The 144,179-nt window shown below is 39.4% G+C and overlaps 1 long non-coding RNA gene across 1 annotated transcript; it reads right to left on the minus strand.

The window, feature by feature from the left end:
* Window positions 1-13,827: 13,827 nt before the first annotated feature.
* LOC138919004 (uncharacterized) lies at window positions 13,828-57,908 on the minus strand. The gene is made up of 5 exons (XR_011428878.1): window positions 57,811-57,908; window positions 23,827-23,925; window positions 22,619-22,857; window positions 19,102-19,206; window positions 13,828-15,358 (listed from the first exon to the last, which is right to left on the minus strand). It is a non-coding gene; the product is annotated as an uncharacterized lncRNA (long non-coding RNA).
* Window positions 57,909-144,179: the final 86,271 nt, after the last annotated feature.

Below are 144,179 nucleotides of genomic sequence, written 5' to 3' on the forward strand. Positions count from 1 at the left end.
TTCTTATACATAAGTCTCCTTGTACAGGTCTGTTACTCCTGAAAGCTAATTCCCGGTTGTGGATTTACTCAACGTGTAAGTTTCAGGTGAATGGACGAGTAGTAAATGCACTTAGAGGAATAATCTGAATTTAAGTAGGCTTGTGGGAAAGGCTTTGTAGGTTATGGAAGATCGAGTTTGTTTGCAGTAGAGGGAAGAGAGGAGGGAGAAGGAAAGAGTAAAGGTATGAGAGGGATAAGGGATTGTTTATGAGGCTGCAGATTGTTGACAAAAGAATGGAAGGAAAAAGATCAGGTTCAGTAATGGAGAGACTGGCAGTGGCAGTGAGAGTAAGTAGCCAGAGAAGGGAAATGCAAAGACCCAAACCTTTAAAGTGGGGCAGTTCTAAGAGATGATAGGATGCAAAGTGGCTGAAGTGCATCACCGTTGTAGCTGTTTGACATTGAGAAGGCCAAGAAAGATGTGATGGCAGATGGGCTGCGGAAGATTTTGTCTGCATGCTAAGGTTGTTAAAGAACTTGGGAATGTGTCCTGGAGGTCACCAGATGATGGTGAGAAAGCTCTAGGAAAGTACAGAATTTCCAAGTGTGCCTCCAATGTGTGCTGAGGGCTGGTGATGGGCAGTTGTTTGGGAGCAGCAGTGGAGACTAGAAATGCCGACTCTTCCAGCCTGTTGAATTCAGGCAAGTGGAAGAGAGCAACGTCTACTGGAGAGAAAACTGGGAGTAAGAATCAAACAGGAAAACTGAGATTTCCAATAAGGTTAGGAGAAAGTATATCTCTTTTTGGCTTTTTCTTTAATTATTAATACGTTCTCAGTGAGTTACAGCCATGTGGTAGGCATCATGCTGGATGTTGGGAATTCGGAGATTTAAAATAGTCATCATGAAATTAGACGGATTTTTTTTTTAAGATTTTATTTTTTCCCTTTTTCTCCCCAAAGCCGCCCCCCCCCCCATACATAGTTGTATATTCTTGGTTGTGGGTCCTTCTGGGTGTGGCATGTGGGACGCCACCTCAGCATGGCTTGATGAGTGGTGCCATGTCCGTGCCCAGGATTCGAACCGATGAAACACTGGACCACCTGCAGCGGAGCAGGCAAACTTAACCACTCGGCCACGGGGCCAGCCCAAAAATTAGATGGATTTTTGAAGCCAGCTGAAGTTGGCTTTCAAATCTGACATCGTCACCACGAACTCTGTGGCCCTGTGGGTGTTCTTAGCTTCCCTGAGACTCAATTTTCTCTTCCATAAAATAAAGATACTGATAACTTACTTTTCAGGGTTGTTGTGAGGATAAAGTATATTGTTAATAACAGCTCTATCATAGTGCTGCCTTGTAGTTGCTAGTATTATTATTGTTATTTGGTTTCTAACCTGATTCATTGGGGCAAATGGCATAACTAACCACAGGTGGTAGAAAGACCAAGGTTAAATAACCCCTGACAATCTTATTTGGGAACTCTGGCACTGGGTTAGAATTTAACGAGCTCTAGCCCAGAAAATTTTGTCACCAAGATGAGCTAGGGAGATAGAACACACGTGGGGCACGTAACAGCACTGCAGTACGTGTGGAGGTCATGGGTACAGCTGGGAAGGCCGGCCCAGGGTCAGCCAAACAATTGCTTCAGAAATCAGAGAGACCATCTATCTGGGCTTCCATTTCTTCATTTATTGGAAAAATAAACTTCCTTGTCTTCTATTTGTTGTGAAGATTACGTGAGATAATGTAGCGAAAGTGGTTTGACACCTAGGAAGAGTGCGTATATGAAAGGTGTTATGTTTATATAAATATTTGTGGGCAGAATTTCCAGTGCCTGCTGTTGCCACCATCCTGACAAGACATGGAGAAAATGTACTACTCTCCGCAGGAGATTAAACCCAAGAGTAAAAAACAAAATTCTCTCCAGTATAATTGAAACATTTATGAATCAGAAGATAGTGAAAAGAGAAAAATTGTGTAACTCTAAGGAGAGAGCTTGCTTGCTAACTTCTAATGTTATCTTGTCAGTCATTAGAAAATATTTTGCTTAGTAACCAATACTGGAATATGATGAAATGTGTCATTTTTCTAAGCTATTCTTGGATCTTTAAAAGGAAAAAAAACTTCCATTGTTTATTTGGAAGAATATCAGAAAGTGAGGTTTTCTGGCCCGCTAATATTTCTGTTCAGAGCTGTATGGTTCTTCTAAGTGATTACCCGTCTCTCTCACATGTTTTTCCTCCTTTCTGCCTCTCTGGTGTCTGGCTGGAGCAGCTTCTGCTCATTGGACTCCTGTCTGTTTCATTTGGCCTCCAAATGATTGGTTGGATCTAAAATTTTTTGAGATCTAGCCAGTTTAAACTATGGTAATATTGGCCAAAAGTGAATAAGGAGAAAGGTTTGATTCCTCAGAAAATGCCACCCATTTAAGACCAGATGAAAGAGATCAACGTTCATGCTAATGATGGCTAATATGTTGTGAATGCATCTTTTAATCAGTTTAAAATCCTCGCAACAACATGACGGGCTTTTAAAATTATTTTTTTTCTTATCATCTATTTTAAAGGTGAGGGCATGGAAACAGAAGAGAAGTCACTTGCTCAAGGACTCTATTTAATCAGCGGCAAAGTTGGGACGGGAAATCAGACAGTATAGCGTTAAGCTCTAGAAGACACTGTCTTTTCAGTTTTGAAAGACTTAGAGAAGAAATATTAAAATGCAAGAAAATCAATCAATCAATCATCAAAGGCCTGAAAAGGATGATATTTGGTTATCAAATTTTAGAATGTGAGGATTAACATCACTTTTTGACATGTGAGAGGTAAATTTAGCACAATAATTGGAAACGTGTTTGATAAGTTTATGCAGTTGGTAACCCAAGAAACGATTTATATAGAAAAACCTCCTCCCTTTAAAAAACTCTGGTGAAATAAATGTACATTTGAGTGTCTTTTCTCTTAAGGCATACAGCCTCAAAGTTTTAGGCTTATTTCAGGGCAAATAATGAAACTGTTTGCCTCTTATTCTCGTGATGTGTTCGCAGAACCGTAGTCCCGGGCTGTAGGAACCTTAGGCTCTGACTTACGAGAACTTAGCTTCCTTCTGAGAGTTTGACTTTATTCTCACGTCCGTGTCTCCACGGGGAACTTCCTTCCAGTTTTCAACATCACCCCAACACTTCACTAGATTTTTAAAATAAACTGCTCTGCTTTTGGCTTTGGAGACTGAATTTCGGGTGACAACCATACAATGATGAATGGAACAATGACATGGTGGCTGGCGAGAGGCAAGAGGCCCAGGTTTCCAGTAGTTGGTATAACTTAATTTACTGTAATTTAAGAGGAACATTTCCTTATGAAATTAATAAGATAGATTTTCAGATCTTTAAATCTGTCTTTGAAAAATCTTTCTATTCTAATTTGTTGAAATGTGGCCCTTGATCGGTCATTCAGAAATATGGGTACTGACTGGGTGTTATTCGCAGCTGTGACTTGTTATGAGATGTTCATTTCATTTCAAATTGTTCAATGGAATGATTACTTCTATTTTTTGTTTTGTTTTTAAAAAGTTATTTCAATTTATTTTCTCTAAGTGTTTTAAAGAAACTTAAAAATTAAAAATAGGCTACATTCGTAGAGCCAAAGCTGTAGTGTATTAATATTTTGTAAAATATTTTCGCAAAAGAAGGGGCCAAATAAGGACTCTGATCCTTCAGTAGATTTGTAGGGACACGGGTGATCGTAAGCTCTCAGTGCAGTTACTCCTGTGGCTTTCCTGGGCTACTTGCCAATAACAGGAATTGACTTTTTTGATCATCCAGTTTAGAAATAACAGATTACCCATTCCAAATAGTATTTATGGAGATACACTCTGTGAGACAAATGGCGTGGTGTTTTGTTTGCAGACCTGGAGGCTGAGATGTTCCAGTGGCAGCTGGGCATTTCCTAGGTGCCTTGTGGGGAAGTGGGATAGCATAGTGATAAGGTGACAGTTTCCAGAGGTCACGGGAGTCGGACTGGTGGCCTGGCCCCAGGGAGCTATCCTGGCCTCCTCACCTCAGCTCTCTCACCCTCTGCGCTTACGTCTGCATTCTCTCAAGCACCGTTCATGCTAACATGAGAGGAAAACACCCTTACTGGCACATTAAGGCGCCCAGAGGCTTTCACACATGCCGTTTCTGACAGCTTCTGAAGGGGCTTCTCAGCTGTCACCATGACCCCTGCTGGGCTAAACATGCGTTTAGAACATGTGGAGGGCCGGCCAGGTCGAGAGGCTCTGCTGCTGCTCCGTGTTATTCCTGGCTCTGTTTTCCGCTCCACTTGCCAACATTCTAATTGTGTGGGGCTTGCAGCTGCCGCAGTCACACTGGTCTCAATTTGGTGTTTCTGAGCTCCTGAAGATTCCACCGCTTCTGCCAGAAGTCCTCCCAGTTGTTACCACTGTGATTGCTTTCCAGTTCAGAGGCAAACCTGGGGAGTCTCTCTCTCTCCATCTCTCTCGTGCTTGATCACTCTGACTCTTCTTAATCACATCCTGTGAGCCCATGGAGGACAGCTCTGTTAACTTTGCTTGCATGCTGCCCCACAGGGCTCTGTGCAGAGGAACACTTTATGAAAGGCTTAAATGTCACTCACCAATGTTTTTCTAGTCCCCTTGGGTACTTCTTGCTAAAGAGGTGTCTGGGTTCACTTAAAGGCTTCAGTTAAGCAAGAGGTCTTTCCTCAGTGGTAATGCGGTTATCAACTGCTCATGAGTACATCACTTGTGATATTTAACTCTGGCTGCTTTTCATAAGGGATCTATTGTGTTTATCCAAGTGATCCCTTCAATTTCCTGCTGTCTCCAGTTCCTAAATGTGATAATCTAGATTTGTCAGGGTAAAGTAAAATAATGGATGTAAGAAATATTTTGGTTGGTCCCAATGAGCTATCATTAAAGAGTCATAATGTAGTTGATGCTGATGTTTTGAATAGCAACGCTGACGGAAAGGGCAGAAGTGGGAATTGGGAGGCCACGAACATTTCTCCCAGAAGCCATGTTTGGATCTTTATAAGCATTTTCCCATTTAATCCTGGCAAAATCTCTATATGATCTAGTTATTTTACTCATTTTAAAAATGGAGAAACTGAGGCTCAGAGGGTCAAGTATCATATTCTAGGATTCATATATGGTAAATGGTAGAAATAATTTCAAATCCCAGTGGGTCTGATGGAAGAGCCAATGTTCTTTCACTTGAATATACTGCCCCCGAGGTTGGTTCACACTTACACCTTGGTAGCTGTATAAATGTAGATGGTGTTGATTTTGGAAGGCTGTTTACCTGTCCTGTTATGATCCGCCAAGGCTGTTGGCCAAATTGTTACCTACTTTATGAGATGTAAATATAAATTAATGAGGCTCGTTTAAAAAATGTCCTTTCCCTATTTGTGCCAAATAAGAGCCATCCCCTAATATCATGTACCTCGGGAGGCTATGAAATTATACCAAAGCCTGTTCCTGTTAGTGGCATTTTAGCAATCTCTCTTTGGGAATTGCTTTCAGAACAGGTTATAAACCACAAAGGGCATGGTATTTGTGTGAATGTTCAAGATGAGTCAGTGTTTTCATGAAGGGTACAAGTAAGAAAAGAAATTCCAGATGGAGGCCTGGATGAGCATGTTGGGGTCTTCTGAAAGAGCTGGCATGGCTAGAGTGGTGACTACTAGAAGAGAGTGGCCCTGGAGCAAAGAGGGAGGTGGTAAAGCACCATCATGAAGAGCATGGTCCTGGGAGACAGTAGGTTTGGGTGAACCCCGTCTCTGTCACTTAGAATCACTCCGTCACTTACAGAACCAATAAAAAGAGAGAGAGAGAGAGACAGAGAAAGACGGAGACAGAGAGAGAGACAGAAATTTACTTATTATGAGGAATTGGATCACGTGATTATGGAGGCTGAGAGGTCTCACAATCTGCCATCTGTAAGCTGGAGACCCAGGAAAGCTGGTGGCGTAGTTCTAGTCCCAGTCCAAAGGCCTGAGAACCGGGAGTACCGATGGTGTAAGTCCCAGTCTAAGGGCAGGAGAAGACCAGTGTCCCACCTCATGCATTCAGGCAGAGAGGGAAAATTTCCCTTCCTCTGCCTTTTTGCTCTATTCAGGCCTTCAATGGATTGGCTGATGCCCAGCCACATTGGGGAGGGCAATCTATTTTACTTAGTCTGCCAATTCAAATGCTATTCTCTTATGGAAAGACCCCTACAGACATACCCAGAAATAATGTTTAACCAGATATCTGGGCATCCTTTGGGCCAGTCAAGTGGACACACAAAAATAACCATCGTGACAATTCCACCTCCTTCCCCACAGATTATTGACTGTAAATAATGGAATGTGTTTATAGTGCTTGGCACAATGTCTGGCACACAGGAAGCACTGATAAAGTGTAGCTATCATTTCCTAGGAGTAGCAGTGAAAGGTCTAAGGTCTTGTATACTATGCCAAGAGGTTTAGATGTTTTCCGGAGGTCTTTGTAAACAATGTGACCAGCAGGCAACATACTACATTGATATTTTTGCAAAATAGTGCTGTGGAGGATGGATTGGAAGGTTGTGAATGTAGAGAGACAGCAACTTTCAGGAACAATGTAAGAAATAAGGTACTGCAGGAATGAAGAACAAATGAAAGGTGATAAATAGAAAGGGGATTAAGTTAACTTGTCACTGACTGTTGGCCATGAGAAAGAAGGAACTAGGATAATTGTTTTTGGCCGGGATGACGGGTTGGTATCAATATCCAAGAAAAGAAATATAAAAGTAAGCAGATTTTAGGACAAAATATTTTTGAGATGTTGGATTTGAGATGCTTTTGAAAGAGCCAGGTGATAGCATATGACCTAACACTCAGTATCCAGCAAAAAGCCTGGTGCATAGAAGGTGCTCAGGAGCTATTTGGTGAATAAATAAGGAAATAAATCTGGGAGCCATAGAAATGGCAAATGAAGTCATAGAAGTTAGTGATATTATCCAAGGACTAGAAGAGAACCAGGGATAGACCTCTAGGGGCCACTAATGCTTAGGGGCTGAGGAAAATAAAAGTAGCCCAGGGGAGAGATGCAGAAGGAATTGCTGAAGACGGAGAAGGAGAACCAAGGTAAGGTGTGTTTGCAAGAGCAGAGAAGAGCTCCAAGTGGAAAGGAGTCTTCTACAGTGTTAACGTTCAGAGAGAGAACAAGGAAGATGCACAGTGAAAAGAATCCAGGGTATTTGATGATGGGCTTGGTCATTTTTCACCCTTGCCAAAATACATTCCGTGGAGGTAGGAGCAAAACATGGCTCAAGCGAGTTGAAAATAGTTGGAGGTGAGGACATGGGTATTGCAAATGGTGACTGAATGTAACCGTTATTTCAAGGAATACAGTTGTCAAGAGAAGGGGGTGATGCGTGGTAGGTAGAAGAGGGTTGAAGCAGGGCTCTTCTCCTTGTCTGTGTTTGTGGAGGCAGGACAAGAAGCAGAGAGGGAACTTAGAGGATGAAACAGCCTGTGCAGTAAAACATTGAAGAAATAGGAAGGGGTCAGCCCAAGAGCATGTGCAGGGCAATTAAGCTTGAACAGTAGAAAGACCAACTCTTTCGGGAGGTTGGTAGAAAGGAGATGAGATGGACCAGAAAGCAAAGAGAGTCCATGTTTGCTAGGCTCACAGACTGTGTAGTAGGAGACAAGGTTTTCTGTCGAGAGCAGAGTGGTTACAGTGAGGTGCATTTTGAAGAGGTGTTTGGAATAGCTGCTGTTGGGATTAACCAGAGGCACACAGCAGCAGTGCTGAGTGTGCACCTTAATTCAAAGACCAAGTGTTTGACTTATTCTAGGAGTGCAAGGTGGTTGGATTGATACTCGCATAGGTGTGGGAAAAGGAACCATGGCATTGAGGACAATGGCAGGAGGTAGGTGAGATGAAGCACTCTGGGTTCTGGTACTAGGGAGGAAGAGGATGAGTTAAACAAGGGGATGGGGTAAATGTCACAAATGATATATGATGTAGCATAAAGTAGACACTTAACAGGCACAGGGCTGGGAGGATGGCTGCCCCCATCCTCCAGTCTACTACTGTGAATATTTATGGTTGGGAGGGGACCGGCATCCCCTGACCGAGTTGGGAGAGCTTCAAAATAGTATTTTTAAAAAGGATATAGCTTTTTTGAGTTTTTTTTAAAAAGAATGTTAGCCTAATGTAGAATGCCACTTTTACTGTAATTCAAAAAATTCAGTTAGTTCTAGCGATATCTTTTGGGTGATAAAAGCAAATAAAATCAATTTGTGGCCAATTTTAAAGTTTACATTCATTTTCAAAAGTACAATGGTAAATTGAAGTTGATAAGACACCCATGATCTGAGATCTTTCAGATTATTTTATTCCTTGAGTTCTAGGGTCAGGGCTGTCAGTTTTTAAATTGAGAACAGAAGCTGGTTTCCATATTCTGGGGCAGAACACGTGGAGGTCTTTAGTTCAAGGAAGTTCACCTTATAATATTCAAGTTTTTAACGACTATACACAGACAGTCTTGGCAGGTGAAATGAGCCATGTGTTTGTCTTTTAAAAAACAATTAACTGCTTTTACACTAGAGACAGTTTCAAAGCTAGACTAGCATGGTATTTCATGAATGATATCTATCTTTATATAAACCGAAGCCTACATGCAATAGTGAAATCTTTTGGTATAAATTTACAACTGTATATTCTGATAAGTCGAAGATTTTCTAAATGCCACAAAATTGTCTTAAGCAATATCATCATTGAAATTGCTTTTCACAAAAAGGATGCTCTCCTTTATTACTTCTACTGAATAATTCATATGTTTTGGAAATACTGTGTGTTAGTTTTTGTGAAAAGTCATGATGTGATTTATTTGAAAGGTCCATTTTTCTGAGAATAAATCAATGCTTCTTAATCAGTTGTCTAATCTGCAAGCATTGTAGGTATAAATCAAATTACAAATTAAGTTAGAAATCTAAGTTAGACACAGATTGATTTTGACAATTGCCTTCAAGTGAAATAGCCTGGACCCAATAAAATTCTCTCCGTTGATTTCCAGAAATGGCGTTTTGGATAGCCTCATGGTGTTAATGTGATGGTCATGGCCTGGTGTTTGTACTCAGCTATGATAGTAGAGTAAGTTTAAATTGAAAAGATTGGATAAATAGCATTCTTCAGATGTTCTGGATGACAGCATATCTAATGTAATTGCATTTGTCTGCCAGTTTCTATGTGTTAGAGCACAAAAGATTTTGAACCATGCATAATTTTGATAGAGAAATTCAATTCACTTCTATCTGTAATATACTACAAATTATGCATTTTCATTACAACTATTCAATCAGTTGAGAAAAGAATGCATTTTAAATCAGGTTCCATGCCAAATATCTCATTTCTGGAACTATGCTGCTTAAAATTGGACAAATTGATTACCTTAGTGAATATTGAAAATATTAGCTGAAAGCATTAAAATCATCTTTATTAATATTTTGATCTAATAATAAACTTGTGTAATAAATATTAAGAGCTACTAATAGACCAGCATTTAAAGTGAGAGGATTTCCATTTGCTTAATTGTGGTGAATTGTTGGGATATGGTTTGCAGGCCTGGGCGTTGAAACGTGACTAAAACATTCAAGAATCCAATCGGCTAATAAATATGCCCATTAGATAGTCAGGTAAGATATTGTGGGCTTCAAGGCCTGATCAGAATGGTGATTTATGACTGCACAGCTGCTTTTGTTACAGGATCGTGGAAGGCTTTGTGGTCGCTCACTAATTGATCACCACAATCTCCTTTGGAGCGAAATGGCTGGTAGTTATTTCCTGTTTCCTAGTATCCGGTCAGTTTTCAAGAGGCTAACATTTTAATCAATCTCTTTTGGTCCCAGTAACTATATAACTTGAATATATGATACTGAGTTGAACCATAATATTTAGGAACGCATTGAAATTTCACTTTAAAAGATAGCTCATTTTATCAGAAGTTTTATTCCTAACCCCATGAACTCATTACTTTTTAATACTTGGCTTAACGCTGTAGCTTTGCCCAGGTTTTCTGATTTCCATCGTGCAGAATCACAGAATGGTGATTGGAAGTGACCTGTAAAGTTGTGGGTTCTAACTCCAAGCGTGGATCCCTTCTTGGTGTCTCTGAAAGATGGGCGTTGTGCCAGAATCATAAATACGTTCCCTGAGTTTGAAGCAGGAAAGCCCTGATTTGAGTCTCTACCTAATGACTTGGTGCGGTTATTGCAAATTTTTTGACATCAACTTTTCAGTTAAGAGACACCTTGAATGGTTATATGTACTTTTATTTTTACACCCAGGTAAAACTTCTCTTGCAGTGGCCTTAACATGGCCCTAGGAATTAATAGAGTATGCAGTTTCTACTGTTTCAAGACTTTTAATGACTATGTTTCCTTTAGTTTTCCGTACTCTCTGGTAAATATTTCCGGTTTCTTCAATTCCAAAATATTGACATGGTTTCCAGAGGTCTCATCAAGATCTTCTCTTCATATCCACAGTTGTCTTCAACTGTTGCCAGAATTGAACATGCTGGTCAAAAATAGCAACAGCTAACATTTTTTCTAAAACAGGCATTGGGCTAAGTAGTTTTATATGCACTAAGTGTTTTTAAAAATTAAAAATTTTGTTTTAAGATAATTATAAATTATAAAAGTATATTTTAAGATATAAAATTATAATTAAATATGGTAATACCTTGCAAAACTGTAGTATATTGTCATAACCAGGATGTGGACATTGATGTAATTTATCTCTTATTCAGATTTCCTCGGTTTTATTTGTACTCCTTTGTGTTTCTATATTGAGTTCTATGCAATTTTATCCCACGTGCATGTCCACCACCACAGTCAAGATAGAGAACATTTGCATCACCTGAAAGATCCCTGTGTTGCCCTTATGTAGACACGTCCCCTTCCTTCCTGCTTCCCTTCCCCGACCCCATCCTTAACTATGGCAACCACTAATCTGTTCTCCATTTCTATCATTTTGTCATTTCATGAATGTTATATAAATGGAATTATACAGTATATAAACCTTTGGGGACTGGCTTTTTTCACTAGGTAAAGTTATCTAGGTAAACTTCCAAATTGCTGTGTGTATCAATAGTTTGATCTTTTTATTGCTGAGAAGTCTTGTATGGATGTACCACAATTTGTTTAACCATTAACCTGTTGAAGGACATCTTGGTTGTTTCCTGTTTTGGGCTATTATGAACATGAACAATTGTGTACAGGGTTTTGCATGAACATGCATTTTTAATTCTCTGAGATAAGTGCCCAAGAGTGCAATTGCTGGGTCGTGTGGTAATTGTATATTTAGTTTTTGAAGAAACTGCCCAACTGTTTTTCAAGGTTTCCTGCCAACAATGTATGAGTGATCTAGTTTTTCCATATCGTGACGCTATTTGGTGTTGTGACTATTTTTTTAAAATTTAGCCATTCTGACAGATGTGTAATGATATCTCACTAGAGTTTTAATTTGCATTTTTTAAAGGCTAATGATTTGATATCTTTTCATGTGTTATTTGCCATCTGCATATTCTTTTCAGTGAAATGTCTGTGCACATCTTTTGCCCATTGTCTAATTGGCTTGTTTGTTGTTTTGTTTTGAGAATTCTTTATATATTCTAGATTCTAGTGCTTTGTTGGATGCTAGTCCTTTGTTGGTTTGGACATTTTTCTCTCAGTCTATATATTAAGTTTTGATGAAGTCCAGTTTATCAATTTTTCCTTTTATGGGTTGTACTTTTGGTGTCAAGTCTAAGAACTCTTTGCCTAGCTCTAGATGCACATAATTTTCTCGTTTGTTTTTTTTCTAGAAGTTGTAAGTTTTCCATTTTATGTTTAAGTCCATGATACATTTTAGTTAATTTTGGGTAGGGTTTGGGGTTGAGGTTTAGTTCAGTTTTTTTCCCCCCATGAATGTTCAGTTGCTCTGGAACCATTTGTTGAAAAGACTGTTTTTCCTTTATTGAATTGCTTTTGTACCATTTTCAAAAATCAGTTGAGTGTATTTGTGTAGGTCTGTTTCTGGGTTCTCTATTTTGTTCCATTTATCTGCTGTCTGTTGCTTAACCAATATCGCAATTACTTGATTATGTAGACATATAATGTTAGTAGAGTGATACTTGCCACTTTACTTTTCTATGTCAAAATTGTAGGGCCTGTGCCTTTCCATAAAATTAAAAAAAACCTTGTCTAGGTATATAAAATATGTTACTGAGATTTTGATAGGAATGGTTTTAAACCTATAAATCAATTTAGAGAGAACTGACATCTTTACTATGCTGAATCTTCCAATCCATGAATGTGGTATGTCTCTCCATTTATTTAGATCTTTGATATCTTTCATCAGCATTTTGTAATTTTCAGCATACAGGTTCTGTGCATGTTTTGATAAGATTCTACTTGAGTATTTCAATTTCTTTGGAGTGATTGTAAAAGATACTGCATTTTTAATTCCAGTTTCTGCATATTCATTGTTAGTATATAGAAATGCTATTGATTTTTGTGTTTTGATTTTATATCCTCCAACTTTGCTGAACTCACTTATTATTCTGTGGGTTTTCTTGTAGATTCCTTGGGATTGCCTACACAAACAATGATCTCATCTACAAATAGGGAAAATTTATTTTATTTCTTACTTTCCAAACTGCATGCCTTTTATTGTTTTTTCTTGCCTCATTGCAATGGCTAAAACTATGTTGAGTAAGAGTAGTGAGAGTGGGTAACCTTGCCTTGTTTTTAATCTTAGGAGGAAAGCATTCAGTGTTTTGCCGTTAAGTATGCTGTTAGCTATAGTGTTTTTGTAGATTCTCTTTATCAAGTTAAGGTAGTTCCCTCCCTCCATTCTTAACGTACTGAGATATTTTTTTCCTTCTTTAGCTGTTAGTATGGTGGATTATGTTGATTGATTTTCAGATGTTGAAACAGCCTTTTATACCTAGAATAAATCCTAGTGGGTCATGGTGTTTAATTCATTTTATACATTGCTCAGTTTGACTTGCTAATATTTTTGAAGAGTTTTGCATCTAAGTTCATGAGCGATATTGGTCTGCAGTTTTTGGTATTTGTTCTATCTTTGTCTGATTTGATATTCAGGTGATACTGGCCTCATAAAATGAGCTTAGAAGTGTCCCCCATTTTCTGGAACAGATTGTGTAATTATTATTTACACTTTTGTTAGAATTCTCCACTGGAACCATTTGGCATGCAGATTTCTTCTTTGGAAGGTTTTAAGTTATGAATTTAATTTCTTTAATGGCTATGGGACTATTCAGATTACTTCATCTTAATTGAGATTTGGTAGTTTGTGAGGTTCAAGGAATTGGTATATTTCATCTAAATTGTTGAATATGTGAGAATAAAGTTGTTCATAGTATTCTTTTATCATTTTTTAAATAGCTGCAGAATCTATTGTGATAGCTTCTGTTTCATTCGTTATATTGGTTTTGTGGATTTATGTCTTCCGTCTTTTTCATCATTGTCAGTCTTGCTAGAGGTTTACCAATTTTACTAAATTTTTTGAGCAAGCAGCTTTTTGTTTCATTGAGTTTGTCTATTGTTTTCCTGTTTCCAATTTCATTGATTTCTGTTCTTATCCTTTTTATCTTTATTTTTCTTGTTTTGGGCTTATTTTGGTCTTTTTTTTTTTCTAGTTTCTTGAAGTAACAAATGAGGTTATTAAGATCTTTTTTTCTAATGTAAGAATTTAGTACTATAAATTTCCTTCTCAGCAACATTTTAGCTGTTTCCTACATATTTTGATATATTGTTTTCTCATTTTCATTCAGTTCTTTGTATTTTTAAATTTTCCTTGAGACTTCCTCTTTGGCCTATGGATTATTTAGAAGTCTGCCATTTAATTTCCATGCACTTAGAGATTTTATGTTGACTTTCTGTTATCAATTTCTGGTTTGATTCCATTGTGGTCAGAGAATGTATGCTGTATGATTTCAATTCTGTTAAATTTGTTGGGTTTTGTTTTGTAACCCAGGATATGGTTTATCTTGATGAATGTTCCATGGGTACCTTATAAGATCTGTATTCTGTGTTGTTGAGTGGAAGGATTTATATATTATAAATTAGATCTTTTTGGTTTATTGTATTGTTCAGATATTTTATATGACTGTTGATTTTCTGTCTAATAGTTCTTTCAGTGGCTGTGTGGGGGATGTTGAAATCCCCAAATATCATTTGGCTATTTCTTCTTTTATCTCTATCAGTTTTTGCTTCATGTTTTTGAAGTTCTTTTGTTTGATGTGTACTCATTTAGGAACATTATTTCCTCCTGGTGAACTGATCCTTTTATCGTTATGTAATATCCCTCTTTGTCCCTATAACTCCCTGGTAATTTTCCTTGCTTTGAAGTATATTTTATCAGATATTAATATAGTCACTTCTGCTTTTTTATGATGGCTGCTTTAAAATCATTGCCAGATAATTTTTAAAATCTAGTTCACCTTGTAGTTTATGTCAGTTGATTTCTTTTTCTCATTCATGTTGTGATTTTCCAGGTTCTTGGTATGAGAACTGATTTTTTTTTTTTTTACTGTATTCTGGACATTTTGGTTATTATGTTAGGAGACTCTGGGTCCTATTTAAATCTTTATTTTAGCAGACAGTCTCCTGTTTAGATTTAGCCTTCCGGTCCTGGCTTACGTTTTAGGTCATGGTTCTGGTGGATGTTTAATTTTAAGAGCTTTTGTGGTGCTGTTTTCATCTATTCGGTGTCTGGTGCTGCCTGAAGCAAGGAGCCTCCCCAGTCCAGACTTCTTGGTGCCTCTGGCTGGTCAAAGGGAATCTATGGTTCATGGGGATGACAAGTACTTCCCAGGTCAGGCACATGTTGCTGCCCCTGTTGGTGGCACCTAGAGGAAGGGATTCTCTAGTCTGTGGGGACCAAGAGGCTTCTTGAGCTGGGTCACTTAATGTGTTGGGATTCCACCTTGCTGGTGCTGTCTGGTGACTCCATCAAGGAGAAGTTCTCCTTGACTTCTCCAGCAGAGAAGGAGAGTGTTTTCTCTGGCCTTTTATTGTCAATGGGGTTTCTGACCAGTCTTCTCTGCTAGTATTGCTGGGCTCACCTGGTATTGTTGTTGGGACTCCTATTTGATCTGGGGAAAAAAATGAACCTGTGTGAGTCACCTTCTCTTGATATGTTGGATGTTGGGAAATGCCAGACCTCAGTTGCCTTCTTCTGTTGAGTTGCAGGTCATGAGAAATCCTACTGCTGTATTTCTCCAGTTCTGGATTCCATAATCAGTCTGTCTTCCTCTTTCCACATCTCAGGGTTCTCTTTTGATTGCCTCTTGTGTTGTTTTCAGGGTTTATATTTATACCTAATGGGGAAAAGCAAGGAGAAATGAGTCTATCCCATCTTGTCTGGTATATACTGTATATTTTAATTCTAGGAACTGCCCTGTGACATAGGAATAATTTCCTGCCTGCTGCTGCTTGTCAAATAAAATGTTTTTCCTCAGTAATTGGTGTTACGGCCATCAAAATGTTTTGAGAATCCTAAAAGAAGATTTTATTCTTATATTAATTCATAGTCCAGTAAAAACTAAAATCATATGTTTGGGAAGACTGTATTTCATGTTATTTCCAGTGATTATTTTTTTTTCTTATTTTTTTCAACAGTCTAATAAGCCACTTTCGAGGTTTTCTCCAAGTTAAAGTCAAACTTCATAGTTTCCGGGATGATTATACCTATTTAAGAAATTTGCTTGAATTCCATTGGTTGAGATCTCTTAAGAACTATGTGAATTCTGTGTCTCATACTTTGGGATATAATATTAATATGGATACTTACGTCATTTAGATATATTCTTATTTCATTATGTACATATCTCTCTTTCCTTAATCATTCCAGACTATTTTTCCTTCTGATAGCATTTACAGGGGTTTCGATACTATCATTCTTTTCACTGGTGAAAATGGAAGAAAAATCAGAATTGAATAGGTCTGTAGTCTTTGTTATTTGTTAACATTACCTCATTTTCTCCAAAGAGGGGCCTATCCATCCTTAGGCCTCCATTGACTTTCAGTATAAGTTTTGTTCTTTACTATATTATCTGGTACTTTTTTTTTAATGTTTACTCCAAAATTTCTTCTTTCTGGGTCCCACAAGTCTTACTAATTTTCCTAAATAGAGACAATTGGTCATTGTCATTATATAAGACATATGGTTAAATTTTTTCTCAAATGTCAAAGTAATGCTATTATATAGAGACAATACATTGTCTTATGTGCTATTCATCACATACAATGATAAAAATGATCTATTATTATCCCAATAGAGTCCCTTTGGATAGCTTTCTTTTTGGTTTGTGCGTGTTCAAGGATTTTGTTTTTATCCCTTTGTGTGATTTCATCCTTTTATTCCTTCATAATAAAGGACATGTTTTTGATATAGCTGTCAGGTATAGGGGTACAATTAGAATAGGTCACTAGTCATATGAGATTTGAACCCAGTCATTAGCTTCAAAACAGTGTCTGGACTGAGCTTAGCTGGTCACTGAATCGTAGGATGCAGAAGTTTTGTCGACTGGGTGGGCTTTACAGCAGGGTTAGAAAGTTCCTTTTTCCCATGCATAGAAGTTTATTTCAGTTTCTGAGTGTTATACTCAGTATTTTGTTCTGCCTGTTCACTTTTAGCATTACATGGTCATGAAAGATATATTCATTAACTGTGGCTATTTTACTCAGATTAAACTTATTTTATTGATTACTCTTTTTAGAGAAACCCTATAACCCAAGAATATTTTCTCCTTACGTTCCATATAAAGACACACACCTCCTCTATTTTGAAGATTCTTCTCTATCTCCTTCCATTTCTCTGACAATAACTGTCTTGTTTAATGTGAGGAATTATCTTACCCTCAGACCAGAGAAGGCCGCAGATTCCATAGTTAAGTAGATGGCTTTGTAATCAGAATGCATCCTGACTTCACAACTGAGCAGCTTAGCTTTGTGACCTTGAGCAAGTTAATTAAGGTCCTCAAAGCCTCAGAACAAACTGAAAAGATGATAGTTTATTTTTTAGGTTGACAACAGTTAAATTGATCTAATTATGGCTGAGTTTTTATCTGGACCATAGGCCTCATCCGATGGTGGTTGTCTCCTTTCTTTCCTTCCTTCCTTCAATTAGTATATGGTTCACATACTGTAAAATTCACGCTTTTCAAGTGTACAATTACTGGTTTTTAATATATTCACAAGGTTGTGCTACCATCACTGTTAATTAATTCTAGAGCGTTTTCATCATTCCAGAAAGGAATCTTGTACCGTAGTAACTCCCTGTTTCCTTGTCCCCCAGTCCCTGCAACCACGAATCTACTTTCTGTCTCTGTGGATTTGCCTCCTCTGGATGGTTCATGTAATGGAATCACAAAATCCATGGCCCTTTGGGTCTGGCTTCTTTCACTTAGTATAATGTTTTCAAGGTTCAGCTCTGTTATATCATGTATCATAGTTCATTCCTTCTTGTACCTTAATAATATTCCATTGCATGGATGAATATACCCCATTTTATTTATCCATGCGTCAGTTGATGGATATTTGTGTGGTTTCCACTATTTGGCTTTTTGCTGCTATGAACATTCATGTATAGGTTTTGGTGTGAATGTGTGTTTTAAGTCTCTCAGTTACGCACCTGGTGGAATTACTGAGTCACATGGTAAGTCTGTGTTTAATTTTTTAAGGAAGTAATGAGCTGTTCTGCGAAGAGCCTGCAGTATTTTATAGTCCCAGCAGTGCATAAGGGTTCTGATTTTCCTCCACATCCTCGCCAACGCTAGTCATTTTTTAAAATTATAACCATCTTTGTGAGGGAAGTGGTAGCTCATTGTGGTTTTGATTTGCTTTTACCTGGTGGCTTCAAGCTCATTTCCCACCTTTTCCAAATATGTTGTACTGTTAACTCAGTATGAGCATGTCTTTTTTATTTTAAATCTATTTTGTTTCCTATGCCTAGAATGCTCTTATTTATACCTCTTTGCTAACACTTTTCATCCTTGAAGGTTCATGGCTAAACCAATACTTTATCCATGAAGTAACTCCTGATTCCTCCCTATAAAAGTGACCTTGCAATCATTTAAACCTCCATAACCCCTTATGCTTCCTTTATTGCAATTGTTTTGCCACTTATTATGATCTTATAGTGGTCTTGGACCTTCTGCATAACAGATTTTAATTTATTTAAAATAAAGGGAAGTCTTTGCAATTTTTGTTTTCTTTAAAATGACAATATGTATCCTGCATATCAGAGACAATCGGATATTAGTGAATTGAGCTGATTACCTGCAATGCTCTCCTTCCTTTTCTGTTCCACAGCAGTTTGGGCTCTTAATACTTCCTATCTGTCCTAATTTGATAACATCCTGACTGACTTGCCGACTCCATCTATTTCCAGTCTAAATCAACCTACATATTGTGTGGTAATAATTTTATAAGCCAGGGCAAATTCTGCCATTTTTCCCCTCCAAACACACTATTGCCTTCTAAATAAGGTCCAGTCTACTGTGTATGGCACCCGAGACCCTCTTCTTTTCACCTTATCTACTCAGAATCTAAACTCTATGCATTTGTCTGGATTTCTTGAACAAGCTCTGTGGTGTCGTGGGACATATAGGAATAACGTTAGTAAGTCACACAGGGGTAGCTGCACACAACTGCTCAGGATGGGGTAATTAGCCTGGGATCTCTGGCCACTCCAGTCTTCACCCAGCTGTACCAAGAGTTGAAGAGAATTTGTTTACTATCGGCTATAACCCATTGATGACACAACTCAGAGGAGCCTTCGTACTGTGTTTTTATGAACCTTAGCTTTTGCTCATGTTGTCACCTTTCCTGGGAAAGTATACCCTTTACCAACTCCATGGAGCCCTCCGTCCTGTACCCCCAATAAGGCTTCTCTTGTCAGAATGTATACTTGTCTTTCAAGGCCTGACTCTGAGGTTGCCTCACATTTTTCAGATTTTTTTCCTCTAAAATTACTGTCTTTTTTTCCCCCATAGCATTTTCTTTATACATTTTCTATAAAACTACAAATAATTTCTCTGTATTACTTAACTCTTGTTACCTTTCTTCTCTTCAACCTCACAAAGTTGCAAATTCTTTGGTTTGCATTCCACTCACTGTTTAATCCACTCACATTTTCATCTTCCTTAGTAGGCAAGACAGGAGCCTGTATGTACGAGACATGGAATAAACACGTTTTTGAGCTGAATTGTTAGGTATCTCATAAGAGTAGTATTTTGTGTTACATGTAGAATAATTAGATTGATGGTGTTTCTAGTCATTTCTTTTTAAAAAGAAATTAATCTTGATTTTCTTACATCATCTTTCCAAAACCATTAGGTCAGTGGCTCTCAAGCTTTAGCGTACATAGAATAACCTGGAGGGCTTGTTAAAACACAGATGGCTAGGCTCCAGTCCCAGAGTTTCTGATTTACTAGGTGAGGGGGTATCCAAAATTAGCATTTCTAACAAGTGTGCATGTGATTTTGATGCTGCTGATCAAAGGATTACATTTTGAAAAAATGTTGTGTTAGCCTATAGATATACCTATTTTGCTTTAGGAGGTCTTGTAAAAATATCATTTTGGAAGGATAAATATTTAGAAAATATTATTTTCTGTGTGACAAAGTAGAATTGTTGGGGGATACATTAAAACGAGAGGTTGGGCTTCTGGGCCTCAACCGTTCTTTGTTAGGCTTGTATACAGGAAGTAATGATATTCCTCTGGGATTTACTCTTTTGCAAATATACCTGTACTCTCAAACTACAGATGTACAATGCAGTGCCAGAGAAGGTTTTCCATGTGGCCCAGGGATCAAGAAACATTCTTGGAGCCTCTGTATTTTGCTCATCATCCATTAGAAGCTAGAGGTCACCAAGCCGACATTATATTTGTGTCCCAGTTCTAGAGGTGAGAGAGGAGAAGGGCCAGGTTCATTACTTCACTTTGCGGCCATCTTGAAAATGGGTGATTACAGCAAACATGTGGCAGAGAGGAGAGTCAGCTATGAGTGAGACAGAGAGATGTGATCCTGGTGCCACATGTTTCCTTCTTATTCCCTGTGAAGGATATTTTCCCCATAAAGAACAGTCCATTATTAATGGCAGTGTCATTTGAATTGTGTTATGAGTTTAGTAGGACTTTATGGATGACACTGTGAAACTGGTCATCATTTATAACACTGCTTCTGGGATAATGCCTTCTGAGTTCCAAGTAGCTAATTTGCAGATCAATTCAGGGAACACAACCTATCTGCCAATTGGGCACTACTTGTCTTGCGGTTTCTAGAGCATATTTGTTCTACTCATTTCCTAAAATGGTCCATTTGTATATAGCAGGACAATAAAATGAGCAGGTGTTTAGGCTGTATAGAGGAATTGACAATTTCCTACAGTTTATTCACATGGAGTAGAGACTATGATATAAAAATCTTTTTGTGGTAGTTGCAGATTTCTGTTCTGGATCAAAGGAAGGCTAAAGGCTGTGTCTGTGTTAGCCAGCACTCCAGTGTGGCAATTTTCCTAAAGCCGCTGTGTGAGTAGTGGTCTCTCTGGGATGTGTGTGGCTGGTGGGCAGGCTGAGGAAGACCCTTAGGAAGGCAGGGCCAGGACTAAAGGATTACATTGGCTGTGAAACATAGCACTGGTCCAAAATAGTGGCCAAGAGGGTTATGAATGTTTATTTTACCAAATTTTGTGTTAAGATTACTGCATAGTGTCAACAATAATAGCTAGGTGAGTAGTTTTAAGCAAGGAATGTGATAACCTTTTGTCACCAGATGGGTTCCCCAGGAGGCCAGCTTTGAGCCAGAGATCAGTGTACAGATGTCTGTGAGGGAAGGCTCTAAGCATCTGTATCTATAGGGTAAAAGGTGGAAGCGGAACGGGGCTGAGGGAAAAGTTGGGCTGTGGTGCTGTTGCCGCAGAGCCTCCCCTGGCCAGCCCAGCTCTGAGTCTGGCATGGCCGTTAAGAATTTCCCTAGCTTGGGCCGATGGGACTGGCCTTTATTCCCCTGCATCTACCGGTCTTTGGATATGGGCTGTCCCTCCAGGAAGAGAGTGTGACTTTGGCTGAGGGAAATCCCAGAGAGGGCTGACAGTGTCTGCCATCAGCAGGGGAAATGCATCCTTTGGTTCTGAAGGAGAATTGGGGTAGCAAAGCGGGGCATCCATGGGGTCTACTCTGGAGGAAGGAAAATGTGTGGGGAGTTGGTAGAACATGGAATAAGCTCTCTCTGCGGGAGGAGGAGCGGAGGCCCACGGTCCCAGCTGAACAGGCTATCACAGGGCTCTTGGCACAGTGGAAGGAACTGGAATAATACATGGCCCTGACTTACTGAGCTTCATCTATGTGTCCATCAAGTCATGTACAATATTGCTAATCCTTACAATAGCCCTCAAAGTAGCTATTATTAATGCCACTTTACAGAAGCTCAGAAGGAAGAGTGGTTTGCCCATAGCCAGATGGGTGACAAATGCGGAAGTGGAATCCAACACAGAGTCTCTTTCTGAAGCTCCTGCTCCTTTGACTCTCGTCCCTGATCGCACTCAGGAAATTAAGTCACACAGATTTTCCAAGCCAGGGCAAATCCTGGCGTGGCCTCAGCATGGATGAGCACAGGCTGGGAGTCCCCCCGAGTACCAGACAGTAGGGGATCCTTGCAATTATCCACAGAGGCCCAGGTTGGAGCTCAGCCCACAGATGAGCAGAGCTGGGGGAGGTGCGATGTCCGATCTGAGCTGCAAAACTCCGTGTTTCCACCTCAGAAAGAGGTAGCCACTGACTGTGGTGTGATGATTTGTTATGGGTGTAGCAGGTGGCGAGTTAAACTCACTACACTGAGCTGTGCAAAGGAGCCAGAGCTCTATTTTGTGTGGATCTGATCTTCTTTAAACTTCCCTTCTCTCTCATTAGTGAGGGAGGTGGAAATACCTAAATTTAGTCATTCTAATGCGGTAATTTATACAGGCTCTTAAGGTAACTCAAAGCCTTTTAGATCAAGTCCTAACCTTTCAGACTTTTACCTCTCCCTCATGTTTTCTTTCCAGAACAATATTGGGGTGTATGGGGTGGATGTGACTTGGCCTGATGGTGCCAGGGAAGAATGGTGCAGGCCTCAGGAGCCACGACCAGGTCCCGGTACTTCCTCCTTGCTAGCGGCAGTTTCCCTTACCAGCCACTAAGGTCAGCTGAGGTCAAGTTGAAGTCTCTTTGCTCTGGCTCCGTCATGACCCTCGAGGAATTCCCTGAAGACCCACTCCCCTCGCCTCTGACAGCCCTATAGGACTCCTTGAAATCTGCTTGCAACTGATCTGATTCCCAACTCTATCTTTCCTGCCACTTCCAGTCTCTGGGCCATTTGACCTCTCTTGCCAGCCAGCATTATCAGTGCCCTTCTGTGTCTGTCTGTTGTGCACATGGAAACTGCCTACCATCCTACCATCCATGCCTCTCAGGAGCTGAGGAAGCCTCCAGACATTAGGTACAGGCCTTCTATCTCTGACAACAACAATGCTCCCCCGTCCCCCTGGAATGGCCACCCCCATGCTGATCTGAAGACGGCTGGTTAAATTATCACCTCACTATCGCAGACAGAAATGGGGTCAAAGCACGCTGACTTCTGGCTTGACCCTCAATCTCTGTACCATGCCTCCTGCACCGTTGAAAGGGCTGGCAGGACGAACATCTGCTCTGCTCCTTTCTTCCTCTCATGAACGCCCCTGTACCGCAGTGCCAGGCTCTCATGCTCCTCCTCCCGACTCATGGGAGCTTCCTCCTTTCATCTTTCTCTTTTTCAGAGCGGTGGTGATGGAATTGCTATTGCGGGACAAGGAGAAGATCGAAAGCATATTGGTTTAATATTGCCAGATATTCTTTCTCTCTCAACTACAGCACATGCAATGAATCATATTTACACTCTTTCTCACACCCAATTTTCTCTGTGCAATACATTTCCACTGATATTAGCATTAATTTCTACTGACTTATAATGCCTTGGAATTAAACATTTTGCCAAAGTGGAGGAAAAAGCCTTTCTAAAACTTGGCATATAGTCATATAGTTAAATTGCGGAATTCAATAATTTAAAGAATTCCTTGGTTGCTTGATTGTATGGTGAAAGTAATAAAAAAAAAAGCTGTGGTTAACTTTCTCAGAAATTGAAATATTCATACACTAAGCCATTTCTGATGTAATTGTAATGGGTACTTTTTCGCCCACAGTATATGATAAGAAGTCTAAGAGGTCAAAAGAGCAATTTTTAAGTCATTAATATTAATGACTTTTTTTGGTTATTCAATTTCCTTTAAAATCTAATCAGTATGTAGTTTGCTTTCCTTCCCTACTGAGAGACCATTTCTAACAATTGACAGCTGAACAACGTTTTTACCAGTCTTGGGTTCCGAAGTGCTACATAGTTGATAGCCTTGCTACTCAGAGTGTCGTCCGTGGACCAGCAGACTTGGCATCACCTGGACCTTGTTTGAAATGCAGCATCTCAGGCCCACCCCAGACCTACTGAATCCGAATTGGAAATTTAGCAAAGTGCCCAGGTGATTTGTCTGTACGTTGAAGTCTGAGAAGCACGGGTCAGCAACACTGGTGAAAACCCTCTAAAGAGACCTCATAATTCACTCAGTGTGTTCCTATAAACCGTTCATAACAAATAATAAAATGGAGTGGAATCAAACCATCCCTTTGCGCTCTGGTTCGTGTAATATTATTTTTCAAGTCTGTGCCCACTTCCTTCCCATAATTAAAGTAGAGACAGCTGTTCAGTGGGTGCACCTGGGTTACGCCTGGTCTGGGTTCAGGTGGTTTCTGCATCAGCCAAGCCAGCTGACAGCAGCTGTGGCCCAGCTTCCAGACAGCAGTTCTTCAGGCCACCTGTTAGAACAAATGATGTTTGAATACTCCCAGGCAATCTTGTCTCCAGTTCTTGCCTTCCCATCCCCCAATAACAGCCGATAGTAATTGAGAGCAACATAAATTACTGTCAAACATAAATCTCTATGAAGAAAAGCAGCTGTGTTGTATGGAAAGGACCTAATTTTACTGAGTAGCTCCCTTCCTCCCCATCACTTAAAACCACAGGAGAGAGGAGAGTGGAACGACGGGTTATCAAATTCCCTGCAATCCCACCGGGAGAGGCTCTACAGCCAAAGCAGAAGGAAGATCCTGCGAACGGGGGCCAAACCCGGACTGTCAGGATAATGGAGGGTGAGAGGACCCTTCTTCCCTTTTCCTGCGATTTTCTCCCGTCTCATCCTCCCTTTAGCTTTCTCCTCAGGATTGCCCTACTTTTTATCATTCCAGGAATACCTCCAAGCACCTGCCCCTTCCTGTGGACAACCACCCATTCCTGCTCAAGGGGCTTTGTGATGCTGCTCACTCGGTAGCTAGAGAGATTCAGAGTTATCAGAGTCACTCCTGGAGCTCAGCTCTTCCATGACAGGAGACCAGAACCCATAGACGGGAGCACTCACTAGCAGGAGCAGAGATTTAGGGAGGACAAAGGGCAGCGTGGGCACAGAATCCAATGTGCCTGGTGGTGGGTGTAAGGAAGGTCCAGCAATGATTATAAATAAAAATGGTAACCATAGCTGTGTTTGAACACCCACGTCATGTTCATTTCCTTATCACAAAGTTTTGAGGCAGGTATCATTATCATCGTCATCATCATCACTGCTATAGGAAGCTAAGACTCTAAGAGATTAAAAGAAATTCCGCAGTTAGTCACCTATAGTGTCAGGATTCAGACCCAGGTTTGACTCCCAAGTCTCTTCTGTGGCTACAGTGGCCTGCTTCCCTTATGGGTGTCTTGGCAGACGGGCACAGTGTGAACACAGACTTCTCTGGCAACAAGACGATGTAGGAATATGCAGCCGGATAGCCATATGGTGGGCACAAGGAAAGTCTGGTTGGAAGTCACAGAGCATCTGCTGGGGGCCCAGGGTTCATGGGCAGGATTTGAATGCTGACAGTGTGGGCATTCAAATTCAGGGTAGGAGCCCTGACAGACTAAGACAACTTGTTTGTGGGATGGGGAAAGGCTGTGTGAGTGATGCGGTTGAGCCGGTGTGAGTGCATGCAGAGGAGAGTGCCCCTGTTAATGAGGCTGGGTGAGTGCGACAGCAAATGGCCCAGAGCGAGTAGGAGAAAGTGGGATTCTTTGAGAGTTAGTGGGACAGAGTGTGACCAGGTGTGAGTGGGACTGTGTGGGACTAGATATGAATGTGACTGAGTGTGACTAGATGTGAGCTTGGAATCTTGTGTGACTGGGTATGACTAGGGTGTGCCTATGAAGGTATGAGTGGCACTGAGTATGAATATGGCTCTGTGCCTGAGTGTGAGGGGCTGTGGGTTTATGAAGGAGAGGGACTGAATGTGAGTGAGTGACTGTGACTGAGTGAGCTGACTCCAGTGAGTGTTATGGTTGGGGCTGAGTGAGATCAAGCAGGACTGAATGGAAGTCAGTGGGGTGACTGGTCGTGAATGTGAAGGAGTGTGAGAAGGATCCTGTAGGAGTGAGTAGGAAGGTGAGTGAATGGCATTGTTGTGAATGATTGTGTGAGTGGGGCTGAGTGATTGTAAATGGCGGGGACTAGATATGTGTGATTGTGTGAAAGCGGGAGCCTGGGTGTGGCTGATGGTGAGGGTGAGTGAGCGTGTGCCCCTGGGTGTGTGTGAATGGGACTGTGTCTGTCCACATGTTGGTACCACTGGGAGCCAAACAAGGAAGCAGGCTGAAATCACGTGGGCATTTAGGGGTTAGGGGATGCAATGAAGATAGAATCCAAAGCAAGAAAGCCACTAACTCGGCAGGGGCCAAGGGAACATAATTATTGTAGAATAAATCAAGGAAAGGATTAATAAGAAAAAACCATGAGAGCAGGAGGGCAGGAGGAGAGAATAAGTTCAGCCTATACCCAGCAGCATAAGCACTTGGGCTCCATCAGGATAGAAACCAACTGGACACCTGGGTAGTAGACATGATGCGCCAGCTACAGACTTAGATGCTTAGAAAAACCTTAGATGCTTCTTGATAGAGCAGGACTAATTCCAGGATGTGGATCCCTCAGTGCTCATTGATGAGACCAGGAAGATGACTGAAGGCCCGTGAGCTGGGAATGAAGTCCTGATAAAAGGGCTCAATTGTTTAGTTAACTGAGCTTTTTTATTCTGTCACTTCTCACCTCCAGTATCCATAAAAACTTCAAAAATTTCATTCAGCTCAGGGATTCCAACACGCACACCAGAGCAGTCTGAGGAGGCAGCTGGTCTTGGCAGGCTTGCCTTTCCTTCCATTGCTGGGCAGTGTGAATCCTGTTATGTTCTGTGCCTCCCCTGCCCAATTCTCTTTCTTGCAGGCTCGTTTATGTTATAGAACTAATTTCTTACAGTTGAAAATAAAAGATTCTTGCTCTTAGATAAGTAAATAAATAGAGAAATTAATTTTGAAAATCTGGTCGTAGCTACATGACAGGATTGTTTGCAGTAAGGTATGTAAAGGTTATTTAGAGGGAAAGTGTGTCTTTCATAAACAATAAATAACCAAAATATTGACTTGGCCATTAGATACCATTTCCATGGGAACCGAAAAATATAATATAATATGTAATAATATCTAGATGATAAATCAAAGGTTAGTTCCATAAACTAAGGTCCAAGAACCCCTGAAATCATGTAAAAGTCTGAGTGTGCATTTTTCTGGATGGGGCATGTGTAGTGTGCATTAAAGTTTCAGAGCGAGCCCTTGACCCTCCAAGGTTATAAACCGCTGTTTGAGAGATTGCCCCCCGTACAGACATTGAGTGCCCTGTGGGAATTCTGTTTTAGTGATTTCAGTAAAGCTGCTCCTGCTGCTTTGGTTAGTACTGGTTCTGTCTGGGCCTTGACCTTCAATGGGCTGTTGTTATAGACACTTTTTCAATCCTTAAAGTCAACATCAAAGGGAGAAAAAAGGAGAGGAAATTACCCATCTATTCACGTTAAAAGCAATATAAATAGTTTATCTGTATATATAATAATTTTTGTTACACTAGTTTCCATGGCAACTAGTTCTTTAAAATATTCTACTACTCAGGTTTGTTCATTTGATCACCTTATTTTCAGGCACCATAATTTTATTTCAGACAATATTCTTTCAAAATTGAGAAAAGCCTCTCTATCTATTTGACTCTTTCTTTTTTTCTGTGTTACAATTACCAAGACGGAGTTGGATCTATTTTAATAGTATATAGAGGGGTAGATCCAGATTTTGTGGGACTTGAAGCTTATATGGTTTTCCGTCCTTCATTAAGAAAAAGAATAAATGTTACGAGTACAGCAATGTTGGGGACTCTCTCTGGGCCTTGGGCAAGGGAGGTGCCCCGAGCTTGGGTTCCATTAGCATCATACCATGCAAATACATGCACATGGAGAACAAAACTTTTTTAACTTTTTAAGGTTGGGGTCAGGGGTTAACTTTGGACATTTTGCTGTAATCTGAAAATAAGGCCACCCTTAAGAAGAGCTACCTGGCCAGATCATTTATTTGATGCTAGATTGAGGGATTTAGGCTATGCCTGAACCCATGAGAATCCAAGCTCCACAAGCAGCCAGTATCAACTGGGCAGCTTGGAGGAGAGTGGATTCAGTTTACAAGTTCAAAAGAAGAGGGCACACTAACCTGGAAGCTTATTCTCTTGAGATGCTTGGAGAAGTGTCCTGGTTTAGAAAGAATAAACACAGAAAGGAAGCTGTGTTCTCAAAGGCAAGTTCTTGCTTTCAGAAGAGGGTTGCTTCCTACTGGTTGGCTCTGAATAAATTAGTAAGGAGAGACCCAATGTTATCATGGAACTATCAATGGGACTCAGTTGTTTCAGAGATAATCATGGATGGGGATGAAAGAGCAAGAATGAGTGAACAAGAGATATAAAAAGGAGTTACATAGAAAAAATGTTACATGCGAACAAATACTGATATGAGCATACAAACAAAATTCCCAAATGTGCCATTAATAAATTCATTTTATAAATACTTTGTAGGATGCTAAGGATTCTGAATTTATTGATGAGATATCTGATTGATTGCAGCAAAAGACAGCTTGCCTGGCTTTGGGAAGCAACAGGCTTAGAAGAAAAAAACGTAAAGGAATTCTGACTATAAGATCAAGGTCAAAACATTGCATTTCTTCTACTGCTTCACTACATAATCTAAAGGTATCTGGAAAGGGGCCAATCAATTAAAATTACAGCTCGAGGGAACTGCTGAGGGGAAGGCTTGTGGTGGTAGCAGTCTGTGAAAACCTTCCTCTTCTGTTTCTCTCTTCCCAAGTGAAAAAGAAACCTTGATTAACTCTTTATCAAAGAAGGACACTCATTTGCCAGTGGAATGTGGAAACTGCATCTCCTGAACAGCATAGTATCCAGTTATCCATACAGAAAATAATTTTATTTTTCTGTTACATATGTTAAGAAGACACGATGTCTCCGTGGGTGTGATTATTCTTTTAGTGTGTGCAAATAACCCCATTTAGAGTGATATTTAACTCTGTCTTGGATTTCTTGAGGGTTTCTGGTTGGTTAGGACATCTGAGTAGATAAATGAAGTAAGATGTTAATGTGATGACATGGAAACAATACTCAAAAGTGGTCCCCACCCAGGAGTCTTAGAAAACTTGGAAATGTATCATACATTTCTCAGAGCTATATATATATACACATACCTACATATGTATATGTGTGTGTCTGTGTGTGTTTACATATACACCTTGTGGGAAGATGCAGGTCTAATCAGTATAATTTGTGGAGTAGTCATTAACAAAATTCTCCCGATATATCTGTCTCTTCACCTTTTGGCTCATGGTAGGATGGAATTCCATAATTCCAAGGTCCTCTTATATCTGGATTTGGATCATGTGACTGCATCTCACTAAACGTTTATGAGCAAAGGTGACATTTGTTACTTGGCTGATTGCAAGGCTCACCAGCTCTCTCTTTTGCTCTGATATTTGAAATGGTGGTGATTCTATGAGTCTGGGTTTCTGAATGACTGAGCTGAGGATTCCCCCCTGTTTTCCCATCATAGACCTATAACATGGGTAAGAAATAAATAAATCTTTCCTGTTTAAGTCACTGAAACTTTGGGGTTGTTTGTTCTTGCAACATACCCTAGCCTCTTTATACTTCCACAATCTGACAATAAGGGCAGACAATTTACCAAAAGTATAATTCTGGTTGCTCAGGCAGGAGAAAACAAATCCCTTTTGAAAGCTGGAGTGGCCATCTCTACAAATGAAGAGCAATTGCTTCAATTTTTGCTGATTCCAGTTTGTTTTTTGACCAGGACTTCAAAGAGTTTGTTTGTCTGTACAAGTTTTAGAAACTTAAGCTGACTAAATGACTTGGAAAATTCATTTTTGCTTCAAAATTCATTCAGTTCATTTTGAGCTGTTCGTGGATTGTTTTCATTAGTAGAAACCGGTTTTCATTGCCTTAGATACACCATAAGCAGGGCTAGTTTTTCTTAGCAAAGTTGAAGCTTCAACTAACCGTAGCGTTGACTTATAATATATTAATATGATGCAAAAATTGATAGCTTTTTGGGGGGGTCGCTGATTAAACACATTTTATTGATTACAGAGCTTTACAGCTAAAGGTATTACAGAGAATGTTGGGAGATGCTTAAAAATGCTGAGTTTGTTGGCAGAGTCTAGGTGACTCAATCTCCAACAGAATGTCACTTTTTGCGGCACGAGCCAAATGTTGTATTCTTTTAGCCAGGCTTCTTGAAGATTAGCCTGTAATTCCTTTCCCTGCTTTCTGACAGTTTTACTTCACTGTCGTAAAGTTTTAGTCTCCATCTCCACACCAAGCCTGCTGGGGAAAGGTCTCTAATTTACTCCAAATCACCAAGATCTTCAGACACATTTCAGACTTTTTATTTTCATCTCTCTGTAGCCTTTGAAACTGACCCATCACTTCCTTCTTGAAACTCTTCCCTCCCTCTGCTCTTTGCCAGCGTTCTAGCATAGAGAGTCTATTTGTTTCCGTCTTAAAGCTGTTTTGGGCACAAGAACTATGCTGAAAATATTCACTTGCTGCTGCTTTGATCAGGATCCTCTGTGGGGCTCCTTCATTCAACAGATCAAACAGAATTCATGATCTTCCTCTTCCCAAGTGTCTCCGCCCCAAAGCCTGTTCGTTCTTTTATATTTCCATTCTTGATGAATGAAACCTCCATCTGTTGAGCTATTAAACCAGAAACGTGGGAGTCATTATTGATCCTTCATATATAAGTGTTTAAATCCTATTGTTTCGACTGCCTAAATATCTCTTGAATTTCTCTCTCCCTCTATATCCTTGTTAAAGCTGCCATATTTCTCTTTGTCTTTCTTTTTCATGAATTAATATAGCAGCTTCCTAACCAGTTCACTTTCCTCTTGTCTTAGCTTTCTAATTTATCTTTCACAGGGCAGTCAGAATGACCTTTCCAAAGGCAAATCAGAACATTTCACTCCTTTGAGCAAAACCCATCAGTGGTTCTTCATTGATTTAAAATTATAGTCCAAACTCTTTTTTTTTTTTAGGAAGATTAGCCCTGAGCTAACATCTGCCACCAATTCTCCTTTTTTTTTTTTTGCTGAGGAAGACTGGCCCTGAGCTAACATCCATGCCCATCTTCTCTATTTTATATATGGGATGCCTGTCATAGCATGGCTTGACACGTGGTGTGTAGGTCTGCACCCAGGATCGGAACCTGTGAACTCTGGGCTACCGAAGTGGAATGTGCGAACTTTGCTGTGCCACCAGGCTGGCCCCCAAACTCTTTTTTATGGCACATAATGCCCCTTAGAATGATTAGCTCCCTACATTTTCATTTACTGCTTGTCTCCTTTATGTGTGCTCCAGAGCTCTAACTTCTCTAGGTTTCCAAATATCTGTATTTTCTTTTACCTTTCAACCAGGTTGTTCCTTCTGCTTAGAATAGGATGACGAACTGTCCCATTGTGCCTGGAACTTACCGTGTTTTAGCCTTACGAGTCTGTCCTATCCTGGGTTACCCTCCATTTCCAGGCAGACAGGGATGGTTTATCACTCTAGCTCAGAATCTCTCTTTCCCTTTAGTCCTCCTGACTTGTTCTTAAGAGTCTGCTTAAGTTGCCTTCTAAAATTCTATTCCAGTCCAATTTTTCCTCCAGGCTGAACTGTATCTGTATATCCCTCAAGGAAAGGGATTACCACATTCTACTTTGGTCTGTTCCTGCTACACTTTGCACTCTTTGAAGAGAGATGCTCTCTTTTGTTCATCTCTCCATCTCTTCATCTCATACGCTTCTAGCACAGTGTTTAGCACATGGTAGGCCACTGACAAGTATTAGTTATATGGTATTAGAAAAACCCAGGGCATCTATCTTGATGCTATATTCAGCAAGTATCATAAATACTTTGCTGATTAAATTAGTCTAGTACTTCCAAATGTCTCCATTGTTTTCACCTTGAAATAAAATGTTTTCTTTTTCCTCATCTAATTTGCTGCCATTATTTAACTCAAAAGTAGTGATTATTTTTCTTGTTCTCTTAGTAGGTCCTTATCATATATTTAACACTTATTTGAAGATCTCCCTCCTGTTTTGTTACTGTCCTAAAAGATTTAGAAAGATTTGAAATACTTGATAATAATATTTTCAAAAAATTTTTTACAGCACCCAATTATTCCCCAAAATGTACTGCGTACTGTGAAATGCTTGGTGAAGACCAAAGAAGTTTGACTTCTGCTCTCCAGAAGTTTACAGTCCAGGTGGTGAGGCAAGTATGTAGAATTTATGATAGAATGTTAAGGATTTCATTTGGTAGATGGGCCTGAGAACTAGACATCAAGATTATGGATATAAATCTAATGACCTGAGAATCTCTTCCCATCTAACCAGAACAGGGTAAGGGCTCAGTCCTCCAAGACTGCTCCCACCCCACTTCAGATGCCCATGCAAGTCCAGGTTGTCACCGTGCTTCTGACCCATAGGCTGTAAGTCAGAAGTTCCCACAACCTCCTCCTCAGGTTCGATCAATTTGCTAGAGCAGCTCAAAGAGTTTAGGAGAACAGTTACTTACATTTACCAGTTTATTGAAGGCTATGATAAAGGATACAGATGAACAGCCAGGTGAAGAGATACATAGGGCGAGGTGTGGGAGGGTCCCAAGCACAGGAGCTTCTGTCCCCTGGAGTTGGGGTGAGCAACCCTCCTGGTACCTGGATATGTTCCCCCACCTGAAAGTTCTTGGAACCCCGTGCTATTGGGAGTTTATGGAGGCTTCATCTTGTGGGCATGATCAGTTATTAGCCCATTTCCAGCCCCTTTCCCCTCTCTGGAGGATGGGGGCGGGGCTGAAAATTCCAAGTTTGCAGTCATGGCTTGGTCTTTCTAGTGGCCATCCCCCATCGGGGAACCATCCAGAGCCCCACCCAGAATTGCCTCAGTAGAATGAAAGATGCTCCTAATGTTCTTGTCACTTAGGAAATTACAACGGTTTTAGGAGCTCTGTGCCAGGAACTGGGGATGGAGACCAATGTATATAATTTTCTATTATCTCACTGGTATTTAACCTGTTAGTTGCCCAACACAACCAAAAACATAAAATTTGAAACACAAAGCAGAATCTTTCCCTTTTCCCTTTATTGATTTAAGTGTTAGCTAGCCTATTTTTGATTTTAAAGAGCTTCTTGTCTGCCATTGTTCCTTTTCAATAGCACCCTGTTCTTGTGGACATAAACTCATTTGTCAGAGAATGTTGATGATGGGTGTTTAAAATGCTTTATTACACCTTGCGTTGCCTCTGCTTCCTTCATGCTCCTTATTGCTCAGTCTGTTTTTCCTGGTAGAGGGTTCCCTCCAAGGGCAGTGATCCTTGGTTGCCGGTTCAGGTTAAGAGTGAGGCCATAGAAGGCTGATGGAGAGCCTTGGATCAGCGGGACTCATCTGCTGATGGCTCACCACAGGGTGCTCTGTGGGGACTCAACCTTGTCCTCAGGAGCCTCACCTTTGTGGTGTCTCTCCTTTGGGACGATTTGATTGTTTTCTGGGGAGGAATCCTCTAACATACTGCCCTACGGTGGGGGTTTAGGCCCAGCTCGTGGCATTCTAGAAGTGGGGAGGCAGAAAGGGGCTGGGGACTGCTATTCACTGTGAAACTTTACTTCTCCAGTGCTGTTGTCAGCTCCGTGTTCCCACCCCCGCCTCCCCGTTACGCCTGATGTCTTAAGTCTGGAGCCCTCAGGATTGATTTCTTCAGAGAATAAACCTCTCATCTTTTAGAGAGGTGGTGGTGGTGGGGAGTGGTCGTGGGGGGGGGGTCACCAGCACGCAGGGAGGGTGGCTGGGGGAAGCCTATGGAGCTAACCTCTTTACATATAGACTTTCCTTTCAGCGTGTCCTTTTCAGTTGCTGTAAGTGCAGCAGGGTGTGCTCTTGGCAACATAAGGCACCATCTCCTCTGTAGAACACAGCCTATGGGTTAATTGGAAACTAGCCTTCTTTGGAACTCTAGAGAAATCACTTTACAAAAATACCTAATCACTAAAAAATATCCTATGCAGGAAGTCTTTTTACTAGTTTTCAAAGGGTTATTTTCATGTAAAATAAAGATACAATAGTAAAAGCCTCAACATTTTTAAAGCACCCATTTTCCACTTGATGGTCCTTTTTTTTTGATGTCAGACATTGCTAAGGAGTAAGGTCTTTTTTTCTTTTTTTTCCCACATAGATGTAAAAAACCCCTTTCATTCTCCAGGTTTTGTTGATTTTGTTTCCTGGTTTTCTCACTTTTGATTGCCTGCACCCTGGTCAAACCACCTCCCTGCTCACTGGTTATGATGGAAATGGCGAATACCATCCACTCCTTCACTGCAGCCTTTCTAGACTTATCCCAGCCCATTCCTCACACTGCCACCATAAAGATGGTTTTAAAACAAGCATAATCATAACCCTGGAGCAGAGATTCTTAATCTGAAATCATTTGTGGTTGATAACTTTAGAAATCTGTGATTCCTTTGAATTATAGACAAAAATTGTGTTTATGATTATTTTATTTCAGGGGAGAAGGATTGGTCTTTTATCATATCCTTGAAAGAGGCATGATACTCCCGATCCACAGAGAATTAAGATGATGAATAATGATGAGAATAGCTGATGATCTCAACACACACACCCACAAAAGTCTCCATTATTTATCTGGAAATGCAGTTACTAGAAATCCAAACGGCATCTGTGAGTGATTGCTATTCTTTTCTCCCCATATAATGGTGGCAAGAGAATGACAGTGAAGTGTCTGTCAAAGTGAATCACGAATACGTTCATTAGAAAACAGGCTGTTAAAATGGATCAAGTATTAATATATTTTGCATATCACAAAAAAGGCCTAAATTAAGGAAAGCTGTGGAAGAGCAGATAGCTATTTTTCAATTATATATGACCAATGTGGCATATTTTGATATCTTAGTCAGTAATTCAAAGGTCTGGAAATGCCATAGCTGCCTATGTATTTTGGGGTCACTGCTTTTACCACAGGCAGTGGATCTAGAAATTCCTAACCCAATCAGAACATTCATGCTTTGACTTTTTCTTATTTGTGCAATTACCGAGATTGCACTTCATTGAACACTTTTATGTTTATGCACATGAATATTTACTGGGAAATAAACTTGAGCATTAAAAAAAGTCCTCCAGCTTCCTTGACTTCATCAGGTTGTTTGTGGAGAGGCTATTTCACAAGCACTCAAGCTACAAATCAAGGGGATGTGACACCTTTTTATATTATCAGGCAACATGGGGAAGAAAAAAATGAAATGGAGTTTGTGAACTTTATTACTCAGGGTGACAAGTTAATATGTGGGTGATGGTGTGCTGCTCCCAAATGAGATTTGTAGCATCCTCGGAACTGCGTAAAATGTCTAAAGAGAGAGGGAAGTTTCCGTGCCATAGACAGACTTGTTGACTCTCCTGAGGAAGTCAGACTGCAAACTTGTAAGTCCACAATCGTTTGCAAGCGATAAAGTGTGTGAAGTGGAGAACAGGGAGAGATCGTGCTTGCGTGAAGAATTTTAATGAGCTAAAGTTTCTTTTCTTCTTATTAATTTCAGCAGAGGGAGGGCAGGGAGATAAGGAAGTCATCAATCTCCCAGATATCTTTTTGCCCTACAAAAGGCAATGGTTGATTTGGTACAAGCATTATAAAGCAGGAAGCCAAAAAATAGAATCACATCAAACATGATTTTATAGTTGTTATCATTCCTAAGAATATCCCTACTCCCATGGGCATGTGTCTTAGATAGGAGAAGGCTATTGGAATTCCTAGTCTGTGCACTGAGAGGCTGTTGATCCTTTGGAAAGGATGTGCCTATTGGATGTGACAGGCCTGCCCCAAAGGCATTGCTGGGTCTGTTCCCAGACCTACTCGTGATTCAAGGCTGTGAATCTCCTCTTTGCACATAAGAGAGGTGAGTTATATTACTTGCTGGGTAAAAAGGAAGGCAGGAGATGAGTTACCTGAAGCCACCTGACTCATCATTATCCCCTTCAGTGTTGACATGATGTCAGGAGAAGACCACTGGATCAGACACAGCTAAAGCGTTCTTTCCAATCTGCCTACTGGGGGCTTGTCTGTCTTGCTGTGCCAGTGCAGGTGGAAACCAGGTAAACTCAAACCAGTTGTCTGATTAAATGGACCAACTATTTTAATCATGGCCCAAATAAATGGCATTTCTGTGTCAATTTCCACATGTATACTTTGGAGCAAATACTTATCTTATATTCTCATCTCATTTTTTCCAGAGGGCACTTAGAAGTATTGGAAAATTGTTTTGAAATCCTTGTTAAAACCTAAGACTGAGGCTCACGATACTTTTCATCTTTATATGGGTATTCTCAGTTTAAATAGCTTTATATTTTTACCTTTTCATTTAACAAATATACAATAATTTGTTCCTCTTTGGGGGGCTAAAATAGAATCACTGACAGGAAACATAAATGTCCACTCGGCCCAGAATTCGTACATGTTTCTGAGACGGCACTAAAACGTTTGATCTAAAATAACACGTATTTCCCAGATCAGACCTTCATTTATTTTTTAAAAACTTACTTAACTATGAAAGATCAGGACTTGTACTTGCAGTCTACTATTCGTGTATTAAATCAGTGAGCAGAATGGCCTTAAAAGGGACATTCAGTTGAATCGAAGAAAACATTATTTGAGTGCCTATTATATGTCAAACGCTGTGAAAGGCATTGGGGAGAAAAAGGCAAATATTATGCCATCTAGGAAAGTAAGTAAATATATTAACAAACAACTCTAATACAATGCACCAAGTGCTATGGAAGGGAATTTGATTGTGAGATTTCAGGGTTAGTGGATTTCTGATTCAGTTAATCTCATCTGCCAAAGAAAATATTTTTGTGGTGAGGAAATGTCACCTCTGTTCACCAGTGGAAATGACTATTTATCAAGTTGTCATTTACTTGGATAATTTTACCAGGTATTTCCTAACAGATGATATGGAGGGAAAACAAAACTGTGTCCAGTAGAGCCATCTTTGACTTATGAACTCTGACACTCATAACGTTCAGTGCGCTGTGCATACGTAGTCCCCTGCCCGTCTGGTCTCCTGTTGAAGGACTAGAGAATTGGTTTCAGTAGCATCTAGTACTAAAGCAAGTCTTCACTGTGGTTAATTTTATTCCTCCCTTCCTTGGGCCCTTTTTCCCAAATGAGAATATTGACTGAGTACAAATTTAATTGCTTCCAAGGTTTTCAGAAAAGGTATGGCCACACTCTTGCTTTGCTCCTTATCCCAAGGCTGAGTTTTAATTGATCTTTTTTCCTCAGAGACTTTTTCGGTTTTGTTTATTACCACTTAGAAAAAAGAATCAGTTGCACGTTCCAATTCAGGAAGTTCCTGAATTCCAGAACTCTGAACAAAGGGCACAAAGGAAGAGTTAGGGCTGCCCCCTAATCTTCCCTCCGTATCTTCCTCAGACCGGCTATGTCAATAACTGGCATGACACCTAAGCCTTGTGCAAAGACTTCCTCCACAGTCACCTTCCTGTCACCCACAAGGAGCCTCCTTGGCTCTTCATCCTCTTGCTGTCACAGCATGACTTCCCCTTGTCATCCTGTCCTGTTGGGATCTGATGGCCTCATCACTACTCTGGAAACCCCATGGGGCTTGAGCTCTTATCCTTGTCTCTGGCACTTGCACTGGCTCAGCTCTCTCTCAGTAACTGTGGGCAGGAGTGCCCTGGCCCCTTGCCCAGCTCCTTAATAATATAAGCTGGAAACCAATGTGCAAGCTGTCTCCACAAGCGACCAGACCATGTTGACTTACCAAAAGGAACATGGTAACCCCAGAAGGCGTGGCCATGGTGAAGGAGTCCTCGGATCGAGAGAAGAAACTCACTTTGGGATACTAGAAGCTTTTTGTGACTGGACACAACTTATGTCCCTTTAGTTAAGAACCCCAGGGGACCTGGGAGAAGGCTAGTGAATTACTTGAAATGACAGGAGTTGTGTGTCCTTGATAAGTAATATTATGTAACCTGGGTTTTTGATACAGATTTCTGCTGCACAATGTCCTAAGGCTGTCTGAGTTTTACCGAATAATTTCTCCTGATTAAATTGTCTTACTCTTCTGAGTGGGGCCGAGGCAGACTAATTGTCTTAACTGTGAAGAGCTGATAGAGTTTTTTATCTCTTTGGGGGAATGTTTAAAAATACGTAAAGCAAAATTACATCACCTTAAGTACACTGTGAGTTTAAAAGCACAGATTCGGCCCCGCCAAATTTTCCTTTGCCTTGGGGAACTGGAATAATTATATTATAGGTGCAGATAAAATAAGTTTTCTCTCACAGGCAGACTTTTGTGATTCTACTCTGGACTTTTGGTTAGGAATTCTTTTCAGTTTCTTAGAGGAGCTGAATTAAACTGCTGCAGTGAGGCCAGAGGGGGGCACCAAATAATCATGATTGATAGAGTGGCGGCTGAGCGGCTGTGGGTGTCTGTTTTGAGCATTTTGGGCGGAAAGCATATGGAGGACTCTCAGTTTACTGAGTCATCGTCAAACCAGGAGCAGACGCCCTAGCTCCGGTGACCCCAAACGTGCTCAATTGATGGGAAGCAGTCCTTGGCTGCATCTGTGGTTGCAAACATCTTAGAAAGCCTCTGCTTTCTTTTAACTCTTTCCTTATTTCACTAATCAGAGCACAGCTGTGGGAAGAATGGAGAAACTTTGTCACATCCTCGGAAGGTGCTGGGCTGGGTCTTTCTTGATTTTTCTCTGTGAGGCAGAGAAATTATTAGCAGTTTTCCAGCTTTAATTGTTCTTGATAAGTTGCTGAAATTTCTCTTTGGTTTTTGAGAAAGGGGGATACATTTATTTTCATTTTATTTTATTTTTTTAAAGATCGGCACCTAGGCTAACAACTGTTGCCAATCTTCCTTTTTTTTTTTTTAAGGATTGGCACCTGGGCTGACAACTGTTGCCAATCTTTTTTTTTTTTTCTGCTTTATTTCCCAAACCCCCCTGGTACATAGTTGTGTATCTTAGTTGCAGGTCCTTCTAGTTGTGGGATGTGGGACGCCGCCTCAACGTGGCCTGACGAGCGGTGCCATGTCCGCCCCCAGGATCTGAACCCTGGGCCGCCGCAGCGGAGAGCGCGAACTTAACCACTCGGCCACGGAGCCGGCATTTTAAAATTCATCTTCATCTTTGGCTCCCTGAGAAAAGTCTGCTTCCCTTGCCATATTCCCTCAGGCAGGACTTAGAAGTTGAAGACAACTTTCAAAAGTGTTCCACCACAATCCTTGCAGTTTATTGAGGACCGAAAAGTTGTGTTTCATGTCGTTGGTACCTACTGACCCTTGTGACCTGCGGTTTGCTTACGTGTGTCCTTATTTGTGGTGGATTAATTGAGGGCAGGGGCTAGGACGAGGGCAAAGAGGTTGGAATGTCCTCTGTTCAAATGAGAAGGATATAGATATGCTTACTCTGTTCCTTGCCAACACATGATGGGTTCTGACTCTTCTTGTAAAATATGTGTGAATACCAAAAGTGATTAGCAACGATCAGGTGAGATTTAAAACTCATTTAGACCCTGGACTCTCATTTATCACTTTCATTCTCCTTTTCAATTTTCAGTATGGTTTAGGGGTATTTCGAGGAGTCCTTTACTGTCTCTTTTCATAAGATAAAATCTGGGCTTGTTTTCTTTCCCTTTGCGGGGATAACGACAAGTAAACCAATGCAGGCAGAACAGTTCTGACTCAGGGAGATGGAGCCTGCGAGGATCCTTGTAATGCTGGCCACTTTGTATGCCCACATTTTAACTTAGTGTTTAAGAACTTGGACTCTGGAGCCAGACTGCCTGGGTGTGAACAAGGGTCTGCCTCACTGTCTGTTTGACCTTGGCAAGGTGCTCAGCCTCTCTGTGCCTCAATTTCCTCCTTTGTAAAGTGGGGTAATGATAGTATCATAGGGTCATTGTGAGAATTAAGTGAATTATTATATATATAGCAGTTAGAACAGAACCTGGTATATAGTATTTCATAAGCACATGCTAGATAACTGTTTAAAGGCAATGTAAATCCTATTATGCCTGTCTTACAAAATTTTTATTTCTCCAGAGAAATTTACCCTCAGGTGATGTTTATGTGGGCACATATTGACTTAGGTGTTTCCTTTTCTCAGTTTCCTGGCTGGTATTCCAGGACTCTATGGCTATCTCCTTTTTTTGGGGGTGAAGGGGGTGGAGATTAGCTCTGAGCTAACATCTGCTGCCAATCCTCCTCTTTTTGTGGAGGAAGACTGGCCCTAAGCTAACATCCGTGCCCATCTTCCTCTACTTTTTACGTGGGATGCCTGTTACCACATGGCTTGCCAAGGGGTACCATGTCCACACCTGGGATCCGGAACAGCAAACCCTGGGCCACCAAAGTGGAACGTGCAAACTTAACTGCTGTGTCACTGGGCCCGCCCTCTATGGCTATCTCTTATGCACATAGAAACCTTTACGAGAGAAGAAATGGAACCTCCAAAATCTTGTACAAAGATCATATTACAAGTGACTCCTCAACATAATTTATTTAACAAACATTTATACAGCACTTGCTATGTGCCACGCACTGCTTTAAAATACTATGCAAATATTAACTCATTTAATCCTCATTATAACATGAGAATATTTGTTGAATTTCAATTAAGTGATGTGGAATAATCCTCTATCCCGGTGTCTGACATGATAATCCTTCAATAAATATTTGCTGAAGGAATGAATACCTGTGAGTGACTCAATCAGTCAGTCTGTCTTGTTTGCCATCAAAAAGCAAACAGCACACCAAGATGTTATGTCAAGTGGCCTGATGTGTTCTCCGAAACCGGAAACAGCTGACTCCTCCACAGCTGTGTTCAGTTGTACTGAAGGGACTACAGTGGCCTAAATGTTCCTGTCCCTTTCTCAATATTAAATCACTTTTTATTTTAATAATCAATTTGGATCTTTTATTTTTAAGATTTTATTTTTCCTTTTTCTCCCAAAGCCCCCCAGCTCATAGTTGTGTATTTTTTTGTTAGTTGTGGGTCCTTCTAGTTGTGGCATGCGGGACACTGCCTCAGCACGGCCTGACGAGCAGTCCCATGTCCGCACCCAGGATTCGAACCGCCGAAACCCTGGGCCGCTAAAACAGAGCGCGAGAGCCTAACCACTTGGCCATGGGGCCGGCCCTGCAATTTGGATCTTTAGATGTCATAGAATAAAGTCTTTGGTGACTTGTAGACTGTTACACTCACCTTTATTGATAGCTCAATACACCATTCTAAATTTCCCTTTGTTTTGGATTTTGAGCAAAAAGTATTATGGTTCCATTTAAAACATTAAAATTTGCCAATTTTTTCTCACTTTTTGATTTGCATCCTTTACTTCTTATTTTATTTTTTTTGCTGAGGAAGATTCACCCTGAGCTAACATCTGTGCTTGTCTTCCTCTATTTTGTATATGAGATGCTGCCACTGCATGGTTTGATGAGCAGTGTGTAGGTCCACACCTGGCATCTGAACCCAGGAACCCCAGGTTGCCAAACAGAGCATGTGAACTTAACCACTATGCCCTTGGGCCAGCCCCTGCATCCTTTATTTTTATTCTAATCCTGGAAAACATACTTGCATCATATTTCTTAATTTGTCACTGTCCTGAGAAGATTAACAAATACTTAATATTTTCTAATGCTTTTTCATAATTGAAAATACCCACATATTAAGCCTGAGGGATAAGTTACCTTAAAAATATGTCAGATCTATTCAAACATGCATTTGGGAACACTTGAGAGGTAAACGCCAGTTTTTTATGAAGCTACAATAAATGCTTTTATTCAACATGTTATTGCTCTAGTCAATTGTGGACATTTTTTATAGTTACTAAATTAGTTGCATTTAGCCTGAAATCGTACTTGTTGAAGCACAGTTGACATGATGGAAAAGAATCAATGTAATAACAGCCTGAGACTTCCATAGTCTCTGTGTCTCGCTCTCTCTCTCTTTTCTCTTCCTCTCCCTCTTGTCCTCTCAGTCTCTAGCTACCAATCGAACCAGCTTCCTAGCTGTGCCAAGCATCTGGTGAAGTGGAATTTAAATTTTTTATGGAACTATTGAGATATGGCAATTGAAGGGCATCTGGAAAAGTGTGGGTAGGTTTACACGAAGAATTCAGGTCCCTTTAGTGATTATGAAGAAGTGGAGAGGAGAGATCAAATCTACAACCTCTTGTCTCTGAGATTAAACATTGCTGATACTGCTGAGGTAGACATGGGTGATTTTGGACGAGTCCTGGGTTCAGGGAAGTCAACAAGTCTTCTGAAATCACAGTATTGGTAAAAATAACAGTTGTCCCTGTGCCTCATCCACAGTGGTCAGAGGTGGAAGGTGGGTTGAAGTTTATGAATTGATAGTCAGTAAAATCTGCCCCAGTCCAACCACGTGACTGTCAGGCTTGAAGCCAAGTGGCTGTTCAAGTGACCCTAAAAATTCCAGTCTAATTTGGACGTGCTTTTTTGTGGGTAGCCCAGGCATGGGGGCAGTCTCCTCACTGCATGTTGAAGGTTTGTTGATGTAGATGAGGGGCAGGGTGATGAAGACAGCGTATCATTGGAAAGTCTAGATTTCAGCTGGGAACTGAAGCCTCATGTTTTGGCAATAGGGACAGAGGGCACGCCCCTAGGAGCAACAGGTTTCCAATAGGGATTATGGCACCTTCCAGCCTTAAGGGACACATCTTAACTCTGTCTCCAGACATGAGAAGTACAAGCTGTTGGTCTTAGATACCAATAAATGTCTTAGAGGATTCCTGGACATCTCAGATGGTGGTAAGGGGCTGACTGCCTGGAGGAAAGAGATTGCACTTGTTTGTTTAAACCTATCTTGTTTATTTATACTTATACATGTAGGTATTTAATAAAAATTTAGGTGGCTCAACAAATATTTGTGGCAAAAATATTGAGTGGAATTAGAAGCTTGAGTATTGTGCTTCAACACACCACTGAGGGGCTCATCTCCCTCTTTACATGCCAGTCTGTAAAGTAGGACCCTCCAGTTTCAGTTTACACGTTTATCGCCTCCCCGACATCCCCTGTAAATCCTCTTCGGCCTCCTCTCTTGATGATGTCTGCCCCTCTAATCAGGGTTCAGCACGTTGGACTCCACCCTTCAGGCCTCCATCAAATCAGATGGATCCTCTCAGTCCCCCTTGAACTTGCCTTGCTCATTATCACCCCAAAGTACTTCTCGTGCCATTTCTCTTCCCTGGTCTTCCTCACCTTTCCCTTTTCAGCTCTACAAATATTTCCCACTCTTTAAGGTTGAATCAACCTTTTTTGGCTACTTTTCCCAAATTTTTGCCCTTTCTTTAAACCTCTGCAATTTCATTTATCTTAATAGATAGAAACTTAAGAGGAAGGGCCACACCCCTGTTATCTTCTGTCTACTGCATTGCACTCTGGTCAGGTGCAACCACAAACCAGGTACTCAAAAATCCTCATTTGCTTAATCTGCTTTGAACAAACTCTGCCCTCCCAAATTTCAGATTACTTCAGATAAATTAGGTTTTTTAGGGGAACCAAGAGCCCTGTTTTGTTTTATATTTATCTCCTTCAGACTCTCCTTGATTCTAATCGTGGCAGAAAACTTGATACAGTTGGAAGTTTTCTCTCTGGTGGACAAAGGTGTAACGAGAATAGATGTTCCAAAACATGACTTCAGTCATCAAGGCCATTATCTGAATAGGGTTTCTAGCAAGTTCTTGAAGAATGTTTATTTAAAATCTTCTGAAAGGCTTTAGGCTAAAACTGATCTCATTAGACAGATGCATCTTTCCAAGCTACAGTGCTCAGATTTATGATAATAATAATAGTGAAATAATTGACTTTCACAGTATATTTTAAGCTCCCTGAGACCTTATTGTTAGGCACACATAGTAGGTTCTTAAAAGCTCTTTGATGGAAAGTTAATATATTTTAATATATAATTTTTTGAGCGTGCCATTCTGTTTTGGCACATTGCCAAGTATAATGTACTTGCATAGAAAGTTCTGTAAAATGATCATTTAGGATCAAATGTAAAACCTTTTTAAGGTAGGTAGAGGTGCCTTCATCTTCACACAGCTTGGAATACAAAAAGATGCTTTTACCCAGAGATTATATTGTTTTCTTAGATTCACAATAGCCCATTATTATAATTACATTTTAGCACAGATCAACAGGAAGTCAGCCTTATTATCTTTCCAATTTCAATTTTTCTTTCTCCTTCTTAACTAACTTCTTTCTCAAAACTATTCACAGGCATTTAAATTAAATTAGTATTCTTTAGGTTACATATGATGTAAATTAATATTTTCTCTGGATAAGTGGTTTATGATTATTTTCATAGTTGCATTATGGACTTTGGTGGTTTTCAAAGAATACATAATTTAAATTCTGACAAGCTTTTAAAACATTTTCTTCTAAGTAATGCCTACAAATTAGTCCTTTCTTCCCCTTCCTAGACTGAGGCTGTGACTGAAATGTCGCATGGGAATAGGATCATAAATTTCTGTTATATCTGGATCTACGTCAACAGGAAGACCTAGGGGTAAGTCGGAGCATTGTTAAGGATGATTCTGGAGCCTGCTTGCTGATATGGGCTAGTGGCTGAGGACTTTGTAAGTTTAGCTTTTAATCTGCTGTCAACAGTATCATAAATGGCAAAGGAAAATAAAGTTTAGTCTTATGAGGAAGGCTCCATTGATCTGACCCTTTCTCTGAATAAGTTGACAAAAGATCTCATTCTCTATGATGTGAGAGAAGAATACCAGTGACAGTGTTTTGCTGCATGAAGTATATCCTAGTTTAAATTAGTGGCATATAAAGTTCTTCTCTTGCCTAAACAAAAACCATATTAAATTGAGCATGTTTTTTATTCCGCAAAGTGAAGTTAAATTCTTAGACAGTTATTTTTTCAGTTGAAATTTATTGAGTTCATAGAAAACAAGTTACATAGCCTTCCAAAGAATATATTACATGCTTTTGTGGTTTGGTTTTCTCTGGCATTGTGTGGTTTTTAGAAAATCTCCCAAGTTAAATAGATTAAAGTAGAAATTGAAAGAAATTAACCAGAGATATGGCAATAAATTTGCAGATAAAGATTTCTTTAAATAAATGTTCCCTGTAGTATCATTTATGTAAGTAATCTGAAACTACCAAAGTCTCCAACAATAAATATATTTTAGAAAAACCATGACCTTTCCATTAATGGACTATTAGTTAGACTTTAAAAATGTTTTCGAAGAAGTTTTAAAAGCACAAGACATTTTTCCTAATATAGGAAAACACACAGCAGCAACAACAAACCCAGAAAACCAACTGCATATACAGCAGAACCTTGGTTTGTAAAGACAACCCAATGCGTGGGCCTAAGGCAAAGTGCTTGAGGGCCTCCTCACATTGAATCCTCACAGGGGCACAATGAGATTGTTCTGGGCAACTCGGAAAATTCCGCTGTCAAGGACTGGTTCCCTGGACAAATAGTTTTAGGGGATCATTTTGAAGTTCAAAATCATAGGCCAACAGTTGGAAGGCATGTAAATTGGGTATTGGAAGAAATTAAATATGCAAATGTAATGAATATAACTGATTTTAAGAGTGAATGTCTTTGGAGGAGATGCAATAACTGCTGTTGTTGATCTTGGTTCTTAAAGTATAAACTGGCCAGGTAGGTTTCGGCGTTAAAATACCTAATGGGGCTTGGTTCCCTCTGTAGCCGTGGCTAGATCACCTCTCTGCTCCTTCAGACCTGAGGCTCCCCTAAGGTCAACCGCTTTGCTCCAATGAAAGGGAGCAGTCTCTTTGATCCAGCTTGGGTTCCAGTCATGGTGACTTTCCCCTGAGGAACTCCAAAGAGGAGGCCATCTCCTCCCGAAGCAGAACTGAAAGAACCAACATGTCGGGAGCCCAGGGTGTCTGGAATGTGCCTCTGTCATTCTTCTCCACTCCTGCCGTTTTCCCGTCAGCTACACTGACATCTGAAGGGTTAGAGAGTGGTGCTGTCTGTTGAGCTGACATCCTTCACTTGAGATTTTAGGGTTTGGGTAAGTGGCAGCAATAAAATGTTCATGCTAGGGTGTCCATTTTCTCGGAAGAATCGTTACGTCACATTATGGTGCCAATGTATGCACATGCAGGCCAACCGGCTTTAATGCAGAGGAGAGTCAGGCTGTGATTTTTCACTTAGGAACGAGAACTAAACTTTGGTTGGTAACTTCATTTTGCATATGAGTAAAACTAAAACATAAAGAAGACCATAATTTGCCTAAAGTCACTCATCTACTCATGACAGAGAGGATTTCGCCCCAGCTCTGTCCAGCTTCAAAGCCCTTGGTTGTTTCAGTAGTGGGATCAAAGGGAGTTTTTCTTCCTCTTTTGTTTTTTTAATATTTCTTCTTCATTTTCTAAATCTTATATGATATTGCTTTTATAATTAAGTAATAAATGCTATGAAAACAGAGATAAAACATTTTTATGTAATCTGAAAAAGTAAGAAGGACGAGATTTTTCCTATTGGTGAGAAATATGTCCCTGCTTCTCTTTTCCATCCTGGACTATTCGCTGTGATTGCACCTGCCATGGGATGCTAAAACGACCTGAAGACAGGTGGAGCGATGTGTTCTGGACCTGACAATATCAACCTCGATCTACAGTTTTAGTAAAGGCTGGGCCATCAGACTGTGCAAAAGTGAGCGTACATTATTCACTAAAGCCATTCAAGTGCTAATTCCTAATGAAAACACGGAACAATAAAAACAATTCAGAAGATATTTTTTAATATGCACTACTTGACTTCTTCAAGTTCCAGCAGGATTCTGTTTAGTTGTAGAAACTTGAATCTATACAAATCTGCATGCATATAATCTTCAGTCCTCTTTGGGCTAGGTGTGCTTGCCCTCAGAGAGAAACAAAAGGTCTGGAATGCACTTTTATTCATGAAGCTGCTCTCTTTAGACTTCTGAGGAAAAGAGCTGCTAGGTGGATGAGTAAAATACGTTACTTCTGTTCTGACATGTCTGCCATCCAGACTAGCTGATACAGTGCACTTAATGATCCTTCTATAGTCAAAACTGACATTGAGACTGACAAAAAGGATTCGGGACAAAGAACTGTGTTCACCTGCAAATCAGCCTAAAGCTTCACCAGGAGCTGAGCATTTTCTGCTCCTGTATTTGGCTTAAGCACATATTTGTATCTATGTAAATTGAATGCTCCTTTATTACTGAAGGATTTTATCCTGGGCAAGGGAGGGGAGAATTAGGATGGCACTTGAGCTCTTTGATAAGGAAAACTGTGTGGCTTGATCATTCAAGAGCTAAAAGTCACCAAATCAGGAACTATTCAAATTCTTTTTTATCTGTTGAAACATCTCCAGTTGAGCCATGTTTATAAATGAAATAGTTCAGAGGCATTTCAGAAGTATGTACATTAAAAAAATTCATTTGATTCTGACACTTATATAAAACTTCAAGTGCTTTATAAAAAATCCTAGATGTCGAATGATTGAAGATTGTTAATGGAGGTGTGGGCAGTGAAAAAAAATTGGAAGTTGGGGAAATGGAGTGATATTCAGAGACACAACTAATTTAGGCTGTCTCCAAGGCAGGCCTTAAAGGACTGAAAATTCAAAGGGTTTTCTGAAGAGCAGCCCGTTTTGGTTTACATCCTACCTTATGGGATGTTCAGCTTTAAATCGTGTCTAAGCCTATGGTTCCCAGAAGCTTGAGGGTCCATAGCTGCTGTGAATCCTGCCATAAGTCAATAGCAAACTTTCAAAATGATAAGAATTCTTCTGAAACTGTTAGTTCTTAGCAAATCACGTAGCTCTGAGAATCTTTCACCAATGCCCATTAGTTTTAGGGCAATAACTAGAAGATAATTAGCCTAGCAGCTCACTCAGTGATTTTCCACTAGGAGTGATAAATGTCAATATTGATCTGTATGGTGTCAGTTCCTCTGTGTGTATCTGCTTTATACCAAATCCAGGCAACCCTGGCTATTTGGGATGATTGACTTGGACTGGTAGGGGTGGGCTCCCCTCTGACTCAGCCCAAGAACGTTGGTGACTCCGTGGACTCAATATCCGGGGAAGAAGTGAATGAAACAGGTAGAGAGAAAACCCTAGCGATTCCTTCTAGGGATTAGTTCATGCCAATAAATAGAATATTTCAGAGCACTTAACTGATCAAGGAGAGGAACTTTTTCTGTATGAATGCAACCCGAAAATTCTATCAAAGCAAGAGTGGGATAAAAATCCTTCTACTGATACAGCTTATGGTGGATAAGGGAAGTAATCGAGGAGAAAAGAAAAACAGAGGCTCCCAGTGGAGATTATACAGAGCGGAGAGAAATTTTCTCAGGTAATAAACATTTCCAGTCAGGCTTTTACAGGGTGTTTGGGAAGAAAACAATGCCACAGAAATGCAGTTGAAGACGACGTTGAAATGATGAATTTTGCCATTTGTAATAAAGAGACCAAAAATTACTTTTGAATTATATTGAAAACATTAGTATAAAAAAGTGATCATTTTAATAGATAATTGTAGAAGATATAATCAGTGTCAAATGCATATGAGATCTGCAGATGAAAACAATTAGGTGGTCCTCCAACAGGGACCAGCAGTAAACCAGAATAGTGCTGAGTCATTTCCTCTGGTTTCCAGATACCCCGCAAGGAGGAGCCATGCTCTCAGCCCAGGACCAGGCTGCATGTTCTATAGGTGAGCGAATCTTTAGCTTTGTTGGGATCAGTAACAAAGTATTTGTTATTCAAATTTCCTGTTAAATTAATGAAACAAGGAGGCCCTTAGACTGAGGCGGCTCTGATGCCATGGCGGCTACGTAAGCAAACCAAAATCTAAGCCTGTAGATGCCTCAAGGTGGCGAAATCAAAACACTGAGGAGAACCAGTCGCAAACAGCCAACTAGGCTTTAAGCCACAGCCAATCCAGTAATTTCCGTTCTTTGCTTCTACACTTTCTCTATCTCTGCATAAATCCTCCCTCTCGCTTCTGTCCGGGGAGCACCCCAACCGCTTCTGGTTTGGCCCTGCCCTATTGGAATCCATAAATGCTCACATAGACTCTTAACATTTTTGATATGCCTCAGTTTGTCTTTTAATACTTGTCTCAAATTCGAATGAAGGTAGACTCTTTGGGGGGGACCTTTATTTTGCTGAAGTGGATGATGGGTGAGGATACAAACGGGGTAAATTAAGGGTGAACCACATTGCCCAATTTAAAGAAAGGATTGAGACATTGGGAAGGTAATCCCGAGAGCAGAGAGGCAGCCATAGATTCGGAGCAGAGTTCCAGGTGCCTGAAGTAGGAGAGGAAGTTGGGGGTAAAATAAAATCAGGTTAAAGAAGAGCGTTTCTGATAATTTGCTAGGCAGAACACACTGGAACCCTCTTTTTCGTTTTCCACATGGACCCTTCAGTAAAAACGACATTATTCATATGTTTGGAGTTATGTTTGTATGTTGAGATATGACAGATCAAGTCTGACTTCAGGACGTGCCTGGGAGGAGACAAGGGAAGCCCAGTGGGGAGGTCCAGTCTCATTTTGCTTTCAAGTGAAAAAATTGAATTTTAAACTGCATACAATTATTCTTTTATAATCTAAAGTGTGTTTAACCATTCTCCATCTTTGTTTATCTTTATAAAATACTTATTTAATCTCCCCCAAATATTATTACACATAATGAACTGAGTTGAGTGAATTTCTGCTGACAATTGCAGTCAGGATTCTGTGCCTAGAGGGGCGAGTGGGTGAATAGATGTTTTTATGGAATGATTTTAGAAAAACTTTCATTTCTATTGATGTGAGCTTGACATAATATGCCTACAAGTTATCGTTATTTGCAGATTAATAAGATAGTTTATAAGCTTCTTATCAATTTTGTCAAGATGTAATACTTTATGCAACTAATGAGGAATTGTTAGCACATAAATAACATTCCAAGAGTGTGTCTTGCCCATTTTAGTAAGTCAAATACTTATTCAATTGGTGATAAAAGCAAGATCTAAATTCAAGAGCACTTTATGTCCTTCCTCAGTTGACGGCATAACACAGAGTAAATTAAGCTTCTATATAATTTATTGGATTTTTAAAAGCTTTGTGCACTTTTTCTAAAATTGCCTTGAGGCATTTACAATAAAATTAATTTAAGTATCTGCATCTACTTACAGCAATAGTGATACATGCAAAAAGAAATTAGGAGCATGCAAATCAAGCAAGATGCCCGGTTACCCTTGCACTGTTGAAGGGTGCATTAAAAGTATATAGTTATTTTAATAAGGAAGGGTGAAAATCTTTCTTGTGTCCACTTTTGACATTCTCTGCACTTCTCTTGATAAAGCAGCCAAAAAATCAGACTAATATTTGTCAGTGATGATATAGAAGCTAAAGTTTAGGGGCTTCTCTTGGAATGTGGATGCACCAGTCTTTTCTTTTCTGTCCATTCCCTGCCAGAGCCCCTCTGCCCACAGCCTGTGTGGGGGCTGGCTCTGTAGGATGGCATATCCCACCCCCCACCCCCAACCCTCAGCCACCTGCCTGCTGCCAGGGGACTGCCCACATCCCTTGTTTTATGAAGTGGTCTTTTCTGTAGGTGTCAAAGGAACTTTGAAAATTTTTTGTAACTGATTTTGTTTTGCACTGTGACCCCTTTTGTGCTAATGGGGTAAAAACCTGAAGGGCCATTAAAGATAATTAAGTCTCCTCTGGGTACACCAGCTTCTTTTAGATAAATATTCTGTCTGTTCAAATTTCCAACTTACTACCAGCACTGTTTCCTTTTTACAAGCGGTGCCGCCTCCCTCTCTTCCTTCTGGAGCAAGCAGGTTGGTGCAGGAGGAGACTGAGTGATCTCACAGGGTTGGGTGGGAATGAGAGCTTTGGGGTGGGAATTGGAGGCTTGGAGGGGGCCCTAATCCAGCTGGTCCTCTGGGTCAAGCTGTCTGTCCCGCTTGTGTGTGGGCAGAGACCTCTGCCTCACTGCCTCTGTTCCTGACATGTGTGTTCCTGTTCTCTCAGCACCAAGAGTGCCGTGGGCTCTAAATTTTTGGGCTGCTCCTGATCATTTCTTCCTTCCCCGTCTCAGCTTTTCTGGTGCTCTGGAGACCTGAGATTGCCTGTGACTCCTGTTGAACTCCAGCCTGACAGTTGACCCTTCTGCTCCCTTCCTCAGCATCACTTCTCTCGTGGTGCTACTCCCCCAAGGGGAGTCACCAGCTGGCGACACCACCTATTCCCCCTGGGACAGAGCAAGCTTCTGGATTACTTACATGTCACACCTAGGCCCTGGAGAATGTGGGCTACTGTCTCAGGCCCTCTCTCTAAGTGTGCCATCAGCCATTTTAGTCCACCAGAGTCACCCCTGATTGGCAAGGCCAGTTTAAGGGGTTGCCTTCCAGAGTTCTGAATGGTACTTGGCTTCACTTTTAACTAATCTGGGATATTTCTAATGCCCTTCTTACCCTGATGCCAGATTCAGATCTTTGTAACATCTCCTTTCCTTTGCTCTTTTCCTCTTATTTTTCCCTATGAAGAAGGAGCCATTCACATATGAGAAATATAAAGGGAAAAAAATAGATAATCAATTTCGTGTAATCTTGAGTCAAATGCAGGTCTCACTCCCAGTGCTCCGGTGTCTGTTGTGTGCTGTGACATCAAATCCTTGGATACTTTTGAGTGCAGATGTACGGCCAGGGCTGTGTTAGCAGGTAATTGGTGGGGAGAGGAGAAGCAACGCATGGCATAGAAGAAGGATCTGTCACGGAACTCTTGCCAATAGCTTCCTGGTATCAGCAGTCAGGATGCAGCCCAGTTGCCGTCAAGTGTGGATTTGTTTTCACTCGCTCTGTTCATCTCCTGAGTGAGGGTATAGGACCAGCTCGATGACTTCTGTCTGCTTCCTGCCTTTACCCCTTCTGAGTGAGAACAGAGTAGGAGCCAACTGATAATTTTATTTTACTATATTCGTCTATAGCAACGGTATCAATTTCCTAGCACTGCCATAGCAAAATGTCATAGATTAGGTGGTTTAAACAACAGAAATTAATTTTCGCACAATTCTGGAGGCTGAAAGTCCAAGATCAAGGTGTCTGCAGGTTTGGTTTCTCCTGGGCTTGCAGATGGCCGCCTGCTCCCTGGTGTCCTCACCTGGTCTCTCCTCGGTGAGCTCACATCCCCAGAGTCTCTTCCTTTTCTTGTAAGGACACTAGCCATATTGGATTAGGGCCCTAACCAGTGGCCTCATTTTAAATTAATCACCTCTTTAAAGACCTTATCTCTAAATATGGTGACTTTCTGAGGCCCTGGGAGTTGGGACTTTGACATATGGATGTTAGGCAGGACATAATTCAGCCCGTAAGAGCAAACATATTCTAAGGAATCCACAGTAATTTGAATCGTAACCATTACTGAAACAAATCTTAATACCATCACTACTTTCCACACTTTAGAACACGAGAATAGTGAATGGTTTATCAGAGGTTTCAAAGCTCCGGAGAGAAAGTCAGAACTGAATTCTCTCCTCTTAGAGTGAACGGGATGTGTGTTCCTGCACTTTTAATTACACAAATAATACCTTAATACATGATCAGTGGGGAAATTTCAGACTGTACAGAAAAAACATAAAAAGTTGTCTTCTTTACTTTGTATTGTCTTTTTCCTAGAAGTTAAACATTTAATATTTTAATATCTATTCTTCCAGGTAAATAAACAATATTTATACACAAATATAAAGTACAGATTTCTAAATTTTGACTTTGTTTTTCAGGAGTGGAATAATACTATATGTACTGTTGTCTGGCTTGTTTTTTTTGACTTAGCCTGATGACTTGGAGTTCTTTCTCTGTTAGCTAAGGCAAGGTGTCTTAACCTTGGGACTACAGACTTTTTCGGCTCGATAATTCTTTGTTTAGAGGGTTTGTCCTCTGCCTTGCAGGATGTTTAGCAGCATCCTTGACCCCTACTCACTAGCACTCCCCCCTTTGCCAGTTGTGTCGACCAAAAATGTCCGCAGATATTCCTTGCCAAATGTCCCCTGGTGAGCAAAATTGCTCCCAGTTGAAAACCATTGGTACAAAGAGATTTCCCTAATTTTTAAAACCTGCTGCACAGTATCCAGGGTATGGATTACACCGTAGTTTATTTACCTATCCTGCTGTTGATGGACATTTAGGACATTTCCATTTCATTACCATTAGGATCAACGCTGCGTTAACCGTCCTTACAAATGACTTGTAAAGCGACTTGTACTAACATCGCTTTAGAGGAAGATACCTGGAAATTTGATTGCTGGGTCAAGGAAGATGCACAGTTCATATTTTGACAGGGGCTACCAAATTGTCCTTCAGAAGCTTTGCATAATCTACATTTCCAAAAGCGAGTGTTCGTTTCTCCACAATCTTGCCAACACTGAATCTAACCTTCTAATCTTTGCTAGTTCGTATGACTGAGCGTTTGTGTCTTGTTCTATTTCCCTAGTTACCAGAAGTCAAGCATCTCTGCACTTTACTTCTGTTTCTGGGGTTTATTCGTATTTCTTGCCCCTGCCATTTTTATGGGAGGTTTGATCTGTAGGATTCTTCATATGAATTTTGACTCCTAATCCTTCTACTGCTACAGACATTTTCTCTTAAAATTTTCTCCTAATCTGTTATTTGTTTTCTTACTTTGTTAACAGCCCTTTATCATCATAAATTTAAGTTTTTGTACAGTTAAGCGTTTAACTCTTATTTCGGAAAGCCTTCCAAACCTCTATTCTATACTACTTTATATTTGTATTCCTCTTTATATATTTTTATCATGCTTCACTTTTTACGGTTTAGATCTTCAATCATCTGTTATCTATTTTTTGTAAATGTTTTTATACAGGGGTATTTTCTCTATTCAGGACCCAAGCATTTGTATGAATAAGTTGGAAGCTATATGATCAATCTGCATATGGCTTAATCTGTCTAATGCAAATGTGATGATAGAACACAAATAAAACTTGCATTTCTCTCCTTACTAAAAATTCTTTGTAGATCTCCTGTCTCTCTTTCACACAGAGAATTCATGGCACTTGGGGCAGGTGAATTTCTGACTGTTGTCCCCGTTGCCTTCATCATTCCTGCTCACTGGCTGGCCACAGGTGGGTGGAATCCAGCTCTCCCTGAGTGGGCAGGTGAGGAGCAGGATTCTGATGATACGCCCTGGCGGATCCTTTTCAGAGAGCAGGATCACCATCCACACGGGGCCTTTGAATTCCTTCTCCATTTTGCTCTGGGCTGGCCTCCAATGAAATGTATACCATCCAAGACATAGGTCTTTTTCTCATTCCCTGGGTTTGTTACTTTGGCTGGCTTCCAAAGACACAGGACCGTCATATACCAGAGAACATACTGTTCTTGGACTGTGAAACCAAGAGGATGACCAGGTGAGGGCCGGGAGAGCCCAGGAGGCGGGGATTTGAAAGGGGCTCCTGGAAAGGGAGCAGCCCAGAGCCTGAAGCTTTAGCGGAGACGGAACAAGTCAGCGGTTTCCTTGCATCTCATTAGCCATTCTGCCCTCACACTGGGTGAGTTCAAACCCTTTCATATTCACTGCAGAGTAATTAAACTTTGTTCTCAGGAAGGAGAACAGTGAAAGAAGTAAAAAGCAAGCGCCTGAAAGAATGTGACACGAGTGAGACTGTACACGAAAAAGAACAAAATGAAAATGTAAGTGGGAGGTGACATCTGTTTCTTCCTCTGTGACCTATCTCCTGCCACTCCCCACTGCACCTTCTCCCTCAGCTCTGGCCACCCCGCCTCCTTGCTGCTCGGTGAACACAACACTAGTGTGCCCCTTAGGCCAGAGCACGCCTTCCCCACTGTGCCCGGCCCACCCACTCCCTTTCTTCAATCTGGGCACCCAGGCAGCCTGCTAGAGAGACCTTCTCTGACACCATCTATAAAATAGCTCACCTCTCCCATCCCACAGGCCCGGATTTATCTTTCCCTTTCTCTGCAGTGCTTCCTGCCTTCTGCTGTGCTGCAGACTCGCACAGTGCGCACATCCCCTCCTGCACATGGGTTACTGTCAGCCACCCTGCTGGAAGGGAAGCTGCCTCCACAGGGCAGTTTTCTGTTTTTTGGTTCACACTGCGCTTCAGTGCCTAGAACAGTACCTGGTTCTGGGTACATTTTTGTGCTGACTGAATGACTAGTTTGGGATTACTCAGCTAAGACACGGGGAAGGTGAGGCATGAAGTACCATCCTCAGATTCCTGATTTTGTCCTCTTACGAACCCCAAGGGATTGCATTTAAAATGAATTTTGGGATGAGGTAAATATACTTTTAGTGTATATTTTGTCTGTATCTTGTACGGTACGTCTAGCTTGTGGGAGTTTAAAGGGCATGTTAAATTCGCTGAAATAAATGCTGTTCTCAGTAACTTCGGAGTTTTCTGAGTTCAGAAAGTGCAGGCAAGGGGAGGCAGTATTACTCTGATAGATTTCTGCTGTCTGTGACAGCCTGCCCCTCTAGAAGAGGCCATCCATGCAAGTCTTTCTATTTAAGGCTCGTTTCGGTAAGGTGCACTTCTAGTGGGAGATGTCTCCTTTCATGAATAATGGAATCAATAAGAAGTTAGCAGAATGTTCCTTGAAAAATGTCCCCCAACAGAGTGCCTATTTAGGTAAAGATCTTCTGTAGTACCTGCTTCCCAATAATTATGGACATTATCTCTTCACCTTACGATATTATTGTGTGAAAAATAGCACACAATTTTAATGAGTGCTGTAACATCCGTGAATGAGGTCAAATAAAACCCGTGACTTCTGCTTCCCTGTTTTGTATATTTTGATAGGATGTTTGAATCTTTTTACCATATAAAGTAAGAAAAATGAATAGAGAGTATTGTGTTGAAATCAAATCCAATCTCAGATTTGATGTTCTCAGTGAGCTTATCCTGAGGCCTCAGCCAGGTGGAGCTTTCCTATCTTAGAACAAGGAAGTACTTGGGACTTTGCTGAAGACGCTTGCTGGCTTTGTATTCTAATGAACTAGATACGTGTTCCATCTGCTCTATCAGATCATTATTTTAAAATTTATAGCTGCAGCGGGATAGGCCTTTTTAAATTTTACAGTACATGTTGGAGATGTCAGTTTCATAAAAAATATAAAATGGGGTTTTTCCATTTGATTATATTTAAGGCACCACAAATGTTTCTTTAGTATAAGGAATATAATTTAACATTTATCAAACTATGTTACTAAATGCTGGGAAATGAGAGACGGCCCTTTGCCCTCAAAGGATTATGGTGAAAAAGCATTACAAGAAATATCTGGAATACATGGGGAAATAATAAAAAGAGAAATAGTGAGCAAAATTAAAATCTTGATGCCAACATGTAGGTACTGTACTAAGAGTTCTCACTGCAGAACTATGGCACAAAAAGAGTGCAAACATACACAGAAAGACAAATTAATAGAAATTTTCCTTTAAGTGAACAATGTAGTTACTAAAATTACAAAACTGGATATTTAAGCTTTACGAGAAATCTAGTGTTTACAGCTTCTAAGTGCACTTGGCAGCCTGACTGCTGGGACGGTCCCCTCCCATAGCCTGTGCATGGTGTGAAGAGTGAAGTAAGAATTCACTTGGATTATTTAACAAATAGTCTTGACTCTACTATCGAGTTGTTTGCATTTTTTCTTGACATCTTTTGCTTGTTTTTGGACACTGCCGTGTTTGCCTTCATATGGCAGAATCCTCGGCTGCAGGCTCGCTTCTGCAGCGATAATGCTCAAGGGTAGGTGAACTGACGCTTCCTTGGAGACTTGATTCCAAGGGGGATTGGCAATGCTGTGTCTCTCTGGTTCAGTCTAAATCTCATCTGTTGAACAGCTTCACTGGCCTAATGAGATACTACTAGAGGTGGACTGAAGCCCATCAGTTCAGTGGGATCCTTAGATACAACAGCATTGCCACACAGTGAATCCAAATAACACCACTCATTGGTTGACGATTGTTAAATGAAGTGGAAATCATTTCCAGCAAATGTCAAATGTAAGCCAGGGCTAGAGAGGATATTTGCAGAAAACAGTGCCCATAAAACTGTCAGAAAAATAAAATTTCCTTTGGTTAAAAACAGAAAAACCTAAAAAAATGAAATCTTTCTAGCCAAGCCTAACTTAGATGACTTATGTGGTGGTCATTTTCAAGGCTATGCTGCCCTCTCCCTCCCCATAGGCAGCAACTGTCATTGGGATAGGCCGTGGAGCATAAGCATTTATTTCTGAAAAGAGATATAAGAAAGAATGGTTTAGAAACTGGAATGATTTTCTCTTTTTCACTCCTGTCTAAATATTCATACACTTGCTCTTCCCTCTGCCACGCACAGGGTTTTGTATATCAGCCTATTACCAAGGATGATGTCACGATTGTGTGCTTCTTTCTGCGTGTCTTGCTTTTACAGGGCATTGACTCTGGAAATAATCACTGACAATTACTACTGTTAGTTACATAGTATGACAGAGACCCTTAGACTATTATCCTTCCGTGGCATTTTCATTACAAATCCCATTAAAATGCGATTTACTGTCTCAAGTACCCCGTACATTATCCAGAATTACTGTTCAAGGCTGATATTATAAACCACTCCATACCTTCCTTTTTTAATCTGTCAAGCAAAACTAAGGCTCTACCATCCAAAAGCTGTGTATATGTCGTTGTAAAAGAATGCCTATTGAGTCTTTAAAAGAAACTTTTACGTGAGGCTGTCTTTAATGGAGGCTTATGACATTCCTTTATTCTATTGTTGTTGGCATTAACCAGCACAGCTACAGTCTCTCAAGCCTTGCCCCTCAGGTCTAAGCCTGTCTGTAGAATGTAAGCCGTCTCAGGACAGGAGCTACGTCTTTCAAAGGTGCCATTTGAGTTTATAGTATTTAATATCCATGGATACAAAGTACTAAGTGATAATGAATATAATGAAGATCACTCTAGGATTTCTTTAATTCTCATTTCTTGTGAGAATCATAACAATACCAGTGCTTTTAATCTCGAAGATCCCACTGCCTTGTAGATCATTTCAGAAGCTGTCCCAGAACTCCCTTTGCCCTAGATTAGTTCCTGCATCTGTGTGCAGTGGGCCACCAAGCTCAGTTTCTTTAGACAGGATAGAGTTCAGTAGGGACTTACCTGAAAAAGAGCTTCTCGAAGTGCTGAATTTCCTCCAGCTCCGTCAGGAGAAAGGCTATCAGAGCTGTGTAACTGAGTCGGCCTGTAGAGTCTCTAGGTTTCCACCCCACTTAGTTCCTGCTTGTTATTGGTAGATGATGAGTCCAAACACAAAGACGCACAGGGAAAGCTGCCCTCTCCACCCCAGACTTGGTGCAGAGCCAGTGCACTGCAGTCTCTGGAGGGAGTAGCAGTCAAGGGCTCCAGGCCCTTGGCCAGCCGTGCTCCCAAGCATTTCTGCATTTCTAGTGCAAGCAGCTCCATTTGGGGGCCTCTGTGTTGAGGGACTTTGGCAGAAGCCTTTCTCAGGCGCTTCCGCTGGGAGACTTCCTTATCTAGAGGAGGGGGAAAACCTTGATGACACTTTTTCTCTCTTCTGACCTGGTACTTGGAACTTTCCCCTCCTAGCCCTTTCCTCTCCCCTTCCTTCTGGCCCCCAGGTCCATAAAAACCACAAGAGCCTTTCATTTGGGATTCCCTTGGCAGTGAGATGATTCCCCACACCTGGGCTGGTCCACGTGACCCTGACCCTGTGCTGATCCATGGGGAAAAATGGAACAGTGAGAGAGTTGGCACTTTCTCCTATTTGAGCTTTGCTTATACTATCGCAGTAAATGGTAAAGGCTTAACTGTTTCAGTTTGGCTTGTTATCGTCATTGACCACTCCAACATCTGGTAGGTCAGCTCAACTCAGCTCAGCTCTTGACAGTTGATATTTCTTTTGTGTAGAATCATCTCACTTCACCCAATTTCACATCTGAGTTGCAAACATCAGAATTCAAACCAGAAGTCTAACCATTGAACCATAACTTGGAATAGTACAGAGCAAGGAATCAACCCTTGACCATTATGAGGACAACTGATTTTATAGGTAAAGCCAATCCTAATTATCGTGGGTAAGACCCACCACTGAGCTGTCTTCCTTCATCTGTCTGCTATGCCTTCCCTACCTTCAATGTAGATAGAAATTTTAACCAATAATATCTCTAATTAAATAATAATGAATATGTATTGAATGAGTATTTTATGCCATACACTATGCTGAGCATATAGTAATAAAAAAATCTCTGTAGTGAAATATACAAAATATAAAAAGTTCTGTCTAAAATATTGGAGCAAAATGTGGGTAAATAATGCTTAAAAGCAGATGGGTGCAGCATTATGTTTTCAGGAGAATCTTCTTTATAATAGCAGGATGCTGACTAGTTGGTGGATATGGAGATGAGTAGGTAGAAGACTAGGTGGCTGGCAAAATTTAGGTAGCATCACTATCCTTGTTGTGTAGGGTGGAGCACAGGGCATGGTACTAATTTCAGCATATCACTGAAATGTCAGATGGGAAACAAATCAGATTTGTTATAGAAATGGAAACAATACGGAAGGTATCAGAGAAGGTCCTTGTGATATGGAGAGCTATTGTTATATTAATGTATGGTCACCCCAGCTAATCCCATAGACAGACTCTAACCCTAAAGCTTCTACCTCAACCCTGTGTATACAACCAGAGGCTGGTAGGCAAGGCAGTAAGGTTGCTGATTTATCTATTTCTCTGAGGATGATTGGCTTATAAACTGGAGCAGGAAGACATCATCAATCACTCTAGTTGTATAGACTAGTAAGTGGAAAAGAAGTTGGAGCAGGTACTGAGAGAACATTTATGACTTATTAGTCTGTTGAGTGAAAAGGATATGGACCTTAATTATATTGAAATACAAGCACTTTTGCTTTCTATTTTGAGGCAGAAAGTTGCAAAAGACCATCACTCTCACTTTAAGAATGCGAACAACTCTGTAAACTTGAATAGCAAAGAGCTAAAGAATCACAAGTGAATTAAATTCTAGAAAAGGATCAGCCCTTCCAGCAAAGAAGGACCCACGACTGCTTTCTTCCCCAGGGGAATGGCAGAAGGAGGCACCAACCCACCTTAAACTGGGTGAGAAGAAACCACATGAACTTTTAATAAAGACTTAACAATTCATGTGGGTTGGTTTGTTTGTCTAGACCCCAAGGAGCCCTAGTCAGAGAGCAAAGCCACATCCACCTCCAATTCTTGCCACTGAGAGTACAGAGGCAGCATGCCGAAGGCTGGGGGTGTTGTAGGAGAACTGAGAAAATTCCCTGAGGTGCTCAGTGTCTTGGCAGAGTTTAGGGCAAATACTTGCCACCTGTAGTGCACGAGCAGCTGGAGGCAGGGCAGGAGAGTGGAGAGAAATCCTGCTGGCACACCAGGAATTTACTGAGTGCAAGGCAATGGCACATAGAAGGCTGAGGGAGGACAGCAGGCTGGAGAGAGATCTTCATGGTTTGGGATAGGAGAGCAAAGGGCCTCCACAGAGGTCTTAAGAGCTGGAGAGACTATAAAGCATAGAGAGCCCTTTGAAGCATTGCTGCTGTTCACATCAAAATTCCTGATCTTGCCATTGAGATGTTTTAAGCAATTGGTGATTAGAATTTAAATACAGCTGCAATGAATCCAGACCCAGCTCAATTACAGATTAGCTAGACCCAGCCTGGAACTGGCACAGCATCACTTCTGCTGCATCCTGTTGCTCGAATCCTGTTAACAAGGCCAGTACAGATTCAAGGGTAAAATAAATAATCTCCTACTTGTGGAGAGTAACATGCATGAACAGAGAGGAGGGGAAGTGTTGGGACCCATATTTGTAGACTAGTTATGATACTAAGACATTCATTTATAAATAAGCTATGGTTTTAAGAATAAACCATAAGTTTTAAGAGTAAACCAGAAGAAATTAGAAAACGTTTCAAACTGAATGATAATGAAAATACAACATATCAAAATTTGTGGAATGCAGCTAATGTACTACTTAGAGGAAAATTTGTCATGGTAAATGCTTATGCTAGAAAAGACAAAGGGTTTAAAATTAATGATCTAAGTTTCCAACTTAAGAAAGTAGAAAATATAAGAGCAAGTTAAATCCAAAGTAAGAAGAAGGAAGTAATTAATAAAGATGAGTAAAAAATGAATGAATTACTAAACAGAAAAACAATAGGGAAACTCAACAAAGAAATAAAAACCAAAAATTAGTTTTTTGAAAAGATTAAGAAAATCAATAAAATCCTAGCAAGACAGCTCAAAAGAAGAAGAGGGAAAAGACCCCCACAAATTATCAATACTGGGAATGAAAAATGGGACATCACTAAAAGCATAATACGCGGATGTTAGAAACAACTTTATGCCAATAAATTTGACCATTCAGATAAAATGAATAAGTTCTTCAGTAGACACGCATTACCAAAACTGATACAAGAAGAAACAGAATATCTGAATAGCCCTATATCAATGAAAGAAGTTGAATTTGTAATCAATCACAAGCAAACTCCAGGACCATGTATCTTTATGAATGAATTCGATGAAAAAATCCAAGGAAGAGTATTCCTATTAATCCTACACAAACTTTTTTAAAATATAGAGGAGGAAAGAACACTTTCTAACTTGTATTTTGAGTGTATCCTTGATACCAAAACTTGAAAAGGACATTTCAGCATAAAAAAAAATACAGATGAATATCTCTCATGAATATAGACATAGAAATCTTTAGTAAAATATTAGCAAATAAAATTACCCATAAAAAATATATTCCATTAAAACATGCTATGGCCATTCATTAAACCAAGGTAAATATTATTATGTTGTTGTAGTAAATCCAACTAACCATATATAACAAAATATAATATATTCCATTAAGACATGCCATGGCGATTCTTAAGCCAAGGTAAATATTATTTTGTTATTATAAACTAGTCTCAAAATAATTATAATAACAAAAAAACTTCATGATAATAGAAATGACTTTCAGTTACCATAATTACAAAATCAGTTGCTGGGTGAAACATGTCAGTTAAGTTAGGCTGTTGCCTTCAGGCTGGTGAATATTTAAACAGTTTGAAGTAGTGTTACTGGTAGGATATCTGTCTGTCTATCTATGTATCTATCATCTATTTATCTGTCACCTATCTGCTTAGCATTACTCTGTTTTCTTTAATCATGTTCATGTCGTTTATTTATAAGTCTTAGTCAGCTTTATCTTTCCACGTTAGTGCTTCATAAAGTGTGTCGATCCTTCATTCCCTGGACTGTTAACAGTTTGAATGAAACCAAGCCGGCTTCCACAGCCAGGCTTTGTAGAGCCTTGTTGGTCCTGACATGTGCAAGACTAATGCAAGAGGACTGCTTCAGAGCCTGCCTCTGTGGATGCGTCCCCCAAACTCGCCACTCAGACTTCAGACACCTTAAAGAATAGTGTGGGTCTTAAGCAAGGGTGTTCTTGAAGAGAGAAACAGTTTATATCCTGTATTACAAAGCACCCATCATGGAAGCAGCTGCTCAAAAAATATTTTCTGTGTGCTCCTTTCTCCTTCCTCCTTTTTTTCCACTTATCCATCTATCTGTCTATCTGTCCTTCTGTCTGTTGATCTGTTTCTCCACTCACTCATTAATCTACTCATTCTCATTCTCTTTCCAATAATTCATGTTTCTTCACCCCATCGGTTTTCTTCTTTTCTTCTTCATTTGCTGTGTATGTATATGTGTGTGTGTGTGTGTGTATAGATGTATATATATATACCACTCCCAATATGAAAACTTCTCTGTTTTTTGCTGCAGCTTTGGAATTTTAGTATAGTCTATGATGTCTTCTCTTTTGTTCTTTTCCTTTCTTTCTTCTTTCTTCTCTTCCTCTTCTCCGTTCCCCCACCCTCTCTCTTTGCCTCTTCTTTCTGAGGGGATAAACACCTTGGGATTCTGATAAGCAAAATTTTCTGTCCAATTGCATTTCAATTCTCTGAGAGAGGTATATATTATGTAGTGTGAACTGTTTCTTAAACTTATTTAAGTTTAAGAATATTATATTATATTATATATAATATATATAATATTATATTAAGAATATTTTTTTGAGGGGGAATTTCATGGAACTAATTTTATGTGGAAAAAAATTGGCGTACTCTGCTCTATTTCAATGAATGTCAGTCTTCTGGATTCTTTTTCTTTTTGCTTTTAAGATAGTTTTCAATAATTAAAGGGAAGTAAATGCCCCTTGTAACTGAAAATTTTACAGAAATGTATAAAGTAAAAAGTTACAATTCTCAATATGGTTCAACTACGGGTGTGCTTCAGGAAGGGAGAGGCCATCTCTGTCTGGTTCTGGATACAGAGCAGGCCCAGAATAAATACAGGTTGAATTTTCTAAAATGGTACAAACATATAAGGTGTTTCTATTTATAGGAGCTAAAATACATTTGCACCTGTTCTGCATTTACATGTCATGTCGTCCTTATTCAGTGACTCACGTTGAATTCATAGTTAACCTACGTGATGTGAAAGTCCTTGTCCAATAGAGCAGACACACTCCAAGGCTTTAGACTGAATGATTGAGAAAATTTAGGAATATATTTTCAGAGGCAACGGGCTACTCAGAATCCCCCTACCCAAGCTTCACTTAGGGACCTGGGATTCTGTTTTATGCCACAGTCTCAAGTTCACCTGCTCTTTCTCTGCATCGTTCATGCTACGGGCAGTTCATACTAGCTCTGGTGTCATTTAGGAAAAGTATCAGAGACTTTCAAATCACAGACCCAAATTATTGCTCTTCTGTCTACAGGGAGAACCAGTGCTGGCAGCTGCCTTCTAATTTAAAACCACGTTACTCTGTACACTCTCTGTGGCAGATCATAATTTAAATTTATTTTGATAACTAGTTCTTTAAATTTGAAAACAAGTTCATGCAAGTTATAAAATGTTCAAACAGCATGGAAGAGAGTTCAGTAAAATAAGTCTAGTGACCCCCACCCAGCTAGCCCACCGTTTCCAGAGGCAAATGCTCTAATTGTTTCCTTCCAGAATTTTTTTGATCAAATTTCAGTTTCCAAGATTTTTGGGGGGAAGAAAGGTAAACAGAGATATTTAGAAAACACATAACAGGAGACTATTAAAAAAAAGAGCTTTCTAGATTCTGTATATCAAAATGGGAAACAGAGATTCACACACACACACACACACACACACACACAGACACACACGCCTTTGTACCCCACACCTTTGCTTTCCGTACCCTGCATGGGGCACAGAGAATCCCACGCAGTCTTTTGTGAATGAGAACTTGGGAATGGTGGTTTCTTGGTTTTTGCCCCGGTGAGTGGTCATTTGATCACCCCTCCTGAGGGCCAGTCATGTTAAAAAAAATTCCTTTCCTCGCTGATAACTATCTTGTTTTGTATTATTGTGGATAAAGGGTGTTCTCAATGTGATCATGACAGTAGGGCGATGCAGGGTTGGAACTAGGCAAGGACATAGGGGCTTTCTTTAAACCAGTGCTTCACAAATAGGAGCAATTTTGTCTCCCCAGGGGACATTTGGCAATGTCCAGAAAGCTTGATTGCCATGACTGGGGGTGGGTGAGAACTGCTGGTGTCCAGTGGGTGGAGGCTGGGGATGCTGCCAAACATCCTACGAGGCAGGGGACGGTCCCTCACAACAAAGAATTCTCTGGTCCAAGATGCAGTCGTGCTGAGTTGAGGACCTCTATTTTAAATGAACTGTTTTGCTATTTGTTCTTTTGAGGACAATGTTTTCATTCAGAGAAATCACTCAAACCACAATATCGTCAGTGGGATAAAGCACCTTTCCACTGGCTTTTCAGTTCGGGCTCTTGAACCTCAGCACATAATCGGAGAGTTTGTGTCCTAGTTCATCCAGAAAAATGATCTCCTCATAGCATTATCTACCCTTAGCCTTTTCCTTTTCCCTTTTAACCTTTCTGATTAAATTGCCTATGGAAGAAACCAATAAATTACAGGGAGATGAAACTTGAATAGCCAGGAATAAAAGCGAATAACTTTGATATTTGTTTGGAAAATACTAAAAAATACAGAGTAAGTCCCATGTTCGTTTTCCTCTGCTTAGTTTTGTTGCCATCTGCTTTTCCTCTGGTTCTGACCAGCATCCTTCCAAAAGGCACTCTCTTTTGGTCAAAAGGTGCTGCATAAATCTCTTTCAGGATGAAGCCTGAACACTGTGTTCTAGTGGGCTAATTGCATTTAATCTGCTCATTTCTGAGTGTCATCCCAGATTAAAGCATGTGAAAAATTAAATAATGAGAGATTGCCTTGACTCTGGGTTAGAGAGATTCTTGACCCGTAGTAAATCCTACCTTTGCTTCATTTCAGTGCAATTTGTTGGCTTAGAGGAAAATATAGAATTCTGAGCATTTACAGTTGTCTTAGTGAAGAAGGGACGCAGGCTGTGGGAGTTGCAGTGAGGTGGTTGAAAGGGTGTGGAATATACCCCAGTAAGTTGTTGATGAGCAGTTGGACACTCCAAGCAGGCTGGCCCGGGTCACAGGTCAATGGCAATCCTGGGGCTGGAGTCCAGGCCCCTCATCTGGGTCCCCGGCTCTTCTGGCACCATTTCTGTGCTGTAGCTCATAATTATCTTCATGTGGCAGAGCTGCCCAAAGTCAAATATCCCAAGGTCAGACCATAATATCTTGTATATATTCATCACTTTAGACTATTCAGGCTGCTTTCACATATGTTGTCTCATAGCAAAAGCAACTTTATTACATAAGTGAAACAAAAATTTTATCTCTATCGATCAGAGGAAACAAAGGCAGAGATACTAAGTAACTTATATGAAGTTAACTAACTAGTGAAAAATAGACCCGGATATCTAGTCCAAGGAGACTATTAACAGGAGACTGTTAAAAAAAAGAGCTTTCTAGATTCCGTATATCAAAATGGGAAATAGAGATTCACACACACGCTCACACACACAGTTCACTGCAGGTTTAGTGCAGACGCAAATGCTTCCACGCTAGTGTGAAAACAGCTGCTCTTTATCAGTTACTGTGCTAAGAGAATGCATTAGTCCATTTATCCCTCACAGTAGCTCTAAGTGGTTGATATGATTATTAATCTCATTTGGTTGATGAAAAAGCTGAGGTTTAGTGAGGTTTTGTAACCTGCTTAAGTTTACGCCACTAGTAAGTTTAGACTAAGATCTGTTTCTTACCAAAGGTCCGTATCTTAACAATTGTCCTATACTCTCAGCATTCTTCAATATGGGTTCTTTATGGCTATTCTGGTAACCAATATGATTCCTGATTGGAATGGCGATTACACATCCAACTTTATGCATTGATGTCCTGACTTTTAAGAAACGTTGTATACTTTTTTAACCTTTAGTTATAGCTGATGTTGGGGAGAATGGAGACAGCATGTTAAGATAATTTTCTCTCTTTCTCCTCCACATTTACCCAAGAGCTCCTGTCCGATTTCCCTCCCTCAATATTTTTGCATTTACCCATTCAGTCTAAGCTACCCCATGCAGACAGAGCAGGCTTTCAAGGAAAGAAATCTGATTGTGTTACTACTTAGAAGCTTTTAATGGATCACACATAACTTAAAATATAAGATACTCTAAGATCTGTACTCTGCTTTGTTATGCAATTTTGTCTCCTACCAATCTACCACAGACTCTGCTCTAGCCATCCTGCAATTTGGTAGTTCCCCAATGACATCATGCAGCTTGATGTGTGTGTTTTCATATTCTTTTTCTTTTTTTGGTGGGGAAGATTGTCACTGAGCTAACATCTGTGCCAATCTTCCTCCATTTCATATGTGGGACATTGCCACAGCATGATTTGATGAATAGTGCGTAGGTCTGCGCCTGGGATCCAAACTGATGAACCCCAGTCGCTGAAGCAGAATGCACGACCTTAACCTCTGTGCCACCAGGCCGGCCCCCTCATATTCTTTAAATTCCTTATTTACACTGCCATCTGCTTCCTTCTTCTGCCACAAACTGGCCCTTATTTGATTCTTTTGTTCTTTAAAACTCCCTTCAAAAATATTACTTCTGAGCTCCCCAGACACGTGAAGGGTTGTTCTATGATGGCCCCATCACTGTAGTTGATAATTGGCTTTCCTTCCCGGCTGTGTTATGAGCTATGTGGTAGAAGACACCATGTATTCTGTGTCTTTATTTCCCCAGTGCTGAGCTCAGTTCCTGGCGTATGAGAGCAAGCCAGTCAAGTTCAAGAGTGTGGTAGTATCACAAGAATTTGGGGATTGAGTACATGTGGAAAGTAAAGGAGAGAGAAGAGTGAAAGATGGTTCTCAGGCATCTTCTTTAGGAACTAGAAAGATCTTTAAGCTATTAACCAAAACCGGAGATTTAAGAGAACCATGTGAATCTGGTGGGGAAAAGGAAAGTTAGTAAATTTGAGTTTGCTCATGTGACATGCTGAATATAATAAGATGATCATAAGATAGTAATCTCCGGCCAGCTAAATACATTATGTGTCTGGTAGAGAAGTTAGAAATTTAGGTTTCATGGACAAAAAAATTTAAAGAGCTCTGCTGTACTTGATAATGTAAATAAATAGATCTTCAGTTCCTCTTCAATGCGCGCATTTATAAAAATGAAAGGAAAGGGTGGGCTGACTTCCTCGCTGCTCAGACTCTGGGTTTTCCTCCATTGCCTTTTTGACACTGCTCATGCTGAAGCAGAAATTGACCTGAAGCTTTATGAGCAACTGATGTGGAGCAAGTGAGTAAACTTTATGAGTTTGGCTGAAATGGAATGCTGTGTACGAATGGAATGATTTTTTTTGATAGCTAAGTGGCTCTTAATAACGTTGTGTAAACAGCATTCATTGAATTAGCAGACTAGGAGAGTTTGCTTTAAGATGCCTATGACTTTGGTTTATAAGCCTTGTTATTTAAACAGAAAATTTGTTTATTTTATGTGGACTTTCTGTTCTCAAAGTCTGGGCCTGTGGGGACCCAGTCTAGACTGGAAACAAAGAACAGAGAACAGAGTCTGTGAGAAATAAACTCGTGGGGGCCGGCCCCGTGGTGGAGTGGTTAAGTTTGAGCACTCTACTTTGGCGGCCCAGGGTTTCATGAGTTCGAATCCTGGGCACAGACATGGCACTGCTCATCAGGCCATGCTGAGGTGGTGTCCCACATGCCACAATTAGAAGGACCTACAACTAAAAATACACAACTATGTACCCGGGGGCTGTGGGAGAAAAAGGAAAAATGAAATCTTTAAAAAAAAAAAAAAAAAAAGAAAGAAAGAAACTCGCTTTGAGAGAGTTATGCAGATAGAAGTGTAGATAATATATGGCTAACCATTTTGCTCTTTCTGGAATGGATCTATCTGGTTACTTCACCACCATTTTATCTCCTACCTGCATGCATATCTTTTGGCAAAATGTAGTCCCAATGATTTTTAGTTCCACAAAGACTTTGAAAATATAAAATGCTTCTCTAATTCTCTCACAGAGGGCCTAGTGAGCGGAGCTTAGAATTCTCTTAACAGAGAACTTAGTGCGAATGCGGTTTACCTATAAACAAGATGAGCTTGTTGCTGAGAAGTGGGACTCCAAAACACCACCAGCCCTTATAAAACAAAGGCTCAATTGTCTCTTCTGTTTTTCGCTCAGCGCTGGTTAGCAGGGAGTCTGCTCTATGTAGTCAGCCAGAGAAAAAGCTGACAAAGGCTCCACAATCGTCTATCAAAAACATCTGGAAATGATGCCTTATTGGTGGCCTCAGCAGAATAAGCCTCAGATGGGAGAACCGTCCACGGGCTATTCACTGCCTCAGCCTAGATGTAACACATGTCATTTCTCACATTTCTTTGCCAGAAATATTCAGATGTCCCTGCCTAAGCATAATGGCGTTGTGAAGTCCTGTCTTCCATGTGGCTGAAAGAGTAGGGAAATGATGATCACCAGTAAAGTCCATCTTAGCTGTCATAACAAAAATACTCTATCTTCAGTCTCTTCCTTTAAATTTCCCTTCAACTTCTCGTTCTAAAAAATCTGGCTTTTCCTAAGGACATGACTTCCCCTGCAGCCCTCAAAGGGTGGCCTTTTTTAACTCCTATACCCCATATACTCCTGGGCTTGTAGGCAAGATAGTGTATACCTTGCTCACCATTCTTCTTCCAGAATATGGTTCTCCTTGTTTTCCCCACAAATCTCCTCAGTTCCTTTAGAACACGTGCTGTCTGACGGAACCATCTGATACCCTTCCTTGTTGCAGCTATCTATCATCCTTCTAGTCACCTTGCCTTCCTGCTCCCCCTCCTTGCAACCTCCCCCTGACCCCTACATTAATGGAAGATTTTTAGCACTTACTCTACTTTGGTTACTGCATTTTTCTCCTTTGTGGCTTTTGTCATCAGTCTTGGTGTGCCTTTGATACCCACAAAAACAATTCATCCCACATCTTGTTGGCCTCTTTACCCCAAAATGTTTTCCTTTCCTCACCTCTGACACCCATTCTCTTGAACATACTCTAGACCTTCAGTTTTCTCCCCAACCTCAATTTCCAGCATCTCACTTACTGGCCATCACTTTCTATTTTTCCCTTTCAACCCCCTTGTTAGGGGCTGAATTGTGTCCCCCCCTAAAATTCATATGCTGAAGTCCTAACCCTCAATACCTCAGAATGTGACCATATTTGGAGATAAGTCTTTACAGAGGTGATTACTTTAAAATGAAATCATTAAGGTGGGACCTAATCTATATGACTAGTGTCCTTATAAGAAGAGGAAATCAGGACACACACATACAGAGGGAAGACCACGTGAAAACACAGGGAGAAGATGGTCATCTGTAAGCCAAGGAGAGAGGCTTCAGGAGAAACCAACCCTGCCAGCATCTTGATCTTGGACTTCCAGTCTCCAGAATTGTAAGAAAATACATTTCTGTTATTTTATCCACCCAGTTTGTTGCGTTTTGTTATGGCCGCCCAAGCAGACTAATACATCCCTCTAATATTCTTGTGTTCTTACACCTCTCCTCAGCTCAGATTTCGGGGTCATAGTCATGCCCTTCTATACATCTTTGTTTTTCTGGCCCCTCATCTCTCTGTTATATGTTACAAGTCCTGCCTGGCAAAACTTCCACCCTGGTGAGATCCGACTCTCCACTTGGGTCAAGCCTGTGGCCAAGCAGCTGAGCATAGCTAAAACAGCAGCCACTCAGTATATGCATCTCACTTCCAACATTATTCTAATCTTTCATTTCCCCTTCTCCCAGAAGACTGTTTTACAGCATCTTCTTGGTCCTCAGAGTTCCGCTCCCCTCTACATTCTCAGCCAAAGATCTGTCTCTTGTTTCAGGGCCAAAATAGAAGCAACCAAAAAAGTACTCCCTGTTTCTTCCTCACCAAATCTACCAATTTCCCTGCTTCTGTGCCCATGTACCCGGTCATCTTATCTGTGAAAATGGATGGATTGTCTGTCTAAGGCAACCCCTTTACTTGTCCTGTGGATTACCTATTAAAGGAAATGGCACCCGCAATTGTCAGCTCTCTCTCCTGCACCAATGCCCTTCCCTTGTTTCTGCATACCTGCTTGGGGTTTTCAAATGGCATTCATGTCACTACACGCTGATCTTTGGTTTTAAGATTCCCGTTGCATATATACAAATATATCGTTCAAAACTGACAGCACTAACAAAGAAGAATATTGTATAGAGTTGCCTTTCGTTACGTAAACCACTGCAAAATTTAGTGCCTTGAGACGCTTAAGTTTATTTGGTTCACACTTCTGTGGGTCAGTAGTTCTTCTGGTCTTGCTGGGCTTGATTGCGTGTCTGCAGTCAGTGGCTTGTTGGCTAGGCAGCTGTGCTTCTGAGGGCTGGCTGCAGACTGGGTGACACTGGAGATGACAGAGCCAAGTGTCTCTCTCTTCCTGCAGGACAGCCCAAGAGTGTTCACATGGAAGTGGGCAGGATCCCAAGGAAGAGAGTGCAAGAGGGCAAAGCACTTGAACCCAAGATGTGGAACTCATACACTCTCAGTTCTGCCACATTCTATTGGCCAGACAAGGCCCAATGTCAGCCCATGTTCAAGGAGTGAGGAAAGAGATTTCCACTTTTGATGGCCAGAGCTGCAAAGTCAAGTGCAAACGGATATAGAAAAAGGAAGAGAAATGATTCGTGGCCCTTTAGTAATCTATCACATAGGACAAATACTTGAGAGATGCAGCCTGAGATATCTGAAATTTGTTCCTTCACCTTGTACTAGCCAGTGAAGAAAGCAAGAGTCAGAAGGTAGTCTTTGAAAACAAGGCCTTCCTAAATATTTCTCCTTTGCTTGCTCATCTCTGCTGTCCTGATTAAATACAGAGCTTTAAGAAAATAGTCATTCTTTGAAAACTAAAAACTTAAATTTTTAAGCTCATTTATTTTCCAGTGGAAATAGTTTTTCTGAAAGAGGAAGTGTGTTGATTGCATCGAGAAGGATCAGCATCTTGTCCCCATGGTAACAGCATCTTGAATTCTCCAAGTGTTCGCCACCTGGTGTTTTGAGGCCCAATAGCCATGTAGTACCACATTATATAATGTGAGAGAAAGAATCCACATGCATTGCATGTACCAGGACAGTGGGCCCACAGGTGCAGTTTGGCAGAATCATGGCCTACGAAATAATAAGAATATAGTTAAATTGGCAATAATAATTATAATAATAATAATACAGTAATCTTTCTTCTAGCAGGTATTAGGTAACTTAGCTACCTTAGAAAAGCACTGCTTCCAACAACATAGGAATGGACTATGTTTTAATGCTTTTAAGTACATCTTAGGCATCAGGTTTATATGTACATGTGCGAATGAACAGGAACACACAGACACATGTACAGACACAAACACAATTGTTGAGCTCTGAGTTTAAACAAAAGTGATAGGCTGTAATGGGCTGTTATCAGTTACACGGATATTTGAAATGATTACTCTTGTCCTGATTTACGATAGTCTTTTAAAGAAGATAGAACTAAGAAATAGAATTTTGAAGTCATAAGATATTTGTGTGGGTGGCTGCCTTTCCATAGAAATTGTTCTCTCTCCCAAACTGTCGTCTTAGTAGGTGTCACTAGGGCTTTTAAAAATTAGAATTTAGATTCAAATCAAGTTACATCTCCATGCAGTGATTTTGGGTATATAAATGACAGCTTGAATATCTGTCTGTATCTAGGACTCCTGTTAGGCTGCACAGGAACTGTGAGAGAACAAATCTTTGTTCACTGTGGTAGCTGAATGGCTGCTGTTGCTGCTGAAACTGTAAAGCAATTTTCTATTGTAAAACCCGTAGTAATAGAATTCGGGAAAGGTGGATCCCTAGGGGGACGGAAGAGGGGATGTGTGTGGGATGTTTTTGAATGAGTCACTAGGCAGGATTGGAGGCGTTCTTCAGATTAGAAACAGGAAACTAGTGGGTTGCTTGGAAAGGCGGATGTGGGCTTTGAACTAAGAAGAGACGGAGGTCTTCCTGGACCCTGGGAGGGATCTGGCATGAGGCAGAGACATTCCCGGGATGATGTCATTTTCCTGGAGGGGACACAGAAAGTGTGGAAGCTAGATCCTGATACTAACTGCAAACAGTAGGTTAAGACTTGCCCCCTCATTGGCTGGTGTAAAGAATAAGGAAGTCAACATGGGCAACATGCTTTAAAAACTATCAAGTGATGTACAAAGCTCTGTCCTCTTCACTGAGGGCCCCGTGGGGGAGGAGAGAGGTAAAAGAAGGTAGGTGGAGTATTAACAAAAGAAGACACTGTTGATGTGCATCGCCTGTCCCCAAGCTGTAGAAAGGCTGGCTCCCACAGCGTCTGGAGAGCCTGGATCTGAAGAAGGGAATACTGAGGGGAAGAAAGAAACAGGGCATCTATGTACCCTCTCAATTGTGCCTCTCAGGTCACTGGGCACCTGGATGTTGCTTATCTTAGGAGGGAGGGTTTATTCTCAGCAAGATTTCCCATGCTTGTACTTGGATTCCTTGGATCCTCATTTATAATCCATCCTACGTGGTCTTATGTGAGTTTCTATTCTCCATATGTCCTTTACTCCTCCCGATCACTCTAGGATGAATCTGTTTACCCATGCCGTATCCACAATTCCAAACTCCAGAAAGCGCTACATTGGAAAGTTCTTTTTGCAATTTTGGTGACGACACCTGACTTGAATTGCCATAAAGCTATTAATAAGTTTTATTTTCCTCCTTCAGTGGATTATTGATACATTTTTCTGAAGGAATGTCAATATGTTTTCTTACTAAGTGCTGCCCTAGATGTTATGGGTGTTATGTAAAATTCAGTATAGGCACTACGTTAATCTATCAAATAAAAAAATTCTGAAATCCAGTCCCAATGATTTCGTGTCAGAGACTGTGGATCTGTCTTATCTCCACGTTAACGGCTGAAGCTGAGGTTCAGAGAGGTTAAGTGCTGGCTTAATGCTGATCCTTCTTGATGCAATCAACACACTTCCTCCTTCAGAAAAACTATTTCCATTGGAAAATAAATGAGCTTAAAAATTTAAGTTTTTAGTTTTCAAAGAATGACTATTTTCTTAAAGCTCTGTATTTAATCAGGACAGCAGAGATGAGCAAGCAAAGGAGAAATATTTAGGAAGGCCTTGTTTTCAAAGACTAACTATACAATTTGTAGTTTCAAAATAAAACATTGACATAGTCTCCTTTTAAAACTAAAAAAGATATAAAATCCCCAGTGCATGGGATTTTAAGGATTCTTTCATAGTGGGCAAAAATCATGCTATTAAAAAATTTTTTTGCTAAAAGAGCTTTCTAAAGTAGCCCTGAATGTGTCATTTCAAAATATATAAAGGAATAAAGCTGTCACCTATTTGGGTTGGGTGTGACTTTGTCCTTGGTCTTTTCCGTCACACTAGCCGGCTGTCCTTTGCTTTAACTTGGCCCACTTTTCAGAGATGCGACTGTGTGGGTTTCAGGAGGCTGTCAGCTCTCCTTTCCCAGATCCTCTGATCCTGCGCGAGGCCTCCAGACACCTCTGATGGAGGCAGGTCCCAGAGTCGGTGACTCTGAAGTGGCTGCTGATCCCAGGATGGATGACAAGTTGTGCTAAGCCTTTGGGACAGATGTGGCAGGATGTTACTAATAAAAGACAGCCCTGCTGCCGAGGACAGGGAAGGAAGCAGATGTGAGGGCAAGATTCAGGTGACAACCTGGCCATTAAAGAGACACAGGATGTTATGGAGGAGGGAGAAAAGTAAGATGGCATTTGGCGGTGTGTGTAGAAGCCAGACCTGAGTGTGGGCGGTGGAAGTTGTGGCTTTCAAAGATTTCTGACCTTCTGCCTGCCAGCTTGGAATTAGATTTCTTGATGGAGGGGGAGGAGGAGGGAAGGGGTGAATAAGGCAGATGCCAAGAGAGATTACTGACCTGGCAACCAGACAAAAGGATGCTGTGGCTGGCACCTGAGGTAGAGAAGGGCAGAGCAGTGTAGCGCATAGGTCTAACCCAAAGGGCTGAGTGCTAGAGTTTCAGCTGCTCGCCAGTGGCTGGAGGTGGCCTCTTCTGTCTACAGGAGAGAATAATTGGTAGAGAAATAAAAGAAAAAAAGGTGAAATTTAACATCTTTGGATAGATTTTTAGGATTGGCATTCAGAAGCATATTCAGCTGCCTTTCTTCTATCTGAGGAGCATAACCTGTGGTAGCCATATTGATAATGCTTTTTTCCTTTTAAATCGCAGCCATATCACCACATTTCCAATTCCCAGAGACGTGATTTGACTACAGGCTTCCCTTTTCCCCAGCAGTGAGTACTAAGTGACTTTTCCGATGTTGGCCCAGAACAGTATCATTTGCTGGGAGACAGGACATACTGACGCCATGAGAATACGGTCTCATTGCTATACCAGTCAGGAAACTTTAATTGTAGCAGTATCCTTTTGCTCTCCGCTCTCACTGAGCCTTTCTGTTGCACTGTCCTATATCACTGTGTGCCACTAGATGTCACTGTTACTCGTTCGTTTGTGTGACAGAAACCAAGAGCATCAGGGGGCCGTTTGTTGCAGGGGGGAAGTCTTCAGAAGGGGAGGATGAGGCTGTCTATGCGAATTCCAACATAAAGACCTCTTTACCTGGCATTTTCATCGAAAAACAGACACTCTGTATGTTATTTGGTTGCTATTTCCCAGTTTTTGAAAGGGAGAGACTGAATAAATGCATTTCTCCCACCTCTATTCTTTCTAATTCTTAATTCTCCCTTAAAATGTAGTTTTCGGCTCTCTAACATGAGGACTATTTGTTAACAAAATTGGAACATCACCATACTATGTATATTCAGAATCCATATGTGGGCTCCAAATGTTTCTCTTTTCTAGTCTCCAAATCTGAGAGAACTTCGAAATGCAGTCTTTAATTTCCTTAGGAAAAAATGATGTAACATGAGTCTGGTGAGAGCACAGCAAGTCAGAGTTAAGGATTCAGTCTTCATGACTACCTTCGGATACGCCCTTGACCTCAAGGGACAGAAGTTGTCATGAGTTTCAAGTTGTTTGTGTCGTAGTCTTAGACACACAAATCGTTTGTGTTCCTGCTAAATTTCCTTTCCTTTTATTAAATATTGGATACAAGTATATCTTTTAAGATGTAGTCATTGATTAATATATACTACAGCATTATTTACATGTGAAATTAGATGACAACCAAATAACTCATTTATAAAATTATTTTTTGAGAATAGATTGTAATATGTTGAATGAAGATGTCTTAACGTAAGTTCACTGTAGCAAGTGATAACCAATAATAAGTAATAACAAGATAATAACATTAGAAGAAAAAAAGAACCTTACAAAATGTATCTTAAAAAAACAAATTAAAGGGGCTGGCCCCGTGGCTGAGTAGTTGAGTTTGCACGCTCCACGTCTGTGGCCCAGGGTATGGGCGGTTCGGATCCTGGGCATGGACATGGCACTGCTCATCAGGCCGTGTTGAGGTGGCATCCCACATGCCACAACTAGAAGGACCCACAACTAAAATATGCAACTATGTGCTGGGGGGATTTGGGGAGAAAAAGCAAAAAATAAAAAAAAGAGAAGATTGGCAACAGTTGTTAGCTCCGGTGCCAATCTTAAAAAAACCAAATTAAAGCTATACTTGAGCTGGAGGTGCAAAAATGAATGAAACTGTTCATTTTTGGACTTTATCTCTCACCATTTAATAGTGTTTCTTTAACTGTTGGCTGCCGCTGCCCCCAACAGTTACTAAGCCAATCGACGTCCAAACTAGGACCACCAATCTGCTTTCTCTCCAGCTGTGATGCCACGGGATTTATAGATTTCTGGGTGCTGTCATTTTATCCATTAGAGCTAGCTCTTAGCTATGGGCCAAATGCCAGTTCACTCTGACCTGGGTTGCGATAATGGTCCTTGGGATGAGGTTGCCATAGACAGTTTTGATGTCACTTCAAGAGTATTTGAGGTCTTATTCTCTCCTTCCCTCCCAACCCACCCCATTTTTCCCCTCCCTCCCCTCCTCCTTCCTTCACTTCTCTTTTCTCCTCTATTCCTTTCTTTCCTCTCTACCTTCTCTTTGTTTTCCGGAAGTGGATACTTCAATTTATTGTAAAACTGTCTTAGAGAAAGAATCATGACTGTGTGTGTGTTAGTTTCCCATGACTTCTGTAACCAATTACCATGAACTTGGTGGTTTAAAACAGCATGCGTTTATTCTCTTACAGTCCTGGGCCTCAGAAGTCTGAAACCGGTTTCTTGGGCTGAAATTAAGGTTCTTAATTTCCAGGCCGTGCTCCCTCCAGGCCCTAGCAGAATCTGTTTCCTTGCCGTTTTCTGGTTTCAGAGCTGCATTCCTTGCATTCTTCGTGGTTCCAGGGCCTCTTCCTTCAAAGCCAGCAGCGTAGCGTGTAGCCTCTTCAGATCTCTCTCTGCTGAGGTGATGACGTTGTCTTCCCTCTTCTGTGTCAAATCTCCCCCTGCCCTTCCCTTGGACAATTCTGATCACATTTAGGACTCATCCGGACAACCTAGGTTAATATCCCCATCTCAAGATCCTCACATCTGCAAAGTCCCTTTTGCCATGTAAGGTAACATTTCAGGTTCCGAGGATTAGGATTTGGATACCTTTGGGGGCCATTGTTCAGTCAACCACAGCCTCCTAGCAATTTACTTAGTCCCCCTAAATTTCTGTTTCCTTGCCTAATGGTGTAACTGAGGATTTAATGAGAAAATGCTTGCAAATTGCTTAGCGTAGTGCCTGGCAAAGAGTAAGTCCAGTTTAAATGAAAATCACTCAAGTGCTAATAAATACTGTTCCTACTATTAAGTATAATTACCTTAAAGTTCATCTAATTCTTCATCCCCCATTCACCTTTATAGTCCTTCAGTGTAGTTTCTTTTCTCACTACTCTATCAAAACATTTATTTCAAGGTCACCATTCTCCTTCAGCTGCTCAAATTCAAAGACCAATTCGTGGGCTTCATTTTAACAGCATTTGATACAGTCGGCCACTCCCTTTACCTAGAAACACTCTCCTTACTTAGCGTCTGCCATCTCACATTTTCTGGGTCTCTGCCCTCCTCACTGGATGTTTCTCCTCCATTTCCTTTGCCCTCTTCTCCTTCTTTAACCCACCACAAAATGTCGGTCTTTCTCAGAACTCTGTCTTGAGTGCTCTTTGTCTCTCTTTACAAGGAGAGGAGGAGTCGCATGGCATGTGTCATGATCTTACAGAAGATAGTAGGGCAGGATCCAGATAGCAAGGGGCAGGGGGTGGCATGGGGTGTGGCTGGAGTGGTGATCTGGGTCAGAATTTGTGGATTGAAAGACCCTTGTATAAGGATTTTGGCATTAATCTTAAGCACGATAGGATGCGATGGGAGACTTTGACCCTACACTGGTGTGTAGGGTGGATGTTGGCAGTGGATGCCTGAGTTCTTCCCTCTCTATGAGGTCTACAACGGATGACCTTCTCCTTCCTGAGAGCAGCTGGACCACTGAGCCGACATACTATCTGACAGTTCTGGGCTTGGGTAAAGGGCAGGAGAGAGATAACAGAGCTGTGAGTGGAATGACCGTGGTTCTGCCTTCTTCCCTATATTTAGTCAGGATATGTGAGTCTCCTGTGCGTTGGCAAAGCCCAACTAACTGTGGCTGTGATCTAGGCAGTGTTGCAAGTATCCTTCTGGGTGAGGGGGCCCCAGTAGTGGCTGGTATTGAGGTGGGAAGGAATCAACTTAGCTTCAGCCTGGTCTCCCAGGCAAGGGACCATGCAGAGGGAGACCCAAAGTGCCCCGCTGAGAACCCACAAGAACCAACACTTGGATATCTCTTTCAAAGGTGGACTTGATGAGCAGTCAGTGTTCAAGAGAGAAATGGCAACAACTATGGGAAAGGGAATGGTGGATTTGTCACCAGGTATTGTAGTTGCTTGAGAGACCAGATGTCTTCTCACCACCTCTCACCGCCACTGCAGCTTAGATGGAGGGTGCTGTCTCTGGAGACCACACCCGTGCCTCCCAACCCCCAAACACTTCCAGTCAGTGGTGTGTCCTGCTTCTGTGGAAGAGGGAGACATGTGAGTCAGAGATGAGATAATCTTAACCAAAACTCAAGAAAGAAGGGTGGGCTGAGAGATCTTTAAGGAGCTTGTACCTAGGTGAAAAGAGTGTTGAAAGGGGACATTTATTAGGTGTTATTTGGGAAAATGGTAAAATGATTCCTGGTTTATAGTTCAACGAGTTGAGACTCCTTAATCAAACCAAGAAATATGTATTATTTAATTTCATTATTATTTTGATCTGCACATCAAAACTTTGAGTTAGATGTCCCTCTTCCCACAGTGCAGATGGTCAGATGAGGTTTCCTGAGGTCAAGGGACTGGCCCCGGGGCACATGGCGAGCATGATGCACAGGAGGGACTGGCGCCCTCATCTCCCGGACTTTGAAGCCTGGGCTCTTTCTGACCTTTGTGCTGCTCTATATGCTGCACCGTGAAGTTGGTTTCATGGCAGTGGCAAGTTTAAATAGAGTTACAAACAAGTAACTGTCAGTGACATTCCAATCTCACATGGATCAAACCACGTAAGGTTGCAGAGGGTAGAGTGGTGCAAACACTTGACTAACTCTGGCATCATGGCAATTCCAGTTTTGAAGTTAGATTCTGCTCAGACAACATGAAGAATTGTGGTATTTCCTTCTCTGTTCTCTACCAGATAAGCCTGGATTATTTTAACCACAGCACATGATTATTTATTTTTGTAATGTCTTTTCCACATGCACCCTCTCTGCCCACTCTTCACCTCCCACCTGTTTAGAATATCAGCTCAATGATCTTATTCATCTTCTTTTCTGATGTTTTGCCAGCAACCTAGAACCAGGGCTTGGCACATAATAGGCCCTCCATAAACAGTTTTTGAATGAATGAATGAACAAGTGATATTTAAGGTGTCACCTAAATTCTACCTTCAAGACTTAGAGGCAAAAAAGGAGTAGAAAACGAGGATGTTATGGGCTGAATGTTTGTGTCCCCCAAAATTCATGTGTTGAATACCTTGAAGCCCCCCATCATGTGATGGTGTTAGGAGGTGGGACCATTGGGAGGTGATTAGGTTTAGCTGAGGTCATGAAGATAGAGCCCTCATGAATGGGATTAGTGCCCTTATAAGAGTCACAGAGAACTTCCTTTTCCTCTCTGTTCCACCATGTAAGGATATAACAAGAAACCTGTCTGTCTGCAACCCAGAAAAGGGTCCTCACCAGAACCTGACCATACTGGCACCCTGATTTCAGTCTTCCAGACTCCAGAACTGTGAGAACTAGTTTTTGTTGTTTATAAGCTATCCATGGTAGTTTATTATAGCAGCCTGAACAGACTAAGACTAAGAAGAGGAGAAAGTAAGTACAGATCCCATCTGGTTATTCAAGAGTCAATAGATAAAGGTTGCACAAGTGTGTCAATACTGGCAAAAGTAGCCTTCGTAATGGCTTTAGTGACCCTTGCATAAACTCTGTCATGTGAGGGTTAGCGAGAAAACCCAGCTGCATCAAAATTGTTTTCCAAATGGCCTAACAAGGTGCTCATCTGCTTCCTACCTGGCCTGAAATTTCTAAGACTTGTGTCACTTATTTGGGTGGGTGGGATCTTGGCTTGTGTCAAAGTGACACAAAGTGAGGTTTAGATAAGTGAGTATAAATGATAAATTGGTGGGCCTGCCGGAAGTTTCTTTCCAGGGGGATTGAGAGTCGTCTTTGGGAGAACATTTATTCTCAAGGGAATTTGCCTGTGATCTATAATGAAGACGTACTGTTTGAGTGCAGGAGCACATGAGCTGGTTTTCACATTTGTTTCTCAGCATAACTTATTAGACCTGTGTCTGAATCCTTTGGTGGATGTGGATGTGTTTAGCAGAGGGGAGGTTTGGAGAGTGCGACGTGAAAAGCCATTGGACTCAAGTCGGTGTAGGATATCGAAGTCTATGCAGACCTGCTTTGAGATTCCTTCACCGAGGATCCAGCCCTATCAAAACACCAGGGCTCGTCCTTGAATAAACTCGACAGCAATGGTAGAGTCATTCATCAGTCCATGTGAAACACCTTGTAGAACCTCCCAGAAGATTGTGGAGGGAACTGAGGGATAAAGGCCAATGAGTCATTACTGTTGTCGGTGCAAATTTCCAAGTAACCTACTTAGGTGTTTGAAGAAATAAAACTATAGTCATGTGCCGTGTAACAACATTTCAGTCAACAGTAGACCACAATATGACAATAGTCCCATAAGATTAGTGCCATATAGCCAAGGTGTGTAGTAGGCTAAACCACTGAGGTTTGTGTAAGTATACTCTATAGTGTTCGCACAGTGACGAAATCACCTAATGACCCATTTCTCAGAATGTATCCCCATCATCAAGTGACACATGACTGTTCTTTTCAAAACTCATTTCACATTCTACCTACAGGCAAAATATGTAATTGTAATAGTTTCTGGATGAACTCAGTTACCTTCATGCTTTCTCTATCGTTTTAGATGTAAACTGAATTAATTCAGACTTTTTACCTCCTCCGCTGCCTTCTCCTCAACATGGTGTCAGTGTTCTGGCATCAGAGGGAGGCATCTGGTCCAAGCCATCCTTCCTCCCATACAAGCATCCACAAACTGGGATTTCACTCATCTTGTTGGGTTTTTGGCCTTTGGCTGTTGCTCCCTGCTCCTGTCATCGGAGGTATCCGTGTTACTATCAGGTGGCTGGCTGCAAAGTTCTCTGCTGCAAGGGCGTCCCTTGTCATGACCCTAAGATACTTAAGGGCTCCCCTTTCAGCTGCTCTGCACCATTCTAGGGTCCAGGACACTGGGCTTCTCTCCCATGCCATTCCTGCCCGGCTGCCTTTCCTTTGGCTGCCTCGGGCTCTCTCCACTACAGAAACAAACTCTGCTCTGTTGCAGCTACACCAGTGGGTGCTTCATAATGCTGGGAATTCCAGGACTTATTCTCTCTTCAGAACCCCCATGTAGGAAGAGATTATGTCTCTTTTTCTCCCAGATTCCCAAATATTTCTGAGAGTTCTGTTATTGTCTCCCACTCTGGGACTAGTCAAGTCATTACTGATTATACACAAAGGTGGAGACTCAAGACCAAGTATATATAACACATTCAAAAACAGAACCCTCGATTTCAGCTGTTTCTCTTCCAGTCTTTCTTGTTTTAGAAAATGGCACTGCATCCACCATGGGAGTGATCCTTAAGTCCTGCTTTTTATTCATTCCCCGTGTCCACTCCAACACTGAGTCTCACCAGCTCAGCTTCTAAAATGCATCCTGAACGAGACCATTAATTGTCATCTCTAGCATGACCATGTAACCACCACCACTTTTAGATGGTGCTATTACAACAGGCTTCTTCTTTGTCTCTCCATATTTACCCACGTTCCTCCAACCCATTTTCCACAAAGCAGACAGAGAAGCTTTAAAAAATATAAATCTGATCATGTCATCCTGCAGCTTAAAACCCTGTTAATGGCTTTCTATTGTACTTTGCACAAAATGAAGCCTCCCTGCAAAGACTATAATGTTTTGCACAATCTGGTTTACTTCTTTTCTGATTGAATTCTGTTTTCCTCCTCATCCACCTTGCTCTAGCCACACAGCCTTCCTCTAAGTTCCTAGAAATGGGAAGCTTCATTTCTACCTCAGGGCCTTTGCCCGTGCTCTTCCTTCTTCCTGGAAGGCTCACCAGTACTGTCCACTGTGTGGCTGACTCCATCTCATCTCTCAGATTGTGGTCATATATGATCCCGTTTTCTATCATTTCTGTTATCCTCCCTAACCACACCTTGTTTTTTTCCCTTTAGAATGCTTTCACAGTAGTGATAATATACTAGATCACCTGTTAGCTTAGTTAACTGTTAGCTCCCCAGAAAAAGTGCCATATCTCTTTTATTCATTGAGAGACTCTCCAGCACCTAGCATAGTAACTGACACATTATAATGCTAAAATAAATGTTTGTTGAATGAATGAAAACTTGAAAAGAAACAGGTGCTGCATAACGTTGTTGTTGAGAGCGAGGGCTGTGGGGCCAGACTTCCCTGCGTTCAGATCCTTTCCTCGGGGTGTGGCTTGGCCGGGTTGTTACTCTCTCTGTGCTGAGGTTCTTCATCTGTAAAGTGAGAGTCATAACAGTACCAAGCTCACTGGGTGGTCTGAGGATGAACTATTTTAAATGGATGAAGCTGGTGCACGTGGCTGGCACGTAGCAAGGACTCTGTGTTAGCTGTTTTTAGAGGAGAGGAGAGAGGTGCAGACCATTGCCCTATGGACCTAGGAAGGGGCATTGGGTGGAGGAGGGGTCCTGGCCATGGTACTGACAAGCCTGGCTGAGAGGCAGCAACAGGGAAGTGCAGACATGGGGACTGTACCCCGGGCAGGGGAGGAGACAGCGGACAGTAGCCAAGTCAGAGAGACAGCCTGGAAAAGGGGACAGTGCGCATTCTGTCTGAAGGACAGACTCCAGGAAGGGTGTTATCAAATGGAGGCGCCATCAAAGACGACGCAGCCATTGCCTCATTGTGCCGGCGGATGCCTCGGGCTGTTTGTTATTGACGGGGACACAGCTGCTCCTGAGTTTGGCAAGGATTCATGAAACTGATATTTTGGAATTTGTTTTTTTTTCATGGAAAAAAGGTGATTAACAATCGTAAGAGAGGAGAAATGTGCAGGCTTGCAGACCTGTGGTTTGCAAATTGCTTATAATTCTCATATTACTGTCTGCCACCAAAATACCTCCGCCTGACAAGATCAGAGCTACTGTCATCTTTTTACATTTAATTTTAATTTACACGAAATAATGTTCTTCGTGCTCCATTTCTTCCAATTCTTTTCTTCTCCTCCCCTGTTCATTTTTCTTCATCACTTCAAAGTTACTCCTTTCAGCAATGTCATCTTCTTTTGCTGTAATGTGCTTCACCTTTAAACGTCTAATAACGCATTATTTTCATTTCAAGTTTATGTCCTCTGCGGTCACACTGCTTAGCTGTGGAATTAAACTTGGAAAAAAATAATAAGCTGACTATAGAATAGAGACTATTTCACTCTTGTTAACAATCATTTTGGCTGGATTTTCCTTATTTTGGAAACTTTTGTTTTGAGTTTAATTTAGAAGTTCAGGGAGCATTAGAGAACTAATGAATGACTCCTTCCTCCACCCTCTCTTCCTTTCTTTCCCTCCTCTCTCTCCTTCTCTCCTTTTCCATGACCTTACAACATGTGTATAATATGATGAAAGTCTTTTTTTCTTTTGGCTATCGGTCTGTATATTTTCTATACTTGGATCTACTACTAACAGATTTGCAAACAGTTTTCTTTACAAAAAGCTTTGCTGTAATGGAAGACTCCACGCCAGCGAATAACTGCCATTAGCCCATTTCCCCTACTTGAGATAAATGTGCAGTGTGCAACCTTAGGGACAGGCATTACTTTGTTTTTTAGCTCAGCAAGTATGCATGTACTAGCTACGACTTTTAGAGACTGCATACTGTCCTGGGTGGATCAGAAACTTGCTCTAATTTGGTAATTCTTTATGCTTCCATGTGCTTGCACTGGAGCTACCCATTTTACCATAATTTATTGCTTTCATAGTTGTCCTGCTTTGGAATATGGAAACACCTAGTGCTCTGATTTCTTCTTTCTGGTAAATTCAGGTCAGCTTTGCCTCTCATTTCAGCTTTAACATCTTACCAAAGGCCACCACATTCATAATATCCCATATTGAAAGCTCTGACTGAAAGACTTGACTTTTGCTAACTCACTTTTTTCCCCCAAGAGATGATGGCTACTATTCTTTTGAGTTATTGCTTCCGTTTTAGAAAAGGAACTAATTATTCTTTATTTAACATGGAATATCCTGTGACTGCTGTAGTTGGATTCATGTGAAAATGCATAAGTGGTAGGGGGGAGATCATTCTCCAACAAAATGTGATTTCAAAAGATTTAAATGGAACATAAAGAAGTACTCATGAATATGGTCGCTTTTATGGTTCATGCAGATATCTTACTTCCACAATGGATATTCTTGAGTGCCTTATATTTAGCAGCTTCTCAATGTTTCTTGATATTAACAGTTTTCTAGTCCTGACTTGTGTAATGGCTCCTGGAAGATTTACATAGTGTTTAGCAATATGTATATACGTAGACACAGATCTCATATTTTCTTCGGTGATATCATAGCTGGTGACCTGGATAATTGTGCGTAGACGTGGCCCCAGAAGACTACAATTCCATCAACGTTCCTCCCCCTACTGCGGAAGGATGGGTTTACGTGCCCTGGCTTGCAGTCCTTCCTTCAATTATAAAGCTTTGCTTCTTCCTTTCAGGGCACATGCTTTGCTGCACTGTAGGGTGTTTTTGTGACAATTACAAATTTACTTCTGAATTTTCTGCATTAAAGATTCCACTTCAGTACACTAAAACTAGCTGCAATTTTTTTTTTAATATCGTACATTCTGTGTATGCCACCTACTCCAGCATGAATCCTAGGAAGATAACAATTTTTCCATGTTATTGACTTTGTTGAACCTCATTGCTGCTGTGAAAGGGAATTACAGCAAAGCAAAATACTCTCAACATTTGAGCAGAAAAGAAGACTCTAGATAGAAACGTGGAATGTGCGTAGCAATGATCAGTGCTTTCACTGATTCACTGACTCCTTCATTCAGAATCTTTAAACAAGCATTTGTTAATTGTTAATTTGTTAAGGGCTTCTTCCTGGGACTTTCTTGTCCTTTCACATCTGCTTTTTTTTATTTTTAAAAAAAACCTTTTATTTTACAATTTAAGCAGGATTTTGTTTGATTTGGGCCACAATGTTGACATGATAAACAGTTATGGTTAGAATGAGTTTCAGTGATTGTTAACAAAATGGATTCAATGTCAGGTGGGGCATCGATAGGGGTCTAGTGGTCACAGCCATGAGAAGGTGACTGCAGCATCCTGCCTTTTGGACTCCCCAGTTGGTTGGTGTTCACCTGAATGTTGACAACAGATTTCATCAGTTCCTAAAGGTGTGCTGCACCTGGACTTGATGCTCCACCTGGTTATTCACAGCTTCATTGCAATGTGAGATGTCTGTTTCACACCCAACTCCACAAGCCTATGATTCTGAGAACAAATCTTCAAAATTACTGTCAACTTCTAGTTATATATGATAGAAACTTTTGAAACATGATGTAGGCTGCTGATTTATTTGTTTTCCTTAGGCAAATTACTATTTCAGAATAATATGCATCATCTAAAAAGTGTATCGTAATTAGATGTAAAGTGTCTTTTTTTTTTTTAAAGATTGACACCTGAGCTAACAACTTGCCGATCTTTTTTTGCTTTTTCTCCCCAAATCCCCCCAGTAGATAGTTGTATACTTTTAGTTGTGCCTCCTTTTAGTTGTGGCATGTGGGACGCCGCCTCAGTGTGGCCTGATGAGCGGTGCTATGTCCACGCCCAGGATCCGAACTGGTGACACCCTGGGCTGCCGAAGCGGAGCTCTTGAACTTAACCACTTGGCCACGGGCCTGGCCCCAGATGTAAAGTGTCTTTAAGGTAAATTCCAGTAGCAGAGTTATCAGCATGTAGTGAAGATTCTGGATGACTCATACAGTATGTTTTGTTGATGTCTACAGGTTAGTCCCTGCTAATCTTCAGGGCTATATAGGACTAGGGCCAACATGTAATACTTTACTTCCTTGGTAATGATGGAATTCATTAACCAAGAAACCACTGTTTCTGAAAAAACATACTTCTAATATATTAAAACACTCTGCCAATTGTCTAACGCTCCCTCCTCAATATTCTGTTGCAGAAAATGTCAAGTCACCTAGCTTCAGCTTTGCTTGTCTTTTATTTGCTCTGGCCGACCACTGTGCTCTCCTCATCCCTTCGAGAGAGAAGCATGCTGACATATGTGAGTATAAAGTGAGAAGCTGAATCTAAAGGTACATCTATGACAATAGCATCAGTAGGAGATGTTTGGCCCACAGTCCCAAACTTCTGATAGTGGAAGACCCTGTCTCAACTATAATATTAATTCCAGTGAGATTCAGGTCAGAGCTCTGCTTCTCAACCTTTAATGTGCATATGAGTCACTTGGCGACCTTGTGAAAATGCAGATTCCAATTTAATAGATCTGGGATGGGGCCTAAGATTCTGCATTGCTGCAAGTTCAGCTCTTGAACCAGGCCTAGAGAAGCAGAACACTTTTGATTTTAAATATGAGCCTTAAGTGTTGTGGGTTCTAGACAAAATTGATATTCGTAGATTTCCATGCAGAGGAACCGAACCCAGGGAGAAGGACTTACCACTCACATTCTCGTGCTGAGTGAACCCACTCAAAATTCTAGGAGTTCTAGAATTCTAGAATTGAATCCAGGATTCCAGGGGTACTAAACTCTTCATTCTGAAGAGTGCTGGACTTGTTATAGTCCAGTCTGAAATTATTGTACCGTTTCTAAAGTCCTATGGAATTGTCATACGAGGCAGCTTGGATGGATGGGGAAAGCAGAGTGTCTGCAGTGAGAAGCTCTGAGTTTGAGCCAGCGTTGCCTCTGCTTGGCTCCATGAGCTTGAAGAAGTCACATATCCTCTTTCAGGTTCCATTTCCTTGTGTATAAATTGACAATCATAGTAAAATACAACTTCATAGGGATGCTTTGGTACCAAACATGAGAATATATGCGAAAGTGTTTTGTGAATGCCAAGTGCTATGCAAATATTAGTTGAAGAGCTTGTAAGCTAGAAATGATGATTTACTCTCATGTCAGAAGACTTGTGTTGTCTGAGATCCTTTTGTTGTTTGCTTATTAGTAGCGAATATTCTGACCAAAATACAGGTATTTCATTGTTTCCCCTGGGCGTCATTTACATGCAGTCATTGGTTATAATTCTACAGCTAAAAAAGTGGCATTATTTTTTCCCTTAAAACATCACTATGACCATTCCTACCCTGATACGTTTCAAGGAGGGGCAGCGATGAGTAGCACGTATATGAGAGTTGGTCTAGGCCTCTGCTTGGAAAACCTGATTTGTGTTCTGTGGCCATTGTGGACAGTATCCTGTTACCCACAACTTCTGAGAATTGCTTAATCAGCACAGAGGTATGCTTGATCTGAGGAGAACATGCCATCTTCATCATCTAGGGAAGAAGTCGGCCTACATGCAGCTTGCATTTTAATTGATTTCTTGATGAACATTAACTTTATTAAATTTTAGACAAAATGCCCTATGGCATCTGTCAGTGATAAGTGACAGGAAAGACATAAAAAGTTTAGTGAACACTTAGAAATTCTTTATCAGCAGGCATTTATTGAATTCCCTTCGGATGAGAATAATAATGCTTACGTTTATAACTTGCAAGTCATTTCTACAAATTCTATTTATGCCACACAATTTTCATTGAGTCTGTTCTCTTTTCTGATATAAAAACCTGTCTTTGTGGGGCTTCGATCCATCATTATACATGCTACAGATGGCAGCACAATTTCCATTTCAGAGAGACAATCTTTGAGGGAGGAAGTCAAGAAGGAGGGAGGAAGGGAAAGAAGGAGGAAGGAAGGAAGGAAAGAGAAAGTAAGTACACGTGTTGTTTTGTTTTTCCAGAAAACTCACTCTGAGTTAATGCCCAAGAAGAGAGGAAATGGTTTTGAACCACTAAATATATCAGATATTGTGCCAGGCTTTTTGGAGTTGATATCTCACTTAATTTGTCAGAATGCACATCTTTGCAGGAACTAAAAAGCTTCATAGCTGCTTTGGCGTGTGTTTAGTTTGATTTAGGCCCACTTTCTGCTTTTCTTTCTAGACTCTCTGATTTTTTTTCAACCTTAGCTATATCTTTTCATGCCTGTGATTCTCTTCTATAGTTAAAATACTCTGAGGATTTGTCATTAAAGTTTGTTATATGAAGCATTCAAGGTCTTTCTTTTGAGACAGTGCTTTGAACAAGGTAGATGGCACTCTGTGGACAGCTTATTTAGAGGGTCTTCCCATTGCTGAGGAGGCCCCACCTGAGACGATCAGACTCATCATCTCGCCCCACAGACTCGTCGGTTGACCACATGGTGCCCAGAGCGGCTGCGTTGGCTACAGGTGGCTTCTGCTGTGCTGCTCTGGCTCAGAGCCTTGTGGTGGTTTCATTCATTGGAAGACTAGTTCAGAATAAGTAGAGAAAGGCCAGTAGAAATGTCTAGAAGTTCTAGATTAAAGGATATTTAGAGAAAACTGAACTTTCATTTTTTCAGAAATATATGGGACGTATTTTATCTCATCTGACTAGTAAATATGCATCTATTCATGAAGAAGTTAGAAAGAAATAATGAAATGAAACAATCTGCTATTAACTGGTTAATAAACAGAACTTTTCTAAATGTTTGATGCTTGTTTTCAACCATTTATATGTAATATAATTTGTGTTTAATCACACCCAAAGCCTTGCCAAGTAGTAGTCCCACAAGAATTACTCTAATGAATACATAAGCATCTCTTGTATTGAGCATATTAATTGCTTATATGCAAATGCTTTTAAGTACTAGAATAGTTTGACTTAAGAAGGATAAACATTATCTCTGTAATCTTGTATATGACATTCATTTGCTCAGCAAACCCTTTTCTGATGGATTGTATAAAAGCAAACTTTATAATCAACTGAATGCAAATTATCCTGAGCTTGGAAAAACAAATTAGTGAGGTTTTATGATCTTAGATTCCAGACCTCTCCGCCATCTAATTCAGTACGGGACAAAAATGTAGCATTAAGTTGGTATGAATGACTCAGTTTTACATTGACTTTTAGTCTTTATTTTTCCTGTACTACTTTTTAAATGAATCCCTTGGTAATTTTGGAAAATAGAATTTGCATTAGAATTCTGGAATTGGACATCAAGCAGCTCAGTTTACCCATACGAATGGCAGCGCCTTCATCCTCTTGACATTATTTACATCAACAGATCTTCTAGTACCTTTGTTGTCCAAAGAGGTGCTTGATACTTCTCTGGGATCTCAAGATATCACCCATCTATTTTAAGTATTAATTCTTAAGCATGAAAAAGTAGAATCACAATAGCTCAGAGTTGGCAGGACCTTTAAGATTAGCTTGTAAAAACCACTACTTGATACACAAATCATAATTTCCAGAACATCATTTGTTTGTAAAGTTTTCCTAGTTCAATGAGAGCCAGGAAAATATTCATGCACCTCAATTCATCATAACCACACACATATACACACACAGCAATCAGATGATAAAACCATTTTTTGTTAGGCCCAAGTAAATATATTATAATTGATTTGAACCACACACACGTATGTCCCTATACTTGAGAAAGGGGACTTTAATTCTGACCACAGGGTCAACAGTTGATGCAAGAGAAGGAGGGAAAGAGGTTCTTTCAGAACCCATCTGAAAATTTTCAAGAATCTGTCTAAAACTCTCCCAGTCAGATTCTGCTTTCTGTTTATTCATATCTACAGATATGTGACTGTCTGGATTCTAGATTTGAGCAAAATTTCCTATGGCTATATTTGCCATGGATATATCTTAATTCCAGGGAAGTTTAGCTTATTAGAATGTTTCCTGAAGTGTGTTCTGCATAATACCTCTTAAACAAAATATTTATAAGTAGGCCTTGCAATCTTTTTTCAAGTAAATTAAGGGAATTTTGGGTACATTTATTCATTCATTGTACAAATATTTATTACCTACTGTATGGTGGACACAATGCAAGATGCTGTAGATATAATGATGGGAAAAATGGACATGATAGCTGCCTCATGCTGCTTGTGTTTCAGTAAGGAAAACAGACATTAGTTGCTATGGCCTGAATGTTTGTGTCCCCCCAAATCCTATGTTGAAATCCTAATGCCCAGTGTGATAGTTTTATAAGGTAGGGCCTTTAGAAGGTGATTAATCATGAAGGTGGAACCTCTAGAATGGGAATAGTATTCTTATAAAAGAGACTCCATGGAGATCCCTAGCCCCTTCCACCATGTAAGGACACAGCGAGAAGACGCTGGCTGTAACAGGGAAGCGGCTCCTCACTGAGCATGCTGATGGCTTGACCTTGGACTTCCAGCCTCCAGAACTGTGAGAAATAAATTTATGTTGTTTACAAGCCACTCAGTCGATTTTGTTATAGCAGCCCAAATGGATGGACATTAATCAATTAATTATACAAATATGTAATATATAACTGGGATAATTGTAATGAATAAGAAGTATAGGACATTATAGTAGACTATTCTCTTGTATAGTTTTAGAGTGTTTGGAGGCTAGAGAAGACTTCCCAGGAGAAGGAAGTCAGAGCAATGCAGGAATGGAGCAGTGTGTCCAAAGAGCTTGAGAGAAACAGAAATGTGATGTTTGAGGAATTTGAAGATCATTGTAGCCGAAGGACTCACAGGGAGGCTGGTGAGGTCAGCTGAGGCCAGAATGAACAAAGTATCCATGATTGTTTCAAAGACCATTTTTGGAGGAGAGTGACACAATCAGACTTTCATCTTTAAAGTAACACTTTGGTTGCAGCGAGGAGATTAGAGTACATGTGGGTGGTATGGACTGAATTGTGACCACCCCCACATTTATATGTTGAAGCCCTAACCCCTAACGTGACTGTATTTGGACACAGGCCCTATAAGGGGGTAGTAAAGGTTTAGTGAGGTCATAAGGGTGGGGCCCTAATCTGATAGGGCTGATGTCTTTATCAGAAGAGGGAAGAGGCACCAGAGCTTTCTCTTTCTCTCAGCATGTACATGAGAAGAGGCCCTGTGAGGTCATGGTGAGAAGGTAGACATTTGCAAGCCAGGAAGAGGGGTCTCACCAGAAACCAGATTTGCTGGCATCATGATCATGGACTTCTAGGCTCCAGAACTGTGAGGAAATAAATTTCTGTTAAGCCCCCGGTCTGTGGTGTTTTGTTGCACAGCCCAAGCTGATGATACAGGTGGAAGAATAGACTTGGGAGTAGTGGATAGGGGACCATGGCAGTAGTTCAGATAAGAGATGATGTAGCATGTACTACAGTGGGAATGGCAGAAATTGGGAAAAACGTACAGAAGGGAGAGCCTTTGTGTATGTAGACTTATCAGGATTTGATGTTGGATTGTATGTATAAGATGAGAGGGAGAATGGGATCAAGCTTTCTGTCTTGCCGCACTAAGTGAATGACTTCACACTTTAGGAGGCAGCTGAGAAAGATCAGGTTTGGGGCTGTAACTGACAAGTCCAGTTTTTGACACATGAAGGCTTAGGTGCCTTTGAATATGTCAGAGGCACACGGGAGTGAAGCTTAGAGAGAAATTAATGCTTAACAGATTCTGTTACTGCATGACTTAGAACTTCTAATATATTTAAATATGTTGATGTGAACTGTGACTCTCCCAGACAGTGTTATGGTACCTTGCATGTTTCCAAACTTGGACCTCTTTCCTGAATGGAGAAAAGCACAGGACTAGTATTCTGTAGAATATATTTGGTAATTGCTGGTCTATCAGCACATGTTTAATCATTTACCTTCCCTGTTGCTTGATATCAGTAACTTTTGATTTTATTTAATATAATATACTTTGGACATATGATGGTCAATGTACATGCAAGTTGTGGGAATGAGACAGAGAAGGATTCGAGATGGGAAATTCACAGTCTCTCAGAGGTCCTCAGTGAGCATTGCCAATGTCCTTTAGAGTGCCTGGCAAGAGCTGAGGCCAAATCCTACATCTGGAGCTGGAACACCCACCCCAGGCCACTCTTGGATACTATATTCAGATGGAGTGAATGAGAAACACCCCTGTCCTGAAGTCCTTTCTTCCCTACACAAGTTGTTGACTCTCTCTTAGGGTTATACCACCCCTGAGGGTGAATCCTATCTTGAAAACTTAGAATATGTCTCCCTTGGGTTGGTCTACACCAAGCTTTCAAAGTTGTTACCTGGAAGCTCAAGTCAACTGAATATTAGTGGGTTAGAATTTGGATGAATAGGGTCACATAAATTATAACAAAGCCTCCTTAGCGTTTTCAGCATATGTAATATCATACTGTATGCAACATTCTACAACTGGCTTTTCCATTCAACATATATTCTGGAAATTTATTCATCTAACTACATGAAAATATTCCTGTTTTTTAAACTATTGTATAATATTCTGTAGTACAAATATATTAAAATATATTTAGTCATTCAACTATATTCAGCTAGATTTTAAAAACCCCACTATGTGCTGAGTAGTATTAGTAGGAGATACAGGAAGAGGAAGGTCAAACACAAGAACTGAATGATTCTGCCTGCTCTTTGCCTAAAAGATCAGATGGACTATGAAAAGTTTGATTTATTCATATTAGTGACCTTCTCTTTCTATTTATTTTGAGAAATAAATGACTGGCTATACAAATATCTAGAAAAACTCTGTGCCAAATATTATTCCTAATGTCAAATCCTCCATGACACTTTTCCTGTTGTTCCAAAAAATATGATCTCTCATTTTTTTAATGCTTCCTCTCTACTCCAGTGAAATTACTTGGAACTGTGTGTTCTTTTTTCTCTCCCAGTTAGACTTGCTCACAGAGGCTCTATAGATGTTTTTGGTTTGCATTTTGAATTAAACTAGATTACTGATTAAATTCTGGTTATTAGGTAACCAGCATGTTGTTGAGCTTCATTTGTACCATTATACTTTGGAGGGACAATTTTTTTCAAATGATGAGTTGGGAAGTTATAACGATTTAAACACTTCCAGAAGTAGATGTGTTTGTTATTCGTGCTTCTTAATGCCCCTTTCCACCTTATTCTGCCGTTGTCTGCATGAAGTACAGAGGCAGAGTAATTGCTAAATAGTTGAGGATCTTGAACTCAATTTACCAATTGCTGCAAAATGGAAAAAAGAAATTATGTAAGCCATCGTTTCCATTATGAAATATTCATAGAAATGAGGTTCAATCTGTGTTACAATAAAATGTTAATAACACTTTTAAGAAGACAATTAAAAAAACATGTTTACTCTTAGGATAACTAAATTCAAATGTATTCCTCAATTTGGCAAAAAAGGGTAGTTTGGGGTAATTTAAGGGGAGTTGTCAGGTAGATGCTTACTTTTCTCCAGGAAAACTTTCCACTGCTCTGGAGTTTTCATACGGATAATTGTAACTTTCAGGATCTCCCAGTGGTAAAATAAGACAATTGGAGGTCTATTTAGATATGTGCTTATACCTTCCTACCAAAATGTGTTTAATAGCGATTTAAATCACCTTCACTTAGCGTGGCTCAAATCTACTATCTAAGATTCTTTTCTGTCCAAGTGAAGATCATAGTCAAGGAATAATAACATTGGTCAGAGTGTAGGAACTCCCAGGAGGAGACAGAAGTAGAAAGTCAAAGTATCTGCCCAAAATTAATAAGCTATAATAGGATGCATGGAGTCTCTCTTCCATTTTTTCATACTCATTCATTTACTGACTCTAAGCAGCTGTGGAAAATGTCAATCCCCTGTTACTTTACATGGCAAGTTTACCATCAGCTGAAAGCATTGGCCTATGAACTCTTTGCTTTCATCAGTTTCACCGTTGGCATCACTGACCGTCCTGGGCGGGAACGCTACTGAGTTGCTCTTCTGAAATGCCGAAGATATTATTGACTGGAACTCTTGCATTTCATGACAATAATAAGTTCCTGGACAGGACATCTGGGCTCTGGCTTGTCTGTCCACATTACAGGGAGAAGGGAAACTCTCTATGTTGTATGTGCATTTTTAGCTTCCTAGGGCAGAATTCTAGAATCAGCAGCCATGTTGTTCAAATTGCTAGTGTGATAGCCTCTAATTATACACCATGCACCGATAATACAATGGTCACCATGACTTGGGGTGTAAATCATCAGTAGGAAGCAATGCTAGTATTATGTTGAAGATAGAGGAAAGAGGAGAAGGCTGTAGCATGTACAGAGTAGGCTTGAGGTTATGAGAACCCAGGTTCTTCTGAGTGTTAATCTACCATGTTCTGAGCTTCTTGAATTCAGTCTCCTTTTGTTACGACAATCTTTCATAAATTACAGGCAAATGGATGACAGGCAGTGTGCTCCCACTCGTTTGCATAAAACTACTGGTACTGAATTCTGGGTGTTTTGGTCACACTGTGTGTGTTCTTGGCTGTTGCTCTTGCTGGTGATTGCAGCAACTGTTCAGATAATTGCAGTTATCATCTCTATATGATTCCTTCTATGATTAAGAAGATTAATATGTGAAAGTAATTCTGGAGAGAACTGTCTTTAGATTTTATTAGCAATTTTCAACACACAGTTATGCAAATTTAGGACTTCATAAATGTCACTTAATGCTAATGATTTGCAGCTTGGTGAGAAGGTTCTAGCTTTTTAGATAGACTACAAGAATATAAAGAATTTTACATTTGTGGGAAATACAGTGTCAGTGAAGTACCTAATTGGGAGGCTGATCTTTTCTGAGAGACAAAGTTAAAAGTTTTTGCTTCTCTCTGCTTAAGAAGGATATTAGCATCCTCTCATTCCTTCCCCAAGCCTTTCTCAAGTTGGAGACACCATCTGTGTCACGTGCTTTGGGGTGAGAAAGCAGTGTAGAAGAGTTTCAGCTGTTTGTTATCCCGGTGATATGAAACACCAATTTTCTGGGATAAACTATAAGTTCAGAGAAAATAGAATTTCCCAGCATGTCAATTTTGGACATTCTGTGAGCGTCCAGAAAGGAACGCTGTGAATTGCTTCTGTCAGTATGATTGGCATAAGCTCTTAAAACTGTTGACAGCTTGCAATTCTTTTTACTGACTTTCAAGCAAATTATTGACATTATCATGTACTAACTTTCATATTAATGCAATAAACAGAATAAATCATCAAATATAAAGTTTCAAATAAAATCCTGTACTTAAAAATTAAACCTGATATTTATATTTATTGTCATTCAATGACAATTTGATTGTATCAGGGTATTACACTTGAATTCAGTTTTAAACAAGTTTTAAAGGATGAGGTGACCCTGGATTGTCCACATACTTGAACTGGATTGGGCTAACACTGTGTTATTAATTAATCCCTCTGGATAAATTGTATCTGATTTATGCTTTCACTCTGTGGCAGGTGTGTTTTGAATTATGTTGTAAACTGTGCCTTACTGGATTGTTTCTATGCCTTAGCTAGTTGTATTCCTATATACTGAAAAATTGTTTGTATTCTAATAAGGTTAACCTGATTTATCATACTTTTGTAAGCCAGGATCTCACATGGTAACACTTATAAATTATAGTGTTTAAAGCTGAATTCCACCTCTTGATTAAAGGCTTATTTAGTCTACTAAAATGAGGTTTGGTTTAAATTCCAATTAACCTTTTGCTTCCTCTGTGCTATTTAAGTGCATGGTATTATTGTACCTTGATAATAGAGTGCAACTTTATCCTTTAATTCTTCATTGAAACCAACTATATTTATTAAGATAGTCTGAATCTCTTAACTCCAGCTATACTACTGGGATGACTAAACTAATCATTGTAAAATAAAATAAATGATTCCATTTACAGAATTCTTAAACCTTATTTCCTTATAATATTTTTAGAAATGTGAATAGGATTTTTCATAATAAATGTGAATATGAGTCACAGTTTTGCAAACTTGGATGAGCTTCATGTGAATCTAGCTTTGGTCAACACCACTTATTCTGAAATATTTAATAGTACCTTACGTTCAGTTTAATTCAACAAATTAGGCCTTGTAGTATAAAATTGAACAGCATTCCCTGACTTTGAAGAACTCACTTTCTAGTAGGGAAGACAAGCACATGAATAGTTACCATATTATGAGATGTCTTCTGATGGAGCGGTATATAGGAAGAGGGGCACAATACAGAGAATGGAGCATCTGATGTGGCACCACAAGGGAAAACTTCCCGGGAGAGGTGGGGCATTTGAATTAGGTCTAAGTAAGAATAAATCAAGTGCATAGTAGGACAGGGGATGAAATTCCACGGTGAAAGTGTAGCATAAACAAAGGCACAGAGCAATGAAAGTGTATCGGGGATTTGGAAAGTCTGAGCAGTCACGAGTAAATGTTTCATGGAATGTGTGTATGGGGAAGGGGAGATGGAGTCGCAAGCTGGAAATGGGTGGGGCAGGAGATTAGGATGGAAAAGGTTAGATAGCTACACGGTATTCTGATGCAGGCTAAAATGCTCAAATGTTCTACTTTAAATTATTTTTAGAAGTGTTAAATAATGTGCACAAAGACCTCTTACTCCATCTCTGACCTTTGCAGTGTCAGCCGTTCCCTAACCTACCTGGGGATAGGATGAAGATCAAGGTTGTGGATGCTGTGAGAGATGGGAGGGAAGTCCAGATTGGATACAGTTTAGGGATGATGATTTTCATATTTAGCTGCCTTCCCTAGACATCTTGAACTACAAAATAGTCAACGATGAGTCAGCACAATTGCCGTATCTTCACTCCTTTTCTAATAGGGCTCAAAGATGAACCCATGCACTGTGACTAAGACCCTGCTTCACCAAAGACTTTTCCCTACTCAGCCCTCGACTAAGGCCCCACATCTAGAGACTTCCTTGACTCCACAAAGAGAGGTTAAGAGAAAGTTCCAGACACTCAACCCTCCCTACCTCTAAACTCAGATCATCCCCAACACAATTCACCTTGCATCCACCAGGACAAATCCTATGCTTTCTATCCATGATTTGTCATTCTTTAGCTTCAGTATTCTCGTAAGTCTTTGCATAACCTTGCGTTGCCTTTTCGCACCTATCTCCAGCTCCTGAAATATTTTCGTTGACTTTCTAGAAATCATTGTCTAGCATTAGCGCATATTCCATGTGTGACCACTCTCTTATCAAAACATTTAAACAGATTTGCTCTAATGGAAGCCTGTTCCTTCATACCCTATCCCTCGGCCCTTAAGATACTATTCCTTAGCTCTTTCAACTATTGATAGTTTTTCTCTCACAGATCTCATACCCTTGGTATGTTGTGTTTTCGTTTATTTCATAATACTTTCTAATTTCCATTTTGATTCCTTCTTTGAACCTTGGGTTATTTAGAAGTTATTCAATTTCCAAGTTTTAGGAAATTTCTAGATATCTTTGCATTATTGATTTCTAATTTAATTCTATTGTGATCAGAGAACATACTTCATATAAACCTAATTCTTAAGTTTATTGAGTCCTAATTTATGGCCTAGAACATGGCCTACTCTGGTAAGTAGACCATGTACACTTGAAAAGAATGTGTATTCTGCTGTTGTACAGTAGAATGTTCTCTAAATTAAATTAGGTCAAATTGATAGTGTTATTGAAGTCTACTATATCTTTACTGATTTTGAGTGTCCTTGTTCTATGAATAATTAGAGGGGTATTGAATTCTCGCACTGTAATTGGGGGCAGACAAATTATGTGGATTTGTCTCTTTTCCTTCACAATTCTATTAGTATTTGCTTTACACATTTTGAGGCTTTGTTATTAGGGCACAAAAATTTAGAATTTTTAGGTCCTATTGTTAAATTGACCCATTTATCCTTATGAAATGAACTTCATCTCAGGTGATAGTCTATGCTTTGAAATCTAGTTTGTCTGATATCAGTATAGCCATTCCTGCTTTCTTTTGATTAGTGTTTGTGTGGAATCTCTTTTTCTATCGTTTTACTTTCAAGTTATTTGTTTCTTTATATTTAAGGTATGTTTCTTGCAGGCAGCATATAGTTGGGTCTGGCTTTCTCATCTAATCTGAAATATCTGCTTTTTGTTAGGATGTTTTGATCATTTACATTTAATGTGAAATACACGCTCACAGTATGCTACACCTGTAGTCTTCTCTTATGTTTGATGACAACTCCATTTTTCTTTTTCCAGGCCAAAACAAAGACATAAGAAATCTTGGAGTTATACTTGATTCTTCTGTTTCTCTCATAATCGCCATCCAATCTGTTATGACATTCTACTAGTTCTACCTTAAAACTATATTTACAATCTGACCACTTGTCGTCATTCTCACTGATGCCACTTCTTTCTGAGCCTCCATCATCTTTTGCTGGGATTAATGTAATAGCTACTTAACTTTGTTCCCGCCTTCTTCCCTTCTCTCCTTCTCAAGACACTAGTTAGAGTGTTGCCTTGAAAATCTAAATCAGATCTGTCGCTCTGCTCAAAACCTTGCAATAGTTTCCTATTTCACTCAGAATAAAGGCTAACATCCTTTCAGTATCTTTCAAGACCCAAAGTAATCTGTCCCCTCATCTTATACTCTCTGTCCTCAACTTCTACTGTTCTTCTCTTCACTGCCTCTATTCCGGACATGCTAGTCTCCTTGTTATTCCTTGAGCATGCCATGCCCTTTCTCCTCTTAGAACCTTTGGACCGCAGTTTCTTTTGTTAGGAACACACGTCCTCTGATATCCTCATGGTAAATTTTCTCAGCTCCTTTAAGTCTTTGCTCATATGTTACTTTCTGAATGAAGTCCATCCTAATAACCATATTACAAAATTTCAAACTACCCCACTTCCAAAACCAGCATATGTTCCTGATTCTCTTACCTCTTCAACTTCATTATGCTTATCATATTGTAACATTAATTTCCTTTCTTATTAGTTTATTTTTGTTGTCCCTCTCACTTCACTAGGATTTAAACTTCACAAAGCATGTATCTTTGTTCTGTTTATCAATATATTCTAAGCATCTATAAGAGTGCGTGGTTCACAACAGGTACCTAAGAATGAGTAGTTGAAGTAATGTGACTATTTTATTATGGAAATGTTAGAATATTCATGTTAAAAGAGCTGACTCAAAATACACCTACCTCCACCATTACCAACAGGCTGAGTCTATTGTTCTATTTCAAGCATGGGCTATATGATTGGCTGCAGACTTTGTGTCTTACGCTGTAGGTAATAGGAATACATACATTTTTTAGCAGTTGCAGTACAGGACCAGATGTATGTTTTAGAAAAATAAATGGTGGCCATGTGAAGAAGGGTTTGGATGAGAAATATTGCTAGCAGAAAAATCACTTAGAGACTATTGTGTATCCCTGTTCCAGGGATATTAAACTACTTGAATATCCCTCAATGTGCCTTGATCTTCAGCATCTCCCTGCCTCAAACATACTATTCTCTTTCCTTGACATACTCTTCAAAACCATTTATCTGCATCTGACTCCCACAAGGAAAATCAGTTTCTTTTCTCCTTACAAGTTTCTAGAGTATTTAACATGCTGTATCTAATTGTTTGATTATTCATCTGTTTTCACATCTATTCTTTGGTATCTGCTTGTTTTCACTTAATTTTTGTAAACCCAATAATAAGCATGTCATTTGGTACAATATAGTGAAGTGGTCAATAAAGTATCTTGGGATGATTGAACAAGATGATGAGAAAGTGAATTGCAGTGGCAGTGAGGATGGAGAGGGGTGTGTGTGTGTGTGTGTGTGTGTCTATGTGACCATGAGCATGTGTGTGTGGCAGAGAGGGAGTTAATCCGTTGGATATGGGTTGTGAAGGAAATAGAGGAGTCAAGGATGTCATTTAGGTTTTAGCCTTGTCCTTTGGATAAATATTTCATTCACTTGGACTACTAGGTGCTATGGTAGACACAAAAACACTGTCTACATTTTTCTTTTGGAGACGTTGGGGAAATATCCCTGAAATGTTTTATGCACTCCTTAACTTATGAAGGAAAATATCATGCTTGCTTAGACTTGCAACATGGGTCCTAGTCTGATTCAACTAAGTGTTGGAAAAAAGAATGCTTTTTCCAGTATTTGATCTTTCTTAATTGAGCACAATATAATACATCTATTTACAGTGTAGCCACATTTACAATCATTAATATCTTTAAAAAATATCTGGCTACAACACTGGAAAGTTTTTATATAAAAGAATTTTAAAAAAGCAATGTGATAGTTTGGTTGATAGCTTATATTTGAATGAGTCACACATGGTTGTAAAGATTCTGACTGAGAATAATTGATCTGGAGGAAATCTGGACATCAGTTCAACTTGGTAGAATCTAGTCTTGGCATAGAAGGTGCAGTCCAGAGTAAGAATGTAAAATCAAATAAAAGTGGGCAATGGTAATCTGGTTTGTTGTAGGATGGATCAAAGGTAGCCCCCAATCACAGATAAAGTTTCTGCCTCGAATTGAATCAGTCAGACTCCAAATCCACAGGGAAATTCTGGAGGAGCATCCTCAAATATGGAATAAGAGGCAAACGTATTTTGATTTATCCATTTTATTTGTTGTCATTAGCTGTCTTGAATATATCGATGAGAAAGAATTTGAATTGAAACAGGTTTTCATAAATCTCTATTGATATCAGACACGTCTCAGGAATTATGGGTGGAACGAGTACTGCTTTATGTAACAAGGCACATATGTCTTGAACTAAGGTATTTAGAGATATTTTCTACAATTGTGTTATGGAAATGGAGATAACCATCTTCTTACACTACTGTTATGAGGATAAAAGAAAATTTAGAAAGGAGTCTCTGAAAAAGAAAGAACCCCTCTCCATATATGTGGGGATAAGAACACTTCTGTTCTCTTTGTACCAGGCAGCTTCCATTTCTGCCTACTTCTTCCTGTATCCACCCTCATGAGAGAAGACTATTCAGTGAGTCATATTTTCACATGGGCAGATCAATGAGTTAAATCTCAGGTAGTCATGTTCTACTCTCTTCTCTATAGCTGGGTGCAATGGTGGATTCAGGTATGTTCTTGCTATTTCTTGTCTTTCATTCTTTTTTTTAAATTTGCACTACTTCTGTGAGTATAGGGGAGGGGGTAATTGAGCTAGGGCTCAGCTGACTTTTGATTCCGTTTCTCCATGTAGCATTGGGATCTATGTAGATCCCAATTAGTTGCACTAAGAACTATCTAGATGTTGGAGCGGTATTCAAAGAAGTTTGTTTTTCCTTATAAGAGCAAGACTTTTCACAGAGAACACAAACTCACAAAGATGCACAAAATGCAGGCATGCTTTTGGTCCTCTGTAGACTCAATGTGGAACAAAGGGAAGCATTTCCTAACTGAAGGTAAGAGCAGAGCATGCTATTTGTCACCTTTCCAGGCAGTGTATCATGTAGGCTGATGCCATGGGATGGCAGGGATATTGTTGTTTTAACAGCCGAGGAGTTCCTTTCCAAGGAAACTGGAGGAGGGGGACAGCACTGTTGTCATTGGTCTCAACAGGCACCACAAATCTATCCTATTGACTTAGGCAGCCCTGAAGATAGTGGTTGCTTGGGGGTTGGAGGGTCAATTCCAAAAGTGTTATCCCTACCTCGACACGAGGTTTAGTCTCATAGGGCAGACATCAAGGGCTATATCTATTTGCCATAGTTCAGCTCTTACAATGAAATTCGGGATTGAATTATCGGGCCCTTATCTTGTTATAGGAGGCGATATGGAGCAATTTTAAGAACACAGGCACTGGATTCAAATCCTGAGTTCAAATCTGAGGTTTGCTGCTTATTAGCTGTTTGACCCAGTTTCTTTTTGACTCTCTTGGACTCAGTTTTCTCTTATGAAAAATGGAGATAATAGTGGCACCTTCCTTACAGGTTTGCTTTGAGGATCAAATAAGTTAACACATGTAAAATGCTTAGAATGAGTCCTGATACGTAGTAGGTGATTAAAAAATTTAGTTATTATCATTACTGATTTATTAACAAAACTATATTTTGGTTCTTATTTGTTACTCCTTGTTTGTGTAATTCCCTTGGGAATGGCTTGGAAAGAGTGGGTGATTGACAGGACAAGATTTAGGAATTTCTGGGTCTCTGGAAGTAATATCTATCTCAATTGAATAACTTCTAACTCAATTCCTAAGAGAAGAAATTATTTCTATTAGTTAGCAAACTGAAGGCTGCTCGGATCAGCTGTGGAGTTTAGCATGATGTCTAGCATATAGTCAGTGTACGATAAATACCTGGAATCCATGAGTGAATACTAGAACCCTCTCTGTTTGTGGGGGAGTGAACCATGATGCAGAGAGGTGAGAGATTAGCCCAAAGCCAATCAGCTAGGTACCAACAGGCCAAGATTAGAAGCTCCCTGTTCTGATGAATCTCACTCTATCACTTTTAAAATTGTTTCCACTGCTTCTTGAATTGTTTTTGTGTTACCTTAAAGCTATAGCTTTTCTCAAGAGGGCAGGAAAAATCAACCGTCTACCTGCAAAGCAGCTGGAGCTGAGAAATCAAAAGACAGCCTTGAGACGCTGAGTATGGTGTGTAATCAAATTCTGTGCTGGGTGCCAGAAATCAGAAGCAAGAGGCAGCTCTTCTGAATAAAGTATCCATTTAATGACAGTGCTAGTTCCTGGCAGATGGTAGTTGTACGCATGTGTGTCAATTCTTCCTGATTTAATCTTGATTTGTGGGATGTTTGAAGGCTTGTAAGAAATCATAGGAAAGACTGGCCAAAGTGCAGAGGGAGTTCATTCTGATTACAGCACTTATTGCCTGCATCCTTCAGTAGGATTTTCTCAGAAAGATATTACTGAAGATCGACCTAATTTTTTTTTGTTTTTGAGGAAGATTAGCCCTGAGCTAACATCTGCTGCCAATCCTCCTCTTTTTGCTGAGGAAGGCTGGCCCTGAGCTAACATCCGTGCCCATCTTCCTCTACTTTATATGTGGGACGCCTACCATAGCATGGCGTGCCAAGTGGTGCCATGTCCGCACCTGGGATCCGAACGGGCAAACCCCGGGCCGCCAAAGTGGAACGTGAGAACTTAACCACTGTGCCACCTGGCTGGCCCCTCGACCTAATTTTTAAGAAAGAAGTTTTAAAATGTCATTAGAAAAATCCAGTAGGTTTATTTGTAATCAAATGTGTATTGGCAAAAAAATATATTTTGTTAATTCAAAGAAACTTTAGGAGTTTAGCCTGATTCTTAATTTTAAAAATACATAGTTTGGAGGTTCCCAAAAAACCCCATGTATTTTCCAAACTCACAGGATTCAAACTACCAGTAGAGATAGTTTGCCCTTCTCTTGTAACATGTCACAGTAAAACCATTTGCACTGAAAATCTGGAATGTGAATTGTTTTTAGCATCAAAGAATGGAAATTTCAACAAGGTTTCAGAAATCTTTCAGTTGTAACCCTTGAAACATCACTGAGTTAAATTATGTTTTAATAGGATTTAATTTTGAAGTAGAATGCCTGTTATAATGTTTAATACTGTCACGTAAACTCCTGGAGAGTAATGACATTGTTTACTCATTCAACCAACACTCTGTGAGACCTGATATTGCCAGGTTAGTGTTTGGAGAGAGAAAAACAGGTAAATCTCAAATCTGCCCTCTGTCAGTATGATGAGATAGGCAAGGGAGTCAATCAATCAAAGACAGTATGCTGAGCATAACAGTAGAGCTAAGTGCAGGGTACGGTGGAAGCACAAAGATTCCAGAGGAACTATTTCTTGTACCACAGAGCATGGAGTACATCACCGGGTACAAATGTTTGCTGAATTGGATATACTGTATTTCCTTCTGGGGTGATTATCTTAAGTACTTTGAAGCTAGTACTTGTGTTCAAATGATTCTAGTACCTGCACAAGGCAGATCTAATACCATCCTTTAAAGGTACTCAGAAGGAGACTTAGGAAGAGTGAGATTGAGTTTGGAAAGGCCCGAATTGCATTCTGTGGTTCCTCTCGTGGAGCCCACTTAGTGCACGTGGCAGAGTGCAGGGTTAAAGGCTTGCCATTTAGAGCCAGACTCCCTGGGGTCCAGTGTCGGCTCTGATAGTTACTGACTTGGTGCCCTTAGAGAAATTAATCAATACATTCTTGCTTCCTTTTCTTCATTGGAACAAACTGTGAATAAAATAGCACCTGCCTTTACAGGGTTGTGATAAAAATTAAATGAGTTTATTCTCATAAGATAGAGCAGTTTCTGACACACAGGGCTCAATAAGTGATAACTATTATTATTATTATGTGATAACAAAAACAAATATTCGGAGTTTGACTCAACATTCTTCATGAATATTTTATATTAAAAAACAAACAAACAAAGCAATTAAATGCCATATGACCTGCCTACCTGTCTTCACCTCCTAGACCAACTGTGAAGGTCTGGTTAGAATGGAGTTGGGTCCCTTCAAGGTGTGGGGCTCACTGGAATGCCTCCAGTGAGGCATTGGTTGTACCATTACCATTCATTTTTCATGACAATAAGCCATTGGATAAATATTCCGGAAGTAGCAGGTAAGAGCCGAGCTTAAATGCACAGGTTGTTAGACATACTTCTGACAGCCATCTGGATTCAAGGGACTTATGAAAGGGTCTGCCTCCCTCTTAAAGTGACTTTGGATTAGGACCTTAACTAAAAATCCAACTCATACAGGATAGACTTGTTATGACCTGGATGAGGCAAAGAGAGTAAGAGAATTATAAACTGGGTTTTTACATCTTTATGGAGCAGATGTCAGTAATCTACACGTAGTGAATTTCATCAGGATATGGCATGAGAAACAAATCAGGATGAGGGGTGGTGCTAAGATTGGAAAGACTCAGTAAGGTGGCCCCGCCCAAGGAAAGTAGTATATGCTTTAGTGCTCTGTAGAGATTGAATCTATCAGTTACTAGCAACATATTTTACTTAATTTCCCAGACATTCAGTTTCCTCATCTGAAAAATGAGTGCGATATTTCCTACTTCCAAGGTTGCTATAAGGAATAAATGTACTAAAGTATGCAATACAGGACATGATTAATTCCTGTTAAGTATCAGATCTTTTCCTCAATCTGAGAATTCAGAGTAACTTGCTCACTGCCTTCTAGGAGGAAAGCTGTTGTAGGACGGTATGTACACATTACCACTGGAAAGTGCTCCCTCCTTCTAACCTTCCAGCGTGCTTGCTGCAGTTCCAAATCTGGTAGGCTAGTCTTCTCTCCAGCTTTCACCGAATGGATAATAAAATTCTCCTTTTCTTGCCTAATGCTTCATTCTGGAAAATATTAGGGAAAAGAGCGTGCAGTTCCAGCATTGCATGCTCTCATAGTAAATCTCTCGATGCAGTTGAACTTATCTCTTTTTGTTTGTTGTGTTTTTAAAATGTAAATACGAAGTCATTGAATTGATTTTCAATGGGGAGGAAGATAAAAAGAAAAAAAGAAACAAACAAGTGCCCATGGAGTCGAGGAAAAGAACTTTATCTCTGAATGCAGCCTGTGCCGCCGCACACAAATGGCGGCTGCTGATGCGCCGCGTTCCACAGAGCCCTGGCGTGCTGCCAGGCGTGATCCACCTTAATATTTAATGGGCATTTGTACAAAGCATGAGAGATGTTAATTGCTCATAACTTTTTTTTTTTTTTTCTTCAAATTTACCAGAATGTTAGTCATAAAATAAAGAATGTTGTTTGGCTGGGTTGAAATTTTAATGTTCAGCTCTTAAATTTTTCCTGGATAATTCTTCTGTGAAAAGTTAGTAATAAATACTTTGTATTTGCATCATGCCTCCCTCCAAAGAGATCAAAGTCCTGATCAGAAACTCACTGAGACCTGGGAGGGGTTCCAGGCTCTTCTGTACTCTGCTCAGCTCTCCTGGGATGCTGCTCTCAGCTTCCTGACGTTCTACTCGGTATTTACTCCTTGTGGCAGACGCCTCGGCTCCTGAGGGTTCACTGCCCCTTGGGTTCTAACACAATCGTTGAATTTTTTTTCATGTTTTTGTTAAAATTTTATTTCAAAATTAGTTTTAGTTTGGAGAGAGCTGTGCAAAATCTCTGTCCAAAAGCACTAAATAAAACAATTTCTAGTCACGTTTTAGGATTACAGGAAGGAGAAGTGATACCTCACGGTAAGCAGTGAGTGCACGTATATTAATAGAGAATTTTTACATAATGTGAGGCTGTTCTGACCACAGATAGTACAATGCGTGTCCGATAGTCCTCTGTTCTTTTACGCAACCTGCCGTCCTCCCTAATTGTAATGTGTTTTTTCTTTTCACTGCTGTGAAGACTTTGTTTTTGTCTGTTCAAAAGTTCCTTCCGCTGAGAAGCTTTTCCATTGACCACACGCTCAATTTTTCCTCATTTACCCCAGCCTGACTCTTTCCTGAGGTCCAGTGGCGCTAATCTGTGGCTCTGTAATTATTTGTATACATGTTTCTCACTCTCACTAGCTAGGAACCCTTGAAGACAGATCATCTGTCTACTGTTCTCTGAATCTTTATTGTCTAACACAGTGCTGGACACGGCTCAGGAACGTTTTTAGAATGAATGATTCCTATCAATTACCCAAAGAGTCTACAAAATTTAAAACTGCAACACATGTTTCATTTCAATCAGGCACCTCTCTGCTTCCACCAAATCAGCATCACTTCAGGAGACTTTGTATTTTTGCTGCTTTAAAATCAATTAAACCATTTCTTTTATTAATTTTAAATGAGCATTTGAGAAAAGAATAAGAAAAAGGAAATAACTTGTAATCTTAAATAAAAATTATATAAGGAATAATTATGGAACAGTGTTAACTTTCTGAAGTGAATTTGCTTTGTTAAGCGAAAAATTGTAGGTGTGTAAGCAGAAAAAAAATGCCCACTTATGAAAAGCAACAAAGTGGTTCAATTTCTGGAAACTTCTACAGAGGTGTTAAATGTAATTCTTTGCAATTTCACCCCTAAGGCAATATAGTCACCTGTTTGCTCTTGTGTGTTAAATTCAACTCTTCATTTTTTTTTTAATCTCATTTTGTCTGCTTGAATTTTATGGCACACAGTCCAATTTTCAAGAGAATGCGAGTGTAACTTTCTCATTCTCCCTTACTCTGTAGAACCTTGAGGCAGTTTTTCAACAAAATAGTTCAGCAAATTGCTATGGGCCACAGAGCAAGTAAGTTGTAATGAAGGGAAGAGAGTTCAGATCTCTTACTTTGCTGGGGCTCCGTTCTAGTCTGTGAAGATTAAAATGTTCTATTCTTGGACCACATATCTCATAATGATCTATAAAAGAGTGTAGACTTTCTAAGGTAGCGTGACCCTCCAAAAAGAAATGAAGATCTCTATAAATAATAGAACCTGAATGGAACATATCTGGAATGAAGAGCTTTGCAAAGCTCACCCTGACTAATTCCATTCCCGAGAAACTCTCTTAAGAAATAATCAAAGAAGAGAGCAAAGATTTATGCTGAAGAACTTCACATCATTTTTTATCTCACTAAAAAATTGAAAACTATTAAATGTTCAAAAATTCAAATATTGGAATTTTTTTTATAGAGACCTTGAAGAATGGCCAAAATATAATGTTGCATGAGGAAATACAAGAATAAACTGGTGCATAACAGATGATTTAATTTTTTTGGGGGGGGGGAGGCAGGGGAAGACTAGCCCTGAGCTAACATCTGCTGCTAATCCTCCTCTTTTTCCTGAGGAAGAGTGGCCCTGAGCTAACATCCATGCCCATCTTCCTCTACTTTATATGTGGAATGCCTGCCACAGCATGGCTTGACAAGTGGTGCATAGGTCTATGTCCAGGATCTGAACCGGTGAACCCTGGTTGGCTGAAGCAGAGTGCGTGAGCTTAACTGCTGCACCACTGGCTGGCCCCAAAGGATAATTTAATTTTTTAGCGAAAAGTATCTACATACATGCACATGTATACATATTAGAATAATAAGTGCAAACATAAAAAGAATTAACAACTATTTTTCATGTTTTAACTATTCTATAATAGGCGTATATTACTGAAAAATTTTTTTTGAAAGGAGTTTTGAAAGGTGCCACCTTATAGGTTAAGAGAGATCCAGTGAGATTTTTACTGTAGGAAGTTACTTTTCAGGGTAGATTCAGTGCATGCTAGAGCATTGTTATAAGTGATATCTTGCTGCATGGTGTCCTGGAAAATGTGAAGAGATCTCATTTGATGATCATGGGTTGTACATCAGAATGTCTTGGTTGGAGATAAGCTTTTAAAGAACATTCCTGCCTGGGAGTCATCTCAATCCTGTTGCATAAGTGCATCTGGGATTGTGGATCTAGTATACATATTTTTGCAAAGCTTTCTCCAGGTAATTGAGATACACATCACTGATTATACTCTTCTACTTTGGTTAGAAAGAAAGGGACCAAATCTTGAAAAGAAGAGGTGAGGATGGATGAGTAGAAAACATTTAACTTCTGGGGGTAGAGGGTAAGTGAGGTGCTCAGAGTTCTATGAAGAGGGAGACAATCCTTGAAACATCTTTACTGGTAGTAAATCTGCCCATTATGATAGATATTGAACAGTAGTTGGTGACTTACTATTTTCTTAAACTCCTGAATTGAGGGTAGGCAGAAGGGGACTGTATAGGTATGATGTTTTTATTAGGATTATGACCTGAGGAAGATATTTGAATCATTACAAGGATAAGTATACCTAAATTGGCAGTCTTATTTAATCAATATTTCTATCCTTGACCAGTACAAGACACAGCTAGTGGAGCTTTAACTCTTATCACCCTCTCTCATTTTACATAGTACTATGTCCACTATTTTATTTTTGTCTAGCTTTTATATAACATATTATTTTTTCATTTTTAGAGTCAATATTTGTTCAAATTGACCCTAAAGTTTGGAAATTTGCTCACCATGGTTTCTTCCAAACTATTGTTTATGCTTCATTGAGATGATTTCTTAGGAACATTTAGTAGTTCACTGTGAGAATCTGGCTTTGAATCAGGCTTTGAATGTTTTAAAATGTCTGAATTTTACCCTCACTCTTGAATATGCAAAATAATATAAGAGCGCATGTCAGCAAGACAACATAATAGGGAGTTTGTGCTCTTATTATCCCATAGAAACACTGATTTAACAATGATATACAAACGAAAATACTTTATGAGATTTCCAGAATCCAAATAAGAAGTTGAAGTACCTCAGGTGAGCACAAAGCTGAGAACAGCCACACTGAAACAGATAAGAAGGGCAATTTCACTTTCTCCACATCGGCCCCTACTCCAAGTTGGCATAGCTCAACTCCAGGAGAGAAGGCTTAGGCTCACCACTTCTGACTTGGGAGAAAGAGAAAAGTGGAGCATGTGTCCAATGTTCCAGCTTTTTGGAGGGCTGCCCAAAGGACCAGTTTCTCTCTCACCTCACTTACAGAGCTTACAGAACCAGCATAGTATGAATGCTTGGAGTTCACTGATGGCTTGGTGAAGTCAGGAGAAAAACATAGAACTTGAAGCTTGTCTCTCAGGAGGGAAGGAGAGGAGTGCAGCATGTGTTCAGGCTTTTCAGAGGGCGACCCAAGGCCCTATATCTGTCTTGCCTGACTCAGGGTACTGATAGGAAGCCAGCGTACTTTGGATGCCTGGTGGCTGCAGCTTGCTACTGAAGAGCCAGAGATTTTTCAGTGCCACAGACAGATACAAGAGGGAGCAAGAGATGATGAGCTCCTGAAAAAGAAACCAGCAAGCCTCCCTAATTAGAAATTTTATGTGTGGGCTAAGAGAAATTTCATCTTCCCAAAATGGTTTCAGAGGTGCCCAGAATCTGTAGCTGGAAAGATTGGTGAGGGTCTCTCCCTGCACAAAACCAGTCTATAAAGACAGGAAGAGGCTGTTTTTCACATGTGTGGATATTAACACAAAGCTATAAAACATGTGAAGAAACAGGGAAACATGGCTAAATAAACAAAATATATCTTCAGAAACTAACTATAATGAAATCAAGGAAAATGAATTACCAGACAAAGCATTCAAAGTAATATGCATAAAGATGCTATATGAGCTCAAGAAAACAATGTATGAACAAAATGATAACATCAACAAAGAGATAGAAATTATAAAAAGTAATCAAACAGAAATTGTGGAGGTAAAGAATGCAATAACTGAGCTGAAAATTCACTAGAGGGGTTCAACATCGGACTTGATCAAGCAGAAGAAAGAATCAGTGAATTTGAAGATAGATCATTTGAAATTATCCAGTCAGAGGACCAAAAAGAAAAACGAGTGAACATGAGTCAAGAAAGTCTAAAGGACGTATGGGACACCATCAAATGGGTCAATATATGCATTACAGGGGACCCAGAAAGAAAAGAGAGAGAGAAAGGGTCAGAAAGCTTACTTAAAGAGATAATAGCTGAAAACCTCTCAAATCTGGGAAAGAAAATGGACATACAGGTTCAAGAAGTCCAATACAACCTAACTAGGATGAACCCAAAGAAACCCACAGTGAAACACCTTATAATCGAAGTGTCAAAAATCAAAGACAAAGAAAATTTTGAAAGCATCAAGAGAAAAGCTGCTCATCACATACAAAGGAACTCCTATCAGATGATCAGCGAGTTCCTCAGCAGAAACTTTGCATGCCAGAAGGCAGTGGGATCACATATTTAAAGTGCTGAAAAAATACCCTATCAACCAAGAATACTATATCCAGCAAAAGTATCTTTCAAAAATGAAGGAGAAATAAAGAATTTCCTAGATAAACAAAAGCTGAGAGTTCATCAGCACTAGACCTGACTCAGAAAAAATTCTAAAGGAAGTCCTACAAGTTGAAATGAAAGACACTAAACAACAACACAAAAGCATATGCAAGTATACAGCTTGGGGTAAAGGTAAATACGTAGACAAATATAGAAAACTGTAATACTCTAATGATGTTGTATAAATCACTTTTAATTCTGGTATAGAAGTTAGAGGAAAAAATATATAAAATAGCTATAGCTATGAAATATATTATGGATATATAATATAAAAAGATGTAATTTATGACATCAATAACATGAAGTGTGAGATAGAGAAGTAAAAGTTTATGACAGTTTTTGTATGCAATTGAAGTTGTTATTTGCTCAAAAAGGTTGTTATAACTATTAGATGTTTTATGTAGACTCTATGGCAACCACAAAGAAAATACCTGTAGAAGATATACCAAAGGAAATGAGAAAGGAACCAAAGCATGTCACTACACAAAATCAGTGAAACACAAAGGAATGCAGCAAAAGTAGAAAAGAGGTACCAAGACAAGATAGAAAACAATGGACAAAATGGCAATGTCTTTATTTATAAAGAAGTACTTAAACATGAATAAATTTAATTCCCTAGTCAAAAGACATAGAGTGGCTGAATGGATAAAAAAACAAGATTCAATTATATGCTGTCTATAAGAGACTCACTTTAGATGAATGAACACATAGGCTGAAAGTAAAACAAATGGTAACCAAAAGACAGCAGAGGGGCAATACTTATATCAGACAAAATACGCATAATATAAAAAAGCTGTCAAAAGAGATAAAGAAGGATATTACAAAATCATAAAAAGGTCAATTTACCAGGAAGATATAATAATTATAAATATATATTCACTCAATGTTAGAGCACCCAAATATATGAAGTAAACATTAACAAGCTGGGGGCTGGCCCCGTGGCCGAGTGGTTAAGTTCGCGCACTCCGCTGCTGGCGGCCCAGTGTTTCATTGGTTCAAATCCTGGGTGCGGACATGACACTGCTCGTCAAACCACGCAGAGGCAGCATCCCACATCCCACATGCCTCAACTAGAAGGATCCACAACGAAGAATATACAACTGTGTACCGGGGGGCTTTGGGGAGAAAAAGGAAAAAAATAAAATCTTAAAAAGCAAACAAACAAACAAAAAACATTGACAAGCTGAATGGATAAATCGACAGCAACATAATAATAGTAGGGATGTTTTTCAATATCCCACTTTAAATAATAGAATATCCAGACAGAAGATCAGTAAGGATACAGAGGACACTAAAGACCTAAGAGACATTACAGAACATTCACCCCAATAACATCAGAATGCACATTCTCAAGTGCACGTGGAACATTCTACAGAATAGATGACATATTGGATCATAAAACAAGATTAAACAAATTTAAATAGAAATCATACCAAGTGTGTTTTCTGACCACCATGGAATTAAACTGGAAGTTAATGGCAGAAGGAAAATTAGAAAATCCACACATATGTGAAATTAAACAACACAATCTTGAATAGCCAACGGATAAAAGAATAAATCAAAAGGGAAATTAGAGAAATATCTTGAGACAAGTGAAAATGAAAACATAACATACTAAGACTTATGGAATGCAGTAAAAGCAGAGCTAAGAGGGAAGTGTATAGTGGTAAATGCCCACATTAAAATGAAGAAAGATTGCAAATAAACAACCTAACTTTACACCTCAAGAGACTAGAAAAAGAAGAACAAACTAAGTCTAAAGTTAGAAGAAGGAAGAAAATAATTAAGATTAAAGCAGAAACAAATGAAGTAGAAACTAGAAAAAAATAAAAGAAACTGAGTTGCTTTTTAAAAGATATACAAAATTCACAAATCTTTAGCTAGACTAAGAAGGGAGAAGACTCAAATAAAATCAGAAATGAAAGAGGTAACATTACAACTGATATCACAGAAATACAATGGATCATAGGAGCCTCTTAGGAACAATTATATGCCAATAAATTGGATAGCCTAGAAGCAATGGATAAATTATTAGAAACATACCACCTACCACAAATGAAACAGAAAGAAATAGAAAATCTGAACAGAAAACCTCCCAAAAAAGAAATGCCCAGGATCAGATGACTTCACAGGCGAAGTCTACCAAAGACATAAAAAAGAAATAATGCTAATCCTTCTCAAACTCTTCAGAAAAATTGAAGAGGAGGTAACATTCCCAAATTCATTTTACAAGATCAGCATTACCCTGATACCAAAGCCAGATAAAGACACTACTAGAAAAGAAAACTACAGACCAATATCCCTGATGAATATAGATGCAAAATCCTCAACCAAATACTAGTAAATCAAATTCAACAGCACATTAAAAGGATCATACACTATGACAAAGTAGGATTTGTCCCTGAGATACAAGGTTGGTCTAACATAAGAAAATCAATCAATATGCTACATCACATTAACAGAACGAAGGTTAAAATAACATGATCATCTCAATAGATGCAAAAAAAGCATTTGACAAAATCCAGCACCCATTCATGATAAAAAAAATTACAAAAAACAGGAGTAGAAGGAAATTATCTCAACATAATAAAGGCCATATATGAAAAGCCTACAGCTGACAAGGTTCTCAATGATGAAAAACTGAAAGCTTTTCAGAACAAAGCAAGGAGACACTTCCAATTGTATTCAACATAGTTCTGAAAGTGTTAGGCAGGGCAGTTAAGCAAGAAAAAGAAACAAAAGGCATCCAAATTAGAAAAGAAGAAGTAAAACTGTCTCTGATCTTATATGTAGAAAACCCCGATGATTGCACACACAACAAAACCTATTAGAAATAATAAATGAATTCAGCAAAGTTGCAGGCTATAAAATCAACATACAAAAATCAGTTGCAATTCTATACACTAACAATGGCAATCCAAAAAAGAGATAAGAAAACAATACCATTTACCATAGCATCAAAAAGAATAAATATTTAGTAGTAAACTTAACCAAGCTGATGAAAGAACACTGAAAACTAAAAAATATTGATGAAAGAAATTAAAGACACAAATAAATGGAAAGACATTCTGTGTTCATGGAATAGAAGACCTAGTATTGTTAAAATGTCCATGCTACCCAAAACGATCTACAGATTCTATGAATCCTGTAAAAATCTCAATAGCATTTTTTACAGAAATAGAATAAAAAATCCCCAAATTCATATACACAACAAAGGACTCCGAATAGCCAAAACAATCTTAAGAAAAAAGAGCAAAGCTGGAATTCCACATTTCCTGATTTAAAAACATTTTACAAGGCTACAGTAATCAAAACAGTATGATGTTTAAGACAGACATATAGACCAGGGAGACAGAATAAAGGGCTCGGAAATAAACCTATGCACATATGGTCAAATGATCTTTGACAAGGGTGCCAAGACTACACAATGGAGAAAGTCTCTTCAACAAAAGGTGTTGGAAAAATTAGATATCCACATGAAAAAGAATAGATACACTATACACAAAAATCAACTCAAAATAGATTAAAGACTTAAATGTAAGAGCTGAAACTATAAAACTCTTAGAAGAAAACGTAGGTAAAAATCTTCATAATGTTGATCTTGGTAATGATTTCTTGAGTATGACACCAAAAGCACAGGCAACAAAAGCAAAAATAGACAAGTGAGACTACAACAAATTAAAAAGCTTCTGCACAGCAAAGGAAACTATCAACAGAGGGAAAAGGCAACCTATGGAGTCGGAGAAAATATTTGCAAACCATATATCTGATAAGAGATTAATATCCAACATATATAAGGAACTCCTACAACTCAGTAGTGAAAACAAAAATAACCTGATTAAAAAACGGGAAAAGAACTTGAATAGACATTTCTTCAAAGATTTACAAATGGCCAACAAGTACATGAGAAGGTGCTTGACATCACTAATCACCAGGGAAATGCAAATCAAAACCATAATGAGATATTACCTCACACTTATTAGGATGTCTATTATCGAAAAGACAAGAGATAACAAGTATTGGTGAGGATGTGGAGAAAAGGGAATTCTTGTACACTGTTGCTGGGAATGCAAATTGGTATAGCCATTATGGAAAACAGTATGGCATTTCCTAAAAAGTTAAAAATGGACTACCATATAATCCAGCTCTCTCACCTCTGGATATTTATCCAAAATAATTGAAATTAGTATTTTGAAAAGATATTTCACTCCTATGTTCATTGCAGCATTATTTACAATAGGCAAGAGGTGGAAATGAGCAAAATGTTCATTGATGGGTGAATAAATAAAGAAAATGTGGTATATACATACCATGGGATAATTTTTAGCCATAAAAAAATGATCCTGTCATATGCTACGACATTGATGAATCTTGAGGACATTATGCTAAATGAAATAAGGCAATAACACAAGGACAAATACTGTATGATTATACTTATTTGATGTATGTCAAGGAGTCAAACTCATAGAAACAGATGGTAGAATGGTGGTTGCCAGCGACTTGGAGGAGGAGGAAATGGAGAGTTGCTATTCAATGAGTAGTGAGTTCCAGCCATGCAAGATGAAAAAGTTCTAGAGACCTGCTGTGCAACCTTGTACTTATAGTTAACAATACTACACTGTACAATTAAAAATTTGAGAAGAGGGTAGATCTCATGTTATGTACTTATTTTTAATTAAAAAAGAGCCAACTGAATTTGGTAAAATGAAATGCTAGCATATCATGATAAATGTGGTTTATTCTAAGGAAGTAATGTTGGTTTAACGTTTGAAAACCTCAATCACTGTGTTGACCAAATAAATTAAATCAAGGAGAAAAGTCTTGATTACCTCATTAAAAAACCAAAAAGATTTGATAAAATTAAGCACACATTCATGAAAGGAAATTTCAGTAAGCTAGAAATAGAAGGGATATTTCTCAATCTGAAAGGAATATCTACAAAGACATTTAAATAGAATACTTAATAGATTTAATAGAATACTTAAATAGTAAAATATTGGATTCTTTGCCTCTTAAACTCTGAAATGAGACAAAAATATCTATTATCACTACCTCTCTTCAACAGTGTACTGGTGGTCCTAATCAGTACAATACTGCAAAATGAACAAATTAATATTCAAATATTAATATAATATTAATGTTGAAATGTAAATTTTAAAGTTATTATTTGCAAATGACATGGCTTATGTATATAGAAAATTCCAAAAGAATCATGAAGAGCATATTACAATTAATAAGTGAATTTGGTAGTTTTCCTGGATAAAAAAGTAACTATAAAAATTATTTGCATTTCTGTATGCTAGTAACAGTGTTTCAAATAGTATAAAATATCAAATATCTAAAAATACATACAATAAAAGATGTGTCAGACCTTTCCCTTGAACATACAAAATATCTTAAAAAATTTGTTTCAGGACCATAATAAATGGAGTGATATGCAATGTTCATGGATCAGAAGACTCAACGTCGTTAAGACACTGATGTCCCCTAAATTGATCTGTAAATTCAAAGCAATATTGGTCAAAATCCCAACAATTTTTTGTTAAGTTTGCTTGCTGATACAAAGAATGTAGAATAGCCAAGAGCCAAGATGATCTTGAAGAAGAAAATAGTTGAAGGAGTTATATTGCCAGACAGCAGTGTTCAAGACTAAGCTACAATGATCAAGGCAGCGTGGTATTGATGTAAGGACAGAAAGCAAATTTGAAAAGTTTTGATCAGTGTATACATTCCTGTAATCAAGACTCTGATCTCCTGATCAAAACATAAAATATTTTTATCTTCCCAGGAAGTTTTGCTTTGCTGTTTTCTAATCAATCCTCACCCCTTCCCCGGAAACAGCCATTGTTATCATTTCTATGACCAAAGATTCTTCTTTTCTGTCCTTAAACATCAAACAATGGAATGAAGGAGTGAGTACTCTTTTGTGTCTGACTTGTTGCACTCAACATAATATCTGAGAGTTTCATTCATGCTGTTGAGTGTCTCAATAGTTTTTATTTTTATTGCTGAAGACTATCAACATAGCATAATTTGTCTTTTTATTATCTTTTAGATAGGTATTTGGGCTCTTTCCAGCTTTGGCCAATATGAGTAAAGCTGCTGTGTAAACTTATGCACAAATCATTTCCTGGGCATATGTTTTTATTTTTCTTGGACGAATTCCTAGGAATTTCTAGGGCATGGGTAAAGGGTGTGTTTAAGTTTATAATAAACTGCCAAATAGTTTTCTCAAGTGCTTGTATTATTTTGCACTCCTGTCCACAAATTTGGAGAATTTTATTTACCCCACATCCTTGCAAATATTCGGTTTTGTCAGTCTTTTTAATAATTTTTTGAATATGCAATTAATTTCCTGATGACTAATGGTGACTATTACCTTCTAATGTGCTTGTTGTCCTAGAAATGGCCAATATACCTTCTTTTGTGAAAAGTCTTCTCAAGTTAATTGCCTTTTTATTTTCCATTTGGTTTATATTTTTCTTATTGATTTTCAGGCGTGCTTTATGTGTTCTATATATGTGTCCTTTGTTAGCTATATTAAAAAGAATTTCTTCTAGTCTTTGGATTGCCTATATATTTTAAGACATACTTTTAAATAAACATGTGTCAAAGATTTTACTTAACATATTGATGAAGTAACCAGTAGGAATTTTTAACTGGTTCATATGAGAATTTGAATTCTAAGGATTTGTATTCTCTGCTGAATAAAATTGATTTGCATTGCTTTGAACAAGGATCATTTTATTGCTTGGAATCCTTTGCATAGCTATCAGTTTTTTACAACTTAATCACTACTACTATGGAGTTATAAAATTGCCAGTCAATAGAAATTAATGAAAGATGCATGCCTCTATGGAGTCAGATAATTAGAGGGTCCATAGGTAATGCCTAGAACTCTACTAACAGGATACTTAGTACACTCTTTGTTTGTTTCCAAGTCTTGAGAACTTTTTTCTGATAATATTCCTCCGTCTAATCCTCTGTCACTATAAATAATCCCTAAAGCCTATACTTGGTCACAAAAAAGGTCTGGTCTCATTAGATTTGGTTTGATTTCTTACTTAGATGCACCTATAGTGTCAATTAATTATATATGTGTCCTTGTATTTTCTCTGCAAATCTAGAGCTATGTGGTATACAGTTACTACTAAGTCTAAAGAATTTACTTCAGCCTGAAATATTTATGACGATCCTTGGACTGGAATTTTTAAATCCTTTATGATTTGCTCTTCTATCTTGAGTATAGAAAGCCAAGCCCAAGGAACTGCCTCCATTGGATTTCACCTGCAGTGTTTCTAGATTGAGTGAATTACTCCTGCTAGAAATTCTCAAACTTTGCTGTGGTTCCTGGTCTGCTAGGAAGTAACCTTTTTACCACCTGTGATCTGAATACCGGGCCTGTTTTCTTGAGAGGGGATTGTAGATACTGACTCCATATATGAAGTCCATCCTTCCATGTTAATATTGGGTTTGTCATTCATAATTAAAAGAAAATAACGCTAAATATGACCCTGGTTACACAATTGATTTGTCTAATTATTTCTTGGTGAAAAGGATTTATTCTTACTGAACTTATGCAAATAATGTTATTTCCATGAACTGTAAGAAGAGTCAGTAAGTGTCTGCATTCTTGGAGTCCATAAAAATGTCAATGAAAATCAAAGGCCATTAAATGTGTTTCATTTCAGTTTATGAAAGAAATCTATTAAATTGAGAGTTAGACATATCTTAAGAAGAGAAAACTTTTCTCATATATCCATAAAAATAAAACATTAAAAATCCCACCAAAAATATTCCAAATAATCACATTTAAATTTTTCTCTTCAGTTGATTCCTTTCTATAGAATTAATTCTTGTTCTGCTGAATCTTGGGTCAGTAATCTATTCTTAACTGGAAAAGAGTTCTTGAGACCTTGACTCAGTCCATGATCATTGTCTTAACATAGTCTAAGTGGTATCAGCTTGTAAGTCTGAATTTGGAGTCTATATTTTTAAATATTGTAATATATATACATATATAGGTGATATATGTGTGTATATATATATATATATACACACATATATTTTTCCCTCTGTACATTATCATGTTTTGACATCTTAAAAAAATGTTTTTAGTTAGGGAGGGGTTGCTGGTCCCTGGGCAGGCCATTTCTTAGAGATGCAAAGGGCCCAGCAGAGAGCATGCTTTTGATGCGCAAACTAACTGATTCGGAGCCCTACCTCCTCTATCTGGCGCTGTACCCCAAGAGGCAATATTCCTCTGCCTTGATATCCCAGGGCTAGGTACCAGGCAACAAGAGACCATACTTATAGCCCACAGCCCATCCAAATTATTCAAACTAGCCAGTCCTAATCTGTTCACCTTGCCCTGCCTTACTTTCTCCTGGAAACCTCAGTAAAGGCTCTGGCCTAATGCTTTCCCCTTGCTACTGTTGTCTGACCACCCTGGTGTCTTTCTCATGTGGCCCTGTGTGTAGTGCTGTGCCTCCTGACTCTAGAACCTCTGATTACAATAAATTTTTTTTCCTGAGCCTCTTCTCTGTCTCTTCTTGTGGCAGCGCCTCACTGACTATCTCATAAAAGAATACAGAACCAGTATCAGTGGTGCAGAGTACCTAGTATAGACCTTTCCATGAGGCTCCAACAACATTCTTCCTTGCTGAAGACACAAATTCTGGCCTGTAGCTTACAGGAGTGCCATCAGGCCATCACTAAAATAAAGAAGAAATAACCTGAAGACAAAAATATCTAAATGGTTGTAGTTAATTTATTGTAGTAACCAATAATATCAGAATGGTGGCAAGTAAAACTCTCAAGATTTCATAGATCAGCTTTAGGAAAATTGCATCTATAACTATTGAGTTCTCTGATCCATCAACATGGTATATCTCACTGTTTATTTAGACTGTCTTAAAAATATTTTCAGCGGTGTTTTTTAGTTTTAGTAGAAATATTTGGCACACTGAAACTTTTTTTTAGATATTTAATATTTTTGATGCTCACTTCTATTTCTCATGGAAAACTGGAGAGTAAATAATTGAGAACTTTCGTAACATAGAAGAATTTTAGTAGCACCAAAGCTCATAAATAAAAATAAAACAACTTTCTATGGCTACTTATATTCCTTTATATCTTCTTTAAGTGCCAAAAGTGAAAATAGTTATTAAGTGGACCCAAAGATAAAGCCACTATGTAGCATATAATAATAAGACGCAAATGCATATAAACATAAAATTATGCTCAGTGATCTTCCAGTAATCAATCCTTCATATAAATCATCTATGTATGCAGTAATTACCATTTATTAACTCAATTTACTACTAGTCGAAGCTATTACAGTGCCTAAAGATCTTGAAAATTATGGTCAAGCTGACACACTAGAAAACGTACTTTCTATTGGTTAAAAAATTGTCAAAATTATGATTCAATTTAGCTGAACAAAAACTCATGGATATTATTTTAAACATTAAGCATTAGTCTGAGTCCTTTGAGAAACAATCGACAAGATGGCACTGGTCATACAAGAGGTTTATTGGAGATCCTTCTGTGAGGAAAAATTAGGAGGGAGGTGGAGGAGGCTAGAAGAGCATCTGATTGCAATACATCTGACCCCTGTGAAGGACAGAAGGAAAGAAGGAGGGAAGAAAGATAGGAAGAAAGGTCTTAGGCTGCAGTGTAGTTTTATGAGTGTTTTGGCAAGCCCAATGGAGAGACTTCATGCCAAAGTTGTCTGTCAGAGGAGCCCCAAATCTCACAGTAATGGGCCTGTCTTAGCATCCCTACTGCACTGAGTCACTGGCTGGGAGCAGCTCAGCCAAAGCACACCTTTGGCCAGGATGCAATGATGTGTTCATGGCGTAGCAATGGGGGCTGTCAGTCAAGGACAACTCCTATAGTAGGAGATTTGAGTGGTGCATTTTCATGACTGCATAGTCTTTCCCTTGCATCACATAGATCTACCTCTCCACACAAGTTCAGGGATCAGCTTCTCCATGATTCCTGTGGGCCTATCTTCCTGAGGGGAAACTTAGAAGAAGAACCATGAAGTAAACCACAACTCTAATAGCTGCAGTTGATACTGGGGCTAAAACTTTACTCACCCTTTCTGTTTTCACTCTCAATTCCTAATTCCCTTCTCTCTTCACTATTACCTTTTTAGATCTAGATAGTTTACCTGGAGGTGTGACCCAGATCTTCATTTCAGAGGAATCTGAGCCTGTGGTAATCACTTCTAGGCCAGAGGTGTTGCAAATGTCCATTTATAGCTACAGCGGGCAAAAGAGTACCAGTTGGCATCCAAGTGGATCACTTGGATTCCGAATGTATTCTTCCCTCTCCCCATTGTGCAAATCCATCTCTATTCTTCCTATTGATTATGGTTAATTACCCTGGGCTATATGGTAACTTCTCTTCTGGCCTGCTGGTTTGTGGACACAAAGAGTTCATAGTGCCTAGTGGCGGCTGTAACTTCTAATTCAATGGAACTCTTGCTCTGTCCACTGGCAAGAGTATGTCCCTGTACTATCAATAGATGCTTCATAGATTTTGAAGTTGTGTTATTAGGGGTATACGTTTTTATGATTGTTATTTTTTTCTTGATAAATAGACCCTTATTACTACAAAATGAGCAATTTTTCTCTGGTAACACTTCTTGTCTTGACATTTGTTTTATATATTAAAATGGCTACTTCAGTTTTCTTCTGGTTGTTGTTTGCCTTAGTATCTTTCCCCTTCCTTTTAATCTATTTGTATCTATAAGTTTAAAGCATGAGTCTTGTAAACAGCATGCAGTTGGTCCTTGGCTTTCTAATCCAGTCTAACATTGTCTGAATATTAATCGGAATGCTTTGTTCATTTATATTTTACATAGATATCACTATGATTTTGTTATGTCTATTATCTTACTATTTATTTTCCATTTGTACCATCAGTTCTTTGTTACTTACACTTGAATTTCCTGCTTTATATTTTTTAAGAATTTTATTCCAGATATTGTGTATAGAGGAATAGAGATTGAAGTATCGTATCGTTTGCTCCGTAGTCCAGAGAGTGGAATCCCTTTCCTCTGTTATGTCATTAGGATGAAGACCTGATCACTAAGAGTCCTTTGCATATTGTACTGAGCTGAGGCTGGGCCACAGCTCTAATTAGATTGAGTTCATTCTCTTTAAATCTCTTAAATATTTCATCTGGGGGTGAGTTGGCTGCAACTTCAAATATGTTGGTTAGTCTTTGGATTGTAAGACTCAGCAATCCAGTCATCATGAGAATGCACAGGATTGTGTTTCCAGCCTCTTCTCCACTGAAGCTCTCTTTGCAAAATTATGGGAGTAGAGTTAGTAGAGAGAATTGTCAGGCTCAGCAGTTTGTTCTTGTGCTTGGGACTTTTCTGTACTCCAGCTCAATCTACTCTATCATTGAATGCTTTTCCAACTTCTCCCGTTCCCATGTAATCTTTTCATCTTTAGCATCTCTCTCCTTACTCAGCTATCCCTAGACCAGATACTTGCCTCCATGTATGGAGGATGCCAGTTTATTGAGACTTCCTTGCAGCATCCATTCTTCTTTGCCACATAGAAAATTATGACTTTCCTTTTGTCTGGGTTTTTCTGGTTGTTAACACTAGGACCAAGGTCTTTTTGATCCTGTACATTCAGAAGCAGAAGTCTTGCTTCCTTTCTTGAAATGTCAGCTATGCATTATATTCTATCCATCCTTTCTCAATGTTTGAACCTGAGAATTTTTAAGTTATGTTAGTTCTCCATCTTGCTGAATGAGAAATAGAAAACATAGATTTGTCTTTACATTATGACTATTAGAGGGATGAGGCATTAGTGGTTTAAAACATTGATGTGCATTAGAATTATCTTTGGAGCCTATAGAAATATAGATACCTTGGTCCTATAATAGGTGATTCACATTTACTCAGTCTTAGGGTAAATTCAAGTGAATAGAATATATATGTTTTCCAAAGCCACCTCATCATTTTGATAAAAATCAAAATTTGAGAAGAATGGCAAATTAGATGAATGGTGCCCTGAGAACCCATGATATTTGTCCATTTGTTGTCCCCAGTGCCCAGTGCTGTGTTAGTGAGTGCTCGGTTTGTATTTGTTGAAGGGATGACTGTATTCCTTATGGCAACTTGGTTTTCCATGTGAATTACATTTGAGATAATTTAGACATTTTAGACCTTATTTCAATAAATTAAACTATAGCCCTATTAGAAGACTGAATCAATTTACTGCTTTTGAGCAGGTTACTAAAGTCCTCCTTGTGGTTTAATCTATTGGACGCTTTTAAAAAATATCTTATTTTGCCTCATTGTAGAATTTGACACTATCTATTCTCTTCCTCAAATAAAAATTTCCCCTCGCCTTTGTTGACACTAGGATTTTCTGATTTCTCCCTACCTATTGGCTTCTTAATTAGAATCTATAATTCTCCTGGTTTCCTCTTTCAAAATCTGGAACTCCTAATCTGCTTTTTGAAACTTGCCATAGTTTTCTCAGTTATCTCAAGAGGGGTACAGCAAAATTCTTATAGAGAAGTAATTCACTGTCGCTTTGTGTGTGTGTATGTATGCGTGTGCACATGTATTTCCTATCGAGAGTAAACATTTATTAAGTTTTCTTTACTGTGGTAGATGCTGGGCATACAAAGAACCTTAAGATACCATCTCTGCCCCTAAGGAGCTTATAAATCAAATAAGTAATGATATTATTGTAATTCTGAAAGGATTCTGAGACGCTGCTCTAAGATAGGAAACACAGGCTCGCTCCTCCCTAAAGACTTTGAATACTCTCCTCTTAGCCTTCTCTTTTTATCTTCTTGGAGACTTGTTTTAAGGCCTTCACTATCTTCAAGGATAGATATGTGGGCATATGTGAGAGAAGGAGAGGGGAAGGGCCATGAGGCGCAAGGTAAGCGGGAAGGAAGGAGGACCTCTGGGCAAGTGGCTCTCTGCTTCTTTACTTTAAATAAACATAAATGGAACTAAAATAAATTAGAATATTTTAACTTTCTAACGTGTTCTTAGAACTCCATCCAATTTTATTTTCACAACATTCCATTTTACTGATTGAGAAACTGGATCAAGGTATGTCCATATGGCAACTAGACACTTTCATCCTTCAGCTTTCAAAGCACATTTCATCCACATTATTAATTGGATCTTAGCAACAGTCTTCTGAGTCTGTTGCTCATGAAATGGAGGAATCATAGAATGAACCCTGTTTGAAAGGAAAAAAGAAAAACCAACCCAGGTGAGTTTGAATTTCTGCTCACCCGCTTGCTGAGTGTGTGACTTCCACTTAATCTTCACGAACCTGTTCTTGTGTTAAATATGAGTAATAGTTCCTACTTGTAGCGTTTTGTGCCAGGCCTCTTACTTTCTAAGTGTTGCTTCATTTCCTCCTTCCTCTGAATTTCCTTTTGTCCCTGGATCTGTTTTTCCAAAGACAGTTTTTCTTTTTTTTTTTCACGGTGAAGACGGCATTTTCAGGTCTGTAATTTATCTGCAGATCGGCTGGGCCCTGCACTCGGAAAGGTGAGTACGAACTGCATCTGGCTGAGTCCTAGACTGGGGCAGCTGTAGTCCTTTCTCTCACATGAAACAATGTCCCACGGAACATCTTGTAATATGCAAAAACTATTTTTAATAGCACGTCAAAACATCCTAGATAGGATAATCTCCTGAAAATAGAAAAAAAAAGAGAGGAACTGAAAGCTATTATGTGGCATGCATGTAGCTGCGCAAATTCTAACCTGGTAAGAGTTCAAATGTAACAATGTCACACCTCACTTCATTCAGTGTAGTCTAAAGCGTATCTGCCTCAGGCAGTAATAATCAGGACTCAATAAAACATGTTGGAGCAGATGGAGGTACTACAGTTTCCAATTAAACGGCTTTTTGTTAAATTTTGTATTCTTTCATGATTTATTGACCCAACTTCAGCTCTCTATCACCTGTTCAACTGCTATTTGTGTTCAGCACAACCTTGTGACTTTGGTTACTTTTTAGAGTAGAGACGGGCTTTGTTTAAACAGAGAATCTCATCTTATCTTAATGAGATAGTTGTCAGAAGAGTTGGCCTTTCCTTTTGTAGCTAGAACAAAAAGAGAAGGAGAAAAAAAGGCCAGTGATGATTACGGTGCATTGGGAATGCTTAGTTGGCATTTGTGGATAAATCTTCTCTGGGGCAGCACTTTGCATGTGTTGCTGCGTTTCGTCCTCATAACCTGACTATGAGGAAGAGGTTGTTTCTTATTTACTCACCATTTTGTTGATGAGAAAAAGGAAATTAGGAGGAGTTTGAACCAGTGAGCAGATGTGAAAAAGCGGAAAGACCTTCTTGCTGCTCATACCATCATATCACCAAGGGAACGTAGGAGAGATTTTACAAATGAGAATGCTATGACTGAAACCATCATGTTTTATTAAAAGAGAAATGTAGCACATATATATGTGTATACTCTATGCTAGACGTTGATAGTTTAGTTGTGGAAAAGACAGGCTCCATCTCTGCTTTCATAGAAAAAATGAATACAGATATTCATGTCATTTCAGTTAATGTTTACTCATTGTTCACTAAGAAAATGAGAACTTTGCTTGACTAGTCTGAGGTAATTAACAAGGCAGAAAGGGTGCGCTACAATGGGAAATGCAAAAGAACTCTAAGAGGAAGGTGGGAAAAAGGCAGGTCCTACCTCACCTAATAAGTCCTGGTCCCTGAAAAGCAATACAGAATGGAGCGAGGGACCGGCCAGGTGTTTTCAGTACCTCATTAAGAAGAGGGGTCTACAAGTGTTTAGGTTTCCCCAGAAAGGAGAATTTCTTTCTGTATAGCTATGTTTGCTCCCCAGAAATTACTGTTCTTCCTGGACTTTTAATGCTGCAATCTGGCTGCCCAATAAGTAGCACTTGCTAACAATATATTTCTTTTTTCCTCATGACCAGGGGACACTTAACTGTCTTAAAAATAGTGTATTTGATATGTCAGTCTATATACAGAGACAACAATTCTGTGTTGCAGTGTGAATTCTCTACATACCATAATTTGAATTAAGCCAGAAAGAGCTTTACCATAGATGGCTTAGATGACGTCTTATCTTTTGTTTCCAGAGCTTAAAAATAGTCATATTTTCAAGATACAGTGCAAGATGTAACTCAGGAGTAAACATGATGTGAGATGAGAGTTTATAATAAAATTTAGTATAGAAATTAATGGACAGCCTAACAGAAGCATATCAAAAAGAAAAGAGTAATAAAGGAAAAATAAAATCAGATTAGTCAATATGTGTGGGCAAAATATGAAGCAATATTCAAAAAATTCTGGGACTATTGAGTTCATCTAATGAATAGGAATGTTAGAAAGCGTTAAACATCACAAAATGATCAAAGAGTCAGAAAAAAGTAGCTATAGAGAAAACTCCAATTAGAAATGTAACTAGGGCAAACCCCTCATTACCACAAGACTCAACAGAGATTCAAATACGATATAGTCACATGACTCCCCAAAGAACATTTCACTGTAAAATTATAAGATGCTTAGCCTGTAAGGCAGCAGTTCTAACCCCTATATTAGCATTTGAAGTTGGACTTGGAAAGAGAAAGATGAGAGACAGCAGACTATATAACTTTTTATAATAATTCTTCATGTGGTGAACCAAAACATTGTGGAAGAAATGTAAGAAGATGAGTGATTCTGAGATAATGGCAATGAGCTGGTCCAAAACTTAGGAAACTGGATTCTAATTCCAGTCCTTTGTACACTGAACATGTCATAAAACGTGTGTGTGTGATTCCTCATCTACTGATGGGGATTATACTTGATTTATTCATTTGATAAAGTATTAGGAGGATAAATTAATGTGCTTTCAGAAAAGGGCTTTGAAAAATTAAAATTGTGAAATGAACTTTCTGCATATAAAGTAGTCAAATGATAGAATGGATCAGAGAAAATGGTTATAGTGATGCCATAAGTAGGAAGAAATTATTTCAGTCTTGACTCTAGAAAGTTAAGGAGATAAGATGACCCCTTATCATTCAGAGACCGGAAACTTTGACTTTTTAGGTTTTGGAGAAGTGCCGTGTGTTAATTCAGTGGCTCGAATTCTAATCCAGGGTGTGGGAATGTAAGGATTCCAAATGTACTTGTTATTATGCGACCTTGGCTATCTTACATAATAGTTTCTGGACGCACCCTTCCCCCTTACCTATTTGCGAAAGTCTATGGAGTGAGGACTGGGATCCAGATATAATCTATTGAAGAAGTGAAAACGTGCCGTTCTCTGTTATTGCTGCGAAAAGAATCCATGAATTATGAAAGGATTTATTTCTCTGCTTTCCATTTGGAAATGACTTACAGATTTATTTCTTTGGATCATCAGGAAGCACATAACTTAAAGTATGAACAATGAAAAATGTTTTAGGAATATGGGAATTTAATATTATGAAAATAGGTGAATATAGTGGGAGATACTGTAATGGTGTGTAATAGAATTTATATTTTTTAAGAGTACGTATGTGTGTATAGTGTATCCACATTTAATTTCCTAGCTAGTTTTAGGAATATATCTGCCCCAGGGAGGGATTAAGAAGGACAGAGGGCACAATCAAAGAGAAAGTGAATTAACATTCAGCTTCTGATACTACAAATAGAAATTTATAGAACACAACAGATTTGAAAGTCTGGCTTTGTTAAACAGAGGATTTTCTAGATTCTTTCATCTTGTCACCTCCAGGCTTCCCGGTTTTGATGTGGTAGAATTGACTTGAACTAGGGAGTCTCAGTTTGAAGAATTCATTAGGATTATTCACCTGTGTCACTTCCGGTAAGTCAATTTCTCGGAGCCTCAGTTTCTTCACCCATAAAATGGGTGACTCTAACCCCAGGGAGTTTTGATCGTGTGCGCAGCATAACTTGTAGCGTAGACCCGAGCCCAGGCCTGTTTGCTGCCTGCTTTGTACATGAGGTTTGACTGGGAGACGGCCTTGCCCATCTGTTTACTCACTTTCTCTGTGGCTACTTCCCACCGCAAAGGCAGGGTTCAGTAGCCGTGGCAGAGACTACGCTCTGTGAGCAGGCGCTGTTGTTTCTACCACGTTAACCCTATTTGCTGAGTCCGTGCTCACATTGTTGCATTTTGGTAAGCCATTATTTTTTAAAAATTACCATCATTCTGGGGAAAATTGTTCTTTCATTCAAGAGCATGTTTTTGATTGTAAATTAACCAGTTGGCATCAGATTTGTAAAACAACCTATTCAGAATTTGGTACAGTTTCTTCTTTTGCCAAGACCTGATCTCCCCAACTGACTTGATCCAATTAAACTTCTGAATCTACAATGTAAGGACCTCCTCTTCCTCTGAAGCCATGGTGAGCCCCTCCCCACCCGCCATCGTCATTGAGATCAAGGAATCCACTACCACACTCAACTTTACCACACTTCCCACCTGCTAGTCAGCCACAAATCTTTAGTTCCTTTGTGAACATGACATCAAAAGATAAATGATTTTCAAGAAAGATGCAGCATATCTGCTTTGATAGTTTTACTTTTTCTTTTCTCCAATGTCTGTCCTCACGTGGCTTGTCACCTGCTGCAGGGCAAAATCGAGCGAGAACAACAGACGGCTACTATGTGAAAGGGAACCTTGGGTGGATTTGGCAAGACGCTAGGATTCTGAATAAGTAATAATTTCAAATGCTAATTTATTAGTAAGTCAAGCCTGATTTAAAACAAAAAATCAGTAATAGGATATCCAGCAATGGGAATGTAACATATTTGGGTTAATTATATCACTCTTTAGGTAAAAAGTTAGTTGTTAATAGCTAACTACCTGCCATGTGGTTGAAAAATAAGATGCGTTAGATTCCTTTCTGGAACTGGAACATTTTTGAAATGCAGATGCTGTAATTTTGCCAAATGCTGATGAAACCCCAAAAGGTAATTATGTCAGCTTGAGAAGACTATGATAGTGAAAATAAGATTAAAAAAAAGCATTGTGGGTTTTCAGCCACAATCAGCAGACAATTTTAATTTTGGAAGTGGATGTCATTGTGCTTGGGCATAGTTTGCATTTTTCCTCCCTACCAACTGTTCCTCTCGTTTGCCTGAAAAACTTCCAGATTGCCCCCTCTCTCTTTTGTCTTTTTTGCTTCTTTTCTTCCTCTCTGGACTGCCCCCCATTTCTCACCAGTCCCACAGCCACCAGTGTCTTCAGGTAACTTAGAGAAGAGGAGCTTGTGCTTTTTCCTCAGTGAAGGGAAAGCAAAGGGTTTTCTTGGCGTGTCGCCATGGCTTCTTCTCTACTCGTTGAACAAGTGTGGAGCAGTCCCTGCAAGTCCCGTTCCAGGAATATTTCCCACAGATGTACTCTCACCAGTGTGTGAAGTTCTACTTCAGCATGAGGATTGAAAGCAAAAGAGAAGCTGAGCCCAGCAGTGAGCTGAAACAGTAGGAGCCATGGGACAGGAGAGACAAGGAGCTGGCGGTGGTGCTAACAGAGCAAGCTTTAGAAACACGGTGGGAGCAAAGAACCAGCATCCAGGGCTCCCTCTCCTTCTTGGTCCCCAGAGGTCTATGTGCCAGGCAGGCATCACAGCAGCCTGCTCAGCAGGGCCAACAGATGGAACTGCCCAGTGCCAGCTGCATCACAGCAGACTCCCCACTATGTGCGTTCTAAAATTCAAACGCATCCAAGATTAGCCAGTGCCCTATCTAATTGAAATGATTGAATCCAGGGATGGGAATCATTGACATTTCAAAATGGCCTGGCCAATGGGGAGAAAAGTCAATCTGTAAACACCAAAGAATAAAAGTGTGTCCTTTCATAGAATTCATTTTTGAATAGTGACCATTTCCTGATCATTTTATCATTAAAAAATGAATCATGTTTTCTCAGATCCTGTTGAATTTCATGCCAGTAGTAGTTGTTAGTGAATGCACCATGTCTGGGAGTCGTCTTGTGTTTGTCCATACTAGCCTAACATGAAACATCTGACAATTTGAAATGTTCATTAAAACATTTAAAGGAATATAATTAATTGTAGCATAAACAAAACATACGAGTGCACAGGTAGACTAGGATATTCCTTTCTGAAGCATCAATTAAAGATAATTTAGAAACTATGGGTTTATCATGGTACAGTAACTATTTTTACTATTGTCCAGCCCATTTCAAGAAGTCAGATTGGATGTGATGTCAAATTTTACTGATTTTGCCTGTCAGTATTATCTCACAGATTCCCAGAGGTCAAGATGAAAAGGCTGAAATAATTTTTCAGCCACTTAATATACCTCTAGCAGAGGTCTATTATGGGTGACTCTTGCTTCTGGCTAGCATCCTAAGGAGACCTTGTGAAGAAGATATTACTTCACATGTGTCAGGGGCTAAATTGTCCTTACCTCCCCCCAAAATTCCTATGTCAAAGCCCTACCCCCCCCCCCCACCAGTACCTCAGAATGTGACTGAATTTGGAGACAGGGCCTTTAATGAGACAATTAATTTAAAATGAGACAATTAGAGTGGGCCCTAATCCAGTCTGACTGGTATCCTTATAAGAGGAAATTTGGACGCACAGAGAGACATCAGGGATGAAAAGGCTGTGCGAGGACACAGCAAGAAGGCGGCCATCTGCAAGCCAAGGAGAGAGCCTTAGGAGAAGCCAAGCTTGCCAACACCTTGATCTTGGACTTACAGCCTCCAGAACTGTGAGAAAATACATCTCTGTTTCTTAAGCCACCCAGTCTGTGGCATTGTGTTACGGTGGCCTGAGCAAACTAATACAATGTGTCACAAACAGACTTTGTACAGCATAAACTATACAGATTCTATTGTTGTAACTCAGTATCATAACTGTAGACAATCCCATTTTATTTTTCCTGATGAGGCATTAGAAATGAGCTCAAAGTATCCTAGAATAATACTGGAGACATCTGAGGGTACATTTCATTGACATTGCATTTATGAAAGATGCCAGAGAGAGAAGCAAGAGCGCATTAGGCTGCTGAAAGTATTTGTTCTAATAAACTTAGTAGGGCAGGTCATGTGATATGACAAGTCCTCAGTTGTTTGGCCTGCTGCAAGAGAAAAATAAGTTAGGAACTGGCAGTGCCAGGACCAGAGCCACCTCTGCAACTGGAGGGTTTGCCTACAAGGAGGCAGGAATCCGATTTAGGATCCACGTGGATGCAACAAACTTGTTCTCCATCTGGGCTTGCAGTGATGTCTTGAGATTCCAGTCAGGGGGTTGGGGCCCCATGGCCTCAGTTCCCTGCAGCAGTGCTGCTTGGAGACAGGTGGACGGGAATTGTGAGCTTTCTGGAGTGTGGGAGTCCACCTGGGTTGAAGCAGGATTCTAGCCAGCGGTTGGCAGAAGGCACAGAGGGGCCAACTCCTAGGGGAATCGGGATTGTTTTAGAACCCTGTTGTGATAGTTGAAGCTGAGGAGCCAAATCCTGTCTTAGGAAACCAGGGTGTAAATGAGGCTTTGACAGTTCCTCATTCCCATGCAAGGAGCCCAGAAGGATGGGGTGGAGAAAGCAGTGGCTCGGAAGGCACAAACGTATCTTGGAACTCACAGCTGATGCAGGACTGAGAGTTATTCCAGACTCTAATTCAAAATTGTACCGTCAAGTTTGTTCATTTGGTTCAAGCATTGAGAGGGCAGTCAGTGTGAGAAGCAATAGAGACGATCAGAAATGACATCCATGGTGAAATCATAAGAAATGTTTTGAATGGTGCTGACAATTCAAAAGATCTTGGAAGCACAAGCAAAGAAGATAATTTTCTGGAGGGCAAGTAAAACAGTTCAGAGCTGATTACTTTAGTCTTTAATTTATTAATTTATTCTTCAAAAAGTTAGTGGTGTTCTGTTGCCCTGAAGGATAGACGGCTCAACGTTACTCACTTCAATTGCACAAAAAAATGCAAACGAGCAAGAAGCAAGCTCATCACCTACTTTATATAGAAAGCAAGTGTCTGTCTTTGAACCCATATTCTTTACACCAGATATCCCACATCAGGAGCAGCTATGGCATGTATAATTGATGATATAATGATAATTGTAAGTAATTGATGAAATGTGAAATTTGGTTATATTGTACTTAAGAAGGCAGAGAAAAATTTTGCTATTTAATGTGTTGCTTTAAGAGGCTGTACAAACATTGTAAATATTTTTAAAAATTTAGTTCATACAAATTTTAATCTTCAAGTCTGTATTATATAATTTCAGATCTCATTCATGTTTTACAACTGTGAAATTCTATGTGGTAACTCATTTACAACAACATTTCCGTAGAGTACAAACGTAAATTATTTAGCAGATGTAACATGTTTTCATTCATAATATATATATGGGTATGAATATTTATACCCAGATATATCCATTGTATGATTATACTGAGAGAAATGGATTTTCTGCATCATGTTACTTATCATTAGTGGGTGCTTACTAGTTGCCAGACACTGTGCTAAATGATTCTACAAATATTAATTCTTTTAATACTCAGAAAAATTCTGTGTAGCAAACACTCCTATCGTGATTTCATAGAGGAAGAAACTGAGAGTTAGGGTCCTAAAGCTAGTAAGTGGTGGAGCTGCCTGGAATTGGAAGGTGGTGCAACTGGAATTCAGACCAACGTCTATCTTGGTGAGCAGTGAGACTCTTAACCTCTATGCTCCATTCCTCGCACAAATTAACTTGCCTTTAGTATTCATGAATGAAGCCACAATTGTACATCAATTTATACACAAGCCAGTTGGCTTTGCATAGAGCAAAGAATGCTGCTTCATTGTCACCATCCTCGACACTGCTTGAAACATCTATGCCTCTAATTTCAAAATGATTGGGCAAGACTGAGGAGTTTTTTAATGTAAACCTTGCAGGTGAATACCTCTTTAAATCCCACATTTGATGCTATGGTATCTAACATAAAAGTGAGTAATTTATTAAAATTTTTCACGCTTTTTTGTTTTAGCTAATTCAACAGCAGACGATATAATGGAAAGGAACATGTCACTATAGACAATGCTATTTACTTCTCTCTTCCTCAGTTTGCCCATCTGTAAAATAAGAGGCTGGACTAGGTATTTTTCAGGTCCCTTTTATCCTTGAAACTATTATTCTAAGCATTTGATTCATTTCTAGTCAAGTTATATTTATTAGAAATAATACAAGACAGAAGAATTTAGCATTCATTGAGCTGTTCTGTGTACTTAGAGGAGTGTGAAGACACACATAGACACACATTTATTCATTTATTTAGTTACCTAAGATAATTTTCATAATAATCCCGCGTAGCATATAGTATTCTATACATTTTATAGAAAAAGCATACTAAGACTCAGAAGTCATTTAATTTTCCAAAGATCTCAATCATAAGATATGAACTTGGTATTTAAAACCATGTTTATCACACTCTACAGCCAATGCACTTTTGTTTAATGACTAATCTTCAGTTTATTTGGAAAAGTCACTTGTTTAGAACATACTGTGTATTAGTTGGGTTAGGCAGGGATATGTTGTGTAACAAATTAGGACATGAAATAACAGTGACTTAATATGGAAATGTTTATTTCTTATTCCTGTGAATTTAGCAGCAGGTCTTAAATGTTTTCAGGAAAAGAGAGTGTGTGGAGGAAAAATACCCACTCTTCTCTTGTTCTGACTAGAATTTACGCTTATCCATTCACGTCCCTACTTGACAGACTAGTCACACAGCTCTGACCTAATAGCAAGGGCAATTTGGAAATGAGGTCTTCCTGTGTTTGTGGAAGGAGAAGAGCGAAATAGGATCTCATGAACCCAGAGCTTTGGCTCTGCCTACGCTGTGTCTCCACCACTGATCATGGCGCAGATAACCGAAGGGCTCCGACATTATCTTTCATTATTATGCTCATAGACAAAAAAGAGGATAATACAGAATTTATGTCTTTCTGATAGTAGTATTCTTTATTTAGAAATTTCCAGAGAACTGGAATATAATAGGACATCAGAGCCTTCCTCTTGATATAGGAGTTCCACAGTGGCTTTACTGTGTTTCCCCTGTTCACCATTTCACCTCCAGTGTCTCTCGCAGAGTACAGGTGTCTGTATTTGTTGCATGGATGTTGGAATGTGGCTGTAGTGATGGTGGATGATTAGTGGGTGAAGTTGTTCATATTTTAGCGCCTACTTGAAGAGCCTCTTAATGAAAGCAAATATTTAGAAAGGCAACACTGAAATTTTGAAACATTGTAACAGTGTGAGTTTTGTGGTCAACTACCTTCTCTCAATCTCAATTTATCCATGCTGAAGAAGAAGGCAGGCTTCACCTGCAAAGGTTTACAAGTTCTGACCAAAGGCCTGACCTTTTTGTTGAAACAGGATTCACAAATGTAGACAGACTCAGGTGATGATGCTCAGAGCCCTTTGGAAGAGAAGGCTTAGCAGGAGTGCTTCATCTTTGTATATCCTTGACTCCAGTGCCCTTTGCTGCCTTCCCAGGAGCCTGGGGAGGCCAAGATGACATTTCAGTGATGCAGCGTGACCTAGACCTGTGATTCTCAACCTTTCTGAACATAAGATCCTCTTTTAAATGTCAAAGTTTTCAGAATCCCGGAAGGCACTAGTTGTATTTTTCGAATCAGTTGCTAAGAAACTGCACAACAATGAAGGAACTACAAAACAATGAACTCTAAAACAATGATAATTCCATTGAAAGTAGTAGTTTTAAATGCATTCATGCTTTTTAAATTACAACTATGCATATTTGAAAAATAGTCAAATAAATGCAAGACAGATTTATTTGGTCAATCAACTATACTTGGTATACTATGGACTTGAAGAGGCTTTGTAATAACTCTGGGGACCACTGTTGGGAAGCGGTGAATTTGGCTGAAGCATGGGTCCCCACAGTGCCAAACGCAGTGCGGGCTTCACGATGGCACTTCGTGTTCCATGTATGTAGTTGACATATACAGGTACTCTGAACAGTTGTAAATATTTAAAAGAGAACATCTGACTATGAATATTCCCATATTTCAGTAGGAAGTAGGATGTTCAGAGTGTATACGTGTGTTTGAATATTTATCCATTCATTCGCTATTCTAGGCATTGAAGACAGTGGTGAACATTAATAATAAAAGCTAACACATATAGTAGTTAGTATCTAGCAGATGTATCTTTGTTATTATGTATTTTAAAATGTGTTAATCCTATTATTAGCTCTGTTTTATAGGTGAGGAAACTGACAGAGAGAGTTTAAGCAGTGTGGCCAAGGCTATGATTCTAGAGGTTACTCTGAAATCTGTGCTCTTAATCATTGTGCTGCATTGCCTCTCAAAACAGTTACTATCCTGTTTCATAGACCTTACATTCCACTGGGTGAAAATGAAAACAAACAGGTAAAAGATAAATAAAATTGCTATTAATGCATAGACAAGTTCTGTGATAGAATGAATGCAAAGCACCTGTTTTCCGTAGGAGTGGTTTTCGGAAAGCCTCATTGAGGAAATGGCATTGGAATATTTAAATGAGGATATGTTCAACTTTTCCTTTCTCAAGCAGACCATCACCACCGAAGCCTCTCTTTCCTCTTTAGAGGCCCAACTGCAAATACAGTGCTCATGAAGTCATAATTTGTAGCATCTATAGAATGATTAGATTGCTAGCTCAGACATATCTTTCCAACGTAGTTTCATTTACATATTCATTACTTTGTATACATAGGTAATCTCTGGGCTGATGAACACTGACACAGAAGTCTTGTATTAAAAATTCTAAAGAATTGTTTTTAGTTTGTGATTTTATTGCAAAGTTGTATTGTACTGAATTATTTGCCATTCTTTTGTTTCCATGCACCCCATCTTACAAGAATTCTGAATATAAGTTATGCTAAGATGTTGAATTGAAAGAAAACATACTATCTACTAAATTTAAGCCAGCAGCACCTCCGGTGACCTGCCATCTCAGGCATGCCGTCAAGCTCCTTGTATTTGGAATTGCTTTCACTTTGTTCCGGCAACTGGAGGTTTGAACAGTGAGATCATGAATGTAAGGAGCATTCCTGAGGCAGGCTGCACCTCACCTGCACTATTCTTCCTGGTTCTTATGTCCTTGTTTTGACCCAAGACATCTGCTTCCCACATTAGTGGGATCCACTGGTGGCTTGTTAATCTAGATGTTTCCATAGCTATATGCTGTTTGCTCACATTTGCTCTGAAATTCATAGGTCACACACACAGATACCTCTTTGTGGAGAGGGTGAAACTTCTCTCTCTTCTCTGAGTAACTGTCCCCATTATTCATCTCCCCACATACAAATCTCTATGTCTCTGCCTTTACATATGTTTTGGAAGACTCATGACTCTATTCTCTTTGAAGAGTCCCCTTCCCACTTCATCTCTTCAGCTTTCCTGACTCCTCTTAAATTTCCTGTGTGACTCTACGTCTGGTTGGGGAGACCTAGCCTAATTAAGCTGTCACTTTGGTTTTGTGCATAATTTCAGGAATTTTTCATACATCTCCTTGGAACACATTGTGGGCAGCAGTTCAACATATTTCTCTAAGTTCTCGGGGGATGGAAACAGAATTGATGCAATCTCATTACCCTCGTGAACTTTTCTCCTAGTAGTTTAATAATCAGTATCCAATATTAGCCTATCTCTCCCTTTCTATATTGATTTTTTTTCTTCAGGAAATATTTATAGCATACCTATTCTATGACTAGCACATTGAAAATTTCTGTGGACATAATTTTGAAAAATTCATGATCCTTCGTCCTCGGATAACAATTTTTACAATATGAGAGAATTAATATAAAAAATTGTGTGTGTGTGGATATGCAACATGTACATGAAATTACTACTAATAATATTAATAATAGTGACATTTTATTGAGTGTTTATGATGTGCCAGCTCCAATCCAGGTGTTTAACCTGTATTAATCCATTTAATATTCATACTAACCCAATGAACCAGGTACTTTATTGTGTGAAATTTTAGATGAGAAAACTCTAGCACAGAGATTTGAGAAATGTGTCCTAGGCGACAAAGCTAGGAAGTAGAGCTGCTGGGAGTCCAGCCCAGACACACTTCCTGTGGAGCGTGCACTCTGCCAGTGTGTTGTATACGTTTAAGGTGCCCAGTGCAAGCGTTAGTTTCCTCATACCCTGCTTTCCTCTGCTTCCCGATTAACCTTCTCAGACAAAGCCGACAGCTTGTCATTTTCCTACTTCACTCCTTTCGGTGGTTTGCTTGTCTTTACAGATTCTCATGTGACATTTAACACAGTCCATTAACTAGATACTATCACGAACATCTTACTGCTGAAGCTGTCTGCTTTCATCTCATTGGTTCACCTCAGTCTCCTGTGTGCTCATTCCCATTTTGTACCATTTTCCAAGTGGTCTCCCTTCCACATGGAATATCTTTTTGCCTCTCCACCCATCCATCCAACACTTTCCTTCTCTGACAGTTTGAGACTAAACTCTTCCATTCCTTGCTAAATTCCTATAGGAAGGATGGTTGGAAACCATACTGTGTGTCCTAATACACACTAGACTTTAATTATTTTCTAGTCATTTTTGTATGTCTTTTTTTAAGCAACTAGATATGTTTCTTCAGTGGTAGAGGTCACATATTTTAGTCTTTTTTTAAACTTCCAGTGACTAGAATATTTTCCATAATGACTAACTCCTTCTTGATTAACATGTTTTTGGAAAATAAGAAATGATAAGTTGATTTCAAGCCCTTCTTCTATAAGAAAAGAATGTTTCCAGAGAAGAGTTAAAGATTCAGGGTAATGCTGTTTCTTTATGTAAATGACAGTTTCTAGCACAGAGAGTACTGTATTATATAAATTGTTCCCCAGAATTTTGAGACTCTATGCACTTTGAGTACAATACAATGTAAGTGAAAGACCTCCCCTGACTTACTAGTATTACTTGGATGCTTTCTAAACACACGTATGGTTTGGTCTTGTCACCCCTGGAACAGGAGAGTGGAATAGCAAGAGAAGAGGCAAGCTTAAGTGCACAAGACATTGTTTTCCCAGTAATCTTTCTGTTTCTTTTGCCCTTGAGTCTGTGGAAAGGACTGCTGGGGCAGGTCGTAGGACATGTTCTTATCAATGTTCAGAATTTGAAGTGGGTAAATAGGCTTCTGATACAGTGCTCTTGGCATTTCCACTTTTTCTCATTGGATGAACTATCTCTGTTTTAAATTCTACTTCCTTTATAGATTATAGTGAAATGTCTACCAAGAATCAGAGAGTAAGTAAGTGTATCCAAGCCCCTAATAAATAATGATGGTGTGTAGTACATCGCTGAGTTAGGGAAGGTCCTCTTACTTTCTGATGTAACTCATAATGAACTAGTCACCAAATGCAACAATATAATAAAAGATTGGGTTATGAGGAATTCAACAATAATTTTACTTGTGGTCCCTAAGCATTCATACCAATTCTTGTTGCTCATATATTTTTGAAAATATATTGGCAAATAGCAATCATTGTATTTCATAGGAGAGGCTTCACATCAACTGCATACTTTAATTTGCAATATTTCATTCATATGGACCCAGAGAAGTTGGCATTTTCATTATAGACAGTGTTTTAGAACATTAAGAGAAGCATCATAATTGGCCACCAGACAAAATCTGCAATGCCAGGCCTAATCTTGGGGCAGTTTTTAAGCAATTACTGTTATGAAGTCAAACCGCTTTGGAGTATTTATTTTACAAATTACTGTATACTGAAATAGACCAGGGAAATACAACTTCATTTTCAATATGTTTTAAAAAGATTCCTAGCTTTGGGGCTTGAAAACACATTTCCTCTTAAATGTAGAGGATTCAGAACTCACCATCAAAATAAAGGCAGTCAGAACCTACCAGCTTTAATACACAAATATCCTAGACATATTTTAAGCATATACACTTAAGGATAATTACTCTATTTGAATACAACTTTAGTGAATTCATATAAAAGACGAGATTTATGCTGTGTGTAGAAGATTAAAAAGTGTTTTTATGAAAGCTCTAATAAATGGCTTGTTGGGCAATATGAATATTCAAAATTGTGCTGAATTTGCAACAAAATGTATCTGAAATATGCTATTGCATGTACAATAGGGACTTATTATTCTGCAAGAAAGGAAATAAATCTCACTGAATATTTTAGAGCAATAAATATTTTTGAAAATTATTTTACAGTCATTGCATTAGTTTTTCTTCAAGCACACTGGCTGGAAATGGTGCCATGTGTTTTAAATGGGAAGGCTGAGGAAGAGAAAGGTATGTACACAGGTGGAGTCACAGCCTCTCAGATGAAGATGGCGCCACACAACTTCTCCCCTTGCTCATTGACGGTTCTTTTACTTAGAGGAGTTCAAGTGTGTGTTTTCTCAGAATTCCTATCTTTGACAGTATTTGATCTCCCTGGGCCTCCATGGACCTGCAACTAGAAGACTGATTACCATCAGAGAGCTGAATGGACCCCTGGGAACAGAGAGAATTAGGGGAGAGTGTGGAGTTGGATCTTTCCCAACCGGTGGCTGAGTCTGAGTTGAATTTCCTGTTGGTCTACAGCAAGGGTAAGGTTGTCAGAGTAACCGGAGCCAGGGTGATATGAGTGCTGGGTCTCCTGCTCCCACTGCCACTGCCTGGCTAACTGACAACACAGACGGTTCCATCAGTGGCTGCATCTGAGAGCTTGACTGGGAATCGTGGTTATGCCCCTTCAGAGGGGGTCATTATCTGTGACTCAGCATCTGCAGGTAGTCAGGGGTGTGCTTGATCCCTGAGCAGGACTAGATGGTCATAGACCAGAGTTTCATTATCACTATTACTGTTTGTTACAGCTAAGCTTGCCAATTCAAGGGCGTTTATTTTTATGCCTTCTTGATTACAAGGGCTGTATTTTTAGATAATGTAACATTTAAAGGTCTAAAAGAAGAATTCCTAAGTTTAATGTTAAATTTAGCATTAAATTTGAATTTAATGTTTGAAAGTTTAAACAAAGGAATTTCTAAAAGCAGTGCAAAGCCTCTACACCTTGGTTTTAAAATTAAAATGCTTCTTTAGACTGGCCTCAGCTCACTGATGTCTGCTTTCTGTTTCAATTAGCTGTTACAAGCCATTAGGAAAAATACTGATACTAACATTCGTATATTCTTATTTCAAGCATGTGCTGCTAATGGTTGATATTAGTTACAGAGGCACTGACTTTTGTGAATTATTCCTTTGGTAATGTACTAGATAAAAGTTTAAGAACAAGGATTTTGGAGACACGTTGCCTAGGTTCAAATTCCAGCTGTGAAACTTGCAAACTAGGTGACTTGGACAATTCATTTAACGTTCCTGTGCTAGTTTCCATATCTGTAAAATTGGAATTATAGTATAATAATAGAACCTATTTCATACGGTTGGTGAGAGGATTACATTATATGCGTAGGAACTTTCTTAGAACAGTAAGACGGTGCCTGGCACACCGTAAGTCCTATATAAGCATTAGCCATTATTATTACTGTGTGCCTTCAAGTATCTAATGAAACATTTCTCTCAGAGCTTCTATGTACTCAGATTTTGATAATGGTAGAAATTCTGCTCAAATTTAAACATTTATTTTGTATTGGGTTTCATGACTGGTACGTATATTTGAAGAAGCCTATAAATGGAAGTGACAGTTGCCTGAGAGATACTTTTTTATTTTTTTTATTTTTATTTTATTTTTTTTAGGATTTAAGAATATTGTGCTTCTCTAAAAAGTAAAAAAAAAAAAAGGAGAAAATTTATACATAAAGTCATTGACTTCTGTAGGAAAGAGGCATAGTCTGATAGTGAAATAGAGAAAGTAATAGTTTTTGAATGTTTTAAAAAAGCTAGTAAATTCAACTCAAGTTAAATAAGATGTGTCTGGTATTGGGTAATTTAAACATGCTGAGAGTGTTGTCAGGGTTGGAAGGAAGATAGAAATCTCGTAGAATTTATTGGAAAGATTTGAGTATGTGGCTTAAAAGTTTAAGTGTAACACTTCACCCACATAGAGGAATATAATACAGAACCTCCAGAACAGTTAGGAAAAGAGAGGAGCAGAGGAAAGGAAAGACAAGGAAAACTTGGTCAGTCTAACAGAAGGAAAGGAAAATGAAAAGGGGTGAGCAAAGACAAGAAAACCCAGAACACTCAGGAAAATATAGTAGAAATAAAATCAGCTTAATCCAAACTAGGAGGTCCAATGAGAAAGTTGTGTCATTTGTTGGATTAATAATATATAGAAGTTAATATAATATTATTCTGTTAATAGAATATAAAAGTATTTCTGTACAACAGGGCTTCCCAACATGAATCATTTCTGATGCTCCCAGACAAATAGTGCAGACAACCGAGGTGCCCATCAACCGATGAATGTATAAAGAAAGTGAAGTGTATCCACAAAATGAAGCAGTATTCAGTGACAACAAACAGGAAAGAACTGATGCATGCTATAATGTGGAATATTATGCTGAGTTAAAGAAGCTGGTCACAAAAGACTACATTTTGCATGATTCCGTTTATATGAAATTTGCAGCATGGGAAACTCTATAGAGACAGAAAGTGTCAGTGCTCGTCTAAGGCAGGGCAGGTGAGGGTGGGGAGTGAATGCTAGTGGGGATGAGATTTCTTTTTGGAGTGATAAAAATATTTAAAAATTATATTATGGCAATAACTGCACAATTTTATAACTATACTAAACACCATTAAACTGCACACTTTAAATGGATGAATTTTATGGCATGCACATTGTGTCTTAATAAAGCTGTTAAAAATATATTAATCAAAAGGAACCAATATAATTTACTATACCAACAAACTATTAATAATTTAATAATCATCTCAATAGATTCTAAAAATGCATTTGATAAAGTACATTTATTTATAAGATATATTTTAAGAAATTCCACAGCAATCATCAGCTTAGTGGTAAAATTTTGAAAGTTTTTTCTTTCAGGATGATAGCACAAAGATGTCTGTTATCACACTGAAGGTCCTGGTCAGTGAAATAAGGCAAAAAATATAAAAACAAATAAAAATATGTACAGGAAAAGAAGAAATAAAACTTTCATTATTTCCAAATTATATGATTATTTGTGTAGAAAATCTTTAAGATATACTACTAGAATTTGTAAATATGTATAACAAAGTTGCTAGATATAAGTTTAGTAGAAAAACACCAGGGCATTATATGTAGATATAAGTAACACACATGTAGAAAATAAGACAGTAAAATAGTTACCACTTACATTAGCATCTAAAAAATGTCCAATACAGAGGAATAAATGTTTAAAAAATGGGCAAGCTCATTACATAGAAAACTACAGAGCTCTACAATTAAAAGTACTGGGAGAAATTAAAGAAATAACAAGTAAGCAGAGGAATAGACCATCTTTATGTATCTTTAATTTCACTATTTTAAAGTTATCTATTCTATAGCAATGGCTTGTCGATCTAGTACCCTCCCAGTCAGTATCTCAACAGATTTTCTTTGGAAATGACAACTGATCACACAAGTTACATGGGAATACAAATTGCCAGTGTAAGCCAAGCATTCTTGGTGAAAACCCAAGATCAAGGTGTATCATAAAGCTATTCTAATAGGAAAGTGTGGAATTGGCATGAGGATAGGCAAACGGACTTGTAAAGAAAATTGAGAGCCCAGAATTGGAATTATACTTGGAAGGACACTCACTTTAAAAGAAAGGGTCACTGCACATTGCAATGGAGAAAAAACCACCTCTCCAATAGATGGTGCTGGTTCAAATGAATTCTATTTGTAAAAAAACACTCAAAAAAGAAATGACCCACCTCACATGATACATAAATTGAGAGGCAAATCAATAAAGTTTCTAGAAATTATTATAAGAGAGTAAGTTGTGATAGGGAAAGCTATCTTTTTTTTTTTTTCCTGAGGAAGATTCATCCTGAGCTAACATCTGTGGCCAATCTTCCTCTATTTTGCATATGAGCCACCGCCATAGCATGGCCACTGACGAGTGGTGTAGGTCTGCTCCCAGGAACTGAACCTGAGCTGCCAAAGTGGAGCGTGCCGAAGTTAACCACTAGGCCACTGAAGCTGGCCTGGGAAAGACATCTTTATAGGACACACAAACACCAACCATTAAGGAAAAATTAATAAACTGGACTATCTTAACATTAAAAACATTTTAATCAAAAAACACTATTAAGAAAGTGAAAAGATAAGCCACAGAGTGAAAGAATTTTAAATATATATAGCTATCAAAGAATGCGTAGTAAGAATGAAAAAAAATATACAGATCAATAAGAAAAAGATGAACCAATATAAAAATAGGCAAAAGATTTGACCAGAAAATTCAAATGACTAAGTGAACATATTGAAAGGAACTCAACCTCGTTGGAGATGAGGGAAGAACAAACTCTGTACCACTGCCCGACCGTCAGCATTACTAAAGTTAAAGCAGGCAACACTCCTAGGGTTTGCTGAGAATGTAGAGAAATGGGAATCCCCCTACATTGCTGCTCCGCCTGTGAATGGGGGTGTCACCACTTTGGAAAAATACTTAGCAGCACCTCTTGAAGCTGATCTTTTGCATACTTTATGATCCAGCAATTTCACTCCTAGTTCTATCCGGAGAAAAATGTGTGTGTGTGCACCAATAGACGTGTAAGTGAATATTCATAGCATCATTATTCATGATAGTCCTAAACTGGAAAAAACAAATGTCCACTGTGCAGTGCTATAGATAAATAAATGTATTATAGTCAGACAAGGAAATACTCCACAGGAGTGGAAATGAAGGAACTACCATCACATCCAATAACAGGGACGAATGTCACAATGACAGTGTTGGGGGAGAAAGTCAGATATAAAAATGTATATCATGTGTCGTTTCATTGATATAAAATTTTACAAAGTAGTTTAAACTATAGTGTTAGAAGGTGGGATATGGTTCCCTTTGAGGAGATGGAAAGAACACTGGCTGGGAGTGGGCACGAAGGGGACTCCAGCAGGGCTAGCAGTGTTATTTGTTAAGCCAGTGATAGTTACACAGGAATTGGCTTTGGGATAGTTCATGGAGCTGTACATTTATATTTTTTTCACTTTTCATTATGTGTATGATATGTTACAATATGCAACAACTTCAGAAGCGAATAAGCTATCCTAGCCACAGTCATGGATCTTTTGGTGTATGTACGGTGGGTTTACATATCTAAATGTATAAAAGATCTCCAGCTGCAATACAGGCCGAAAACGCAGGAACCAAAACCACACAATAAAATTTCATGTGTGGTTACCCACGAATATCTTAAATTTTAATGTTGCCTCCCATTCCACAAGTCTGAATGGCAAATCATTCCACTCTCCTCTTTTCATCAGTCGAAGATTTAAACAGGCCTTCTCAGAATGGCTGGTTCACGCCAACCTCTTGAAGAGGCTGCTATTGAGAAAGGAGCTGAATACAACTGCCTAGGCTTTTTAGCAGACAGGAACACAATCAAGGCAATTTTTCTCCTGTGCCAGCAAGACTGGCACCATGTCAGTGGCTCT

This window comes from Equus caballus, chromosome 19 (genome assembly GCF_041296265.1).
Source record: "Equus caballus isolate H_3958 breed thoroughbred chromosome 19, TB-T2T, whole genome shotgun sequence".
In the NCBI taxonomy this organism is placed as follows: Eukaryota; Metazoa; Chordata; class Mammalia; order Perissodactyla; family Equidae; genus Equus; species Equus caballus.